The sequence below is a fragment of the Micromys minutus genome (genome assembly GCF_963924665.1).
Source record: "Micromys minutus genome assembly, chromosome: 7".
NCBI lineage: Eukaryota > Metazoa > Chordata > Mammalia > Rodentia > Muridae > Micromys > Micromys minutus.
This window is the reverse complement of record NC_137976.1, coordinates 43,844,846-43,989,024: the sequence shown is the minus strand read 5'-3', so window position 1 is coordinate 43,989,024 and position 144,179 is coordinate 43,844,846. Positions and strand designations below refer to the sequence as shown.

At 40.3% G+C, this 144,179-nt stretch overlaps 1 protein-coding gene across 1 annotated transcript; it reads right to left on the bottom strand.

Annotated features, from left to right (window-relative positions):
* Positions 1 to 55,583: 55,583 nt before the first annotated feature.
* BBX (BBX high mobility group box domain containing) lies at positions 55,584 to 132,460 on the bottom strand. The gene is made up of 15 exons (XM_080918928.1): positions 132,296 to 132,460; positions 127,188 to 127,430; positions 120,346 to 120,541; positions 116,846 to 116,913; positions 105,957 to 106,037; positions 102,955 to 103,029; positions 96,331 to 96,411; positions 82,110 to 83,115; positions 81,098 to 81,233; positions 78,193 to 78,341; positions 68,783 to 68,872; positions 67,424 to 67,483; positions 61,181 to 61,378; positions 59,237 to 59,420; positions 55,584 to 55,798 (listed from the first exon to the last, which is right to left on the bottom strand). Exons 1-15 carry the CDS (start codon positions 132,455 to 132,457, stop codon positions 55,711 to 55,713), a joined length of 2,817 nt encoding a protein of 938 aa, XP_080775054.1. The 5' UTR covers positions 132,458 to 132,460; the 3' UTR covers positions 55,584 to 55,710.
* Positions 132,461 to 144,179: the final 11,719 nt, after the last annotated feature.

The window sequence follows — 144,179 nt, the reverse complement described above, 5'->3', positions numbered from 1 at the left end:
AGCTCAGTCTCCTCCAGGAAGCATCTCTTTGTGATGGGCAACATTTAATACCAAGAATGGTCAAAGTGTAGGCATTGCAAGTCAATGAAGCCATATTTAGGATGTTTTACATCACACCTCCTCTTTCTAAGGCTCAAGGTGTTAGAGGGGATAAAACTTTTGGAAGAGCCAGAGGCTGGGAATGACTGCTGCAAAACAGTGTCTTCAGACAGGAAGAAACCATTGTACTTAGGAACTCACAGCAGTTATGGTTGCCTGAACAGTATCAAATATAAGTACAAGAATAATAGCTGTACAAGATCAAGCCAGTCAGCATTCCAGTATGGGTAGGGAGAAAACAAAACAAAATATAATGAAAACAACTTAAAGAAGTAAGGATTTCTTCTGAGTCATGTTTGAGAATACAGACCATGATTTCTGGGAAGGCATCATGGCTAGGAATGCGCAATGAAAGAGTGGCTCTAATTTTCTAACATAATCAAGAGATAGCTGCATATAGTCCATGAAAATCCAGGAAACATAGAGGGATGAGTATTGATGGGCATCTTACAATCACCATTTCCAAATGCTATGTGTTGATTTTTATATGCACAAGTGTTTTGCCTGCATGTATGTCTATGTGCTACATGCATACCTCGTGCCCACAGAGATCAGAAAAGGGCATTGGATTCCTTGGGACAGGAGTTGTAGATGGTTATGAGCCACCGCTATGTATGTGCCGAGAACTGAACCTGGACCCTCTGGAGGGACAGTAACTGCTCTCTACGACTGAGCCATCTCTCAAGCTCCACGGACTCCGTTTTATCCAGTCTACACACCAGCCCATGAATTAGTTCCATGGCATTAAGGGTAAGTCTTCAGTCAACCAGAGATCTCTAGAAACCACCTCATAGACATATCCAGAGGCGTGCCGCTTAGATGGTTGTCATTCTTGATGATTTTACAGTGTTGACTGACCATCAGCAAGGCTACATATATTTAGGAGAGCTTTACCCTTGAGACTTAAGAACACTACTTCTTATAATGGTCACACTGGGGACAACATTTAGCCAATAAGTTTCTAGAGAAACAAATGTGCATTACGCTGTGGCTTTACAGTGACTAAGAAGATAAGCACTGAAGTGAGACTCCCTAGGTTAATAGTTCTCTGGATTCACGTATGAATCTTGAGCCATCGTGTTGTGATTTATTCTTTGTCCATTTTATCCATTTATACCTTTAAATGAAGTACTATCCACAAGATAATCAAATGATATAAATAGATAACTGAATGCTAACATTGTACAGACAATAGTTAGCTCAGACATGTATCTGTTTATTTGTTACTGGTTTTTCTCTGCCTCTGGAACGTAATTTCCGGGTGACATGGTGTTCCTTGTCTACTGCCGTGTCTCAGCACTTAGAGAAATCCCTATACTTCTCTAAGAACACCATGCAGATTTGTTCACTATCTACTGGATGGAGGTACAGTGAATGACATGTGAATTAGTCATAGTGTGTTCAAGCCAGTACAGGGCCAGTAAACTTTCTACAGAAGTATAAGAACACCATTGCCTAGTATGGTTCTTACACATAGTAGATACGCAACAAATATGAATGCCTTGCCCTTCCCATTGTTAGCCACAAATCTCTTGCATGGGAATGAGGCCTTTTGGCAATTTCCGCTTTAGAGTTTGCTGACAGTTACAAATGTAAGTACAAGTATCAGCAATGATGATCTGTCTCTCAGACGTGCACAAATATAGACTTTCGTTGAACAATGGCAGTCACAACTATCTCAAAGCAACTCTCGCAAAACAACTTTCTGGTGATCACTCATATCTACTGATATTGGAATCCAACTCTTTGTAGGGTTTACATCCCCAGTCAGAAACTCATGTGTGTAGCCACTGACATCATCACATAACAAACAGCAACTTGACATTTTCAATATGAGAAATTTGTTGTGACTCTTTTTTTTTTCCTGTAGAAGAAAAGTTTAAACCATTTCTAGTAAGAAGAGTATTGTGTGTCAAGGGTAAAATTGGGCTCAAAGTCTGGTTTTCCTTTAGTAAATGGGACTTGAGGGATTCTAAAAGTATTTTATTTTTATGACTATGTGTGGGAAATCAGATAATAGTTTCAGGTCTCCCAGAACTTGAGTAACAGAAAGTTGTGACCTGCCTTGTGGGTGCTGGGACTCTAACCCAGGTCCTCTGGAAGAGTAGTATGTGCTCTTAACTGATGAGCCATCTCTATAGACCTCCTGGGGAATGACTAGATGCACCCAAGTCAGAACTTATCTTTTTTTTTTCACCTAACTGTCACAAAATTGTATAGGGTATTGGGTAGGAAACAGGGAGGCCAAATTTTAATTCCACTCAACCTGTCTCTATTGGCTCTGTGATCTCAAGCGATGAATACTGTTCTCATATATTGAAAAGAATTGCAGCAGGTGCTTCTTAGGTATTCCTGGTTCCATCTTTTGGGAGACAATGTCCAGCGTATGCCCTGACATCTCCAAACAGGTGACGGTCCCCTGATGTAAGTTCATACAAAGCATAATAAAGGATGAGTCATAGGTGGCCTTTGTCCTGGAAAAGCTTACTAATGCAGAAATATTTCAAAACCATGTGTGCAGGGGAGTCAGACTTCTGAAGCAAATCAGTCCTTTCTTCCATAATTTTGATTTAGAAATTGCAGTATTTAATGTATTTTAAAAGGACGTGGTAAGTAAGGTGCGGGGTTTGGGGTGGAGGAGTTCAGGAATGAAGAAAAGTGGTGCTTGGTAGAAGAGGATGAGAGGGGATAGATTGGAAAGGGCTGAGAAGTGCTGGTCCAGAGAGAATGGCTACGCCGGTTACATTATATTTAGCAAGTCCCTTGGGCGCAGCCGGTTCTGGCTGCCTAGTCGATGCTCTAGAATGATCCTTCTCCTGACCACCTTATGCAGTTGAGAAGACACTTTTTTTTTTGTTTAATTCTTGGAAATGTGTTGACATAGAAAAATCTTTAGCTGCACATTTAATCATTTTACTCTATATACAGTAAGTATGAATAAATGGTAGTGCAGATGGAATGAATCCTAGCCACATTCGGAAAAGCTGGCATATTAAAAACAAAAACAAAACTAGCATATTTCAAGCTTGAAATATCACTCTCGGTCACCCTTGCTCTTCCTACCTGCAGAGTTCTGAGGATTCAGAGACGCTGCGTGTGGGTGTCACCGATTCGGGGTGCCTGGTGGCCAGAGGCATCCAGCATTCAGCATGGATACCTGCTGGACATCAGCACATCCTTAGTTGGTTAGCCTGGACCCACAGCACTCCCTGTGACGTCTGTGCTTCTTTGGAGGACAGGAAGTTTTGGTGAAACCATCTAAAGTCCCATCTCCTCTGGTCACTCTGAACTTTTTCTCTGGTATCTTCCTGTCCACGGTACTCCTGGGGCACTATAGACTAGCTAGTTACTAACAGGAAGGAAACATTGCTTCTGTGCTCTCTGCTCACCTCATCTGGTCTGAAGAAATCCCTCACAATCTCTAGGAAAGCCTTTTTGTTGTTGTTGTTGTTGTTGTTGTTAAAACAATTCCCTATCAGTTATATATTGTCCCAAATTTTAATTTTCCTCTACGCCCTTGCCCTTCCCTCTGAGGTCCTAGGCTGACTTTCTTCACTGTCCCTTGCTTGACTCCACAGTCACACCCTTCCTGGTGACAGGAAGCACAGAATTGCCTGAACACCCAAAGGAACTGAGACCGCAGGGGGGAGATGCTGGAAGAGGCGGGAGGCTTTATTAATATTTTACAAAAGTTCACATTTTAAAATTCTGCTGCTTTCCCCAACCATCAGAGTGACTCTGTGGAAATCTGGATTAGTTGGGCTTGAAACAGCCCACCTGGGGAGGGGTGGGGGGGACCAACAACAAATAAAATGGGAGTTTCAAGAAATGGAAAAAGAAAAAGAATTAATAATACATGGCCTCTGTAATGCTAACACAGTCTGTTTGTGCCTAATTGTATGCATAGCAAGCAAAATTGCCACAGGACACTCCTCCAAGCCCTTCTCTGAGGCAGGTGAAGGGCGGGTAGAATGCAATTATTTCCTGCCCTCCAGTTGGGAGTAGACTTTGAGTCAGCATCCTGGGTGGCAGCATTAGAGAAGCCATACCTGCTGAGGTTCAGGCCTTTACCAGGCTCTTCTGCCCACTTTGCTCCTCCTAACCTGTCAGGCTGGATTTTCAATTACTGTCTTTGAAATATGTTCAGGTGGACCTAATAAATCAGTAAACGCAACGACCTGAACACAAGGCAATGGCAGTTGTGAGACCTCCTTTGTAATAATTGGTAAGACCACAGGGTGTGGAAAACTCAAGCCTGGGGGAGGGGGAGTCACTGCTCTCAATATAAGGAGGAAAAGGAGTGAAGTCTTTCCCATTAAAATGCACATAATTTCAATAATGTCCCTGTTCTACTTGGTACCATCATTTTTCATGCTCTGAAAAGTCTAAATATTTATTAACTCCAATTTCCAGAATTCACCATTGTCCCAATCAGTCAAGACAAAGGTGCATTTTTAAAATATGACATCTTAAAAATAGGATCATTTAATAATAATTAGTAAATAGGTATGTTGTTTTTAAAAATAAAAAAATTAAAGGTGGAAGCGATTATAATTAATAAAGTAACCCAGGAAAAGTGATTATTATAGAAAGACCCATTGCCTAATGATTTACACTGGCATTATCTCATGCAGAAAAACAGTTCTTGACACCCAAGATATTGCCATTTGAACTGATTTACCTGACCAGGGAAGTCAGACAGGGAGAAAGACTACTTAAGGTCCATTAGTCATGGTCCAGGTCTTCTGCCCTTGCACTGATGTAAGGTCAAAAAGGGAAGAAGGGCGGTGTAAGCCCAGACTCCAGTTTCTCTCCAGGTCACGTGGGTACTATTCTACAGAGTAGCTGGATTCAGTGTCGGGGACTGGTGGGATGGAAACAGGAAGTTTGGCTATAACTCTATCAGATACTCTGACTCACTTTTACATGACAGAGAATGACCTTGGGACAGAAGTGATAGCTCAGGAGTTAAGAGCACTTGCTGGACCAGGGTTCAGTACCCAGCACCACTTGATGGCTCACAACCTCCTTGAACTCCAATCCCAGGGGATCCAATGCCCTCTTCTGACCTCTGTGGGCTCTGCACACCTGTGGTGCACATATGTTTGTGCAGACTCACAGAAATAGACATCATTTTTCATCTCCAAAAATAGCACTTTCTTGGAATGACTTTCGCCTTTATTATCTGTAAAGAGCTGAGGAACAGAATAATTACCAGCCTATTCCGAGAGATTCCCGCACCCCGAGTCTGCAAGTGCCTTTCTTTGTGTGTATGACAGGGACCGTGGGTGGAGGTCTGTCTTCCTCCCCTTCCCCTTCACTGCCATGCTCTGTTACTCAATCAATACAGTCCTGACAAAATTTGGGAAACACAATTTTGGAGGAACATCCAACAAAGGAACGCAACTTCAAATCCATCCTCTTCAGAGATCCCTTTCTCCTGGGGAGTACCAACCTCTGCCAGTTGTGTACTCGATTGGTTTATTTCAAAGGTTTTTAGTGAATCACATTTTCTACATTCACGTACGTTGAAATGCTGTATGTCTGTCTCTGCTGCCTTTGTATTACTGTTCAGAGCACTGCCGTTCCCTTTAAAGATGATTCAGGGTGGGGGGAAATGGACAAGATCTTTAAAGCTATTCAACCACCCGTGAGGAGCACAAACTTTGAACTACGGATGCCGCATTTCCCTTTCCACACCCGAAGACAGGCTGGAGCCCCAGCCCTTATCACGGCTCTCCAGTCGTGATTAGGATGCGGTAAAGGGTAGTGACACTCACAACACTCACAACATGGAGTCAGCCTGGCTGCCGCGCTGCAGTCACAGCAGGTGACAGAAACAGATGGAAACAGCGAGCCTTCTGCACAGCTGCAGTTGGCCCTGACTTATATTGTCTCCCCGTTTCCCTTGCGCTGGGCTTCTCTGTTCCATTCGGGATGGGAAAAGGTTCATATCACTAAGACTAAATTATGTGCCTTATGGTGCTATTTGCATGGAACAAACTCTTGATTGTGTGACTACTTGGTAACCTGGCAAACATGCATAGCTATAATTGTTTTTAAACAAAAATAATCTACTAGTATAAAATGCTGCCTTACAGCCTGGCTGCTTTTGTTTTCTTGTTTTGTTTTAGCAAGGGCCTTTCCTGGCCATAAAAGACAGTAACAGGTGTTGACGAATGCCAAATGTTTCATTGTGTGCAGAGTCAAGTCCTTTAAAGAACTCATACTCTGGGATACTTTCACTTCGGCTACAGTTGGGGCCTGTACTCCCCAGCACCCTGGTTTCAACCATGGCTGCAATGGATGTATTATAAAAGGTCAGACTTCTGTTGTGATGCCACCCTACCCCAAGTAGCACAAAAGCTTTCCTGGCACCGAAGAGCTCCAAAGAAAAGGATCAGGAGAGTGTCATCTTCTCCCAGGAGCTAACTGTCCCTAGAAAGCAGAATTTGTCAGTTCTCCCGTCCTTACAGAAGGAAAGCCCAGGAGACCCTGGAAAAAGGCCCAGGAGGGTGGATGGAGGGATCCCCAGTAGCAGAATGTCGGCCTTATTGAATCTTTTCTTCTCCCCTACTCTCCTTCTGCCTCCTTGAGTCACCATGGAAATCAACTGTCTCCAACCAGGCAAAGCCGGCTCTTTCAGACTCAGAACTAATCCAGATTGTGAGACAGGAGAACACAGGAGATATCCCTAAAGGTACATTCTCTGGCATGTGCTCAACACCGCCCTCCAGAGAAGTCCCCAAAAAACTGCAGTGCAGGGTCAAGGGGCAAAGGTTTCTACAAACTAGTCCAAGCAAATGTCCTGCTTAGCAGAGCCTCTAACTGTAGGGAATCAGTTCAATTTGATTTGCCTTTGCCTGTTGAACTCCTGAGTTATTGTGAACTGCCCTCTCCATCCAGAAACAAACCTTGGATGCTAACACTCTCTGTGTTTTACACCACCCTTTCCCTCAGTCTGGACAGTCTTCACTGTTTGTTTGGAAATTACGATCAATCAAGAGTCATTGAAATGCACACACACCCCCCTTTCTCCCAAAGAGACATCTCTCTTTATTGCCTGGTAGCTATTAAGAAAGTAATGATTTTGCTGCTGAAAGGACGACTTATGGGGAAAGTAAGCAATAAGAAAAACATTCACTCATAATTTAAGACATAAGGAAATAAAACCAGCCTCAAAGATAAAACATCATCAGACTCACCAAGAGCTCAATCCTTACATCACCAGTAGCAGTGAGCTCTTAATTATAGAGGAGTCTCTGGATTTCTTTCCCCAACATTAGTGGTAATAAATGAGTTAGGAACTTCTCAGAGTAACACAAACAGGAGCACACACACACACACACATGAACATGCACATGTGAACATGCACACACTCACAATAAGACATAAGATCATCAGTGGGATCCTTCTCCAGTGGAAACAGGCTGAATTTGGATTAGTCGCAGCCTCTCCATGAGAACTGGTGCGCATATGTTTGTGTGTACGATTTATATAAACATGTATGAGATTATTTTTTTAATGAGTTAACTATTCATAAATTCCAGGCATTTAAAAAGGCAATGCACCTGTCTGACATCTCCTCACAGGAAGTCTATTTTTAAATATCACATAGAAACTTTCTCCTGGCAAACATTCGCAGATTCCAAACTCTTGGGTTGTTTCTATCACAGTAGTTATTTTAAAAGTGGCAAAGTGTTTCATTTAACCACACCGCACACTCCTTTGTATTCTCTGGCCCTGGTGGTCTCTCTGTCCCCAAGGCTAGCAGCATGCACTGGCCACCCTCTCCGGGCTGGCTTTCTGCCCCAAATTCTGCTCACATTCCCGGCATCCATTTGCCCCCTGTGGTTATTGTCACAATTCCCAGTAGCCCCACAAAATCAAAACTCTAGAAGCTTGTAATTTACCAATCAGATTTATATCAGTAAATTCTCACTCCAGAAAATATCCACACAATAAACTTAGAGCCAATTGATGTTGATATAAACTGCCCACCTAGATAAGACAAGTTGTCCTGTAACAATCCATTCCTTATAAGATAGTCATTGCTACCTGTGACTAATTAATGCCACACAGGCTCGGATCATCTTCATCCTCCATCTTCTCTTTTTCTCCTGCTATCTTCACCTTTCCAAACTGCAGTCCCCACCTGTCTTCTTCACTGTCCAATCACAGGCCTTGCTTTTTCTGTGCCTGCCCTCACCTGTATATAGACATCAACTACAGTTTCTCTTTCAAAAAAAGGGGGAGGGGAGAAAGAGAGAGACAGGGGTGGGGAGGGAGGGAGGAAGGCAGGAAGGAAGGAAGGAAGGAAGGAAGGAAGGAAGGAAGGAAGGAAGGAAAGAGAAACCTTTCTTGGCTGTTTGCCATCAACATCAACAACTGTAGCAAAGGCATCCCGGCTGCTATTTATTCTGTTATAATTACTATCTCCCAACTTGCATGATTATAGTGTTTGTAATTCTGTTGATTATAAATAGCAGGAATTCTGTAATGCATTAGCAAATACTGCACCATTATGGACACACATCCACACATGGACGCTTGTACCTTGGAAGATTATAATTTAAACATACTCAAGGAAGTGTTGTCTTCCCATGGTCTCTCTTCACTCGAAAAGGGCTTTCTTGAAACACTGCCACCATCCTCACTGCCCAGTGTCTCTGTGGCCATTTCCACTGTCCTTCAGTCTGGACTCTGCCCTTGATGGCCTATGAGCCTGGCAGCATACTAGTTTCTTGAATGTGTTCACAGCATATCCAGTAGACCTTTCCAATTTCTGTTTCAGCAACAATAGATTTTCCTTTTGTCCATTTGCCAAAAGTCTTATTGAGCAAATTCTTGTACCCTTCAATTCTTCATTTTTAAAATTGTTGTGTTTGTTTTTGATTGTACCAAAGGTAAGTTTCACCTCCTATTTAAAACGCACCCACATCATAAAGCAAATTTATATTTACTGACTAACTTCAGTTTCCAGAATGTATCATACAGTCAGCTGGCTAGAGGGAGCTCCCCTAGGGAGCAGCGTGCCTCAGCCTTCCCCAGAGCACACTCCCTCCCTCAGGAATATGCATTAGCTTAAATAAATAATAGAGAAGTCTAAAGCCGAACCCTTCCTGGTTTTCAGCTGTCTGCTAGGATTCTTGGAAGCACTTCTTTTGTTGCTCTTAGCAGAAACAATTATTAATCTGGAACCATAAAACCACCCAGTTCAGAAGTGCTGTACTGTAAGTAGTATATTCTTAACGGCTCCCTACTTCTTGACAGAAATGTATGAGCATACATGTGTATTCAAATACATTTGATTTATCTTAAAGTGACTACTTAAACTAAAGGAAACATAAATTAATATTACAACAGTTGAGACCAGAGATTCTTTTCTGATACTGTAATTTCTGCTCACATTCATGCATAGTCACCCCCTTCAGCCTGAATTGTACATAATAATCAAAATTCTTTCTTCTTAATCACTTCTCTTGGGCTTATAAATAAAGATGTCACCTTAAAACTGATAAGCAGATGATTTTAAACAAACATAAAAGGACAGGCTTGTAAAAGATTTTATACCAACCATTACTTCGAAATGTTTACTTGTTGTTAGAACAGTAGTCGGGACCTTTAGGCCAGATCCCATTTCCTGCAAGACACACCACCCTGGTGTGTCTTTTTCTGGGACCAAAGACTTAAGAAGTAGTCTGTACTGGACTTGAGACCTCTCGGTTTATGATACCTGGCTTCTCCATACTTTGTCACACACACTATGTTAAAACGAGAGGTCCAAAAATCTTGGAAATAAAAGTTTTCAATTCCCTGGAAAGCATACTGGGCTCCTCAGAGGGAGCCACTGACAATGATAGCCCTGACTTGGGAGGATAGTTGGACACCTGGCTGGAGGAGATAACAAGGCCAGAAACAAAGTTCTTCAAGGTCTCACCAAATATAGCAACCAATCAAAATTGAATGAATGTCACTGCTTTGCCCCTACCAATCATATTAGAGGTTACCTCACACTTCTTGAAAACTCCCCCAGCCACGCATAAAAAGAGGCCTGTGAGCAGCTCTGGTTGTCACTGTTTTGATGAACGGTTGACCTCTGAAAGCCGGTAATTTCTAAAGAGTAAACGTCTTTACCTTTGCGTACTATTTGACTCTGGGGTCCTCCTTCAGCAATTCTTGGACCCTAACAGAACTAAGTAATATGATGAGAATCTTTTCATGACCCTAAAATGTTATAAAAACCAGATTTTTCTTCACTCTGGGGATTATTCCAAGACTCCCCAGAGGGATTTCTGGGGAAATTATTCTGAAGGGAAGAGGCTCCTCTGCCTCACCTCTTCTCTTTCCCTATCTTTCTCTCTCCTTCTTTCTTTTAATGATGATTCTCTCCAAACTCTGAAGGGAAGCCACATCTGCCCTGCTTTAAGATTCCATGATGATCCATACACATCTGGTGGGCTCCCCAGCATGTCTGGCAGTCGTGACTGGGAGGCCCACCACTGTAGTGAACCTCACCGAAGGGCAGTGTGTCGTCTCCATTTCCAAAGCAACCACTGCTGCCCTACTCTTCTCTCATTTCTAACACCAAAAAGACTTTCTGAGCAAATCAATCCTTTGATTGCCCTCTGAATTTATTGGCAGTTAACTTTGTGTTCTGTCTGACCAGCTCACCATCCTGGGGCTATTTGTAGATCACTTGCATATTAATAATGAGGCATTCCATCACCCATCTGCCGGGTAGACTTGGTGTAAGAAACAAAAGATTTGGTGGATATCTAGCATGTGGTTTTATTTTTAAAGGATAAAGAAAATTCTGATCCATCGTGGAGCTTATTTGCAGCATGAGCTAATCTTAACAAATAAAATAAATCATTCCACTTTACTTAGCCCTTCAGGGAATGTAGAACCTTCTAGTTTACTACTGAGCATTTCTGAGCACAGCAAACTTCAGAATCCTTCACTAATTGTTACAAATCGTCAAGTAGAAGGATCTGATCCACCCCCCTCTTGTTTTCTAAACTACACAAAGGCTTTTTATGGAGTCTAGGAACTTGGATGAACAGTAAATTATATCTGGGATCTCAGTGGCAGTTTGGGACTCAAATGAAAGCCATCCTGCCACCAGGTCACAGTGGTGAAATGGACTTAATTCTGTTTATTCCAGCTGAAGATATTAAGACCTGAAGCAGGGATAAATGACATCTTCCATTCAGTTGTTAGTGTCTGTGTTATATATCTCTCATAGAAAACTGGTTACAGAACAGTGGAGTCCAAGTCTCCAAAATGAAATAGTATTTGCAGGAAACCCCCTCACATCTTCCTGTACACTGTAGATTATTTATAATACTAAGCACAAGGCAAATGTAGTTTCTGGTCATTACATTGAGTTGTACAGAGAATTACAAGACAATTACAAGATGAAAGGGTGTCAGATCTGGGAGACTGAGGCAAGAGTCCTTGTGCAAAAAAAAAAAACAACAACAACAAAAAATAAAAAACAAGCAAATGTGAGGGAAGAAGAAAGAGAGAAAAAAGAAACCTGTATATGTTCAGCCTATGAAACTATGTTTGTTGTTTTCAAATATATTTGCTACTTATTCACTTAAATAAAGAAATTTAGGACCCAGAGATAACAGAGGACCAGCTGAGCGTGCAAGTATGCTAGAGTAAGTAAAACCTTTCGGTGTGAGACACACACTGCTTCCTTTTTTATTCTTCTTTTACACTCTGGGACAAGATCTTCAAATCCAAACGGCCCCAAAGAGATTTGCTCATAAATTTAAATACCGAATAAGGTTCAGCCCACCCAGAAAGCAGACAGGTCAGGCTGGGTTTACTTTGCTGGTTGGATTTGGTGGCTCTAGAGGCTCAGACATGCCTTATGCTAGATGAACTTCAGGACAGGCTGCCAAGAGGACCGTGAAATCCTCAATACCCCAAATCCCCAAACCAAGGGAGACAACCACGTGACCGAGATGGCTTATGAAAGCAAAGGTTTAAGCTAGATTAGTGACTTCTAAATGAGAACCTCTACCCGATGACAGACTGCCACGCCTCTTCTATGCCTTCACAGTATGAGGAGAGCACAAGTGATAGACATAATTTTCCATAATTTAAATTTATACCATTTTAATTCTAAGTTATATCTGCAGTGCATCTTCCTTTATTTGTAACCCACATTCTTGCTAGTAGCTAGAAATTTATTTTCACTTGTCTTGAAAAAAAATTAGTGCCCCACTATCAATCTTAATTTCTTTTGTAAAGTTTTAATGGGCCTTGAAATCTAAAATTCTGGGAACCATTGGTCTAGATAATCTTCATTCAGCTGCCTGTCCTTAGGTCACATAAAGAAAAAATGCTTTCCCCACAGGCTAAGGAAGATAAAAGATCAACTAAAATTCATTATACACCACACCATGCTAATGTTTTAGATGTATGAGTCATTTGATTTAATTTTTTGCAACTATACAAAGTAAAGATGTTCAGTATCAATGGATAAAGTTACCAGTTTTTGGGATCCTGGACAAGTGTTTTTCTGTTCTTGGGCTCATATATATTTGCAAAAGAAACAAAGTAACCTTCTTAGAGCAAAGCAACAGTGCAAGTTGTAGAAGGTGCACTGTCAAGATTAACAGAGGGCTGTCACAGTAAGAACATTCAGGGCCTTGATTATTGTTTGAGGTTTCTTCTAATGGGGTTCTAGTGAAAGCAGAATTAACTGTCCAGGTGTGTAGTTTAGGTGGTTTTCTGTTTTGATTGATTCATTAGGTCATACATTTATTTTTTTTCTGCTGGCCATGTCCATTTTCATGATGCATCTGATTTTAATCATAAACACACACAATTATGCATAGGCATAAAATGATAAATAAGAAACACAGTTTTGGCTGCCTACTGACCATGTACTCAAAACCCTTTCAGAGTATGTTGATCCTTTTATATTTTATATTTAGGTACACTGGAGGGGGGTTCATTTGAAAAGATACAGCCTAAAATTGTTACCAGTAGCTGGTAGACTTCAATCAATATTCTGGGATGAAAATACATGTAGACATATGCAATTTGGGGCTTGGGGTAGTTCTGGGGTTGGTAGGTGAATATGTGGGAAGGAAAGAGTGTGCATACCATGTGCTAGTGACCGAATGTGTGCACAACAATAAGGGAAAGTATGCATAACTCAAAACCAAATGGTAGTTTCAGGGTACTAAACAGTCTCTGATGCTTTCCTGTTTCAAGAAGTTAAGGTTAGTAGCTACTCTCTGTGAAACTCTACAAGTAACTACTTGTTTGGTTGGTTTTCTTAACTTTGTACCTTAGTCACTTTTCTACTGCTGTGACAAAGGCAACTTATTAAAAAAAAAAAAAAAAGCATGTAATGTGGGAACTCATAATTCCAAAGAATTAGAGTAAATAACCATCATGACCAAGGGTGGGTAGCAGGCAGACATAACTCTGGAGCAGTAGCTAAGAGCTTATGTCTGATCTACAAGCAAGAGAAGAGAGAAAATATTGACCCTGATAGAGTCTTTGAAACCTCAAAGCCCAGCACCAGTGACACACTGCTTCCAACAAGGCCACACCTCCTAATCCTTCCCAAATAGTTCCACCAAACATTCAAATATATGATCATATAGGGGCCGTTCTCATTTTAACCACTACATTCTTCTAAGAAATCCAGAAATAAATGGTGTTCTCAAGGAGGTTGCATGCAGAAAAACACTTAACCTTTTAAATGCACATTTTCCCCCTAGGAAACCTAGGCGAGAGTATTGGATGTCTGGGGAATGGTGATACAAACAAACAGACATGTCAAGTGGATGTCAGCAGTAGCAGCAGGATTTTGAGATGCAGAGCACCTCAATCAGGCAGTATTCATAGTTAATCAGAGACCATTTGTCCAACTGGCCCAGTGTTCTCAGCTCAACAATCCAGCCCTGTCTCTTGCCTTTCACGTGATATCTGCGCTGCACTTGTGATTTGTAAAATCGGTTCTGCACATGAGCTAAATGATGTGGGAACAGAAATCAGCACTGAGGCAGTAGTGATGGATAATTACAGAATGGGGAAAACTGCTTCTGATTGAGAGACTTTAAACTTTTATTTTGGATTCAAAATCAAGGGCAAGACGATAGCTATACCCTAGGACTGTTTGAAACTACAGGCCTTGAATCTGTACTCTAGGTTGGGTAAGTGAAATTGTTATTTTTGAGGCTATTTTTTACAGATAGTACAGATACCTTGCTAAAGATTAAAATACTTTTTTACCTACGGGAATAATAGAGGGAGGAATAAGTCACTTTGACTTGGATACAATAAGGAGATTAAATAACGTTAAGTTACCAGAGGTAGTTTTGCTTTTATGGGAATAGAATAAGGTAGAGAGTCCCCGGAGATAATCAGTTAGCATGTATTAAAGTGTGTCTCCCTTAGAATGCATAGGTCCTAATCTTGCAGTGCTGTTTAAAGATGAGACCTTTGGGGGACTATTATGTTTAGAAGAGAACATGAAAATGAGGCCCTCAAGATGATTAGTGTGTTTAAAAGAAAAGAGATACAAGTGGTGGCCGGCTAACTCAGTTGGTTAGAACATGGTGTTCATAAGAAAAGAGAAACAACAGAACTCTCTGCCTCTCTGTCTATCTGTCTCTCTCTGTCTGTCTGTCTGTCTGTCTCTCTCTCTCTCTCACACACACATACACACACACACACACACACACACACACAGAGAGAGAGAGAGAGAGAGAGAGAGAGAGAGAGAGAGAGAGAGAGAGAGAGAGGAAGAGAGATCATCTTTAAGTCGGGAAGAGAGACCTCATCAGAAACTAACCGTGCTGCACCTTACCTTACTTGCAGCTTCTTGAAAATAAACCACCAGCTGATGGCAATTTTGTTAAAGCGGCTGGAGCTGAGGCATGTGGCTGTTCTTCCACCTATGAAAAGATTGCTCAATTTCAATGAAAAACAGTTGTAACCAGGACTTTTTGTCTGAATTTGAAAGGCAGTAAGCACAGGGCTCAGATATTTGAGTCTCTGGAGAACAAGGGGGAGACAAGCCATATTTGACTAGACATGAGCCAGGTCCTGGCCCAGTGCATATAAACTGGAACTCCAGCAAGTCAGGTCCATCTCTCACGACCTCAGGTACCATGAATGCCTTTGGTCCATTTTGGAAAAATGGACCCTGGACTAGTGATGACTTATCCTGGTGTGAGTGGGTCAGCCTGAAACCCAACAATCAAAAGTACCGGTAGTCAGCAACAGAACTAGTGACACTATGGTGATAGAGGACAGCCAGGTCATTTACAATTAGATGTGGTTGGCTCATCACATGTCCTCTGTTGCCTACAGCATGGGACAATTCAATGGCAGAAAAAATCGAAAGGGCGATAATAGATTTGTTGCTCATTTGGCATCAGAATTCCTAGGCTGCTCTGTGGTTTTCCCTGGGAGTAAGAGAGAAACTATGTTCCCAGATTTTGTACTCTGAGTTTATTCAGAGGTTGTGAAAGAAGTAGATTTCCTTTGACGTAATAACCTAATATTTCTCAGCTCTGAGATCTGGAAGTTCCATAGAAAAGCAGTACTTCATGATGTCTAAGAAGGTACCTCTGGTCCTGGTACCTCATCACCTAGATGCATACCCCAGCCTTACCAGCTTACCATCTGTGTGACATTCAGCAAGCGCCTCTCTATGGGCCTCATTTATCACATGAATGCAACTTCAATGTCTTTCTTCAGAAGTGACAGTGAAGGTTATTTACAAAGGACTTGGGACTGTGTCTGCATGAATAGTTTGTTATTGTCCCAAAGACTAACAAGTACATTTGTGAGCTCACAAAACAACTTGCCCTTATTACTGTTGAGAAGAAACCTATTAAGGGGTCAGAGGCATAGCTCAGTGATAAAGTACTTGACTGGCATACACAAGTCACTGGGGGTCCCCAGCACTTCAATAAAAAGATGGCCATTAAAGTCACCAACTGGCCCAGGATCCTAAGGACTAACCCAAGGTCTGTCCCACACGCAATCAATCTAGGTGGTACGGATTTCAGTGATGAAGATGAAGTGGTATCAATTGGACAAAGCCCTTACTGTAGAAGATGCTCACTCGGAAGGATGGGAAGCTGCTCCGAGCAGGAGACTCTCAATGCCGGTACTCCAGGTGTGAGCACCAGTTGGTCCTGTACATCTATATAATCTCTAGCACGGCTTTGGTTTGGTGGCTGGGATCTTCCAGGCATGCTCTGAATCCTCTGGGGAAACTGAAATAACACAGCTGCGGCCTTTGCGAACCTGCTCTCACGAGCTGAAAGTGTGTCCTGATATTTGCAGAATATAATTCTGAATAATCGTCTAAGATTGCATTTGCAGATCATTCATCTCCAAGGAGCCTGGTGTTCTTGGCAGTCATTATTTAATTAATCCCACACTGTCTCTGGGCAGAACAAGCAGGCAGGTGTGATCATCTCTGGTTTTGCCCATTGCATGACTTGGAGGGGTGCCTGCTTCTGAGGGGCCTTGGAAAGAGATGCTCCACTACCATAATGGGTTGTGTTTGCTTCCTATTCTTTCCAGTGGGTCTTACATTTGCTGTGACTCTAGGGAACTTACATGGGAAAAAAGCATCTTCTCCTTGCAAATATTCCATCTCTATCTGCTGCTCCGCGTCAACTCTGTGCACGGCAGACAACGCACTCAGTGACAGCATCCATTTGTCAGTAGGTCAGAGCTCCTGAAGCCAGAAGCACCATTCCTTGTGACCACCACACTAAACATGTATAGTGTGTCTTCTGTGACCTGCAGATTGACTGCAGCATTGCATCCATAAATAAGAAACGCCATAATGTTACTCACAGTATGGCCTTGAGCAGTTAAAAGGGAGAAGCAAAGTTGATTTCTCTGCTGGTAGAAGTAGACTGATCGAAAAGGTAAAGGGAATCGAACAATGACAAAATTGAAAGCACTCAGTGAATTTTTAGGACATACCCAGCTCCATTTTAAGTGTAGTGTGGTGTGTATGTGTGTGTGTATATGTGTGTGTGTGTGTGTGTGTGTGTGTGTGTGTGAGTGTGTGGGTGTGTGTGTGCACGAGTGTGTATGTGTATGTGTGTGTGAATGTGTGTGTATGTGTATGTGTGTGTGAGTGTGTGTGTGTGTGTGTATGTGTGTGTGAGAGAGTGTGTGTGTGTGTGTGTGTGTGTGTGTGTGAGAGAGAGAGAGAGAGAGAGAGAGAGAGAGAGAGAGAGAGAGAGAGAATGTTATTAAATCCTCACTAATAAGGAATTCAGTCTTCAAGGGAGGAGACAGAGATGTGGAATTGTAAATTAATCTGATGAATGCTACAGAACTAACAAGAGTCTGAGATGGTGTCCTGGACTTCAGGCTTAGCCTCGGTTCTGCAGGCGTGGCAAATGCAGGACATTCATTAGCCCAGCAATTTCACATCTGTATATATATCCAAGGGAGATGAATCAGTATCTGGGAAAGGCATCTGCATTCTCACATTGATTGTATCACTGCTTGTCATAGCCAAGATCTGAAAACAAACGAAGCATCCATCATGAACGAGTAAGGACATGTGCTATATACTTATTGGAATACTAGTTGGCTTCAATAACCAGGGAAATTCTGTCATTTGAGATGTCATTAATGAACCTTCATGGCATTATATTGAGTCAAATAAGTAATCTATATGTCATATTTCTAACCCTGTGACATAAGAATTATCTGCTTGCAGGAAAGGTTCATTTCCTCTCACAGTGTCAGAGGTCATAGTTCATAGGTACTGGGCCCAGTCACTTAACATGGTGTGAGCATCTGGCAGAGGTTAGGACAGCCGGGAGGGAAGAGGGAAGAGAGAAGAGAGTAGGAGGGACCAGTGTCCCAATACACCCTATGAGGGCATATTCCAAGTGAACTTCCTCCAACTAGGACCAACCTCCTAATGTTTCTACTATTTTGCAAGAGTGCCATCAGCCAGGGGTGGGGGAGAAAGCTGGGGAGATCTTTGGGCAGTATGAAACATGCAAGCCAGCACAACATAGCAAAATACTACATGATCTTGCTCATACGTGGCGTAAGAAAGTTAAACGTAGCCAGACACAGTTATACATGTTTACTTGTTGTAGTCTCAGCTACTTTGGAGGCTGAGTCAGGAGTTTTTCCTCTCAATAAGATGAAAACAAAAACACAAAGAAAACAAAGGTGAACTCATAGATGGGGAGTGGGGGTGTGGGGGAGTGGGGGTGTGGGGGAGTGAGGGGTGTGGGGGAGTGGGGGTATGGGGGTGTGGGGGTGTGAGGGGTGGGGGAATGGGAGGTGTGGGGGTGTGGGGGGTGGGGTGGAAATGTGGGGGTATGGGGGGATGTGGGGGAGTGGGGGGTGGGGGTGTGGGGGTGGGAAGGTGTGAGGGAGTGGGGTGGGGTTGTGGGGGGGTGGGGGGGTGTAGGGGAGTGGGGGTGGGGAGGTGGGGGGAGTGGGGGTGGGGAGGTGTGAGGGAGTAGGGGTGGGGAGGTAGGATGGGGGTGTGGGGGTGTGGGGGGAAGAAAACTAGTGTTCCCAGGGGCTTGGGGAGGGGCTCCGGGCAGGGATGAGAACTCAGGCAAGGAACAAAAGGCTCAGGTAGACAAGGCTCTCTGCCACATAGAGAGGATGGGAAGTGATGCTGTATGGTAATGTCATTTGTTGAGAGTAGGTTCTTGGTGTTCTTAACACACACAGGGGCAACAATGCAAGGTGATGGGCACATGGTAATGGGCATGTTAATTAGCTTGATTGTGATAATCATTTCAGTGTGTACATATATCAAAACATCACACTGTATTTTATATGTGTGTGTGTATATATATATATATATATATATATATACAGTATTAAACTGAAAAATAACATGTAAGAAAATAAATATTTTCTCCTTATTTAGTGGAACTTGGATCCTGCTCAGTAATGGGTCCATTATCTCGTGATGGCTTTTTCAACTCTAACCTAAAGCTTCCAAGTAAAAGCAATGGGCCCAGCAACAACTTTGGAGGGGTTTTCTTGATTTAACTTGCTTCTTTTCTCTCTCTCTCTCTCTCTCTCTCTCTCTCTCTCTCTCTCTTTCTTTCTTTCCTTTTTCCCTTCTTTCCTTCCTTTCTTTTTTCTTTCTTTCTTTTTTTTCTTGAAAATCATATTTTTCCACATATTATTCTGATAATGATTTTCCCTCCCCCAACCTCTCCCCACGTTCCTCCCAGGCAGATCCACACCCTTTTGTCTTTCCTTAGAAAACAAACAAGAACATAAGTGATAATCATAATAGCAACAATAGCAATAACAGCAACAAAGATAAAAAGAACTGGAATAAGACAAAACAAACAGAAAAAAAAGTACAAAAAAACCCTAAAATGAAGAGATACAAACAGGATTCCATAAAACATAACTGGGAGTTATAATAAATACACAGAAGGCTTGTAAAGTTAAAAAAGCAAAACAAACAACAACAACAAAACCTTTGACACAATATTATGAGGCTAAGAACCCCAAGGATGCTATTGAGTTTGTATTGTCTTATCTATCCACTGCTGGGGTTTGTGTTGTGTTAGCTATCCACTGCTGGGGGTTTGTGTTGTGTTAGCTATTCACTGCTGGGGGTTTGTGTTGTGTTAGCTATCCACTGCTGGGGGTTTGTGTTGTGTTAGCTATCCACTGCTGGGGGTTTGTGTTGTGTTAGCTATCCACTGCTGGGGGTTTGTGTTGTCTTATCTATCCACTGCTGGGGGTTTGTGTTGTGTTAGCTATCCACTGCTGGGGGTTTGTGTTGTGTTAGCTATCCACTGCTGGGGGTTTGGTGCTCCAGTGAGACTCCCTTGGGGAAAACAGAAGACTAATTGTTCATTTGCACGTGGTTCTCAATTGGAGATAGCAGTCTAAGTTAGGAATGGGGCATGTGTACACCTGTTCTCTAGGCTGGCACAGACCCCTGCGGGCCCTCTGCATGCTCCCTGGTCTCCGTGAGTTCATATGCACACCAGTTGTGCTGTGTTCAGATGACCCTGTTTACTTGGTGCCCTTCATCCCCTCTGGCTCTTACACTCTTTCTGCCTCCTCTTCTACAGAATTCTTAGAGCCACGAGGGGGCAAGGATTTAATGGAGGCATCCCATTTAGGACCGAGTGTTTCATGATCTCTCACTCTCTGCACATTGTGTGGTTGTGGGTCTCTGTATTTGCTCCCAGTTCCTACAGGAGGAGGCCTCTCTGTTGATGGCTAGGAAGGCACTGCTCTGTGAATCCCCAAATACACAGAATACCACAAGGAGTCATTTCATTGCTATATTCAGTCAGGAATCAGTTCCATCTCGTGGAGTTGGCCTTGAATTAAATCAGATGTTGGTTGGTTACTCCCACAAGGTTTGTGCCACTATTACACCAGCATATCTTGCAGACAGGTCACCACTGTAGAGCAAAGGCTGTGAAGTTGAGTTAGTGTTAACCTTTGTCCTTTGGTAGCAAGCAGAGTACCTTCTAGTATTGTGAGCACTCTCCCATAACGATTATGGCTCTAGGTAGCAGCAGTTGGACTTCTCTGTGTTCAAAGAGCTATTGTGTGGGATGTCATCTTCAGCAATATGGCCTTTCTGTTGTTAACTTGTTCCTTCAGGTGTCCCTCAGGCCAATGGAAGGTCAACATCACTTTTCTATTAACTTTAAAGATGCCACGATCTGCTCAAGTGGAAACAAGCACTGTCATCATGTACTGAGGTTAGACACAGAACCTGGGTGACGTCATTGTGCAAGCTGGAAAAGGTTATTTCATTTTGGAGCGTTTTGCAAATAGTTCCAAAGGGCCTGTCTGCTACTGGGGTCTGGGTCAAACCAGGGTCAGTACATCGCTTCCTACTGGCATTGAAGCCATGCTATCAGTTTCTGTGAACACAGTGCATTTATAGCTAGTAAGCATTACTTTGTGATAATCTTGATATGTTAGGGGGTGGCTTCCTCAGTGAGATCTTGAATCAAGCCCCGTGGGCAGTTTCAATCAGTGTATGCTTTTGTAAACCTCCTGAAACAGCTTCCTTGCCTTGGGTGAGAACAACTCAGCACATTTTCATTTCAGTTTTGCCTTTGGAACCGTAGCCAGCTTAGAATGGCATATCATGTGCCAATTTGGACATTCCCCTTAGGCAGTTTTAAAAGAATTGAGAATCATCAAACCCCAATCTTATTTAAGCTGCCTTTACCTGCCTCAGCTTCCCCAGAGGCTCTCCCACATGCAGGCTCTACCTGGCCTCCCAGTTCCCTGACAGATTGAGAAATGTACAAGATCAGCCAGAACACCAAACCTGCTTAAGACACAAGGCTGCTCCTTTATTTATAGGGGATTCTTTTGGGGTAGTTACTTGAGCTTCATGTAGAGACCTGAGTACCTGCCAAACTCTGCCTACATCCTTTGAGTCTATCAATTCCCACGAGATCCCAAAGACCTTGTCTCTTCTGAGGCCTAGAGATGCCCCCGCATTCATTCAGTTGCAGATATGCAAGTGCCAGGCGCTGCTGAAGTAACCACATTAACTAGGATTAACAAAGTCCTGCCTTACAGAGATGATCCACAGCTTCTCCTCATTTATGCTACCTTAGCAATACCACAGGCAGAAATTTATAAGGACCAGAAATCAATCTGGCTCATGGTTTTCAAGGTAGAAAAGTCCAAAACTAAGGGGTTGCATTTGTCCCTTGGCAGAAGGAATAATATAAGAGGGGCAGGGAGGAGACAGACAGACAGACATAGAGAGACAGGCAGAAACAGAGACAGTGTGTGTGTGTGTGTGTGTGTGTGTGTGTGTGTGTGTGTGTGTGTGTGCCCATACTGTTACAATACACCCTCTTCCTGATACTTACCCACCTCCCAACACTGTTGCATTAAGAATGCTGCCAACACTCAATTTGAAGGACACAGTCAAGCAACCACAAGTACTCTAATACTGGGACATGAAGGCTGTGTCAAGCAAATATCAAACAGGGTGGTATTTGGAGGTGCAGCACGAAGGCCATGGAATGTAAGGGGATTTTCCCCATATCTGTTTCCAGGTGCGGGCGACTCTATCTAACAAGAGCTATCGCCCCTCCTGCCTTGGAACACACCCCGGGATTCTGTACCCATATAAATGCAGGCACTATCTTCCTGTTCAATGACTGCAAAGCGTGTCAGGAAGGAGACAGCTGAGCATTAAGTGAGTTGAAGGTTCTGCTCAACTTTCACACCCAGGAGGCTGCCCTGTCACATGTGCATGCATTCGTAGGTCCTGCCTCAGGTCCTTTGGTTGACTCAATTCAGCCATCAGGATGTGAGTGTCCCTTGCTCCTGGGACCCTGGCAGAGGCCTGCTTAGCCTCTTCCACCCTTTGTCTGAGCCACTTTTGTTTATTCCACTCCAGTCTCCCAGGCCCTCCTTTGGCAGCAAAGCCCACACCTTAGTGCCTATCCTATTCAAACACAGGGCCTGAACTGCCCCCTACCCTCACTCCCCCCACCCCCACCCCCTGGTACTGAGGATGAGCCGGGAGTTTTGTTCTTGCTAGGGGAGTGCTCTCCCCTAAGCTGCACTGTCCACTCCCACAGGCACCCCTCACGCCCACGCTCCATTGCCCTTCTCAGTCTTGCTCTCAACAGCAGGGTCAGATCCATGGACAGGAGTGATGCTGATATTTGTACTTCTAGGGGCATATTCATGGAAGCACCAGTCGAGGAGGATTCTCAGACATTCAGAGAGGATGCAGCTGCAGGGGAATCGCCAGCCAGCCTGTGTGTTCAGAAAACACCAGTGACTCATTTGTCAGCAGGTAACTGTGGCCAGGATGGTGGCTATAGGAACATTTAGTGAGCCTTCAAAGCCACATGCAAAATCATTTCTGCACCCAGATCTAAATGCTATGTCTATCCCAGCTGCCCTCATGCTGCTGCATGAGATGAAGGGGGGGGTACAACCCAGGATGTGTTGAATCAGCTGCTGTGACAAGGGAGATAACAAATGTGACTCAGAAGGTGAAAGGAACGGGCTTGCAAATAAGTCTGCAAGATGGTTTCTTCTGTGGACAGAGCACCAGGCGGCATGCCGTGAGGATCCATCTTCCTAAGCTCCTTTCGTCCTTGGGAATGAGGACAGGTGATAAGGGCTCATACCAAGGACTCACTGGTGTGTGTTTAGGAAGAAGAAAACTAATACCTTTCTAGTTCGGTAATAAAGGGGATTGAAATGCGCTATCAGACGTCTTCTAAGGATGTAGGAATGGATGTAGATTAACCCGGAGCTATCTACAAGCCGCGTAAAAACTATGGTTAAAAATGTCTGAGTTTTATGAGCTGATGTGAGCTAAGCATATTAAGATCATCTGAGATGCTGGCCTATCATTTTAGCAGAGGAAAACATTAAAGTATACAGCAGACCCCTTTAAGGAAGCTTACTAGAGAATATGGTTTCACTTATTAAAAGAACATGGCCAGAAACAATGGGAAAGTTTAAGCTTTGCACTGTGGTGCTTATTGCTACAAACTGAGGAGGATGCTGAGTGTAACCTTGGGCTTCTCACAGAGCCCTTGCCCCAAGCCATGGGTTTTAGCACCCCGAATGTCCTCATTCTAAATTCTTTTGCTCTTTTGGTACATATGATATTCTGTCTGTCTCTTTGTCTCTGTTTATGTCTCGATCTCTCTTTTTGTCTGTCTCTCTGTCTCTGTCTCTCTGTCTCTCTCTATCTGTGTCTCTCTCTGTCTCCTCTGTCTCTGTCTCTCTCTCTCTCTCTGTCTCTCTGTAATGCCCACACCCATGCCCACACATGCTGTTTCTCCTTGTTTTTTTTTCCCTTAAGTCTCTGCACATCTGGTTTCACCTGTTGAGCTTTAGAATGCCTTTCAGACACTGATGTGTCCTGGGATTTTCTGCACTTGTTCTGCATTCAGTCACCTGTGGCCTCCGAATCCACCAGCTGTGGAGCTGAGCCTCCCAGGCAGCTCTGCCCAGGAACAAGACTTCTGCTTTGCTCTACCTGCAAATAGCTCCCTTGGTGCACATCCAGTTAGATCTGTTTCTTGTGCCTGGGGAACCCTAGTTTGGGTTTAGCTGCTGTCAAAGACAACTCCTCCATGGAAAATGTCAATGCATATAATCAAATGGCTCATTTTCTTGATACCCAGGGTAGTTTCTCTACCTGTTTTGTTATGTGTAAGTTCTCCAAGTAGTGCATGGGGCACCTGCTCTAACACGAGGCTGTGTCACAAGCCAGATGCTACATTCCAGCTGCAGGACACATCTGTGATGTCAAGGCTTCACTGGGGCAGCCCTCATACTGGGCTTTGGGCTTTCTAAATTATTGTTAAAATTCAAATGTCGCATAACATTTGAAAGCCCCTTCCCACACTTCTCCATATCTGTCTGAAAAAACTCCATTGGGAACACATAACTATTAGATAAAAAACAAGTGAGTCACCGCCCTGGCAGGCTAGTCTATGTGCTAGCCAGAACTTCTCAGCTCTCTGGTTAAAAGAGAATGAAAATAAAAAAACCAAAACACCTCCCTAGGGCTAGGGCTCTAGCTAAGTAGAACGCTTGTCTAGCATACATGAAGCCTTGGGCTCGCTCTCCTCAGTGCAGAAAAACAAAAACAAAAAAAACTTCCTGTACATCTTTGCTCTCCTCCAAGGAGCTCTGAAGGACAGTTTCGGGGGCACGGACACAGAACCAGGCCTGAGGATCTTTGACGATCCCTGCCTGGTGTTGGATTTCAGTGACTCGTTTGTCTAAAACACACTGTTTTAATTGTACAAATCCTCGTCTTTATCGTGGCATTATTGATGCCACGTGATGGATGATAATGGCATCCTGCTTCCTCCCGAATCCCGGTTTGATGGGCTCTCACCGGATGGCATCAATTCTCGCCGAGGCCGGTTTGCCTAAACTGTTTTCTATTGCTCCAGTGCGCTCATGAACAGCACATTTGTTTATTCAGCTTCTCTACGTTTGTTCAACCCGAGTAGCTTTTTATAAGTACCTTGTTGAGGACTGAGTAGAACAAATTAAAACTGTCTGTGAGTGCACCGTGGTAGACCTGTTTCTTACATTTTTCTGATACACAATTAGACTCATTTGAAAGCGATATTCATAAGCCCATAAGGACGATATCTACTAGCAACCATGGATGCCACTGCGGTCATAGTGAGGCCTAAGAGTCAATCTGAAATTAGGTCGCACGGGATTCAGCAGCTGGAATTATGCTGCCTTTGTATTTAGTATAAGATTCGTTTTTCTCATTGCACTCAACCTTCATGTAAAAATAAAAAAAGACACACTCTAAAAAATGGGCATCTAGCTGCCACTCTCAGCCCTACTTGCACATTAGAATCACCAGTGAGATTTCAAAGATTGAAAGCTATAGTTGCCTAAGCTCCGTCTAAGACCAGTGTTTCCCCTTCCTGCAAATCCTGTACTCATCGATTCAACCAACCTCCCATTGAACAACACGAAAGCATTGGCTCATTTGATTAAGAATCTGTGCTATAAGGAGGAGGACCAGAGTTCAGATCCCTAGTGCCCACGTAAAAAAGCCAGTCAGAGTAGCCTGTGTTCACATACCCAAGTTCTGGGAGGAAGTGGGTGGGCGGAGACAAGTAGATTCATGGGGTTTGATGGCCTGTCTTCCCAGCCAACCAGTGAACTCTGTACTCACGGACAGGCCCTGTCTCACAAACTTAGTAGCAGAGCAATAGGCAAAGACATATGGACTCTGCACATGTGTGCAAGCACACACATATGCACATATCATAAGAATGTACACATATGCACACAATTTAGAAAGTAAATGTGGTCGCAGCTACACTGAGCATGATTTATTTCCCTATCACTATTCCAAACAATAAAATAAAGTATCTGTTCACATAGCGCTTACACTGAATTGGGTGTTTATTTTATAATGTAGAAATGATTTAGAGTGAACAGGAAGATCCATAAAACTCCTAAGCAAATTCGATGCCATTTTATTTAAGGCAATTGAATAGTTATAGACTTCAGTGTCCTGGGGTGACAGGAGGGTTCTGCCACCCAATTCTTTTCTGACATTGTGAGAAACCAGACCCTTACTCTGTAAAAACAAATTAAAAACTATTGAAAGGGAAATAGTTTTCACTATACTGTCCTGCAGCGTGGACACCAGTGTAAAGAATAGGCAAAAACAACAGTAACCATGCTGATTTGGTATAAGACCTTGGTAAAAAGTCTTTTTGTGCGGCTTGTTTAGTTTTCTTTGTTTGTTTGTTTTGTTGGTGTTTAGAGTTTAGATTTTAACAAAGGAACCATATCTTCCACCTAAGATAATGGTTTCAGAGTCCCTCATCTCTAGGAATTCCTGTCTTCTTTTCTCCATGAGTTGGCTGATATGGCAGAGAATTATACTCTTTGCTCTAATATAGGCCCCTTCCCAAATTCTCTCATCATACTGTTCAAAATGAAAATCTTATTTATTTTATTAGCTAGTGTGGTGGCACACAGAGGCAGGGGCAGAGGGCAGAGGGGCAGAGGCAGAGGGGCAGAGGGGCAGAGGCAGAGGGGCAGAGGGGCAGAGGGGCAGAGGGGCAGAGGGGCAGAAGCAGAGTCAGGGGCAGAAGCAGAGTCAGGGACAGAGGCAGAGGCAGCTCTAAGGTTGAGGCCAGCATGGTCTACAGAGTTAGTTCTAGGAGAGCCAGGGCTACATAGGGAAAACTTGGAGGAAAAAATGTGTAGATTCATGTGTGTGTGTGTGTGTGTGTGTGTGTGTGTGTGTGTATGTGTGTGTGTGTGTGTGTGTGTGTTTGTGTGTGTGTGTGTGTGTATGTGTGTGTGTATGTGTGTGTGTGTTTGTGTGTGTGTGTATGTGTGTATGTGTGTGTGTGTGTGTGTGTATGTGTGTGTGTGTGTGTGTGTGTTTGTGTATGTGTGTCTGTGTCTGTGCATGCAAGTAAGGGCAATGCTTTTTGAGGCTCTCCTCAGGCTGGGATTTAGATGCTGCTTTGGTTTCTTTCTGCTGTGATAAAGTACCATAACCAAGACAACTTGTTGAAGGGAGAATTTTACTGGGGCTTCTGAGTCTAGAGAAATGAGAGACCATCATGGTGGGGAAGAGGCGCCTTGGTCACTGTAGGAAGCTGAGTGCTCACATCTTGATCTGCAAGCATAAAGAAGAGCAAACTAGCTAGGTGCAAGGCTCCTGAATCTCTGCCACTGGTGACATATTTTCTCCAGCAAGACTACACTACCCAGCAGTCCCCATTTCCTCCAGCAAGACTACACTACCCAGCAGTCCCCAGAGCCAGCACCAACAGAGGTCCAGCTCTCTGTTACACGTGCTTTCTGACTGGTGTTGAGAGCTATGGACCACTGCCCCAGAGATTAAAATATATGTCATTGCTCCGTAGTACTACCATATGACTTCTGGGGCATAAAAAAGGAAGAGGTTTCTAGAACAGAAAACCACATAAAGTATCCATCTTTGGGAGAGCTGTCCTTACAACCCAAATGCACCTCTGAGAAAGCCAGTCATAGTAGCTGACTAAGGTCACTTGCAGACTTGGGACAGATGTGGACATCTCTGATGGGCCCCTTGGATATGATATAAATTATTGGTCAGAGAATTCAGAGCTGAGCTGTAGACAGGTTATAGAAAAGCCAACCTTTATAGAGAGATTTTTATTCCAGAGATAAATTTGGCATTTCATGTACTTAGTATTTTATGAACCTTTTCTTAATTAGTTTCGTTGACATAAATAGTCCGCGTGATCATCTCTAAGAACACTCAGATAGATTCTCAGAATTACAACGCGGTAGCAGATGCTCTGCTTCATTGAGCATTGGGGTAGAACACAAGTCATTTTCAACCATTGTTTCAAAACTCATTGCCAGAAGAGCGAGTCTTCAAGATGCTGATAAGAGGGGCGTAAAAAAAAATAAAGATTTGAGTCAATTTTGCGGCTTAAATTGACCACAGTTAATTTCCTTTGCTATAGTCTTGGAAAGTCAGTGCATTAAGAAAATGAAATTAAAATTTATGGGCTGGAAAGACAGCTCAGCAGTTGCTCTTGCAGTGGACCTGAGTTCTGTTCTCAGCATCCACATAGAGGTTCACATTTACCTGTAACTCCAGTTCCAGGGGATCCGATGCCCTCTTCTGACCTCTGGGGTCACTACACACATATGGTGCATATACATACACTCAGTTCAAAATGAATAAATAAATAAAATTATTTTGTATGTCATTATAAATAAATATAAATAAAATTATTTTGTATAACAAATGATAGATAAAAATTAACAATCCTAAAAGTAAGTAAAAAGGAATGAGCAAATATGTCTATCATCTATATTTCTTGTAATCAGAATAAACTTATTTTAAAAGTATTCAGTATGTGGAAGATTTCTTGGGGATTTAAAGGTAAATAGCTTTCTACCTTCAAGAAGGAAAGAGGCCTAGTGTTTGTATTCAGAAAAAACATATCTCAAAAACTACTTTGAATACAATTATCCAAGAAGAAAGAAAGAAAAGGAAGGGAATTAGATTAACATGAGCTCCCTGGAGTAAAAACTCTCACAGATATAAACGCCATCAGTCTCCTTGCAGGTGAGTGGGATTTCATCTGATGCCATGCTAAATTCTTTGGCAAAGTTCTCATCTGACGCTCGGATCTCTCAGGGGCCCCTTTCCAGTTACCTCCTGCTCACAGAAGGTCACCCCTTGATACTAAGAACATCTTCTATTTTTGTTCTGAAGGTTAGAAAATTACTTTTCCGTGTTGACTCTTTATCCACCTCTCTATTGCTCCTATCTCGATCTCGATGATGTGGACCATGTCTAATCCTTCACAGGTATGTGAACTTTCACCTATTTGAAAATTGCTACTGAAATGAAATTTGATGGAGACATGGGTGAAGTTTTCTGCTGGGGCCTAAGAAACTGTGGTAGAACAAGAATGGAACAGCACAATCCAGCCCACAGGTTTCAGCTGCCTTGTATTTGGACAGAGAGGTTGAGGACGAAAAACCACAATCTGGGTCAGAGCTGACCTTGAAAGTCCTTGGCAGGGCAAGGCTTGACTGCTACACCAAATCTCCCTTGTTTCTTACCTATTCCACATGCCACACTCTGGTCTGTCAAGAACTTTCAGGGATCAAATGTTTTTTTTTTTTCTTTTCCATGACAGTCCCCCCTTTAAGATGAACGGTATACCTGCTTTATCTCTTGTCCTTACTAGGATGTTTGATTTAGTCTGAGTTTTCTACAGTTGCATTTATATTAGGATCTACAAAAGGGAAATTGTTTACTGATCATTTCTTTACTAAGGTGAAATAAAAAGCCAAATGTTCTTCTATTGATAACAGCAAAATTAATATGAAAAGAGTAATGTTTCAGCCCACAGTTGTAATTTCTGGGATGGGGGAATATCTCTGCAGTAGAGCAATTGGCAAGCTTGGGCAAGGTCCTGGGCGCCACCCCAACATCAAGGACAAAAAGGAAAAATGTACTCATTATTTCTCTTCAAAATATAGCTTTATTTAACATAGTTGCTGGTGCCAAAGATATTTTGCTAGGTTAAAACTCATTGCTTATACTTTCCCCCCAAAGACACGGATGTGTTAAGAACAGCTCTGAACAGTACCTAAATAGCTTGCATCTGTCTGTTTCTTTGATTCAGCACATTTCCTGATCAGGTTTATGTTTCCAGTCTTTTCTTTCCTCCAAATATTTACAAAGCCTTCATACGCTCATCTCGATATTCAACAAAAGGCATCTTGTGGGCTCCAGGCAGCAGTGTGTAACTGAAGCTCAGAATCTCATTGGCCTGTATCCCTCCGCCCGCTCTGTGGGTATGGTGACACACTGAGCCACATGCGCTCTCCAGACCACACTGAGCTCGGCCACTTCCTGCCTACCCTCTCTGGAAGCCTGTGAAACTCTGGACTTTTTGACAGACCCAGATTTAAAAGATGAGGCACAGCTCAAGGGGAACGATGACCCGAATGGCGTGTGCTGTGTGGAGTCATTGTTTACATTTGTTTCTTGAATACACATTTTCAGTAGATTAGCTTTGTTTGATTGATTTTCCTTCTCTTCCAAACTCCCTTAATCCTCCCCCAAGCTGATTATAAGGTGATAGACACATCTGTTTCCATTTCTTCTCATGGGTTCCAACCAACAAAAGCACTACTGACTTAGCCTGTTTATTCCTTGAGCAGAAACATAGGAGACAGTATCATTCGTTTGCTCCAGGTTGGACTTCATCAGTTAAAACTGGGGAAAGTCTCTTATTCAGACTCTTTATTTTTCTTTTTTTAAATAAAAATAAGTATAATTAGCATACAAAATAATAGGTTTCAGGGTTGGGAAGATATCTTCACCAATAAGGCACTTGCTTCATTCCAAGCATAAGACTTGGTTCTAACCTCGGGGTCCACAATTAAAAGCTGAGCAAGGAGGGACCTATAGGAGGGGTGGAGGGAGGAAAAGGAAGGCAGAAATGTGATTATATTATCTCAAAAATCAAAGAAATATTTTGTAATAAATCTGGGCATTGCGGCATGTTGCGGTAAATTAAAAAAAAAAAAAAAAAAGTGGGGTAAGGTTTTATCCTGCCCTAGTGCCGGCATCGAGGAGCCATATAGCCCTATGGAGTATCTTTATCTCAGGGGCTCCACGATGCTCCCAAGTATTCACAGACCCTGGCTCCCGCAGACCCAGGGTGTTTCCGACCCGGTGGTCAAACTGCGTGCTGTTTTCACTCACTTTCCCTCTCGGCAGGCTTTGGGCATGCAGCCACTACACTTTCTTTCATCCAACTAAGTCACCACATAAATGAACACACCAAAATACTCATAACAACCTGTATTTATGTGCAGAGAATATTTACATCAGCCACCATGTTGACTTCCAGCTCCCCCCCCCCCCCTTTTATCTCTTTCTCCGGCTCTCTTGATTCTCCTCGATTCCCCTCCTCCTCCCTCCTTCCTAGACTTTTATCGCCTCCCTTCCGTCTCATCCAATGATAGGCTGGACCTGCCTAGCTGCATAATGACATCATCCTACATTGGCACATGCTTCTAACCTCCTATATTTCACGAATGAGAAAACATAATATTTGTCTTTCAAAGTTAAACTTTTGGAGTTAAAATCCCAGTTAACCGGAATACTACCTCTCTCCATTTTCTTGTACAGAACATTGTTTTATTCTTCAGGACAGAGTAAAAGTCCACAATGAAGACCACATTGTCTTTATCTATACAGCTTCCCTGTACCTTTGTTTCATTCCTGAGCTATACGTTGGTAAGATACAAGGAAAGTACTATAAGCCTGTTTTCATGTCGGGCTTGCTGCAAAATGAACCCTGGGCTAAAACCTTCAAAAACACAAATATGGTCAACCTTTCTACAACTGTATGAAAGGTTCAGAAGTCTGAAGTCCCAGGAATCATCCCCAGTCTCGAGGGCTTTTGGATGTCCACCTTACTTTCTGCAGATTAGATTCTGCTCTGGGTTCTGTTTTTTTACCAGCTCTATCCCAAAGATGCCCAGTCCTGTTGACTCTGATGATGTCAGCTTGGGATGAGGCTCCCAATACCGCAAGCAGTTGTGGAAAGTGGAAATTTTGCTAATAACTATCATGAGACCCAGATTGCCACAGAACAGCAAACAGATTGGGTTTTGCCTTCACCGAGAAGGTGGCCCACACAGCAACTCCTCAGGGTAAAGAGAACTCTAGGAGAAAAGAGGCCACTGGGAGACCCATTCTCAGACCCCAGCCTCATTTCAAAGCTAGGGATCATAGCTCCAACCTTCAGAAAGGAGACTCAGAAGCAGCAAAACCGAGATTTCAGGGGACAGCCTCTAGCCAGAGACCCAGCCTGTGACGAATCCAGACCTTGGCAAGAGCCCAACAGGCAGGTGTAATCAGCAAATTTCTCGGGAGACATCAGAGCAGATCCCTCAGCAAGCACAGCTTCTAAATTTGTGCTCGAGAATGATTAATCTGTTTAACGCAAATTCCTTGAGCATAATTAAGATGCCCTAATCAAGGAAGATTATTATGCGGCAGCCTCAGGCACTGATTTGGTGGCAGGAGCCCGTGACCACAAGGCCTCAGTAACTTGGTGGGGTAGCCAAGGTGACAGACTGGCTTAGGATGAAGGAAGTGGGGGAGGCAGGCCACTGGGAAGCCGAGAATATTTAAGCAATTGGAGATGATGAAAGCTGGTTGGTGAGGGGGCCACTCAGTGTTGGCTGTAGGAGTAGCAATGCTTGCTGGGTAACCGCAGAGAGGTGATATCGACTCTCTGTATCCTTGGAGGCTTCTGTAGCTGGGGAGGAATGTCAGCATCTGTGGACGGTGTTGCAGAGAGGGACTGGTTGGGACATAGACACATATGTGTTTCCTTTGATCAAGCATCCTCTTTTCTGGTGGAATTGCATTACGATGTAAAGGGTACATCTCTGTCTTTTAGTGAGTGAGACAAGCATGACTTCTCCCCAGTCACCCAAGCACCACGCATCACAACGGCACCTGCGCTTGCTCTCTTGTTTTGGCCAGTCACCTATACCAGGAGGACTGACCTGACCTCTCCTCTGGTCCAGGTGTCAAATTGCAGTAGTGTATTCCACCTTGTAGAGCCATGATGGGGTCTGCTTTAGTGGGGGATAGGGAAAGCCCAGGAGAGTGGGGACACAGGGATGTGAGAGTGTTTCATGTGTCAAGTGCCTTCTGCCCAGACTCTCTCACTGCTTTGTCACCACGTGTCACTCTGGGCTTTTCCACAGCATAGATCTGACCTTGCTAGTCCCATTTCTTCAAATCAGATGCCTCAGGCCCGGCTCCAGTCTCTGATGGAAACTTACAGCTCTCTGTCGGCTCTCTAATTTCCTTCTTAACCCACATGAGGCCGATTAAATTAAGCACTCTTGAAACTGGGGCTCTTGAAACAGAAACGATTCACAGGGCTGCGTGGCGAGAATAGGAAAGAGGGCGCTGAACCCACTCCTATCCTTCCGTACGCCTAGAGACCGGAGCCAGTTACCTATGGACCTCTGTTGACATATAGGGAGTCAAATAAGGGTTCGTGAGATGGAGACAGAGATTGCAGAGGAACATGGGAACTGACAGGTAGAATCTCCTCAGGGATCTTTGATCTGCTCAGCAGCCCAGCTCCAGGTTCACACTCATCTCCTGTGCTCTAACAGTTACACCATTTTGTACAGGAGAGGGGCCGGTTGAGACGAGAGAAGTGTTTGAGGCAGTACCTGTACGTTAATGATACATTTTCCCTCCCTCTTTTCCTTCCTCCCTCTCTCCCTTCCTGCCTCCCACTCTCCCTTCCTGCCTTCCTCCCTTCTTTCCCGCCTCCCTTCTTCCCTTCTTTCTTTCCTGCTTCCCTCCCTTCCTTTCTTCCTCCCTCCCCCCTCTCTCCCTCCCATCCTGCCCGCCTCCCTTCCTTTTTCCTTCCTTCTTAGTATTGAAGATTAACACCCCTGTGCCATGTGCATATTCACAAGGACTCTACCCTGACCAACATCCTTAGTCCATCCTCACAGGTCCACAAGTGTCCGTGGAGGGGAGCACATCACTCACAGAACAGCTCGGTCATCCTTTGGAGGCTGCACCTATGCAGGTTCCCAGAGCAAATGCCAGTTCTCTCCCGTGAGGCGAGCTGCACGGAGAGCAGCCATAGTCCCTCTAAGAGCCCTAGCTCTTCAGCCTTCCTGAGCCAACCTCCTCTGTCTAGTCCTAGAATCCCCGGAGCAGCTTCACTGTCTTGATTTCCATTAAAATGTTTCATGTGGCTTGATGACTAATATCGAAGACAGATTCCAACTCCCTAAAGAGTGTTGCCGTGGAACAATGTCAACAGCATTATGCTCTGCAAACACCAGATACGTTTAACTCAAATATTGAAATACAGATGCTCTATTTTGGTGTTGGGTGCAAACGAAGCTGCTTTGCTGCCTGCCAGGGGTGAGCTAGTAAACATTGTCAACAGTGTTAAATAAAACACAAACATTTTCCCCTAGATTCCACCAGAGTCCTCCTGCATAGTGACCTCGATTATTTTTGAAGTTGACCGCGTGTTGACCCTTTTTTGCCTCCTCCAATGGACTCTCTTTCCCTCCCCCAACTCGGCCACATAGCTCATCTCCTGAAGTAGGAATCTCCCTCTGGTCTGTGAAGCTGGGCAGACTTGATGGGTGCTGAACACCGCACTTCTGTGTGGCCAAGTGTTTCCCAGTGTTGTCGGGGTGATAGAGCGTGTGGTACTTCTCCTGGCGTTCTGGAGATTCTGGGATAGAACTCAATGACACACCAGTTTATAATAGCCTTACCCCAAGCCAGATACATCCTTGGGCAAATGAGGACTCTTGGAGGTGTGAATAAATCATGGCTTCACTTCCACTTTGTATTTCAAAACCACGTGCTGAGATGCAAAGCCACTCCAGGCTTGTCTGATGCCATCCAGGAATACCTCTTCTTCTCCAGGCTTCTGGCCCAAGCCTCTCTCCATTTTGCTGTGTTGGGGTTTCTGCACTGATGGGCTGTTTCAGAACTGGGACAACGGGAGTTGTGGGGAGGGGAGATGTAAAGTGGGTGTCATGGGTGTTGGGGGGAAAGGAAGCTGATATGATTCTGTAATTGCCCCCCCCCCACTTATCTTTCCAGGCTCTGGTCACCCTTGCAGGACCTCACTTTTCAAACCTGGGCTTGATCTGGTCCTAGGCACCATGCTTGCTTTTCTGCTTTCCTAATTTACCTTGGTGAAGAACTCCTTTACCGAACATATCGTATCAACCAGCGACTTGACAATGCAATATTGAGAAGGTTCAGGACACAATATTCCAAAATAAAATGCCTTTGTGTAGTAAATGTTTTAGGCTAAAGAAAGTTAAGGTAGGGCTGAAGAGATGACTCGGTAGTTAAGAGCACTGACTCTTCTTCCAGAAGTCCTGAGTTCAATTCCCAGCAACCACATAGAGGCTCACATCTCTATTGGCATCTAATGCTCTCTTCTGGCTTGCAGGTGTACATGCAGATAGAGCACTCATATATCAATAAATAAACCTTTAAACAAATGAAAGTTAAGGAAAGCAGGGATGTTCCCCATTCCCCTTCCCTCTCCTTTTCTCTTGAAGCAGTTAAAAGGTCCATGGGCAATATCCTGACCTTGTCTTGAAGCAGTTCATAAGGCTTCCTATGCTAGAGGGAAAGTATAGCGTTACCTCTAAAGAAGAGGTTCCCAGAGAATATTAGCAAGTTGGCCTCACTGAGAACCCTTCCTCTGGGCGTATTGTCAGCAAATCAAGTCCTTTCTGACCTGTCAACCTGTTGCTGGATTTTGGGGTCTAGAACTAGTATATGAAATTCTTGGCCCCTTATTTGAAGAACTGAAAATATGGGCTCACTGAGACTTGCAAGAGAAGTGTCTGGCTCCCGCTCTCACAGCCATTGCAGTCCACTGAGCTCCGCAGGACAGCGCCGGGCAAGAGAGAGCCGGACGGGCACTGGGCGACTCTGCGCCTCACGGAGGAAAATCAACTAAACATGGACAAAGGGGATCCGAAGAAGCAGAGAGGCAAAGTGTCCTCATATGCATTCCTTGTGCAAACCTGCCAGGAGGAGCACAGGAAGAAGCACCCGGATGTTTCTGTCAACTTCTCGGAGTTCTCCAAGAAGTGCTCAGAGAGGTGGGAGACCATGTCTGCTAAAGAAAAGGGGGATTTGAAGATATGGCAAAGGCTGACAAGGCTCGTTATGAAAGAGAAATGAAAACCTGCATCCCCGAAAGGGGAGACCAAAAAGAAGTTCAAGGACCCCAATACACCCAAGAGGCCTCCTTCAGCCTTCTTTTTGTTCTGAGTATTGCCCCCAAATCAAAGATGAGCATCCCGGCTTATCCATTGGTGATGTCGCAAAGAAACCAGGGGGAGATGTGGAACAACACTGCCATGGATGACAAGCAGCCCTATGAGAAGAAGGCTGCCAAGCTGAAGGAGAAGTACGAGAACAATATTGCTGCCTACAGAGCTAAAGGGAAGTCCCCATACAGTGGAAAGGGGTGTGGTCAAGGATGAAAAGAGCAAGAAAAAGAAATAAGAGGAAGATGATGAGGAGAATGAAGAAAATGAGGAAGAGGAGGAAGAAGAGGAAGATGAAGATGAAGAAGATGGTGATGAATAAGTTGGCTCTAGCATTTTCCCCCTTGTCTATAAAACATTTAACCCCCTTGTACACAACTCACTTCTTTTAAAGGAAAAATTGAAATGTAAGGCTGTGTAAGATTTGTTTTTATACTGTACAGTGTCTTTTTTGTATAGTTAACACACTACCGATGTGTCTTTAGATGGCCCTGTCCTGGTGGTATTTTCAGTAGCCACTAACCTTGCCTGGTACAGTCTAGGGGTTGTAAATTGGCATGAAAATTTAAAGCAGGTTCTTGTTGGTGCACAGTATAAATTAGTTATATATGGGGCAGTAGCTTGGTTGTTTTTGTTTTGTTTTGCTTCTTTTTTTCTGTTTGTCTCTGACGCAGCTTATACTAAGATAATTGTTGTTCTGTTAACTGAATACCACTCTGTAATTGTCAAAAAAAAAATGTGGTTGTTTTGTTGACATTCTGAATGCTTCTAAGTAAATACAAATTTTTATTTAAAAAAGATAACTGTATTGGAGCAAAGTGATATTGTAGATCAAAGAGGAAAAGAAGGACTGTGTCAGGATTAACAGAGGGCCACGTGAGTGAGAGAACTCAAGGCCCAAATGATAGCTCAGGGCTCTTCTCAGGGGAGTCAAGGAAGCAGTTCATGGGTAAGGGGCATAGTTTGAGAATTTCTCTATTTTAATTGATAGATTGAGTTATATAAACATGTCTCAACTGGGCATAGCATGTCCCATAATGCATCTGATTTCAATCATACGTATATTTAATTGTGCTTAGGTGTAAGAAGTAAAGAGACAACTGTCCTTTAAAAGTTAATAAAGGATACAGTTTTGTTTACTGTTCATGCTCCCCAAAACAATCCAGGCCAGATCAACCTTTCTATTCTTCCTTTTAAGATAGTTGGGGATATTCTTGAATATTGTCTAATTTTTATTGTCATCTGTAACAAGAAAACAAGATCAATTGTTCTGAGATAAATGCATGTATGCCCTGATATAAGTGCAGGGGTGATAAGAAGGTTTGGGGGTGGCTAGGGGCAGTGTTTTGATGGGTATATGTGCATAGAGCATTCACTTGAAGCAACTAGGTAGTTAAGAGCATTATTAATAGAATTAAGAGAGGGGTTTGTGCATAAATCAAAGTCAAGTGGCGTTCCCAGAGTACTAATCTATCTCTTAGGCTTTCCTGCCTCAAAATGACTTAATGACGGTCCCTCTTCATCACACCCAGATAAAAACCACACAGGTTGAACTTTCATTTTCAATTTCTTCATAAAGGTTCTCCTGTTACATAAGACATACTATTCAGTGAATGTGTGTGTTTTCTTCAATATTTTGTCATTTCTTAGGAGAGGCCTCAGTGATTGAACATAGAGTGTACAGTGAAAAAAGTAGCTCTCCTCCTCTGTGATATAAAATATTGACTTGTATCTAATTGATTCTTTTGATACCTCTGCTTTGTGGCTGCTTTAACAGTAGACTGAGTTTTTGCTCAGTAATCCAGTCTCTCAGTAAGGGCCAGTTGTAATGTAAGGAACAGGCTGTGAATTTTGTAGGCGTGAGCCTACATGGGGCAGAAGTTGCTGATAACCCAAGATGGGAGGCCAGGACAAGAGTATTAGAAGGCAAAACAGTCATCACTTGTCATAATAAATTCCAAAGAGTAGTTACCATTTCTCCTGAAGTGTTACAAAAGACCATACACTTCTTTATTACAAAAATCTAATCAAATAAAAATGATTTGTATTTCAGTATTGTAGCTAGAACCAACGAAACGAAACCCTAAGCAGCTGGGATTTTCTTGATTGAACCATTTGAAGTGGGAAGACATACTGGAAAGGCTGGACCACAGCTTCCACACCGACCATCAATGAAAACGATGCACCACAGGCTTCCCACAGGGCAACCTGGTGAGGACATTTTCTCCGTTGGGTTTTCCCTTTCTAAAGTGACTCCAGCTTGTGTTAACTTATCACAAAACTAGTCAGCACAGAGTCAAAGGATACCAGCTCTCAAAATAGACTCAGGGAAAAAAAACCAAAACCAAAACCAAACCAACCAAACAACAACAACAACAAAACCCAGGTATGGCGACGCATGCCTGTAATCCCAGGAAGTCAAAGCAGGCCTAGAATTCAAGATCAACCTAACTACTTAGAAGGGTTTGAAGATAGCTTGGATTATATGACCCACACATGTCTAGGACTCTGTAACTGTCATACTATAGCCAAATGAACAGGCTTGTAGCTCATCACTGAATGGGGCAGGAAAGACTCACCACCTGCTGTGGACAAGGAGAGGCATTTCCAAGGCAAAGCACTCAAGGAAGCCTCTACCTACTCACACAGGTTAAACATACTTAACCAGCATGCTCAGGTTAAGGTCATAATATACAAACAAAAGCTAGTAGACACACTGCCCCTCCCCCGAGTGAGTGTGTGTATGTAGCTAGAAGTCTCAGAATGCGTATTGGTATTATTAAACGGATGGACAAAAATGCCTCTGCGCATGCTCAGCATGCACCAGAAAGTTTTAGCTGGAAATGAAGGGAAAGCTTTGAAGGAGCATTATCACCAGGGGGGCCTCCCCCTGGAAGTGCTATGTAGCCTACTCAATAATCATATTAGCACACTTGGCATGAGGTGGGTGTTTGTTATCCAATCCCCGTCCTAAAATACTGCCCTGGGTGCAGGTCAACATGGGGTATGAGCCAGCAAGACAAGGCTCAGGCTCCTGGGGAGTCCTACTTTGTGTCAGAAATGAAGCTACGGTACCTGCACAGACCCGGCTGCGCCTTCAGAGGATGACATTACTCGTTTAGTGATTTGTTCACTAATGATTCTTATATCTGGGCCAATTCAGGAAAATCTTATCAATAGCTTATTTTTCCCCTTCAGGGTAGAGGTTAAAAAAAAAAACAGTATGGTTGAGTTGCTCCATGAGGAAAATTGTATTATTATTAGTTTTTTTTTTTTTTTTAGAAAACTTGGCTTACCTAATTTATTAATGTCAGTGAGGGAACAAACATGGCCTTTCGGTCACTTGTTTGTTCCTTTTCGGTGATGTTTATGAAATAGATGCTTAGAGGGGGTGGAGCCCGACAGGAAAAACAACGTGGGTACGGAGACAATCGTAGGCTGCAGAACCTCAGTAGAGAGGAGCGCAAAGTTCTCACCACAAAGCTGCAAGGCTGAAGCTGATGACGTACGACGCTGTCTACACAGGTGCTCCTCGACGCTCATCAACGACTCCCCCACACACACGCGCAACGTGTAAACGGGCAATAAGATTAAACTAAAAATGCATGAGGAAAAAAAAAAGCAGACATGCCTGGTGCCTTGCAACTGAAATCTGAACAAATTTGGGATCTTAGCACAAGGGAGACTGAGGCAGAAAGACTCCAAGAATGCTGGACTCCGTAGTGAGGTCTAGGACAGCTGGGGTTAGAGCGCAAGGCCTTCGCAAAAAAGACCTTGTTGGGGGAAAACCTACAAAACACTACAAAAGCAAACAAAGACCCCACCACCAACAGCTCCACAATTTTTCCCTAAGGCAATTTTGCCCTGGACATCCCTCAAGCTCTTTTCGCCAAATTCAAAAGCTAAACTGAACACAAGGGGTTGAGGTGGGGTGGGGTGGGCTGGGATGGGGCAGAGGGGGGGCGGCGGGGGGGGGGAGGCAGGTAGAGAAAGAGAGAGAAAGGCACAGAGAGAGTTCTACAGTTTTGCGTTCAGGCTCTGTGGTGAGCATTTCCTGGAGTCTCCAAGTTCCCTGGAGGAGGGTAGGCGCATCCCTAGAGCCACACAGGGCCCCTGGAAAGCTGCGGGAACTCCTCAGCTACCTACTCAGAGGTGCAGGACTTGCTGAGAGTCTCACCGCACCGTTGAGCCTGAACCTCAGCCTCGGCATCAGGCGTACGAAGATTGGAATGGAGAGGTAAACAGCAAACAGTGCGGGTGACATCGACAGCATTTGGCAGCATTTGCTGAAGATAATTTGAGACAAGTTGACAGTCTTTCTTCACAGCAAAATTGCCTGGTTCTGGTGCTATGTAGTTTCTGGCTCCCCTGCCTAAATGGGTATCACAGTAATTCCAATGGGGCTGTTTACATGAGCAGAGCAAGCTGACTCCTTGGTAACAAGCTGGGGTTGCAAAGCCCTCCGACTGACGCTAAAGGATCATCCAGTAGAGACATTTCCTCCCCACTCCACACTGGAGAGGAAGTTCTCTGGGAGCAGTGCCCTTCTTCAGACGTGTATTTACATTCACGGAGCTAATGGGTTTTGTCCAATAATACATTTAAATTGCTCTCCATTCTAGAGATCTGCTCACGATCACGTTTTTCTGAACATGACTTTTTCTCTGTGCAGCCAGCAATTTCCTCAAGTGTGGGACGAGAGCATTGTCCTTTTGAAGACATCTGAAACAGACCTGATCTCAGCACTCTCCAGAGAATATTCTCTGGATGGTAATTGCAGCCAAATTCAATGTTCAAATGAACAGAAGCCACCCTGGGCTTGCCTCCTCTCTCTGGTTCCCCAGAGGCCTTACTGCAGATCAACACTGCTCATATTGATCTGGGGGAAAGCCAGACATTCACCCTCTGAGGGCATAAGAGTCTCAAGTCAGCTGTAGGAAGGGGAAGGAGGTTGAGAAGACTGTGTCTTCAGTGGCTTATAAACAGCCACACTTACTTTGTATGGGTATCACAGAGAAGGCTTTTCAGGAGTGAACGGCTTTAGTCAACCTTGCAGCAGTGATTGCTCAGTAGAAAGGCAGCTCATGGCCAGTGGAAGGAGAGAAGATTGTTTTCAATTTGGAAAAGGTGGATGAGGCTGGCAAGGGAAACCGAAGCACATGTAATTCTGTTTCAACACCCTGGGTCAATTAGTGTGACTCGGGTGCTTAAAAATAGTACTTTTATGAGACCAACAGAGCAGGGCTTGGGATGTAGCTCCATGGTAGAATGCCTTCCTAGCACGTGTAAGGCTCTGTGTTTGGTCCCTAGCAAAACAGAACAAAGGATATGACCCAGAATACTGAACCCTATGTATTATAATTTTCCCTGTGTACACATATCGTGATTGTTAGCCATAGTAAGAAATTAATAATAAAATAGACTGTAAACTGAAAGTTTTTTTTAAATAACAGGTGCAGCATTTACATAGATCCTGCAGACTGATTGAAGTTCCGTGATTGTGAGAGTAGGAATGTTTTATATCAAGATCCAAAAATTACACTGGGTGATTTTTTAGCCTTAATAACCACATCCCTTCTCCCTTTGACTATCATGTAAAATCATGGACTGTGTTAAGTGGCTAAGTTATTAACAGACTGTTTCCACAAGTTCATAATCTAAGAGTGCCATCCAGTAGAATCTGAGACCTATAGTGTAGACTCCTCCCTGTTTGTTGCACCAGTGTATTTGATTAATGCATTATAATATTCTTTTGTTCTGTGACAGTGAAAACTCAAGTAAATGCTTCCATGCTGAACCTGCTATTCTGAACAACCAAAATGTGGGTTCCTAGGTCATTCTGTTTTGGTGCAGGAACGGTCTCCCATTCCCTTTGGAGTGAGAGAGCTATGCTATACAATAGCATACAAATGTATTGGGGTAAATATATTTCTGGAATTTCTTCACTTAATATCTTCAGACCGTGGAAAGCCTCCAGTAACTGCAAGTGCAGAAAGTAATCCAGGACATGAGAGGGCTGTGCTTCTGAGGATAGGGGAGGCCATTGTCTATATGAAAAAGTTCCCTTCTGCCTAATTCTCAAACTCAGAGTCATACATGGTGAGTTTTGATGACAAAATGTCTTAAGAAAAGCTAAAGAAAGCTAGCTTTCAAGTGAGAAACTTTAAAGTCAATGATAAATTTTACAGAGGAAGCAGTTACAAGAGAATAGGACCCGGGGATTGTCTAGCCTAAACCTGGGTCCTGTCTCAGGGCTTTTCCAAGTCTGCAGGTCGATCTCCATGCTGGGTGTGGCCTGCCTTGTCTCTGAATGCCAGCCAAGCCCAGCCATTTCTCTGGGAACATTAGTCACTATAATGTCACTACCAATCTGTGCTGCTACTGTTCTCTGCAGTAAGCTCAAAAGCTAGGATAGATCCTAACGAAAATAGAACTTTGGCTGAAGAGCAGGTGGTGGTGGTGGCAGGCTAGAATGTCACACAAAGGCAACTCAGAAAGGGAAAAGTGCACACCCAGACCAGAAAACCATTTGCTTTTTAAAATGAGGCATATGGAGTATTGAATGTGTGGGTAGGAGTGAAAGAGAAACCCTAAAAAAGTAATTCACACGGATAAATGCCCATATACAGAACAAAAATTCTTGATCTGATTCTAGTTTCAAAGTATCCTACATGGAAAGACAGGATGTCCAAGAGTCAGTTGCTCTGCCTTCAGGTCAAGATGGTCAAGAGGTCAAGATGGGTAGGCTTGCGGACTTGTTTGATTACAGCTATCTTCTCTGCTACATCAGCCTTGGTCTTCCACAGACACAGAATCTGAGACAAGCTACCACTTCAGCTATAATCATTCCTAACTCTCTCTCTCTCTCTCTCTCTCTCTCTCTCTCTCTCTCTCTCTCTCTCTATCTCTCTCTCTCTCTCTCTCTCCTCCCCCGCCCTCATTATCTGGAGGCTTTGGTATGAGTACCATGGTCAACAAATAGTAACAGGTACTGAAAGGATGCCTAGTTGATAGAATATGGGAATCCTGTTACTTGTTGGTGGAATAACACAGTGAGTTTACAGTTTAATCAGATAATGGAGGATACTGGGGCTTTTGCTAATATTCATGAAATCAGACAAGACAGCACAGCACTGTTGAATACAGCCTCTCAATCTTCCTTATCCACACTGACTGCACTTGGCCAACTGATATTAAACGGGGTGTTGACAGCTGTCGAATTTCCAGGTTCTTATGATACGGTTCTTTACTTAGCCCAACCTCAAGCTCATGCGAGAAGCTTGTATCGTTACCTTCTGTGGAGCCATTAGAGGAGCACTGGACAACATTAATGCTGTTAACATTGTAGGTATGAGAGATCTCAAACAAACAATGTCTCCAGGGAGCATAGCCAGGTACCCATTCAATCTTATGTACTTACTGTACATTTCCCCCTTAGGTGCAGGAGGCATTGTATACTATGGAGGGTTCAAATCCTATTATTTAGTTATTTTCTTTTACATGAACACCATTCCATAACAAGGCTGCCACTCTACAGGTCTCAAGAGCAATGCATCAAGGGGTTATAAAGGAGAGACACGAATGGCTAATTGCCCCTTAGAGTTGAACAGGTGGATTCTGTGGATCAGAACACTCAAACATAAGCAGTTAGAACCATGACTGTCTTTCCCCAAAATCCCTTGCTCTAAATAAGGTTTGTTGTAAAGTTTAGGTCACCTAAATGTCACAGTGGCCAAGATCCAAAGTGTGATCTCGCTGGAGGTGGGGTGGCTACATACTCATCAGTATCAGTATCCAAGGCATCAGCTGGTCAGAGCACCAAATCAATCAAAATTTTCTCTCTGTCTCTGCAGGTCCCAAAGGTGGCTGCTGGAGCTGCATCTGTGGTCCTGACCACTATCGGGGGCTATCTCTCAGAGATAAGGGATCCGTCTTCCATGTCCAAAGAGAAAAGGGTACACAGCTGGACTCCCTTATCCTCTTACAAGGAAATGGCCTCTAATATAGGGGATCATGTACATGACTTCATAAACAGAAAGTAAAATGGGAAGAGATTTGAATGGCTCAGTGACATATCTATCCCTTAATTTTTTCTGTTTTCTCCAAGTAGCCAACTTTACTGGAAACCAAAGAGTCTCCGGAAACATAGACTAAGAATTGGTTTCCCCTTTTCACCTTACTTCCTCCTTTCCTCAAATCTCCATCAGAAACCGTCCACCTTTACTCATATTTATACCTGATTCACAGAAACACGCTTCCCATTTCCTTTTTGTGATCTTCTCATGGGAGCGTTCCCTTGACTGAGGCAAGTTCCCCATGGGTCAAATGCTGCTTACCCTGACCTGAACAGCTTTGGACTTTGGGGTGCCAGGGAATGCAGAAAGGACAGATACAGCAAGGTAGAGCTAGGATCAGGTGGGCCATGTGTTTGGGTGCAGCAGCAGCAGAGAAAGTGACCCTTTATCATGTACAGCAGGGTTAAGGAGGGGGAAACCTAATCTCAGGGGTTGCTGTAGGGAAGCAGGCTGATTGCAGTCATCCAGGCAGAGGGGGCTGTCATTTTACTCTCTGCATTTACCTGATTTTAAAGGTCAGCTACTCACATCTGTACTCTATCCAGGGGAAGGTGCTGCCATTCATTCCCCTGAGCACAGCACAGGTGGTTTTGCCAGTCTGAGGTGATGGTGTCTTTGACATGGCTGTACTCAATCCACACTCATTCAGATTTCATCGGCTCCCTACACCAGACCTTTGGGAAGCAGGGACAGGAAGCCTAACCGAGTCTTCTGGGAGGAGGAAGGAGACAAGGACAGGTGCTTGATGAACTTCAAATTAAACTCTCTAAATTTCTGCAATTTTTTTATGAAGTCATACATAAATTACAGTGTGGTTTGCATATGTAAGAGATATGATCTTGATTTTTAAGGCAGATGGTTTTGAAATTAAAGAAAACTCCTGTATCAGTCCTCAGTGTGTGTGTGTGTGTGTGGGGGGGGTTCTCCTTGGCTAAACTAAAGCAAGCATTTACTCTCCAAAGCAGGTACAAAATCTTCAGTATCCATCCACTAAGTGAAACAATCCCAGGGTCCAGAAGAATAGGCATTTTCTGTGGCAGAGTCTTTAAGGCTAAGCATTAGGAAGGAAAGGCTCTCATTCTGACTAGAACCAAAATGTAGCAGGGATAACACACACCAACAGGTAGAATCTCTCACACAAAGTCTTTTGCTTTAGGAATCTTTTTTTTTTTTTTTTTTTTTTTTTGCTCACATTAAAACAACAACAGAGCACTCATGGTGTATACTCACTTATAAGTAGATACTAGCCCAAAAAGCTAGGAATACCCAAGAAACCATCCACAGAACTTAAGAAGCTCAAAGAGAAGGAAGACCAGACTGTGGATGCCTCAGTCCTTCTTAGAAGGGAGGACAAAACACTCAGGAAAGGAAATACAAGGTCAAATAGAGGAGCAGGGATTTTAGAAAAGATCTACAGAGACTGCCTCACCTGGAGAAGCACCCCATATGCAGCCACAAATCCCAAGCACTAATGCTGATGCCAAGCAGTGTTTATTGGCAGGAACCAGACATGGATGCCTCCTCAGAGGCTCTGCCAGAGTAATATAGATACAGAAGAGGATGCTTACAGCTAACCATCAGACTGAACACAGGGACCCCAGTGAAAGAGCTAGAGAAAGGACTGAAGAAGCTGAAAGGTTTGCAACCTCATGGGAAGAACAACATCAACCAGCCAAGGCACTGAGGTGGAGAGGGTGATTGGGAGAGGGAGCACCTCAATGGAAGCAAGTGGAGAGAAGGAGGGAGTAGAATGGGTGGGGGAGGGTAATGTAAAATACAGAGAATATCCAATAAAAATTTAAAAAAGAATAGAAAACAACAACAAACTTGTGTGTTCTTTAAGTGAGGGGAAAAAGTCATCAGAAAAGGAAGGTTTTACAGTAACTTATTTCAAGAGAAATTTAATAACTAAAGTGCTTCGATTCAGTATGCATGACTCAGGACCAAGATGGAAAGGACTGCATAAGAGCTGAGATACTAAGGACATCAGTCCATAACACCCTCAGTCTGGACTATCAGGAGACACATCCCATGACCTGGGATGGTCATTACAGGCCTCATCCCAAGTCTTTTATCATCCATTCACCAGTTAGAGCTGGGTATCCTTGTGACAGTAATTTTCCTTACACTAAAATCTATTGTGAAAGATTTCAAAGTACAGATTACCAGATCCATCTCTTATTATCTCTGGCCCAGCTTCTTTAAAGTCTCACAGTTCTAGTTTCCATCCCTATCCTTATTGGTCCCGCATTCCAGCACTCCGTATCTGCACACAGATGGTATTCAGGTGAGCAAGCAGGCTTATGTATGGAGACCTAGACTTTGCTTGTCTTTCTGTCTCTCCCATCCCTTTATTTACACACCCAACCAGTCTTTCACTTGAATCCAGAGCTCATCCCAGGGTTCTTGTCTCCTCTCCCTGATCATTGGGAAAGCTGTTATGTGGATCCTGGAACTCCAAACTGAGGTCCTCAGGTTTGCTCATGGAAACCCACTGAGATATCTCCTAGAAATCGAGTTTTGGCATTTATGTGCATGTGTGCACTAGCACGCTCCTGTACACACACACACACACACACACACACACACACAACAGAGCTCAATGCAGTGCTAAGAAAGGACAGCCATTAAAGAAGCATTATGCACTCCTCCACTTGCCCCTCAACACCTGCAGCAGATAAGAGGGCTGGCCACAAGGTCATGAGAGTCTTAGAGCTGTCTCTGTCCCTCACTGGCTGTAGCAATTGGGAGGGCAGGCTCTGGACATTGCCTGGGCAGCACAGTAAAGCTGACTCTGATGCAAGGTTTCAGGTGAACAGGCTCCTAGGACGTGCCACATGTCTGCGTGGATGGGGAAAGAGATGAACCCCCCCCCATTATGGTAGGTGGGAGAGCTGGTCTGAAAGTCATAAGAGGAGCACTGCCTCTGCTCCCTACCGGTTGCAGCACTGTATGAGTTAGCTGGGTCAGTGCTGGAGAGCTCATCCTGGTGGTGTGGGTACATGCTGACCTGCTCAGCTACCACCTAGGCCCAGATCCGGGGCTTTGAGTTGGCCCACCCCGACATCTTCCCCATCTATGAGCTGGTGAAGGGGCAAGTCCTATAGATCCAAAGCTGCAGGATCTCCATGACATAGGGCAAAAACAAGATAGGGAGTCTCAGTGAGGATCCAATACTGGTGTTTAGCAGAAGACATAGGCTCTGAACCAGACCAATGACTCATTACAATGAACACTTTCAAGTAAAGTGGTGTGGACAAAAGGGCATACTGTGGTATACTACAGCTTCCATGATGAGATTGTGTTTTCCTTTGAGGAAGAGGTTGCTAGAGCAGAGGAGGTTATGAATAGAAAAGGAGATTAGTAGGATTAAGGTATGATATGAAACACACACACACACACACACACACACACACACACCGTAGCAATCTGGAAGGTATAAGCTGTGGGCAGCTAAGAACTCTCTGGAGCCAAGGTATGCACCATGAGCTTTAAGAATAGTGGAACAGAGCAGATCTTATCTAAGCACAGCTTTGACTTTAACACCAGATTTCGGTGGAGTTAGCATTAATATGCAAAATACTTGAGCTTCTACTTTAAAAGGCTTTGGATATTTAGGGACTAATATGAAGGCCACTTATTTTTAAATGCATGATTGTTTTAAAATAGACAGAATATAGGAAACTTTATTCTATGAAGCAGTGACTAAAAATTTCCAGTATGTCAAGAATTATATATATTTGGGGAAATTTTATCAATACTGCCTTTTCTATTAAGTGCTTTCCAGTAAGACCTATAAATTCTGTAGCCAATCATTACCTAATTTTCTATCTGTTATGTGTCTACTGCTTGTATAGATCAGTGCTTTTCTGCTTATTTCTGGAAAAGCCCATGCTTGTTTAATTGGTCATTCATAAATGCCACTGATACCATCAGAAAAAATACTCAACTGAGAATATTTCTTGGGCACATTTCAGGCTACCTTTAAAACTAAATTTTTTTAAATGTAGAGCACCCAAGACCTACTTACATGAATTTTCTTTTTCCTTCATCTTCCATCATTTTTTAGACTTTCAACCCTCACGTTTTTCATCTTTCTTTTATGTACAACCCCACAATAATCTCTTAATGTAAAGGATTTCCAAGGTGAGTCACAAATTTACTTTTAAGAACAGGATTTCATTCTGTGCTTTAATTTACAACATACTGGACCAGGATTTCAGTCTTTAAATCTCTCAAAATTTGTCTTCCAGAGCACATCTGAGCTATCTCTACACTCCTGGAAGCCCGGAGGGCAGATTGGAAGACAGCAGTGGAGGGGCTCAGACATACAGCTAACACACACATTACAAAGTTTTACAAGTCACTTAATCTGGAGAAAAGCACATAAGGACCGCCCCTCCCCCTTACATCATCTGCCTACATACTCTTCTTCGAAAGGTCTCTCTTCGATCAGGTAAAGGAGAGGTAGATAGCTTTTATTTTTTTTTTAATTCCAAATAAACTCTATTCCAACATATCTATGCTTTGGCCTCATGGGCTTCTTTTACCTTGGACATTGTGGAGAAATGATAAGACAGAATGAATGCGCACTCAATTCAAAGGCTGTGTCTGAAGTGTCCGGATGTGTCTAGCACATGTGTGCTGGAGTGTGGAGAAGACAAGCAGCACAAAGAGAAAAAAGGGACTGAGAACATCTCTTGGCTAAAGGGTGCTGGGTTCATAGACTCAGAGCAGACACTGCCTTCACATGCACCAAAAGTTGGTAATTCCAACAAGAGTTTGAGATAAATACGGTAACTTCCATTTCTAGCATCTTAAGTCAGTCTTTACCCCACTTAACTGCTAATCACTTTTTCCTTGCAACAGTATTGATACATGTAGCACTGTATAATTACACATATGCATACACCATCACTCTTTTCTAACAAAATTTGTATCTTTAGCAAGGATCCCCCTCTCCCAACAGCCTGACTCTCCTGATTTTATTCTCACTAATGGGAAGGGAGTATAAATTAACTTTTGCAATTCATTAGGTAGATTAATTTTACAAAGAAACAAACCTATTCATATACCTAGGTATAAGTATTTAAAATAGAAATTTAACCTATTTAGAGTTTTCATACCATTAAATCTTCTAGAATAACCTAACTTTAGAATATCCCACTTTAAAGTTAACCCAAAGTTCTCAATTTTTGTGTGGGACTCATGTTTGCAACCATGTGTGACCCTTCTGCATCCTTTGAATATACTCCAGAAGCAAGCCATCCTGGACACGGAATAGCTAGCACTTCATGCACATTTATAGTAAGGGCACCATTTTCTACCGCCAAGGCAATGGTAGGGAGTAACACAACTTCCAGAAGGTGGTTCTGGGAGGTTCAGAACACAAGTGCAGGGTAGTCCAGAACTTGGGACCAAATCTGTTATTATACAACTATAGTGATATCCACATGGTTTTCAGACTGTTTTGATTTTACACTGAGACAGGGTCTTGTTACATGGCCAAGGCTAGTCTGGAACTGCCTGCCTTTTCCTCCCTGAGTTTTTTGGGAGACACTCTAAGTGCTTTTACTGGTGGGCCATGGCCTACATGATGAAACTTAGTTTTGATACAATCTAAGGAAGAAGATGTTAGGCTCTCTTTCTTAAAAGCTCTCATCTCATGTGGAAGCCTGAAGCCAGTCTTCTTTCTTCTGTTGGACGCCCTTCCACCCTCCACATTAGGGGAAAGCAATCAGTTCTCCTCAGACAATCGTCAGTCTCCGGTGAACAGTGTAAGGTGAAACCATTAACCGATGTTCTGCAATGGTTGAAGAATCTTTTATTATTTTCTCTACTTTATTTTAGTGGACATGATAACACTGAAGGCACATATTCTACGGTTGGTAGTGAGAACATAAAGAAATGTATTTGAATAATATCTTTAAAATATTTCAAATTTTTATTAAATATTTTATTCAGTTTTAAGATCACAGTTAAAGTACTTTAGCATGTTATACACATGATTTACATGTGCAATTTTTAGAAATATCAAATTAGGTATAAGATTTTGAAGAAATTATATAAATGTATATATTGACTTTTACTACACATACATCTAAGAAAGCAATAATTCTGTTGTACCATTAACTGGAAATCATTTATTACATGGCATGTTTACACCAACTCTAAAGAGAACCAAGCCAATTTCCAAAGCAAAATAAAATTAAAAAAACAAATAAAAGGAGCAAATCAGTCATGCTGAAACTGTCAACAGACTTAAGACCTGGGGTCAAATGAAGCTATGGTGAATTTATGACATGTATGTAAGCAGTTCAAACCTACCAGAACCAGTTTATAACCTGGTGTGTGGAACCTCAGGAGGTTTCATCAACCTTTTGACAGATTCCTGAGAGCCAGAGGCTTGTTAGTGCTAATGACATGAAAATGTGGCTGAACACTTGCTAAGCTCAAGGTCCCCAGTCTTCCAGACCCTAGGTTCTGCTGCTCCGAGAGCCCAGGCACTAATGTGAGGTGTCAGGAGACAAGAGCGAGCGAACACCTTCTGGTGAGCAACAGAGAAGTCAGTGACATTGCATGGAACATGAGTTTCTCTATGGTTTAAGTAAGAGCTTGTGAGGTAAGACTCGTGCTGTGGGTGGGTTTGGAGGCATCCAATCAGACCCTTGTTACTCAGTCACCAGTTCTGGCCCAAGGTATCAGAAAAATCTTTGGAAGTAATAATGTTCACAAAAACTAGTTCTGTGCATGAAAACAAATTTGAAGGTGTGATCAGTCTGACCACTGCCTGCCAAGAAATTAAAAAAAAAAAAAAAAAAAAAAAAACAGCAAAAGAACAAACAAAAAAGCCAAAAAAAGAACAAAGCAAAACAAAATAATAGCCACAGAACTTCTGACTACAAAGTTCCTCCTGTGAATTTATCAGTAAAAACCACACCACCACATATAAAATTTGGTCAAAAGAGGAACGTTTTCCTCCTCCTAAATGTGTGTTTGTATATTTGAAGGAGAGGGTGGCACAGATAGGTGCAGATATACAAAGAAGTCAAACGTATGTCACTTACTTCTGTCGCTTCTTTGTTCTGAAATGTAAGAAGATCACGGTGTCCCCATAGAAAAGGACAGTTACTCGGCATGGAGTATGGTTAACCAACTTCGCTATCACTTCCAAACACAAGCAAAAGTAGTCCCTCAAACCCTGACACTTCGTCAGATCCATGGTTCCATGAACTACCCAGCTGCTTCTGTTCTCAATTCACACATGTTGTTAGTTAATCTAAGTAAGACTTTAACAATCCCCAAACTCAAAACCAAGTTCAGTCTAACTCTTTGGGAATGCCTGTATAAACAGAAACAACATCTAATTAGCAACTAGTACACTTTGCATAAAGTGCAAAACAAGGGTGTGTGGGGAGAAGCTAAATCCAATTCCCATCTAGCTGCCACTCCAGACACTTTACAGGTAAATGGGATAAGCACTTGCTTCTACCGCCCATCGTAGCAAGGCGTTGTCCTCTCTGGAGAAGTCGGTGTTGTGAAGTCGAAACACTGCAGTGGAAAATCGTGGCACTGAAGGTAGAGGCGAAAGACAGACAGACTTACTGAAATTAACTTTGAAAGCCGAGGTAGCCCATGAGGATTGGCCTTATCTGAGGGCTCTGTGGAACAGTGCACTCAAAGGTGACTCTCAACAGCATCATGTTCACCCTACCACTTCCCTTACAGTGACTCTGGTCCTCCTCTGATTTTCTTCCTCTCCCCCGATAAGCCAGTGGTGCTTCTCCTCTGTTGAAAGGCTGCTGTCCTCCAGCCTCCAGCCGCTGATCTTCAGAACACTTATGATGCATACAGTAGTTTAGCAGGCAGCATGGTCCCACTGCTTCACATTAACATCAAATGCCAAGCTTAGAACAGAGTTATGCAGTATTCCCCACCCCACCCTAGGAACAAAACACGTGATTCAGTTTTCAGCTAATGTCTGTTCCGTAGCAATTTATAATTTGCTTGGGAGTTTACATTGGTGCAAACACTTCCGTGCACCGAGCCAGAGACTGCAGAGTGCAAACACGATTTTTATGACTTAGGAAAGCATCTGACTTAGTAGGAAAACAAGGGGTTCAGATGCTCCTTTTTCCTTTCCATTCAGTGTTGCCGTCATCCTTCTCTAGTAACTGTAAGGACCGGAAGTAACACAGCAGTGATAATGTGGGAGTTACTTCAGTATGGCTTCCAGGCAACAGCTGATAAAATTATTTCTGATACTTGTGGGGAAGAGGCTGCCAGGATGACAAGATCACTCAAGAAGGGCTTAAATGAATTTAGAGTTTTGATCCACCATCTGAGACTAACCTAATTTGGGGGCAAGATCCTGAAGCTTCCAATGTGGCTGTGGGACATTTTTCCTCCTTCTGATCTCGTTTACAGTACCCAAACAGAACCTCAAGGACATCTTACAGTATTTTTTCTTTCACTCAGCTTCAGAGCTGCAGTTTTAGTTACTATAATATACTCTTGGTACTTCAAAATTACATCGGAAATACCAGAATACCTAAAATAAATAAAGGGCTAAAGAAACCTGGAAGAGTACTGCGTCTGCACCTGAGACAGAAACTTCCACTTCCAGCCCTGCAGAGAAGGGCAAGGATGACTTTCAAAGGTTTTATATATATACAGGTTTGAATCCAGAAATAAAGGTCAAAAGCATAAATATTGACAATTTCAACTAAATGCAAGATGGTTTCAGAAAGATATGCTACAATGATTACAACAGAACAAAGCAGAACATTGCATTTTGGTTTGCTTGAGACATACATAAGGTGCAACGGCTTGTTTTCTTGAGGCTCTTCGCTATGAGGCGAGTATTAGTGTAGACGGTGCTTGCTGGCAGATCACAGGGACGCATCAGGGCAATACAGCAATACCAGTTTCCAGAAGGAGACGTGACACAAAGATGACGACAAGATAGGGTGAAGAACAACGCAACGGACCGAGAGATTTGTGCTAACAAATGTTACCTGAAAATACCAACACCCCTCCAGCAGCTCTGGGGCATAGGAAGCACAGCTGCCGAAATCAGGACCTCACTCGGAGAACTAGAAAGCTTTGCAGGATTTCTGCTACTCTCAGTGCCTAACCGCTTAAAAATTAAGCATTTCTACAAAAAGGTTTGTTTTTAAAGAATCTGAAAACAGTCATATCCAGGAAGTCCCTCCGATTCCCACCCTGACTAAAGTAAAAGCCACTGGGGTTTAGGAAAAGCAGACCAGGTAAGATATTAACCACGTAGAAAAAAAGTTATCTCTTGTTTGCTTCTTTTTTTGTTTTTGTTTTTTTAAAAAAAAGGTCTCAGGAATATACAGCAATCTCTTAAAGGACTCTAGTGAAATGTGTCGGAGGACTGAGGGAGGTGCTCTGGCAAAAATAGATCTATTCTAATGTGTTCTAGAGAATAACAAGTTAGTACCATTGTCAAGATGCATGTTCTGCACCAATGCAATTGTTGGTTTTCTATTTTTGTGATTTATTTTTTTTGGAGGGAGTTAGCTAATTATCATGTTTAAATCAACTGCTAGCAAGTGGTCCAAAACTTCAACAGCCACCAACATCAGGACCCAGCAATTCCCAATCATTCAGTTTTTTTGTTTTGAAATTTAGAAAATATTATTAAGACAGTTATCATAGTAAAAACAGTATGCTAAAATCTTGGGCTCTTCACTTGTTTTATTTCTATGTGAAAGGGGTTAAGCTATACCTACTGATTAACTTTTACAAGTTCCTGCTTCCTTCATCCCCACAATAAACAAAGTTTGAGGACATAATTCTAATACTTTGCTGCCCTCCCTACCTGCTTTGGAAAAACAACAAATCAAACAAATCTCTATCTTTTTCAATCCTGTTACTACTGTTGTACATATTTTCCAGCACCGGAACTGAAGTAATATCTACAACCATGAGAAGCTAGACCTAGACAGTATTAATAGAGTCATTTTATATGGCTATTAGGTCAAATTACAATTAGAAAAAAAAACATTACAATTCAGTCAAGTATAAATAAGAAAGCTAGATAAAACCATGTAAACTGTCACCATTTAGAGATCTAATTCAAAAGCTTCAAACTCCAGCTAGCACTATCAAAATTCCACCAGTTTGAAAACTATTAAAAATTATTGCTGGGATCCAAAAATTAAAATGTGGTAGTTTGTGCTGTGATGCAAGAGGGGAAATACTTTGTGCTATGGGACAAATACCCTGTAAAATCTGTAGCCTCAGATTAATTCTGATGTATCACTTTGCATCTGTTGCTAGGAAACAAGACACTGTGAACATCAGGTGGTTAAGTCAATATGTTGAATGTTGTAAGCCAGTTAATCCACTTGGCACTGGCATATGGTTGGTTTTATGCTTAAAAGCAACAAAACATAAAAAGGAAACAGAGACTTGTAGGTGGATCTGACTGAGAGGCGCACTTGGGACACACCTCCCCCTCGTTTACTCAACAACTTCCTCAACAACACACACTCCGAATGGCTCCTAAACCTGCAGTGCCTATTAGGCCGTGCACAGCAATCACAACCGTCCGGTCTGTCTGTGATGGATGGAAAAGGTCTGAAGCTCCAAGTCCATATGAAGTGAGCATCTTCAATGTGTTTAGAATAATGAAGTAATACTAAGGTCACTTCTGAATATATTTTTGTCTTTTTTTTTTGTTTGTTTATATGAACGATCCATTGGTCACTTAGACCCCTGTGTAAAAATAAAAGAATCCTCAAGGCATGAAAACATCAGTAATCTGTAATCTGCAGGATGATTCCCCTGTCTGGGAAAATATTTGCCACAATTTGCCCCAAGCAAATTCTTCTTGGTCACTCAAGGCTAAGAAAAAAATTCAGATTGTAAGAATTGTAATATTCTCTCTCTCCTCTCTCTCCTCTCTCTTCTCTCTCTCTCTTCTCTCTCTCTCTCTCTCTCTCTCTCTCTCTCTCTCTCTCTCTCTCTCTCTCCGGCAAACTCCCACTACCACTCTGGTGGCAAATATAAAAGTGCAGAATATATGGACCACGAGGCCGAGCATACACCGCTAACAATGGTACGTCTGCCTGCCCATGCTGCTTGGGAGTCTCTGGTACAGGCTTTTTAATATTTATTCTACAATATAAATGTAGGTATAACCTATTATATAAACCATCTTAGAACTTAAATCTTCATGTACAAAAGACTAAGAATATCTAATAATAACTAGTGCAGTGCGTCAGGGTTTTCTTGTTTGTTTTGAAAGAATAACTAGATAATATAGGAAACTAGTTTCACACTCTCTGGTTGGTAAAAGAGATGCTGGATGAGCTACAGCAAAGGCAGCCTTTTACCAAGTCACCACCCGTCACCGTCAAAAGCCTTCCTTCCACGCAAAGCAAAGCTCCAGGTCACTTTGCTTTGGCTCAGTATCACACAGTAACACTGCCCTCAGAAACTGTGGCTTCTGAAACAAGTGGGCCCAGAATGCTAAGTTCTGCTTCAAGTGATCCTGGGCTGTGTGGGGCGCTTGTCTGCAGTCTGTGCTTCCCACCACATGTACTCGCTAGCATCCCTGGTAAAGACAAGGCTAGGGCAGAAGGTAAAGCTCAATGTTTTACAGTTACAGGGCGCATCACTGGTCAGCGCAAGAAATAAGTACAGGAGCCTGCGGCATTTCTTTTGGCTGTCCATCATGGGTGAGTGGAGTTGATCTCTGACCTCTGTAAAACAAGAGGAAAAAATGTCACTTACTAAGGGCATATAATCTCAGATAGGCAAGGACCAATGAGTGATAGGAACTTTCCATTTTCCCACTCAATGGCAATTAATTGGTACTTTAAGCCATTTAATTAAAGCTCAATTTGTCCTTAGAACTTTATTTTGTGTGTTCCTTTTCTTTCTTTACTGAAAAGTTACGTGTTCTCTCCTTCCAACCTCTTAATAATGCATTTTCCTGGTACCATACAAAGCTAAGGCCTTCCACTTGGTAGAGACTAAATAACAAAACAAAACGAAAAACGAACAAAAACTAAAAAAACAAACAAAATACAAAAGCTGAAATACCCACAGTCCGACAATATTCTTAAGAAACTGCTTAAGACGTGAAAAACTTTCAGCCAAGAGTGATGATCTATGGTAGCACCTATCTCTTCATGCATGGATGTTTTCACAATCACCTGTGTTCAATGTGCTTAAAGAGGAAACTCTCTTACTCTGGTTGGCGAAACCCAGGCTCATTTGTTAAGATGGGTAGCACACCTAATTTAAAACTTCAGTTCTCCTGAAGAGAAAGAGAGACTGAAACTCAAGCAGTGTAACAATAAAAAAAAAAAAAAAAAAAACAAAAATAAACAGGAGGCAACGCAGACCTTCCATATGATGTCTCACGGGTACACAGAGCAAGACCATCAGTGAAGAGATCAAGTACTTACACTGAGTTTTTAATGGCAAGAACATCCAGCCCAATACTTGGGCCAAAATTAGTGTAATACACAGAGGGAAAATTCCTGACAGAACTGGAGAATCCAGAGAGGCTTCTGTCTTTTGGATTGAATCTGTGCAAAAACACAGCTGACTATATGTCTAGTAATATATATGTGTATGTGTGTGTGTGTGTGTGTGTGTGTGTGTGTATGTGTGTATGTATGTGTGTGTGTATGTATGTATGTATGTATGTATGTATGTATCATATATTACGTACTTCATAGTTGTGAAAGTCCTATTCAAAATTTTCGGCAATTTCCGCCAAGTTTTTCGCCCTAAGAAGGCAGGGGTGAGGCACTAAGCTGCTGAGCCTGGACAAGCACACGGGGGCTGCCCCTGCTCTGGCCTACGGTACACAACAGTGCTGAGAACAGCATTTCCATGGGCTTCACCTTCCAATAAAGTTCTTCAGCATACGCAGGACAAAGTGGTGATTTTGAAATGCAGCAAATACCTGCTTTATAATTATAGCCACATTTGTATTAGTGTGCAAGGAAAAAAAGTAACGCTGGTATATATAATTCTAGAAGGACACAAGATAGTAAGGATTTTAGAAACAGAAAACATACTAGCATCAATTTCTATTAATTTGCTCATTCATGCATGGTTGCTGTTAAGCACTAACAGCCCAATATGTTTAGCATTTTCTTCAAGAAAAATGGATTTAAAATGCTGGATTATAACCTTTATTATTATGTGTACTTAAAAGAATTTTAGGAAATACTGGGAAAGAGAAGAAAAAAACCAAGGAAAAGAGAAAGAACACTAACATTTGTTAGGAAAGTGGCAAAACTCTAGTAATTGATGCTGTTCTTTTTGATGGAAAGCAACAGAAAAGTCTTACATGTCGTCTTTTTCTATCCCTACACAGTTAGGGAGCCACACATTGAGAACTACCTCATCCATTTACCTACTGCTAGGACTGGGGCCACCTAAGCTGGGACACAAAACATAAAATCAATGTTTTGTTTTCAACCTGTATCAAGAAGAGATGAAATATCAGCAGATTTCATTACAACCCAATGTGCAGCTGGTCTCAGAAAGGTGCGCATACACTTGGATGAGGCGTGCAAGCTGTGGCAGCAGGAGGTGTCTGAGAGAAGCGAACTAAACACAAGGGCGAGAGAGGAACAGCAATTCACCTGTGAGGATGTCCAAAGCCAACTAGACAAGGACGGCCTAGCTTGGACAGGGTCAGAGTTCATGAGCACAGGCAGGGCTGCAGAGGGCAGGGAGCAGGCCTGCTGAGAGTACGAAGGCTTGCTTGCCTGTTTTGCTGTTGCTAAAGCTAGCTGACAGGACAGTGATGCAATCACAGCAGAAGACAAGGCTGCGTCAGTGAGGACACGGTGGCCTTTTCTGAGGCCTTTACAGTGATTCTCACTGGGTAAAGAAGCTTTTCTCACAGGCCTAGTAGGTCCCAGCAACGTCTGCCAGCACTTACTCCCCAGTGGAAGTGGCCCATGTTGTGAAAAGGAGTGAGACTTCCTGGAGCTCTCTGGAGGCTGCAGTGAGGGGTACTATAACATTAACTATATTAACAGTAAAGGGAGGAGACAGCTAACAGGAGACAAGCTGCGACCTGGGCTTTCAGGTTTACCTGGAGGTAAGAGTGGCATGCTGGGCTTTCAATGGTTTTGACTCAACTGAAAGTCTAATCAAGTTAATCTTCAGTGGGAAATCCACTTCGAGTAAAAAAGTAAAAAACCTGTGTTCATCAAAAGTTCTTTCTTTCCCAAAGGATCCCCTGCACAGCAGAAAACAGAACTTAATATGCTTTCTATGGGAACTTCAGTCATGAGAACCCTTTGGACTCAATGATCTGGTCAGATCCTTGTAGTTTGTGATTCTTTGGGGGATATCCTCAGGTTCAACTTAAATTGAGAAAACCGAGTTGCAGATCAGAGAGTTGAAGAAAAACAATGGGCTTCTGTGTGACATGAATCAGATGTCAAGATGGACCTTACCATGAACCCACAGGGGTTTGATAGGATACTGTCATGGTTACCAACAAAATCCTTATCACTGAGATATCACAGAACATCTCCATGAGGTAAGTGCAGCTATGGTCATTTAAATGAAAAACGTTCTCCCTCACTTGGGTATTTGAGCACTTGGTGCAGAATGTGGTGTTGTTTGTGGAGGTCATGAACTCAATCTCTGAGATGGACCCTTGCTGAAGAAGAATGTGACTGGGGAGGGTACTTTGCTTAATCTCTCCCCACTTCCTGTTTCCTCTCTGCTTTGTGCTCAGGGTTGACATACAGCTCTAAGCTACCTGCTCTGGCCACTGCGTCTGCTGCTTGTTGCCATGGCTCCCCACCATGTAGGACTCATAGCCTCTAGAACTATAAGCTCCAAGCCTTAGTTATGCAGTTATGGAGTAACAGAAAATTAACAACTACAGCCACTCCCAACTTATACAAACCAGTGCCAGGAGTGAGAGAGGGCAGCCATCATGCTTTATTCCATGGGAATAAAGTTTAGCCACAGGACACCAGATATTCAGACAAAATACTTAGACGCCATGCTCACCAATGCTTCCCAGTCAATTCACGTATATACTCATATAAATAACTATGCCCTTGGATTCGGTAGGAAACCCAGAGCATTGCATGACATGCCAATCAGTTGTGGAATGGTCAGCTGGTCTCCACTCATGTCTGATCTCTTACCTGTGCACATTCTCCATGGCTGCAACCTCAGCCAGTGCAGCAAGACTAAAGAATGCAGACACAGCAGGCATTTCTGGAGTGCTGCTCCGTGGCTCCTCAGCCATACCGTGCGAGCAGTTATCACTGCAGTAGGCCTCGGGTACTTTGGGGAGACTCCTCTGCAGTTGCTCCTTTGGTTTGTCATCTGAAACAATAAAGAAATCCATCACAGGAGGATCATTCAGAGAAGGATACTGGGGAAGCACTGTGCCAGACAGTGTGGAGAGCTCCTTTCCCTGTCCATGTCTGTCTGCTACTTTCAAGAAGCAAGGATCATACACAGTCTCTTTCTCCAAGGTAACAAAGCACTTTTATTAAGCTCAGTGGCAACTGTGGACCACCCTAAACCTAACTGAAGAAAAAGTGTGTTTTATTCAGTCAAAGTACCAGTTCAGTGTTGGGGTGAGTTGTAACCAAAATAAAACCCAAGAGACTTGTGTGATGGTAATACTGTCACAGTAATATGGGCTTTGAGTCTTATGTAATTCTAATGGGCAGAATGGACTAATATAATAGTCAGTCAGTCATGCTGGGCCCCCACTGTCCCTTTGTTCTAAAGACCTCAAGGAACAAAACCAAAGAACTTCCTATGAAGAGATAAAGGGAGAATACTTTCCTATTATGCAAACATTGTAGGAGAGACAGAATTTAAAATAGTATTTAAATATAGAAAGCCAACAAAGATATGCTGTTATAATTAAGACATAAAAATGGCATGGTGCTTTCCTATGTAAAAGGGGAGCTATTTCTCTTTTATTCTACAAATGAAAATGAATGAGGACACAAATGAACAAGGACATAACAATCTATAAAATGAAAGTCACACACAAAAAGTAGAAAGACTATTTGGGAAAAGGGGACCAATCAGGGGAGAAGACAGAGTAATGGGAGCTAAACATGATCAAATCACATTACGCCCATGAGTAAGAATGTTGTTATGGCACCTACTATTTTAATGCATAAGTAAATATTTGTGAAATAAGAAGAAACAATGAAAGTCACAGATCAGAATATAGACTAGAAAGTGAGAGTGGACCAGTCAGACATTAGTCTTCACACGGACCTCCAACTCACAGAACCCCTCCCCTTCAAACATGACATTAGAACGAGGAATCTCCATCTGCCTTGTTGTTCTAACAATCATTTAAAACCACAAGACGCAAGAAAGGGGCAACATTAATAAATTGCCCTCTCCAACTCAGCAAGCAGTTCATCTCTGTAGAAACCCAGATCAGATCAAATGGATGCTATGCCTGCTACGGGCAGCAACACGGAGTACTATGCCTAGCTAATACCCCAAGATTTTCAGGGGAAGTTTAGCCATTGTCCTACCCTTTAACCTTGAGCCTTTCAGAAAATTCTACTGTTAAAGAAAACACCAGAAACAAGAAATAGCTCCCAGCTGAGAAAGGAAGTCGGTAATTTTCCGTCTGTTTAGATCAGAAAAATAAGGCATGCAGACATTCTCAGGCTTCCCTAGTGGCTTGAATCAGCACTATAGAAAGTGCTGAATATAGTTTCAGGTCTCTAATTCACTGCTTTGAATATCTAATAATCTGGCTTGTAGTGACACGAATAGAACACCATAAACTCACCCAGATCCATCTAGTAGCTTTGAAAGTCTAGGCTCTTCTGGAATTTACTTAAGACTGTTTTGGGGCATTCTGATGAAAAGCAGCCAACAGCTCTAAAGATTACCTTTCCTTTCTAGGGATTCAGACACACACTTGGACAAACAACTATGGCTTTAGAGCATGAAATATGGCATGTGTGGAGGAGAAAGTTTCAAAACACACCAGGTCTTCACCGAGAAGACACTTTCCTTACAGTCACTTGGAGGCCAATGCAGCCATGGTGAACACCTGCTAGCTCTCACAACCTTGACCTACAGAGCTTGCTTCTTACCCAAAGTACCTCCTGCTGGTGATACTCGGCCATCTGCAGTCCTGACAAGGTGTGTGATCTTGGTTTTCCTTGCTTTTCGCTTTTGGCTGCCCACCAAAGGTTCTTGCATTGTTGTTGGCTCTGGAGTGTTGGGAATGGATAGGGCATTTTTAATCTTAAATGCAGGCTCTGCGGTGTTTTTATCTTCTGGAAATATGGCTGAAATAGGATAAACGCACAGTTATACACAAAACCACAAGACATTAGTACCATTCTGGAAGAGACATGCTTCTGCATGCCTGACACATCTGAATGGGAAATTTACACTCCAGAGTTTTCAAAACATTGATAGAAAAGAAAAGAAAGAAATGAAACATTCCCAACAATTGTTTACTACTTATTTATATTTTTCTTAAATTTGTAGAGGTTTCAAACAATCCTCTCGTGCCTCTTTCATGGATGCACAGTAAGTATTTCATCAGTAACGTCCACCTCCAGCTCCCTCCCTCCCTCACTCTTAGTTATCTTTGGATCTGGTAGAGAGTTTGATCTGGTAGGTGGAGGCATGAATGTATGCAAACCTCCCACCTGTATCCTAAGAGATCACATGTTCTGGGTGTGGTCAGGGCACCTTCCTGAGCCAGTTCAGTTGGGTAGGGTGCTAATGGTACTTTCCTATTTGAAAACCCAGCTATTAAATATGCACTTCTTGAATTCACATTTACAGCTGGGACATTTACCTTTAATATGTAATAGGCTGGACTGAGCAGAAGAGAAAATTGTAAGGGTTAAGCTTTTCTTATGCATACTGACTTATCAAGTAAGGATAAGATAAACACCCGTAGGGTCAGCATGCAAATGAAACTCTGAATTCTAGGACAGAGTGAACACACTTAATGAGATAATTGAATGAAGCACAGTTCATGGACAGACTGGGTTTTGGCACTGAAATTGCAAATCCAATAAATCATTTAATAACACAGGAGTGAATTCTCAGTGACTCAAATCAAGAGTTAGGAAGGTACAGGCCATTAAAGTTTTCTTCCTTGGTTTTGATTAAATGGGAATACTCATCTTACACACTAACTTCCTTATGTATTCCTCCTCCCCACCTCCTTATTTTGAAATTAAAAAAGGAACATGTAATTACAGTATAGCAAACATTAAAAAGTAAATATACTATGGGACTAGAGAGACGGCTCAGCGCTAAGCTCAGTAAATGCTCTTCCTGAGGACCTTGGTTTGGGAATGGTTTCCCCAGCACCCATGTGGCAAATAGTAACCCTTAGTAACTCCAACCCCAGGGAATTAGATACTATCTTTGGGCCTTGGTGAACATTAGGCACACATGTGATACACAGACATACATGCAGGTAAAATACTTACACAAGGAGGTAAAACACCCATATATATATAATAAATAGAGTCATAAAGTAAAAGCAACCAAGTCACATGATGGGGACTTTTTAAAAGTGCCATTGACTAGTCTATGGTTTTGGCCAGGAAAAATGTTAAGCACTTTCCTATCAACTGAGACCATTCAATCTCCTTATGGTAGGCAGAGAAATCTTTGACAAAGAAAAGGGAAGACTGGGTCAGGAAATCAAGATCTGACGTGACAAAGTCCAAGAAAATCAAACAAAGAGTATAAATTAAATGACAGGTCTGAAGGTGGGTCTTTTGTATAAAATCTGGGCAATGGTGGTACACTGGGAGGCAGAGGCAGGCAGATTTTTGAGGTTGAGGTCAGCCTGCTCTACAGAGTGAGTTTTTAGAACAGCTAGAAAAACTCCATTTTGAAAAACCAACCAACCAACCAACTAACTAAAACCAAAAACACATGTACAGTATAAAAAGAGCAAAAGAAAAATCCAACAAGGATAGCTCTAGGTGTGTGGAACTCATTTACCGATATGAACCCTCCTGTAAGTCCAATGAAAAACTTTAATCTAGCTCTACGTCAATTTTAGACATATCCTTGGAAAAGGAGGACTACACCCTGGAAATCATAGATAACTGAAATGAAACAGATTCACACTCCAAACACATAGGAAAATTCCTACAATTCCACCAAAATAGAGTGTGGATTCCCTGTGGCCTGTATCACTATCTCAGAACTGCAGTGCTGAGTGCTCAGTACTGAACACGAGAGGCTGTGTGGGGACAGGCTTAAGGCAGCCATCACTGATTTAACAGCACTGCCTCAAAACAGCTGCTGAGCACCCTTCTAAGCACTACTTCACGTACAGGAACCACAACCAAAAGAAGCCCTTCTTACAGCTCTCATCATAGGTACTCAGGCTCAGACTCGGTCTTCTACTTCTTGGCTTAGCATGGGCCAATGGAGGTATCTATGTAAATTCTTTAAATATAAAATCTCTAAGAAAATTTGCTACAATTTAGTTAGAAATAATTCAAAGACGTTTAATGACTATATAGCCTTAAAACTGAAAACCTCAGACAAGTTGAAAGAAGCCAAACCCGGATTTACAATGAACATCAAATAATGCACTTTTATAAGATTTAGCTTTGCTTACCCCTCACCTGTCACTCAAAGGGGAGTTCTGCTCACTTCTCCAATATTACTGCTGCTTTAGAGGTGGAGAACTCCCAAAAATGTACTAATTTACCTTTCTACTTCTATTTGTCAAAAAAAAAAAAAAAAAAAAATCTAAAACCTGTGGTAGGAAGGGCAAAGCACAGGTCCAAAGGTGAAGAGAGAATTGTACTGGGAAAAGAGGCAAGGAAAAAAAAGGGCAGTTTGTGAAACTAACATCTGACATCCAAAGACAACACAATTTCTGGGACACCGGCCACAGACACAAGAATTCTCCCCTTGAACTGCAGTTTACTAGCTGTGGGACTGTGGGTCTCTATGTAAGGATCTGAACTGGCCTGACTAACTCTAAAGGAGACACCCAGACCTAAAAGGGTGGTTTTGCCATCTAGCCTACAATAATGGTTTTGTAAAAAATAATGGTGCTGAGAAAAATAAGCATCCAGGGTCCCGACTGTGAGGGACACTAGTGGATTAGCACTGCTTTAATTGATTTTCACTGCTGAGCCCTGAGGTAATTGCATTCTACTCAGTATGTAAAGTCTCTCTAGACCAGCCAACAGACACATTAAAGACCAAAGGCATGGCAAAGGATGGGGTATGGGAGAATTCAGGTCCACATGCAGACAGGAGGAGAAAGCCAAAAAAAAAAAAAAAAAAAAAAAAATAGGGGAGAAGAGACAGCCCTGTGCAGTGTCCTATGTAAAGTGTCACCCTTCAGGGACAATCTCCTAAAATAGAAGAACTGAGGAATGTAAGGGCGAGTCAAATCCATAGTCATCTATGACAGAAGAGTATTAAGCCACACCAACCAAAACAAAATGAGTGGCAGATTTCCTCGGAGAGGAAATCAAGCCCCTCTTTCCCTTCTCAAACACGCGGATATGTGAGAAAAGGAAGTCTTTGCCATCCAAAAGCGCATTAGTCATTTCTCTTTAGGCTTTTAATTGAACACACAAAATTCCTCAAGCACACAGAAGCAAGTCCACAGGGCTAATTTTCACACACACAATAAGCATAGCACACGTGGAGAGCATCATCCGAGGGTGATAACGCCAGCTCACTCCCGGAGCCACATAAGGACTGTGGCAGTAAGAGACTGCTTTGTTTTCCAAACTACTCTCCAAATGTGGAGAGTATCCTTTGGACTTCGACCCAGGAGGCTACTAGATTCAGGAATTTACATTCCAGCTGGGAAATTCAGTTGCAATGAAGTCATTATGGCTGTATTTGAAACCTCATTGCCTTTGGCTGGTCTCCCATGAACTTAAACAAGTCAGACCGAATGAAAAGAGAATGGAATGAAGGAGCCAGCTCTATGATCCTGGGATACTCTGCAGGAGTTACGGAGCAAAAGTTCCAACCTTCCGAAAACTGATCCAGTTAGCGGGCTCACATCTAAAGATCTCCCAGTACAAACAGGCTGCCCGCCATTATTAACACCTGGAACTAATTACACACTGCAAAGAACTACTCTGATGGAGATTTTGCAACACAGTCCCAAAAGTTCAAGGCAACCCCCTCCCACCTTAGTCTCTAGAATGTTGGGATTACAGCAAACCCAACAAGGGCTAAAAGTTGACAGATCAGCTTGGGAAAATGAAACCTCAATGGCCAAAGTGCTTAAGTAGAGAGAATTCTGGTTTCTTCTGTCTTTATGGTTTAGTTGACCTTCATTTAAAAAAAAAAAAAAAAATCAGGTGTTTGGGCGGATAACCCTCCTTAATTCAATGGGATTACAATCAAAATTGAAAATACCCACAAAATAAAAAAACGCTCATTAAATACTAAAGAAAAATGTTATTAAGTACTATCATCATGCCATCATTGTGGAATTAGAAACCTATAGTTACCACATTCCATCAAAAGACAAACAGTGGCTACCGTAGGTCTTCTCAGGTGACAAGAAAAGTCTTGCCAATCCTAAACCACGGACAATTTCCCCCTTCTTTTTAACACACGCTAAAAGTACCTTGTACTATGGTTTCATTCTATGTCTTTCTATATTTACGCCCTGCAAAGCAAAGAGATGATGTGGCCATAGGTATAAGAAAGGATAAGACAAGGGCTTGGATAGTTCCGTGTTACCATCCAAGCCATCACTTTTCATTACTAGTGACTTTCTGATGCTCAAATTGAGTTCCATTTTCCTGGCTATGTAAAATTAATTTATACTCTATTGCAAGGAAAGGATTCACACTTTTCAGAGCTGCTTCTCCAAAGTTTTGCTCAATATGCATCAATAATATATAACTAAGTAATTAGGTATCATTAATAACAACTCCACTTCTGCTAACCTCTGGGGACTGCATGACAGATTCAAAACTGGGTGTCTTACTGCCAAGGCAGAGAATTAGAGCTGCTTCTAGCATCACAGCCCCCATTAGACACCAGAGAAAAATCCTCATGTGTTGAGACATGGAACTTAACATTTATGTGTTACCATGTAGGTCATTCCCAAGCTCTGTACATGAATTACATATGTGCTTTGTACAAATATAGAGTTAATTATAATGAGGTCAAATTATTTGTCCTACCAAACAAATTAGTGGCAGGTCTGAGAACACAAATCACACCACTCTCTCTACATGCACCCTGCATTTCTGCAGGGTCAAATGTACTTTAAAAATCATTTCAAGTAGGTGGTAGAGGGGATGGATTCAATCTAGTGCCCAATCTAGTCTTAAGCATATTCCTGGCTGGCCTAGAACACATTGTGTAGCCCCAGGTTATCCATAAACTTGTAGTAAGTGTTTGAATTAGAGGTGAACCACTACACTCAGCCCAATTTATTCCTTTGTAATGGGTGGTTCACTATAGTTCCATCTTGTTGATACAAAGGGAATAAAACTTGCATGCAGAATTATAAACTGGAATATTTCAAAGATACCATTGGCTTTTCAAATGAAGTAACTTTATTTTTGTTCTACAAGGTCTCATGCAGCCCAACTGGGCCTCAAACTCACTGTGCAGCTGAGGGTAACATTTAATCCCTCCTAATCTCCACCTCAAGTGCGGAGATATACAACCACAACCAGATCTAATAAAGTAACATAACTACTAAAATAGAAAGTCTTTTCAAAGATCTATGATGAACATATTTTGTTTGTTTGTGTGTGGCGAGGGGCTGTTTGAGGAAGAGAGGACATCTTAATTTGCAGAAATTAACACCGACCTATTGAAGTAGAAGTTTCAATATATGACAATAATTATTAGTAGGGTGTGGGGACTTAAAACAGACATGAGTCCTAGACGTTACTACAAGTGTGGCTATACATATGCCTCAGGGGAACTGTTTCAATATCATTAATGGTCCTAGGAAATGGGTGGGCAACAATACTCAGGTCAAAAACCACTTCTCTTAGCTTGCCATGCCTACTGCTCAGTCCTGAATCCTATGCTTCTACATCACAGACACACTGCTAAAAATCCACAAGTCTAGAGTCAATGTGATTCCAAGGCTGCAAATCTTTTATCAAACTGAATGCTACATGGCACACTATCTGATGATTAGCAGCAAAGCCCAGTTGATTTAAAACAAAACAACAACAAAAAAAAAAAAACAACAACAACAAAAAAAAAAAAAAAACAAACTATCTCTATGTGAACATGCATGCCTAATATTGGCTGACCCTACATACATTTTGAACTTTTAAAGACTATAAAATTATTCCACTTTTAGCTGAGATAATATATGTTTCTTTTACCTTCTGTAGGGTGAATGGCATCCAAGAAAAATTGCTTGTGTGACCATTTATCCCCACTTCCTAAAAACAAGGACAGAAAAGGACAGTGAAACTCTAATCCCAGGACAGATACACACAGCACCAAACAAAGTGTGCAAATATCAAATAACATGTACATCAAGCAGAATTTAATTTCAATTATTTCATTCAGAAAACTGTTTACCAAGTAAACAAATGAGACTACTTAAGCTATGGATAAAAATAAGTAAATTCTGTCCTTTTCGACATATGTTGGATGGTATCTTGACTATAATCAAGACAATTTGAAGGTCAGCAAAAGGAAATAAAAGCTGACATTTTGCCTACATTATAATGTTGACTCACTGGAAGCAGAAGAAAGCAGATCATCACTATGTGATGTCAGCAGTTGGTGTGGATATGAAACTGAAGTGAAGTAGAAGCCTCAGTACACACACAGACGGGGCACACACCCACCCACCCACACACACACACACACACACTGTGGCAAGCCTCAGTCCCAAAGCCTGACATGCTGCGCCCATGGCCATGCGAGTAGGGTGCAAATAAGCCTCAAAGGAGCAGGTTTATGGTGGCCGTGACACTGACATGCAGGACACCGAGGAATTGCAGTTTCCAAGTTCACATGGCTGTATTTCGAGAGGCGTGAGACTTATCCTTTGTGTGCAAGGGAAAGTCTTGAGCTATGAGAATGGGAATCTTAAGATGAACCTGAGGAGGTTCAAGGGTCCATCAAGACCATATTAGCAATGGGTGTTCAGAGAAAGGCTAAGTGGCAGAGTGCTCAAGTTCTCAGTGCCCTGTGGAAATAATAGTTCTGTGGCTAAAGGAGACTGAAAAGTCCAGCCATTGACGAAGCACTGATGGGAAGAGATGTTACAGTTGGGAGTAGAGAAAAGGTTTTCGAGAATGCTTAGTTAACCAAGTAGAGACATGGCAAATGGCTGGATTTTCATAAGACTGTAGGATTTGGGAAAGTTGGGAATATGTGGCCACTGTATGAAAGGTTGCCAATAGGAGAAAACTGAGAATAGCCAAACAAAATAAATGGATAAGAGGCCTGGAAGACTAAACGATAAAATATACCAAATATAAATGAGAAACAACAATGTTCGGATTCATATGGAGCTGTGATCAAAGAGACAAGGAATGGATTTGAGCAGAGATCTAAATAAAGGAGATTTGCATAGCTACAGAAAGGATGAGGTCCCATGTCCAGAGCTGATGGCACTGAGCAAGCAAGGGGAGAAAAGAAAGGCAGTGTGCAGAAGCTTCGCTCAAGGATGAGTCTGGAATGGAGGTGACCAAGAAACCTTAATGGAGGACAGAAGGCACCAGTACCTTTTTCTGGAGCATTAGGCTTCTCCTTTTTGTGCTTATATTTGCTGACAATTTTGTGGAATAAGTTCTTTTTCTGAGACTGGAAAGAACCTACAGACAATATTATAAATATATTTTAAGTTCACAAGGTTGCACAAAACAATAGTGTGGGTTTTGTTTTGTTGATTTTAATTCTCACGCCCTCCCCTCCCTTCTATGGCATCAGTACACTGAGTTGCAAGAAGTGCTCTCTTGAAGATTCACTCAGCCAGTGCTCAGCCCATTTTGATAGGCTTATTTAAAACTCAGAGAGATTTTCCAAGGAAATGTGTTAGGCAAAAGCCTCCATTAGGGCTGGGACTCCCTGGGAGGAAGCTGTGGATTTAGTGGGTAGAAACAGACTATAATCAGCTAACAGCAGAGAGGTGATAGTTTGAAATAGAGAAGGTTTTTACTTTAGATTCCTAAATGCCATGATGAAATGGATAGAATGCATGTCTCACTTCTAAGAAACTGATCTTATAAGAACAGCACTTTCAGGGTCACCGCTGACCTGAGAGCATTAGATAATGTTCTGGCCTTTCTGGGGCTAGGAAGGGATACGGTAGGTGGTGGATTTAAAAACAGAAGGGTATTTGCTAAAGAAACAGCTCCTGGGCTGGAGAGATGGCTCAGCTGTTAAAGGCTAGGCTCACAACCAAAAATGTAAGAAACAGCTCAGAGTCTTAGTCTTTAAGATGAAACAGAACTGTTGTTTTCCAGTTAGGGATCAGAACTAACAGTATTCTTCCAGAAGCAGGTTGTTTACTATTCACGGCAGATCTTCATGTCTGAATAATTTACATGGCTTCTGTAACCTCATATATAAATGGGGATCATCACAGTGCCCAACTCATAGGGTTGACACAGGCTCCCCTGGAGCACCTCTCACTTGTTAGTGTCTGCAGCAAGCTCTGCCTTGGGGCGGGTTGCAAACCACCCAATATTCCCTTGTGCTTAGCACTTCCACTAAGTCACCCTTCCTCTTGAGCATCAGTTTAAAAAATTATTCCACCCAATTAAAAACAAGAGGTGTTGGCATTTGCTCAGACTTCTCACATCAGTTACTGTCCCCTGCCCCAAATCCTCTGAATCAAAGTTGTCCTTAGAAGGGCTGCCTAGAATCTTATTTTTCTGTAATATGTGAAACCCACTCCAACTACACATCTTCTTTAACACTCAGGACAACCTGGTTTCTCAGGTCACCTACAATCCAAAACTACGAAAGCCAAATGATGATCCTTACTGTACTTAATGGGCTGTTCAGCAGCTACCACAATGACTGCCCACTTGGGTTATATCCTTGACCTTGAACACTTCCTCCACCAGGTCCTAGAATCAAGCCTTTTGCTCTGTCTCTTCCTACAGGGACTGTTGCCTCTTTGTTTCCTCTGCTTCTCTTGCTAGGCATCCCAAGGTGGGGACAACACAGATCTGCTCATTTCCTGTACTCTCACCCCTTTGGTGATCATTGTAGTATGCAGCTTTAAATACCAGCTACTGGCTGATGACTCACAGATATGCCTGCTTAAAATGCTGACGACCTCCCACTGTCAAACACAGACCTACGAGAATCAGAGAGCTGTCATGTCTGCAACCACATAACCTTGTTCACAGTTTCCTGGCTGTACGTGTAGTCTCAATCCTACTGTACAGAACTTTGTGTGAGCTCTTATCGATGTTCAAAAATGCTTTGAGGATATCCAAACACCACCAAGGCTAAACTGCTTATTCTTCCAGACTATCCCATGCAAAGCTGCCAGACAACCTCATGCCATCACGTGTGATCTTGTTCTCCTAACAACCCTTTATATAAGATGATTAGAAACCAGGATACAAAAAACCAACTCCATTGAAATATGACTTACAGGCCAAAATCATCAGTCAATTAAAATATAGCTAATATTTTCCTTTCTAGAGATATGTGCACCATCAATTAACAACATAATATTTTATCACATAAAAAATAAATAAATGTCATGGAGAGCTAGAGAGATGTCTCAGTGGTTAAGAGTACTGACTGCTCTTCCAGAGGTCCTCAGTTCAATTCCTAGCAATCACATGATGGCTCTCAAATATCTGTAATGGGGTCCAATGCCCTCATCTGTTGTCTCTGAAGACAGTGACACTGTATTCCACATACATTAAAATAATAAAATAATTGAATGTCGCACCTATCCTTCTTGTCCTGCATTTCCCCACCTCTAAACCACCCCTGAACTACATTAGAAAAACAAAAAAACCTATATAACACAGACAATATAAGAAGTAGTTTAGCTTGTTCTTGAATTTAGTATAACATTTCTAGGGCTCACCTGTGCTCCAGGAAGATCAAGATGATACCGATATTTACATTTGATCAGTTTAGGGACTGATAGATTTATGGACTGTTTTCCACCTTTTGGCTCTCATGAATACAGTTGGTATAAGCACCGATGTATGGTTTTGCTTTTGTTTGTTCATATTCATTTGATTATGTGTTCTTGTGGCATATACTCTTAGGCATATACACAGAGGGTAGAATTGCTAAGTCCTATGATCAGGGCAGCTACTGCACTGCTTACTGAAACAGCTGTGGAGGTCTATGCATCGTGTTCTGTCTAGGTAGTGCATAAGGGTTAAGTTCTCCACTGTCTCCAGTGCGTTATCTTCAGTCTTCACACTTACGGTCATTCCAAGGATCTGAAGTGGTATCATCTTATTGTAATATTGATGTGCATTTTCCTAAGAGGTATTAAGAAACTTTTTTCTATTAGTGGTGGTTTGTATATTTTTCTGATCACTTGCCTATTTTTGTTGTTTTTAATGTGGTTTTAAGATTTTTAAAAATTAGATTTTTGTCAAGTGTGTTACAAAGATTTATCCCCTTCTATGAGTTCTCTTTTCATTTTCCTGACAATTTGTCCTTTAAAATACAAAAAAGGTTTAATTTGATACAGCCTAATTTAGCTATTTATCTATACTGTCTTTTACTTTTACTGAGTTTTTTTGGTGTCTTATTTATTAATCCACTGCTAATCTGAGGCCATAACAATTAAACTACAGTGTTGAATGGAGCTATGTGTTTTGTTCAACACTGTCAAAATCACATTTTAAAACTGATTTTAGATTTTAGCATATACATATGTATGTGTGGGTGTATGCGTGTGCTCTACATGAATGCAGGCAATTCCTCCGAGAAGTCTGACAGAATCGATGGTAGTACGATTGGGCCTAGGATCCCACATCCCTAGCACACTGATTCCTGATTTAACATCTTGACACAGATCACTCGTAAGTTGGCTTCAGCAGTTTGTGCCTTCCTATCAGATGTTCATCTTATGAAGGTTACTTAATTTCTGTTCATAGTATTTACTTACAATGATTTTCACTTCTGTACCGTGGATAGAGGAGTAATTCCTCCCTAAGCACAGCGCCACATTCCTCCCATTCCGACTCGACTCTCATCTGCATTTATCTCATCCCTCAATGCTATGTCTGATTTTAATTTGTTCTACTAAGGCCAGAGAAAATACTTGGTTAGTTTAACTTTCAATTGATCGCTTTGCTTTGCAGCCAGCACTATCTAATTATGGATATTGTTCCACATACTTGAGGAATAATTCTGTCTGTTAGTTCTAGTTGTTCGAATGTTGTTCAAGTGGTCATTGTCCTTGCTGACCACTGTCTACTTGCTCTAGCATCTGTTCTCTTAATTTCCACAGCACTTGTAACCTTCAAATACATAATGTTCTTTGGTTACTTGGGTCTTGGTTATTTATCATCCAGTATAATGAAACCTTTCTAGCAGCAGGTTTTTTTTTTTCCCACAGTGATAGTCAGAGTGCCTAGAATACAGTTTAGTATAAGACAGACTCTGAAAAAAAAGCTCACTTCATAAATAACAAAGCTCCTACCTCACTGCTTGGCAAAAGTGTGTGAGAAACACATTTTTTTAAGTTAGCAGTGATACCATAAATCTTCACAAATGTTATGACCATAAGTCATTCTTCTAAATAACCCATACCAAATACTTCTGATTAGTTGGAATGGTTTGAAATGAAGATAGAAAAAAAAAAATTTTTTTTTGTTAACAAGCACAGAGTTAACGTGTCATGTACATACACTTAGTACTTGATATTAGCAATGTTCTCTATAATGTGTTTGGCACTAGTGGTCCCTGTACTTTATACTATCCAGGCACTCTGACCAGAATGACATCTAGGCAATTGTGGAAAATAAGTAGGAGAGAGCCGAAGAAAGTTTCCGAGACTTCTGAGTCTCACGGAGACCCTACTGATTTACCTGTGGGAATTCTAAGATACTGCCTCACACGGAAAGTGATCTAAGCACAGACTGATTTAGAATGGCTTAGAGAAGAAAAAAGTATAAAAAGTGGGAGTTAAGGACAACGCTGAAGACAAATCTGTCCATATTTGCACTCACACATACAAAGCAAACATGCAAACTGGCTTTGTATATAAAACAGCTTATATAAGCTTACATCTAAAAAAAAATTCCTTGCTTTGAACCATCCCCCAAAAGATGACTATAAATACGGTAAACAAATGATGGCTCCCTCAAAGGTAGTGACAAGAACATGAAAGGAAAGTAATGAGTAAGATCTAATCACAGTCACAGAAAAGCAGTGATTTAGGAGTCAATAAATGAATAATTTCATTTCTGCTCAATGGAATGGCACATGAGTTTGACAAGCTGTCTGAAGAAAATAAAGTTTAAAACATGATAAAAAATAATAGAAAATACAAGGGAATTAAGAACTCTTTTTCCCCTTTGTTATGTTAACATATAAGGGTCCAAAAATTGGATGAAAAGAAAACGAAAAGCAGAAAAATAATGTTCTAGAAAGAATCACTCAGAAATCAAAGAAAAGATAAGAGTTCTTCACTCACACTCTACTTCAGACTTCTAATTCCATCTCTTTCCCTAGCAAACTGTTGCAGAGAATGCCAGCATCACCCGCGGCCTCCTTACACCTACATCACCAGCATCACAGCGCGGGCCGGAAAGCTGCTGGGGTCAGCACTGGAAGGTGGGGAAGGATGCCCAGACAATGAGGTCTCCTTTGCATTGCACTCAAGCTTACATCTGGGTAAAAACAGCAGAGCCTCGCCATAAGACAAGGGGCAGAGGAGACCGAAACTGTAACAACAACCTTCCTAATGCATTAACTCTCAGAGTTTCCTGAGGAATAGGCCTTCTGGGGAAAGTTTGCAGTGACACAGAAACAGAGGTCAGCACAGGAATTTTTCAAGGCCAGAGAATGTGTAATCTGCTCTTAGGCAAACCTGTTCTTCTGAACTGTTGTATCATGAATGCTCAGTCTGACTCTGCTGTCCTGAAGTTTCCTCTGGCTCTATAATTTCATGCATTTTAAGCAATAGAAAAGTAGAAGGATTATTTTCTAAGACTAGTCTGATATTTTTGTATTGTTGCATAACTAATGAATCAATAAATCCCTTTGCAATAATTTGTAGCAAATTGCTCCCAGATGCTGGCTGTTTATCTGAGTAAGTTAGAAAGTATATCGGCCACTATTAAGTTAGGAGTCATGACTGGGATGGACTGTTTTCTTGGGCTGAACACCCATAATTAAGAAAATCAATGCGGTGTCATGTAGGAGGAGTATAGCTGAGGAAGAGATTCAACAAAGTATGTATGAGAACACAATTATAAGAACCAATTCTTTGAATGAGAATTAAAACTACAAATAGAGTAAAAGTAAAAATAGGTGTATTCTTGGAAGATTATAGCTGATCAAAAAACATAGTAAGATTTAGAAAAAGAACCATGATAGTGTGTGTATTATAGCTGCAAATGTACTGTCACTATTTTCCTGAGAAAGTTTCAGAATCAACAAAAAAGCCTCAAATAGTTTGAGGGAAAATTACAAAGCTCTACCTAAACTTGGAACTACAACTTCCTAACAGGGGAGGTTAACTTTGCTCTCCTCAGCGTCGGTGACTGAAATCGTCCTCAACTTTAAACAGCAGATTCTAGCTTCTATGTTATAAAACCATTTAATACAACCGTGATTTAAAATAAGCCTTAATTCTTAGCCATTTTATGGGGAGGGGATAGTAGCTGGATTAAGCTTTATATTAGGGCTTTATATATGCTAAGCTGGTGTTGTATCTAACTAGCTCCTGCTTAGCCATTTAATATCTTTTCTGTCTTTAAATTTTATGTATGTGTTTCGTTTGCATTATGTCTGTGTTCTCCATGCAAACAATCCTTGTGGAGGCCAGAGGAGTGTGTCAGATCCTCTGGGACTGGGATCACAAATGGTTGTGAGCTGCCATGTGGGTACTGTCCTCCATGGACCTCTCCAAGAGCAGCTGGTACACTTAACATTGAGTCACTGCTCGGCTCCCCTCTTAACCATTTTTAACTATAATAACAAAATGCAATGTGGGTTGTGAAAAGCAGAGAACACTTGACATGGACCCCCAAAATATATAAAGATACAAAGAATAAGGAGAAGTCAAGAGTCAAGATGGAGCTTAAAATTCCGACTTGAACTCAATTTACATTTTCTATGAGACCCTACTTCTGTTTGAGAATTGCTATTTTCCTAGAATTCTGACTTCTGAGGCTCTCTGTAAACAATACTTCATATATTATCCATACACAAATGATGTCTCAAAAGGAAGCCTCTCTCAGAAGCAACAGTTTAACTTAGATTTATGATTTAAAACTTTCATTCAAAATCACAGAGAAAGAATGGAGATAACCTGGCAAACAACGTAAGACTGGGCTGCAGCTGATCTGCACTGTGAGCTAGATGGATCACAATGTGTTGAATAGTTGGTTTTTAGAAGCAAAGGGAAATTCTGCTCCTAAATCATCTGTCATGCTGTGTTCTCCTAGGACAAAATAGACCAAACCCACTTGCAGTAGGTGGTACTTAATCACTGCAGTCTCTCACTTGAGGTTTTTGAACCGAGGTATGGGACAGACATAATGGAAAGACTATGGGGAAGAAATGAGAGCGCATAAGAAAAAGTTAAAGCCAATGAGATCAAATGGAAAAATAGAGCAGTAAACCCAAGCACGTACTGTGATTCTAAGATCTGCATTTGTATGAGATCATAAATAGTAATTTCTTCTTGAAATTACATTTCAGGAAAATTCTATGCATTTCATATATCCACAAATACCCAAAAGGGTACCAACTATATGTAAGGAAAAAATGTTGAATGACAATGAATGCAGGAAAAATAATATAGACAAATGGGAAATTGTTGGGCTGAAGATAAGTTTCCTATGGACACACACTCTTCTACAAAACAGCTAATGATCTCGCACACAGTGTTTGTTTTGAATGACTCATTATGCAAAGGTGCAAAGGGTCTGGAGTGTAAGAAAACAATCTCTCTATCCCCTAAAGATCAGGCAATTACTGCACAGCTGGTATGATAATTTCATTAATAACCCACAGTCTAGTCCACTGCTTTAATGCCAAATTGCAAATTGGTTATGAATACTATTTCTCTAGTTTGCTAAACAGAATATGTTATTTAAGTTTTGCTTTATTTTAATTCCATTTCATCTTATGAAACACAACACAGGACAAAATCTGAAGTGTTAGATGTCTTCCTCCCACACATGTAATTACTGACACAGCTCTGCAGAACCAGGGGCTTTATGGCTTGAGAAGTACACAGAACAAGTTAAGACAATGTTGTGTGAAGCACAGCGCAGAACTACAGAAAGGGACTTCAATGAAAGAAATAGCTGGAGAAGAAAGCATGTAGCAGACACCCAAAAGGAGGGTCACACGAAAATAGAGCCTAACTTCAGGTTTCAGCTTTAGAAAAACAACCTATCAGTATTTTCCTTGATAGATAATTCGGCCAATTTTAACACTGTAAAATGAATGCCTTGACCTGTATCAAGTAGGATAAGGAAGGTGTCTTGAACATCAATCAATGAAGTGACATTTTACTAGGTTGTCAAGTACTGTATTTATCAGCATCTTTAAGACCATGAAACATGGAGCTCAAGGCAGCATCATCTTTGGACTCACTGACTACACTCTTATTCCTAAACATCTCCAGGAAAAAGACTGACATGACACGTAGTAACCCACTCTGGTGTCCACTGCTTAGCAATGTGTCTGCCTCAGCTCTGTCAGTCTTGAAAGGTCTCCACAGAACACTGTTTGATTTTTTCTCAAGTGAGAAAAGCTGGTGATGTAGCATTTCCTGTTTTGTTCTTTATTCTTTTGGCTTCTTAGTAACCACAGAAGGAGATGATTAGTTCTGCAATTATTTTTATGCTCCTCCCAGCCTTTAGTCACAGAGTAGGGATTTTCACAAGCCTTTCAATAATATCCTGAGATGTCATCTCGAAGTGACCTCCTCTTTGGTTTTGGCAGTTAGTGTGCAAAGGGTTTATAGATCTTGAGGGAGAATGATTTAAGTTTTATTAGAAAAAATATAAATGTATTTTTTTCTTAATTCATATATCTTACATATTCCCTCAAAATTCATAAAAATCAGGGAATAAGTTTGACTTGATATAAGAAAGGAACAGGTAGCCACTTTTGCAAGATAGTTACAAAGAACTTGCCTACCAAAGCCTACTGAGAATATGATCCTGAAGAAGCTGTAGCCCACTCACACCTGTCCTTCATCTCTCCTGTTCTTGTCCTTGGCAGGCTAGATCACTAAATGATGTCTTTCACGTCTGTGTGAAAAACTAGAGGGAAACTTTCCTAGCCATTCGTTAGGTCTTAAGAGAAACCAGAAGACAGCCTAATTCTTCATGGTGCCTGAACAAGCCTAAGTGGAACCCATGTCTGGTGCCCAGACCATGCCCCAGGGCCTGCCACAAAGGTTGGACATATCGGCAGCTGTGTCAGGTGTTGAGACTACTGAAAATGTCAATACCCTTTAAATTTTTCCTTTAAACAGTAATGTCCCTGGTGAGTGTTAAGATCCACCTAGGTCACACAGATAGTTTGAAGACATTCCTGACAAAGAAAGTGAAAACTTGATGCTCTTGAAAACAAATACATAAACAAAACACTTTTTCAAACTTAACAAAACAAAGTATATTGCTGGAGTATGCTAGGTAGGTTTATTATTTTGTTTTGGACCATACTACAGTAAAAACCAGTGTCTGCTTCTCAGGCAAACAGAAGGTTTGCACAGTCCTAGAGCCTCTCAAAGCTCCAAAAAGGTTCTGGAAAGCAGCACCATGACCATATGTTTGTTGACATGAAGCAAAGAATGAGGCTAAGAAGAATTAAGAAGTACAGAAAGGAGGAGGGAGGCAGGGGCAGAGACAGCTCTGGACATCTAATCACTGTAGTTTTCTACAGGAGCTGGTTATCTGAGTGGACGACTGAGGCTCAGATACACTGAAGAAGTGAATACACTGCTAACCTTTGCTGGTTTTAGTCGATTCTGAGGACATGTTTCCAGTCTTCTTCTTTTTCCTTGGAATAGATACACATTTCCGGTCAAATGTAATAGGACTATATTGAGGGAGGCTGTTGAATTTCTTTTCAAATTCTTCATCCAGTTTTGCAGAACTATTAAAAGGAGAGGGAATCAGTCAATTAACAAAAAGACCAAGTATTTAAACAGAAAATGATAAATAATATATTTTTTAAGTATTTCAACTTGAAAAGGGGGTCCCTAGGAATTAGGATATTAAAAAAAAATTCCATACAAGGGGGAAAATCCCCCCTACCTTTTCAGAAATTTTTAAGAACAAGTATCAATATAAATCAACATAAAGGCTGTATAATCACATGCATGGCTTTCAGTTCAACCATTCAGGCCCGAGTGGTTGAACCTGAATAACTGAAGTGGAAAGTTTGATTTCTCTCCACTGACATGGTTAGTCTCATAACAATGAGTACAAATATATATTCTACTCAGACAGGTCTCATCCTAAAGATTCAAATGCATGTTCATGCATTAACAAGCTTATAGGTAATGTGATATATTGAGTGTTATAAGTTGCATTTTTTATAAAGTAGTTACTAACTAGTATTTGATTAAAACACATACAAATTTTGAATGTTAGGAAAGAAGTTCCAGAGTGGTGACTCAGTGAGGAAAACAATTAAGTAGACAGGAAAGCCAGTTTCCAATGAATACTGGCAAGAGAGGTGATACCACTGTAAATGAAAACGACAAAGGACTGGCAAAGTTAGGGAATCCTTGGGCTGGTTTCATCTCTAAGGGCTCAGCGTAGTAATGGCAGCATGCCTGCTGGATTCTAGGCTGCCTGTTGGCTTTTGTTCAATGAGAATTCCTAACGAAGATACAGTGCAGACAGCTGGGGGAAGCTGTGGAACTGCTGAGCTTGGTAGACAGAAAATGGAAGGACTGGGGAAGAGGAGGGAGCTGTAGATGTGTTGGGCTTCTCACCTACACACCCCCACACCTCACTATGCTCTTGAGATACTTTCAAACACTATTCTATTTCTTCTGTATCTCAGCAAATGGTGAAATCTCTCTCTTAAAACCTGTTTCACTAACAATGGAGAGAGGTCTGGAGAGAAGATCTGGCTGTGCAGCTGAGACTGACTTGGGACTCCCTATGTAGCCCTTGCTATGATCTTCATGCTTCAGGTTCTAAAGAGAATGTGCATGTGCCTAAATGCCCAGCTCACCTAGTTGCTCGGTGGAATCAGTTTTATTGAAGGGATTAATGCTTACTACTGTTTATCATTCCCACGTCAGTGAGTGTGCCCACATTTGTATTCATGTATGAAGGCCAGAGGACAACCTCAGCTACTGTTTCTCAAGAGCTGTCCATCTTGTTCTTTTGAGACAGGGACTCTTCTTACCTGGCCCTTCCTGATTAGATGGAGCTAGCCAGTGTTCCCCAGGATCTGACTTCCTAGAGTTGGGTTTGCTATCATGCCTAGCTTTTTTTTTTTTTTTTTTTTTTTGGATGTGAGCTCTGGGGCTAGACTCAAGACTTCATGTTACAGTGTAAACTCCTCACAGCTGAGCTATCTCCCCCTCTGTTCTGCTTGCTACTTTATTTCCTTACTGTCAGGAGGTGCCTCCTGACCGGCCTGGTGTTCAGACTACCAAGTATCAGCACTTCTACAAAGTATCAGCACACTTTATTGCCTAGGATCACTTTTTTTTAAAGTACCCTACATTTGGAAATATCATTTAACAATGACAAATGGAGGTTTTCATATCATTCCTTAAGCATAACAGAAGTAAAACGAATTTGAAGTACTTTGCACTTTCAAAATTTATTAGATTAATGTCAATATAATATTAAAATATATGTATTTTAAGATAATATTGAAGTATCTGTACCAGAAGGCTCTACCTTTATGATGCCCTGAAGTCTTGGAATTAACAAGACGTTAAAACACTTTATTTCCAGAGAAAAAATTCTATTTTCCATGAATAGAAATGCAAATATTATGAATAAAGCAAATATAATATACCTAATGCATAAAATTTGCATACTTTAAAAATACTTAGGAAAAATATGGAGAATTATTTCTATTCATCATCTTCTTTTCAAATTAGGCTAATGTGCAATCTCAGAGGACTTTCAAAACAGTACAAGTAAATCTGTAGCTACGTCTCTCATCAATATGAAGCACTGTCTCTACCCACTACCTAAGATACGTCTCTCACCAATCTCAGGCCGTCTCTAGCCACTGCCTAACACAATACTTAAACTGATTGCTAGTGAGAGTGTTGGCATAACAAGAATCATGAAATAACAATCCTAAGTGACTTTACAGTGATCTGTGCCATTACGTCCTGGTACTACATTCAGCGTGTAATGTATATTGGAATTATTTTTTCTTAGAGTAACAGGAGGTTGTTTAAATTTATCAAAGTTAGAGCTGAGCAAAAATTTAACTCATGTTGTCCAGCTATTATTATTTTATAAAGATATGTGTCTATATTTTAAAATACCAAACACATATAATACTAAAACATAAATAATGGTAAAAATGTACAAAATAAAAATACACAAATAAATGCATTCAAAGTTCCAGATAGGTCCTCGTGATTAATGATAAAGTATCTACAATTATTACACTACTGCACTGTGGTGGTGGACCTCAATTCAAATTCAGTACCAAACTTAAAATGTGTATACTTTCTACCACAACAAAACTGTAAATGATATTACCATTCACATGATTGGTTAAGAGAAGAAATCACATTATTACTCATGATCTGTTTTCAGTAGGGGGCTCATATCAAGACAAGGGCTAAGAGAAAAAGAATAAACTGACTTAGACTAAACACTCCTGCCACAGGAGGGCCAATTGTCCTCGCAGGCACCTACCCAAGGAAGGAGTCTTCCCTCAGCTTCTTCTTAAACTTCTTGCTTCCACTGGCTCCACTCTGATTAAATGGCCAGCTCTCTTCACTCCAACACCCTTCATGATCAGAGGAGTTTCCTTTTCCTGAGCTTCGTTTCCCTAGGAAAACCAAGAGAAGGGGTTTTCTCAAAATACCAGGGCTGAAGGAGATCACCTCAGGTCCTTCCCAAGTAACTTCTTGGCCCCTTTGCCTATATTCCACAATGCCCTTTGCAGCTATCAGTGCCCAGAGCAATTTGGGTTGGACTACTGTTAGTAAAGGAATTGCAGAAAAGGATCTCACCTCTGAGCTAAGCAGAAATGTCCTGTTCATCAGGCACTAGCTTCAAGATGCTGCTGCCATCTTTTCCATTTGAGAGCTAGCCTAAAGCATGAGAGTCTTTTGCCGATAGACACCATTAATCCTAACTTTCTCTAGACTCACTGAAATATATCCCTGGAGAACTATGTACTGCCAAGCTCTCTCCACTCCATGCATTTCTTATTGGAATAGAGCCCACCAAGAACAAATTCCCTCACCAGATACTTCAAAATGAAACGAATACATATAGAATACTCTACAGATGCTACCAAGTTTGAAGTAACACTTCAGTTGTGGTTTTGATTACCTAACAAAAGCACTAGACAGAATCTTTGATTTTGGATCCTACAAGTAAGGATTCTGCCACATTTGTGTCACTCAGTAAATTCCATCAATTTAAATACGCAGGCTAAAAGCAACATTCAATATTGACCCTTCAAAATGAAGGCAGCCCACAACAGAGAAAAAACGTAGTTACCTGGAACTTTTCTATAATGACTACCTACACACCCTCCCTTAAGTGCTAGGGAGTGGGAGGGCAAAGTGAAATGGGTATGGCACATGAGTGACTTACACAAAGAACTAGTCTGACATTCAACTGTTCATGATGCTTTCTTTTAAGGGGAGACTCTGCAAAGCCTTGCAGTCCTTTCAGGTTTGTAGAAGTCACTTACCTCTGTCAACATTAGCTCGCAGGGAGGTGAGCATGCCCTCGGACACCAGGGTTTTATAAAGAGCACCTTTGCAAGACCTCTCAGATTTCCTGGAGCCACATGTCTCCGTTTTTCTGTGACAGTCACTCTCCTCAGGCTTAGCCTGTCCTGGTAGGCTATGTGGCAGTGCATCCTCTGTAGGGGTCAAGGGTTCTGCTTTTATGCTCTCTGGCACCTCCCCAGGAACACTCTTGCTGGCAGAAATGTTGAGGAAATCTGGAGGTCGAGACTCTTTGGTGATATCTGAGCACTTCTCCTTGGAAACCTTCTTCTCCTTGGATTTCATTTTTTTCTTTGGTGGCTTGGCATCCAAAATGCCTCCCTTGCCACTTGAGGAGGTACGGACTTTCTTTCTTGGGGTTTCTCCGAGTTTGTCAACACCCCAGTCTCCTTTTGCCACAGCTTCGATGGTGTACATGACACTCTCAATGTCAGATTCTGAAGACTGCCTCTTCTTGCAGGTCTTCTTTGGGGTGGACTTGTCATTTCCATGGCGATCCAATTTGTTTTTCTTCTTTTTCTTTTTTATCTTTTCTGGTTTGTTTAGTGTGGTGGGATCTTCAATGATCATAATTCCATGAGGGTGGCACATGTGATCCTTTCTACTGGGGACATCACTAATTATTATCTTGCTACTGGCAGAGTAGGAAAAATCAGGGAAGTGACTGTATTTCTTATCGTCCTCTGATTCCTTTCTAATCTCTTTGGGGTCTTCTACTTTGAGAGACATTACATTACCCATCTGTAGCTGTTCAACGTCTCTTAGGTCCTTAGACTCTCTTATGTTGCCCTTAGCTGACTTCCCAAGTTCTGCTTCCTTCTGGAATGCAGTTTCAATGGGCTTCTCCACTTTTATGTCTCTCCCTTCCTTCCCCTTTTCTATCTCCTCATTTCTTCCTCCATCTGATTCCTTTGATTTTATTAGTTTTGTATCTTCCATTTTCACCCCCTCTGATGCCAGACACATCTAAATAGTTGAAACAAAAGTGAGAGAGAAATGCCAAACAGACTCATTATTATATAATTAAAATGAGTTTTAACTTTTTAAAATCTATCTTTTAAAACTTAAGAAAGATTCCAAACTTTACAATTAGCTCACTTCTGTTGAACTAGTTTCATTGAAGCACAGATAAACATTTCTGAATCATTTCCTAGCACCATCAAAAACTTTTCTTATGAAAACTAGATTTGATAGAGGATAGATTCTAAATCTCACAAACAAGTTTGGCTCTTAGTTTTTACTTTACCTATCTAGCACAGAATTCCACTCCTAATTGTCCCCCAGACCTTTATAAAACAGACAGATCCTATCCTGGAGGATCTTTGTGAGGCTAAGTGAGAGGATATATTTATGCCAGTGTGTAATAATCTCCATACTCTGTTCTAATCTTTGTCCCCACACCCCAGAAAGGAAAAGTAGCAGCGACTTCCACTGACCCACTTGAAATCAGAAATGTTGTGACTCATTAAACAAAGAAAGGATTCAACTGGTGAACACGCAGTATAGGTTTCCAGCGCTAACAGAGAGCTCTTAAAACACAGATGATCTGAAAATATTTGGGTTTGATCATGTCTGGTTATAAACCTAATCTTATCTAAGCCTGGCTGTAGATTCTGCATGAAAGCAATTGGAACTATTTATGCCTTAAACAGTTGATCATATTTACTTGTGACTATATTTTTCCTACCAGAATATTCATGCATTTGATTATGTGCTGGACACATTACATAGAACCAAGGTATATTTAGTATATACATTTATTTTTTTTCTAGAATTTGAAAACTTCTGAATGCCAAAATACATCTGCTATAGATTTGGTCAATTGTAAAACGTCTTCATCACTAAATATCAGATATAAGACAATTAAAAGGAAAGCTGTTTACCTTTATCTCCAGCTCTTTATTACCTTCAAGCTCTTAGGTTATGTTCCAGGAAGTTATAACTTATTGTAAACAATTTTCTATACCTCAATGTCCACTAATAAACACTTAACTGAAAACTCTCAAATGCCAGGGCCCAAGAGGACAACTAAAGATACAGAAACAACAGGGCCAGGTTTCTCTTTGCAGAATTTACCAAGAGGCCATTGCTGTTCTTTGGTCCAAGGCAGCATAGGTCAAAGCAGTGTAATTTACTGCACATTAGTAGCACAGAAGTGAAAGTGTGCTGCAGTGTGCTGAATCAGCACAAAATCAGCATAGGCGCAGAACCGTCATGTTCCCAAACGGCAAGTTGTTAGGACTGTTCACTTAATCTTGGATGGGTAATACACTGGACTAAGTATCTGATGCCCCTTCTCTCATATTTTCCACCCTAGCACTTTTAATGAATCACAAACCTTTCTCAAAGAATTTTGTTGTTTAGGCTAGGAAGAAATTGGAGATGCTGGGGGAGACAGATACTGCCACAAGAAGAAGAAGGAAGAGGAAGAGGATGAAGAGAAGGAGGAAGAGAAGAAGGAACAACAACAGCAACATCATGACAAGAGTGTCCAGGGCTTCAGATAATTCACAGGGAAGGATGTAACTGCCTTTCTCTGGAACTCATACGAGTTAGCCTTTAAAACTCAAGAAACCATAACACTGGGCTCTATCCTGTATTGTACAGAACCAGAAACACATCTGAAGCACATGCTATGCGAATGCTACAATGCTAAAATAATTATCCTTCCCTGTACATTTCACACTGAATTTTGAAATAATATTCCCTTTCAACCATTCTAGCCCTAGTTATTTAGAAACTATTCCACGTGGGCTCAAATACTAGTTCTAGAAGTAGGTCAGGATGACATTCTCAAGATAAATGTTATGTTTCTTAGCCATTGTCACGTTGGTTGCCTTTCATAGGTCACGTCAGGGACTTTTCTCATCTAGCAATGAGCTTTTGCCTGCTAAGCCCACAGTTTGCATGCAGCACAGATTCAACTTAGCAAACCTAATAGTACTTTGAAAACTCTATTCTCTGTTCAATATATTTCAAAATAATTCTCCTTATCACCCCTTGATAGGGTTCTAAGCTAGAAGTAAAATGGAACACATACAGATATTCACTCTGGAGACTAGCATAGCATTTCTCGTTAGTAATTACACCAGGCACTATGTTTGCTTTCCTTTCTGTTTCAGGCTCTTAGAAGCTGCCCCCACTCTCCCAAAAGAGACCTGCAATTCTCAAACTAAAAGAAAAACAATTATATTGCTAGAGGTGAAATTATAAAGGTAAAAAAATTTTTTTTCTATTAAAAACCACAAATTACAAATTTGCTCACTAACCAAAACTCAGAGCTGACCTAGAGTTGGGTGTCACCGTGTTGCCTAATAGAACCTTCTTTCCAACATAAAGGTTCATGTTACACAGTCTTCTTGAGAGTTCATTAGCTTTTGCAAAAAGACAGCATATTACTGTGTGAGTGGGCAGGTTGTTTGAGAACTTCAGTACTGAGCAATAAATGATTACCCTGCTTGCCATAGAACCTACGTAAGAATAGACTTTATTGAATAAAAATTGAGTTCACAGCCAAACATCAGAACTTAAGTAAAGTTCCACAGCGAGTAGATTGAACTCATAGGAGCTTAAACGGCCAGAGAAGTAGGTGACAGTACCACCTTTACTAGGGTACTATGATGCAAAAACAAATGTGTACAAGTATTATATGAGCTCCATAATGACTGAGAGAACAGGTATTTCAGTGTAGCAATATTCTTAAATGATACTGTTAGCTTTTCTGTAGTATAGCATGTAAGACCCACAACTCTCATTAGGGATACTAGGTAGTTTTTAATGGTACCCAGAGATGAAATCTCTCAGTTTTCTTAAATGTATCATACTGTGTTTCCTATGGTCAATTAAAGTGCAAGATTTCTCTATCCACATAAAATGCTAGGAAGCTTGGTCTCTTTAATTCTACATTTTTATAATTTATGTCATGTACTTGGTGCCTAGATGAGTGATTTCCCATTTCTCTTGATAAACCTTACCTTATCAAAGTTTGAATTATCTTTCAGCTTTGTGTCAGCCACACACTGGATAAGTGTTTTCCATGACTTTGCCTAAACCTTTGGGACAGTGACAAGTACAGAGCCTTCTGGCGAACTTCTAGACTCTATCTAAGACTGTGTACTAACCCCTTCTGCTAGTCTGTTTTGAAGGCTGTCAAAAGTCTGGGTGAACCCTGGACACTGCATGCTGTATCCCAACAGTGCCAGCATTCTCTCTGCTTTAAGCTATAGCAAATAGAAAGTGAAGCTGGCTTGTGCACTGGCCAGTCTAACTGGCGAGGCAGAAACAATCTGTGGCATACATAGCGGAGTGACTTCCATTCAGGAGTTTGTTGGAACAGCTCATGGAAATCACAACAACTAAACAGGAAACAGAAACTCAGAGGTGAGCAGCAACAGAAAGCTAACTTAGAAGCAAAAGGGTAAAGAACATTCCTGAGACCCAATGTCCAGGTCACTAGTGTAAGACAGAAGCATGAAGGGCCTCACTGGAGGCAGCTGATTGCTGGAGGAAAGCATTGGGCTTTACTGACAGACAGCTCCTCCCTAGCTCCCTGTGCTGAGTTTTACTTCTCTTTCCTCCCTCCCTGTCTCTCAGTAGCACAGCACAGGGGGAAGCTGAGTTCTGCATAGTGGCATGTCATAGAACTGAGAACCACTCTGGGATAGCACCTGTGACCACAGGCTTTGTCAGGGAAATCATTAATTTACGGTTTTCAGCCTTTTTTCTACAAGTTCTGATATTAGAACATTTTTAAATGTTCCTATGAAATAATAGTCTACATTTAGAAACAATGCTTAGTCTTAGAATGATTTTTTTCCCATTTGTTATGAGCTGTTTTCCACAATTTGTCAAAGGTTACCAAAAAACTGAGACAAATCTCATTTGCAAGGTCCTGCCATAGCCTACAGTGGGATTTTTCTCTACAGGAAAGCTAAATGAATTTCCTACCACCACACTGCTCCCGTTTTCACTGAGTTACACACACTAGCCTTTCTTCACATGCATATTCTGGCTTAAAAATAATTTTCCTTCCTCCCTGTCCACGATACTGCAAAAACAATAATTAAGTAGTTTCAATTTTTTACTGGATGCTTTTGATAGCTTCCTCTAATTTATACTATCCAGTTTCATTTTTCTCATTAGTTACAAAAATATTAAAGACAGCACAGGTTTCTTTCATTTAAAACACACCGATTTTTCATATTATATTTTAGAGTATTTTTTACTATTGATATAATTCTTTTTTATTTCTCCTTCATTACTTGTTACATGAAGTTCATATTCTGTTACAAATATATTCAGAAGTTATCAGTCTTAAAAAATGGAAAGGTTTTGTCGGCCTTTTACTTTTAACTCACATGTGCATGTCCCGTGTATGTTTGTGCAGAGGCATACAATCTGCAGAGGCAGAAACAAACACACACAACACAACACAACACAACACAACGGGTACAGAGGGAGAAGAGTGCGGCCGACTGTTGCCAGTATTTTATATCTCTCTTCATTTTAGGCTTATTTGCTAGTTTAGCTTCTGAATGTGTTGAAATTCAGTTTTCCTTTAGTCTAAAAAATATATACGACTCTAATATAACCTCCACCTACAATATTTCTCTTTTAAGTACTTAAGTTTCCCGGTCATTATATAAAACTCAACTGTATTGTTTGCTGTTTTTAAAATATTTATTATCTAACCATCACAGGTATTTCCATTTGGCAAACAGAACCTGGGGACAGGTATAGATGTAATGACTCTATTAAGATATATGTACTCTTGGAACGAAAGAAACGTCTATATTGAGGGGTACTTTCAAGGTCCTGATTCTCGGGACAGACTGCAGGACTGCTGATGGCCTTTGCGTCTGACTGATCGTGCTGATGAAGGAGAGAACTCCCTAAACTACCCATGTTCCCAATCTGTAACAGGTGGGTGTTAATATTTCTTGCCCAAGAAGTGCACAAAACTCAAAATACTACCTGGAAGAATGGAAATACTGTGCTGTGGTAACACACCCCTGGAATCTATGTCACACAGAACATGAACACACTAGAACAGCAGCACTTCTGTTATTGACAGTCTCAACAGTGTCACAAAAGGATGCCATAGCCTTGGATCTGCTAATTGCTTTGTCCTCATTTTTAAATTGGGGTTCAGTAATACTTTAGGGGCAGTAAAGTGAAAAGTAACCCCTTACTCATATTCCTCTATGTAACCCCAAGAAAACTCATTAGTTCACTGAGTTAGACTTTGGTGGTATTCATACTTTAGTCTGTTGTGAGCTTGACCTCTGGGGTGAGTAAACATGTGTGTTGTACCTCCTCAGTAAAAGCCCTGCCATATAACATTAACTTAAAAAATATTTATCTTCACTTTAGGTGCATGCCTGCAAGTATGTCTGTGTACCATATGGGTACCCAGTGTTCACAAAGACCAGAAAAAGGTGATGGATCCCCTGGAAATGAAATTACAGAAGGCTGTGAGTCACCAACCACATGGGTGCTGAGACCTGAACCCAGGTCCTCACAAGCGTGGCTTGGGTCTTAGCTGCTGACTGTTCTCTCCAGTGCGCAGTTTCACTTTTGCATATTAGTATATCTACTTACACCTACTTTGAGGGTATGCATCCACAATCCCATGGAGCTGAGAAATGTTCATGCAAACTACATTATACATACATGCATGGACATGCATGTAGTTAGTCACACAACAGGCATCAAAGAACACAAAGCAATGTGAGCTCAAGGAAACAGAACTGCATTGTGGGAAATACAGAATTAATGACTATTATTAGTCAAGATGCCCTTTAATAGAGAACTGGTTATGTATGAATCAGGTCTTAAAATAGTGCCTGACACTGTAAATGACAATTTATCCTTCTATTATTAACTTAAATTGAACACTTTCTTTCAAAGGAAGAATTAAAAAAAATCACTAGGATACCTTCCAGTGATGGAATTCCCAGGGCAGCATTTAAAGAAGTTAAAATGTTAATGTTTTAAGTCAAAGATGGACTTAAATATTTGATACTTATTGTCAGTTGCCTTAGGTCCTACTCTATTTTTCAACAGCTATAACTCAATGGGCACAGAGCACATGCTGTTCACCTTTGTATTCTTCGGAGAAGACATCCATGTCTTTGAAAAGATTTAAAGAAGCTTTTCAATAGATAATTGTGTTAAATGGAATGTTCATTAGTCCTTAGGTAATTCATGAGTCTTCAGTGCATTTTCATTCAAACTAGGGAGATGTTATTTTATGAGTCTTTAAAAACAATGCTAATTATGACCACACTACTGCCAGGCCTGGGTTGACAATCATGGAGTGGTCCCTGACTTCGGTACAGACAGAAAGGCCTGATGGCGGTACACTGAAGATAAGGGAACCCCTTTCTCAAAGGAAAGGATGAGCAGAGATACTAGTCTGATCCTCACAGACAACGTATGGATCAATGCACATCTTCCTCAAAATGTTAAGAAAGACTAAATATCAATACTCAAGAGGCTAAAATACTCAGTGAAGAGACTGTACTTCACATTCCTGGGTGCAAGGAAACCTCTTTCTAGGCTTGGGGTCTGTGGTGGAGGACTAGTTTTAAGAGAATAGTAAATACACGCGGCATCAGAGTTTTTTGTCTCTGATTCAGAGACACAATAAGCACACTTTTAACAAACGTGAAGACAGTGAACTGGTTCTTGTCCTGCCTTAAAAGACAATGAAATGGAGGAGTGAAACTAATAAATCCTTACAGTCCCGTGAGCCTCTGTGAGCAGCATCAAGACAGACCACATCACTCCTACACTTCGCCTTCTACTGTCGACTATCAGGGAATCAGCTGCACTTAAAAAAGGTGACAAGCCAGCGAATCCGCAGACATTAATCAGTTTCAGTTTTAAAACCTTTGCCTTTTAAAACAAAACAAATGTTTTGCAGGGCCAGGTATATTTACAATCACTTTGTACTGGCTTGTCATCTACAAACCAGTGTAGCTATAACCCTAAGACATTTCTACAATGTGCATTTTTCCTCTAATTAATTAAAACCAGAATGTTTTATACACTAAAAATACACACAGTTGATATCTTGAGAACAATAACTCTTAAGAAAATCAGACTTTCCTCTACGGAGGATAAACAGTCACAGAGCAGTGGTCTATATATCTGATCACTGAGATCTGAGCATGTTGAACAATTTTATCTTTGGTTGGCTGAAAACATTGGGCTAACTTAAACATTTTCTTCTGACTATTTCCTTGGACATTTGTGGATTCTGGCTGAGCGGGAGTTCTCTGGGTACCATATGGCCATCTGATGTCGTCCCTGAAGTTGTTAATGACAGTTATTAACAACATTTCTGTATTTCAGCTCCCTCCGAAATACACTGGTATGTATAATTTAAAGTGAGAAGAAAAGTTTTAGGAGGTGTTTAAATAACCAGAAATTGAATCACAACAAATACACCCATGCAAAATAAAATGATTCCCTTGTAGTTGTAAAACTTTAAGGGTTAGAATTAGAAGCTGAGCTCTGCAGCTCTATGTTGTGGGCTAGAGGTGGCAGGGAGGGTCTGACAGTACACACGGAACACTTACACAGTCACACTTCAGTCAAGCTCCTACAGCAGCAATGGGAAATGTTAAGATTGAAGTGAGATCAACTGAGAAAGATTATGTATCCATAGAGTCCCTATGATTCTCAATATTGTTTATAAATCCTGTCATCTTAATGTACAATTTTATAAATGGTTTTTACACATGCTATAGTAAATTTATCTTTGCCTATCTTTAATTCAATTTACCCATCATTATAGTAATTGGGAATATAAGAAAAATTAAGATGCTGAAGCTTCTGAGAAAACCTATGTCCTTATTTAATAAATATGGTTAGTAACAACTTTTCTGATTCTCCTGAAATCTCCAGACCCATAGTTTTTCTATGTTATATCAGTGTGTGTGGAAACACAGCATACTGTTTTTTCTGCTTCTGACAGAAATGTAACAAGGTTGATAAACTGAGATGAAGAATGTAATGGACAGTGTGCTGCTCTAAATTCCTTTCTTTTTTAAAATGTCACTTTCATGCAACTAAAGAGCACTCCCCTTTAGACTTGTACACTAATAATTTACAACACCATCACATGTCTACAGAGACATACCATAGTATGTAACTTGCCAGCTTTTCAAAGGTGCAAGATTTTCTAAGAAGGAAATCTAAGCTCCATTTTTTGACAGCATCCCTGACCATGTTATTTCATACACACACACACACACACACACACACACACACACACATATATGTAAACTGTCTTCCTTAAGACTTAAAATGTGCACATACCTATGACAAGCATCCGAGACAGTGTTCCATAGTTGTCTTAAACAAGACTGAAAAGCCTATTTAAGAGCACAGTCCAGAGAGGACAGACTACCTGGATTTCTACCTAGACCCTGATACTTCCTGTCCAAATGAACTTAAGTAAGCTACCAAGCAAAATTACTTAAATTACATTACATTCTTTGGTTTCCTAATATGAAAACTAGAAATGATAATAGTTCCTTCCTTAGACCATAGTGAAAATTAAATTAATGCATAGGAAGTTCTCAAAACCGTGCTTAACACACAGTAGATAATAAATGGCACTCCCATTACCTGGAGTTAAACTAAATTCACTAGAAGAAATGATTCTACCACTTTAACAAACACTATACTATTTCATTTAAAAAAAAAATCACCAGAAGAACCAACAGCAGTGATTATAGACATAGACTCAGACCCTTTCTAAGAAACCAGCACTTTATATGAAAGTGAAGTTTGCCTTTACTTCTGACCTTAGGTGATTTGTAGGTTTTAGTTCTCATTCTTCTAAAGATGTGTAGACAGGTCTGTAGGTAACTTTAGCAGCCCCACTATTACTGGCATGGTAGAGACTCTCAAACACCCTTGTCTGTTAGAATTAGAACTACACTGTTCAGCTTGTTAACCAGACAAGTCTTGGTGCTACAGATATTTAATCCTAGAATTTTAAGAAGATGCAGATAAAACTATCTCTGATTCTCTTCACAGCATCCTCAGAACTGCAGCAACTCTCATACCCAACTGTCATCCCAGGGAGGATGCCGAGCTGTTCTGTAGATGATTAGCCTAATTAATCTCAAAATGACTGGAAACAATGCATTTCAGCACTTGCCAGCATAAGGAACTGATTAACCGAACAGTATGAACCTCGTGGAAGCTTGAACAAAGAGCACTATGTTGCTCTCAATTTTCTGATCTCAGCAGAAAGCGCCCTTCCTGGCTGGCTAGAACCCTTTAAAACACATAGAACAAGGCTGAGGATTCCCAGGTCACTTTCAGACATTAGAAGCTCACATTGTGAGACTGGACAGATGGTCAAGGACCTCAGCTTGATTGCCAGCACCTGTGTAAAAAGCACACAGAGTGGCATCCATAATCCCAGAGCTGGGAGGCTGGGAACACATGAAACCTTAAGCAGCTAGCTACTGGCCCTAGTGAGAGACCCTGTCTCAGAAAACAAGGAGGAAAAACAGAAACTCAGGTTGTTCTTTAGCTTCCATAGGCATGTGTTCACATGTATATGTGAACATACATAAACATGTGCTCAACCTCACATACTATTTGGCTGTCACAGTAGGTGCAGATCATGGCAATAAACACAGATATGAAATGTTTTTGATCCTTCTATTTTGTAGTCTGCATTACCTTCCTCCTCCTCCTCCTCCTCCTCTTCCTCCTTGTCATGGAGTCTCTGCATGTAAAACTTGTGGGAGTAGGGACTCTTTCTTTACTGTGTGTGTTTAGGGGATGGATTTCAGGTTACTGAGCTTGGTGGAGGGCTCCTTGTCTTTCTTAGGGTTTGTATGGCTGTGACGAGACACCGTGGCCAAGGCAACTCTTATGAAGGAAAACAATTGGGCTGGCTTACAATTCAGAGGTTTAGCTTATTATCATCCTGGAGGGAAGGGTGGCATGCAGGCAGACATGGTACTGAAGACCAGTGAGCCACTAGACCTGGTTTGAGTTTTTGAGACCACCCCCTAGTGACATACTTCCTCTAGCAAGACCACACCTCCTAATAGTGCCATTTCTTTTAGATCAAGCATTCAAATGCCTGAGTCTATGGAGTCGATTCCTACTCAAGCCACCACAAGCCTCTGCCCAAGTCCAAGACTGTATTTCTTTTAAGCAATAACCCTAACTTTGGGAGATCTGTTCATCCATTTCTTTTTCCATCCATTTCTCTAGCCCAAGGAATGCAAATGTAGAAAGTGATTAGCTTTGAGCCTTGTTTCTCATGGCAGAGAAAAGAACCTGCTGCGGTTTGCACATGGAACTGTTCAGGAAGTTTCAAAATGCTTAGGGGGTGAGGTCTCACTGGAGGTAGTGGGTTGTTGGATGGGTTGTGAGGGTTATTATAACCTAGCCTCACTTCTCATTCAGTAACAAGACAGATGAATTATCTCCCGTGCCTAGCCACCATACCTTCTCTGCTACATCAAGACAAAAGAAGCCTCTGTTTCCTGAAGTTGCTTCTCAAGTATTATCATGCAGTGCCAAATAAGTAAGTAATATACGCTGATGAACTTATCCTTTCTTTATTCACTAGTTGATGATATATCCCAAGGATTTTCTAAAGGAATGCTCAGGCAGGGTGATACTTAAAATACTAAAGAGTTAGGCTGTCAGGGATCAAACGGGATATTGCTTCTGGGCTGTAACAGGGTCCTAAGGGATCAGGAAGGGAAGGTGACTAGTTTTGCTTTGTTTTCTTTAAAGCAACAGTAATAGATATTTTGATCAAGACGGCTGCGTAGGTACAATGCAGGTGACTGCCACTCCCGTCTTTCTCAGTACCTGAGAGTTTCTTGAGCAAAGGCAGCTCCATTGTATATTGACTGCCCCAAGTCCGCCATCTGCCAATCCCTTACCACTAGTGGGTAGTGGCCTCCTGTTTGATCAAACTAATCTATTTTCTATTTATTCGCTTTACCCTTGGGAAATACATGGTGTTTCAATATCAGAACTAACAGTAGAGAAAGCTACTCCAAGCCTCCCAGCTGCCGGGTCCCTCGTTTTGTTTGTGCTTGGTCAGAAATAAAGGACATCATAATGCATTTACACCTAGAGCGTTTCTTGTTTCTCACTAAACCATAAGAATATACTGCTTGTATATCTGTCCTTAAACCTGTTAACAGTAGAGCTGACTTCACTTTTCCTGACAGGGGGGGGGGGGCAAACATGGGAGAATAGTTCTATCTTCAGGAGGGAGAAAAGACAAGGTGCTCCACACATCACCTGCTAGGATGACTGGGAGTCCAGGTGGTGATGAAGGGCCTGTCAAGGTATAGAAGGTAGCCAAAGAAGAGTCCAGACTAAACTGGAACTAATTTCTTGATGTTTTCCCTTTGCAATGTGTGTATTTTCTTTTTAGAGGTACCAGAAATGATTATAGATTATTTAATGAAGAAAAAAAAACAACACTGAGAATTACAAAAGGGATAAATTAAAGAAAGTATTAGTCTACTGGTGATCACAGCAATGTTGGTTCCTGCACTGTGCATTTGACGCTTACTTAGGTACTGGAGTGTTAATGACATCAAATTCATGTGACACAAATAATAATAAAGACCTTGGCAAATGAGTTTTCGGCAACCCAGTTTCACCAGAAGCACATATTTTTACTCAAATGTTGCCGAATTGATTTTCTGTAACTGAAATAGCCTTATTTCAGTAATTTTACCCCTTAAATTATGATACTAGCATCCAGCATCTGTTAAACCATAGCATCTGTTTCATATTTGGGAAGCATCCCTACAAATTACAAGACTACTTTTTTTTTAATGAGCTCTGATTTAATAAGAAATCCCTTTTATGACTAAAAGAAAATGACAAAGAAGAGTCCCCTACTTTAGCATTCTGCCAGCAAAGCATCTCAAAGGTTCATGTTACTATCAAAAACAGCATAATAAAGATAAATGGTATATGCAAAGTTGGTTTGTTTTATATTTTGGTGGCGTTTAATACTTCATAATTTTAGACATATGTATGCACACAGACAAGTAATATAACCAGAAAAAACAGATGGCCCCTATACTCAGACAATTCAAGAAAAATGGTCATTTCAAGTTATTTTGACTATCTAGAGTCTGGAAAATCCATAACATCACAGTGTCTCTGCTAACTGAGATCTGTTTACAAGGTTAACTACAGAGGCGCTCTCTGTTGGCCATGTCTGAAGGAGACCTTAGCTAATTCATGAGGTCTCTTTTTCTGATCTTCGTTGGGTCTGAATTTGTTTTGCCTAAGATCCATGTTAAGCCTGGCATCCAATACAATGGATTAGTTCTAGTTTTTGTATCTGTTACTGTTTCAGGGTCTTGTTTTCCTAACTAGTACCTGGCTTAGCTTTAAAAGCTCAATATAAAGGTGCCAACTTAAAGATTTCAAACTCTCAGATTTTATAAAATGATGAATGGTCTCATTAAGCTCAACTTATTAAAGAACCATGGCACCCACGAAAGAATTCAGAGGGAACACCATGGAGGGAAAAAGAAGTTTCTCATCATCTGCTTCATATACCGGTTGAAATGGTGCTGGTTTTGGTGAAACCCTCCCACATATTCTCTTCAGGTAGATTAGCAACATGATAGAAATCTACAAGGTCTGCCAATTGCCGCATATTTTCTCATTTGCCAGAGGAGTAATAGTAGCATGTCACATCAAATGTGTGAGTGATACTCTAAAATCACTACTCTAATGATGGTCTCTCAATGGCAGCCGAGTACTGTAAAATGTGAAATCTGTTACGTGCATGCTCACATATCATGCCAACTAAAGGTGGTGCATTTTTGAGATTTAGAAATGGGAAAAGAAAATTGGAAAAATTAAGTTTTGGTGCTCAGGCTGGACTTATTTAATCTTACTAATCTGAGACAAACAAAACTTGCCTTGTTAAAAATAATACATGTGAAACAACTTTCGTGACACCCCTGAGTAGTCTTTACCAGTGCCTAATGTAGCAACATTCCCTATTGTAAAGTGAAAGGTAGCCCTCTCAATGTTGAAAAGCAGATAAGGCGTATTTGTGGTCACAGACTAGACAGCACAGTTTAAGAAACACTATCATCATTATTTTGTGATTTGCACATCTGCAGATCTTAACTTATGACTTGCCTCTGCCAGCTGAAAAAGTGCAGAATTTCCACAGCGTTTCACAGGCTCAGTGCCACCCAACTGCGAAGTGCTTGAGGAGATCTATACAGAGAATAATCGACACAGACAGCATTAATTCTGAGGCCAGAGTCTTTGGTTTCCTACATACACAATTACACATTTTCTTAAGTTTATAGGACTAACATTGCTTCCAGCTACCAAACTGCTTTAGCTAGATCAAATATGGAACAATCATTTTTGAGAACCATTCGAGCTACTCAAATATAGGTACAGCTTTGATAGCTATATAATGACAAAAATATTATCTTTCATATTCCTGACGCTAAATTTAACTTTAGCATAATTTGCATGTTGATTTCTACCTAAGAACTCACCCGTTAGCCAAATAAAAAGATATATAGAATTATTTTGCATTTACCAATCAATTAATTTTTAAGAAAATATTTGGGATTTCTGTGGAAAGAACTCACTATGTGGTAGGAAATATAACAGGAGCTGGAGGAGAGTAAAAGTTTTATATAAAATCCTGACTGCCCTAAAGAGATTATTCATAAATTATACTGCAAAACTGCAAAACTTACAGACCTGAAACGCATAGGGTACAGTTAAGAACCTGCCTGCACTATGCTGGGTTCATCAGCACACATGACATTATCCTGACTGCATACTTTTTTTTCCCAGTATCTGGGCATTACTATGAATAAACAGACCACTCTTATTTTTACATAAAAACTTCCTTTTCCATTTTTAGCCTCAGTAACAGTTGAAAAGGTGAAGGACGTGAAGAGAGAATTCTTCCCCTGGAGAAGTCATCATCAGAGCACGTAGCTGTGGTCTAGGCATCCTCTATTTCTATGATTCTGAGTTCTTTCTCGTGTGTATACAATGCTTCTCTGGTTTGATTTAGGAGGAATTCTGGCCCACTAGCTTGCACTAGGTAGCCTAGAGTGTCAGTTCTGGGACAGCTCACATGCATGGTAGCTTGTTGGTAAAGGAAACTCTCTCTAGAATATCTACAGATGAAGAGACATTTCCCAGATGCTAGTTTTAGTAGGTTTTATGGTCATTCTAATCACATCTTGAAGATAGCTTAAGGAACTCAATCTTTCTGAAGATTGAGTTTGGAATATTTTCCACTAGGCAAGTTTTCACTGAAGCATAGCACTTCAGCTGAGTTTAATTGTTCACCTATCACTAGTCTAAGAGAAAGCTAAGTTATCACTGACTTAGTAAATTAAGGAATGAAGGACCTAATGTAAATGTCAGTCAGCTGAACCAAGATTCTACAAGCCAATACCTTGGCTTCTGTGCCAGGCAGACATGCCTTCATTATTTTCTGCTATGTAGAACTTAAGCAAACAATCAGGACTCCGAGCCCCATTTGCTTCTCCTTTAAAGTACAAGAAAGCCTACCTGGTATTGCACTGTGGGGATTAGGTTTCATGTTAGGGGGTAGCAAGGTTCCGAGGCTGTACTCTTCTTAGATAGTAAAGCAATCAGCACTTAAAATGTATCATGATCACTAACTATATTTATAAACATTTTTAGTAAAATTCCAAAGCTGGCTACACAATGAAATTAAATAGTTTAGAGATGAAATGTCTGAGGATACAATCTATTAAATTTCATAATTTGTAGACTATCATCTCTGTAGCATAAGCAAGCATTACTGAGAGAAGGCATGACGGGAAGCAATGCACTACACAGGCCCATCTCTGTACTTCTCCCTTCAGCTCCCTCTGCTGTTCCTTTTGGTCCGCAATTTCTGTTACTACTCAACTGCACTTCATATCTCCTGTATCTAACACAGGTTCACACTAAGGTCTCTGTGCCCTCTGTAAATGTACTGCTGAGGTATTCTTAAACAGTAGAACAGCTAGCCCTTTTTTTTAATCTCTAGAAATGTTTACCTATTCACAGCTATAACACAATATTCAAAAAATTGCTTAAAAGCCTGATTTCTAAAAGTATGGTATGTGTATGAGAGGTTTATGTTTCCAAATCCTCCTGACCCAATTTTCAAAAAAAAAAAAAAAAAAACTATTTCCTTAAACATGTTTTTTAAATACTTTTTTTGATAAGTGGATATATTTTCAGGTTGGTATTAGACTGGACACATGCTTTAGATGCCTCAGTCTTTTTCTAGATTTCTCTACAGCACCTGATATTGCTGATGCCATTATTGTTGGGAAACCCCTCCCTGGACCGCCAATTCCTGGAGACTGACCTTTGAGGCCATCCCTTGCTAATCTTTTCTGCTGGCTTCTTTCTACAGTGATCCTACAAATATTAGTTTTCCTCAGAGTTATTGACAAGGCCCACTCTCTTTTAATGTTACACATTATTATAGTAATCTGCAATGGAAGCTTTGACTTAAAGAATAAGCCATGTAAATGTTAATCTGTCATTTTGTAACTGTTCACTCCTGCAAAAAATTTCCAAAGTAAGGGACATATGTTTTTTCCTTTAAGGAAGAACATTGCCATTGTCTGTTTACCAATGACTGGCCTAAATGGTGCTTCCTACCCATTAGTGTATGATTGCTACACTGGCAGATAAAGAATATTGTGTACTATACTCATGGCTGTGAATATATTTTCCTCAGATGTATGGAGCTTGTCAAGCTGTTAACTCTACTGTTTTAATTACTATGTAATATTCAGATAAACAGTATCTGTCCATAACAGTAAGAGAGTAGATGAAACAGTATCTGAGATATAGGGGAAAATGACAAGAAAAATTATTCTAGACATTAAAAAATCCTTATTTTATGTCTCCTTGAGGTGCATGAGCATAAAAGGGAAATAGGTGGTAAAGATCAGAGTCAAACTAGGTGATGGTGAAATCTTTTGCAATTGTAAGTCATTATAGACACTAGTCTGAAAGAAAATGACTGGTAACTACTGCTTAAATAAGTAAATAAATAAATGGGGCATTTGAGGATAGCTGGCATTGCTTACTTTAAAAGAAATGTTAATGCTTCCAATGAAACATATACTATGTTCTAGGATTAGTTGCAGTCACGTTTACAGTGTTTTTATGGAACTCACTATTCTGTAACACATTAAGTATTCTATCATGGAAATGAATGCTCTAAATTTGTACCAATTGGGACAAGACCCTAAATTTGGTATGATTATGGTTCTACATATACTGGCAAGGTAAATATCTTCTAAAGCAAGGTTTAGTGTCCAAAGCTACTTAGTGTCTAAATCATATAGATTAGCAGGTCTTTCTACTAAGTATGTGATTGTTTTCAGTGCAAAGATATACACTAGGTTTAAGAGTCAGCCACACATCAGACAATGAATGTGCACTTTGGTCAAGTCTTTTAGACCTATTAAATAATGGCAAACAGTAGCACTTTCTGGCATTATGTTCAGCCACTGGTCTTCAGGAACTAGACCTAAAGTAACTGACATGCCTCTCTGTGCGCAACAACAGTGCAGACAGAAAACTCATTTTGATGACTGAATACATCAGAGCTCAGGACCACAGTGATAGCACACTGGACGGGCTAAGATGAATCTAGATGAAATATGAGAATCAAAACGAAAGAGGAGGCTGACTGACACAGGGGCAGGCAATCTCTGCTCTCCGTTTCTTTCCAGATCTAAGGCAGGAATATTATTTTATCTTCTTTTATTAAATCATTTTTATTTATTTTATCTTCTGTAATATAAACATCCATAAGGAACCTAAAAAAAACTAAATGACTTTACTAAGCCATGGTTCTGTGTAGGTTAATTTTCACAGGCTTTAAGGTAACCAAACTTTGTTAAAAAGAGAAAAGAAAAGAAAGGAGAGTTAAGTCCTCCTTAGCTTTCAAAGAAAGAACCTAGAACTTGCTATGAAAGAAAAACAAAACAGATTTATAGCATTAAAAAAAAAAGTCAGAGCTCATAACAAGTGTGTTTTCTTTGATAATTATACTTTACAATAAATAACCCATTTCTAGAGAACACATGGCTAAATGCCTCCAGAAAAGCTTACAAATGAAATTAGCAGGCATGCTTTCAGGGAATACTTCACGTGCCTATCTTATAAATATTTCAAAACTAAACGCCTTTGCAGAGTTAAGTGTTTCCTAAATACATAAATGTTGACTCCCTTCTTAAGTAGGTAATAACAGGACCAGGAAGCCCTCATCAGAAAACAGATGGGGATATAAAATGGTAATTTTCTATCAAACACTTAGTCTCCTTCCTGTTTCCACCCTCTCCTCATGAGAACAATGGCAAGGAGAAAGCACATTGTGAGAGAGCAGCAACTGTGGCTCCCTTAAACAAATCCTAGTGCAGATGTAAATTCTCAGGCTTAACCTCTGCCAGGGTGAATCGCAAGTCCTGGCAATGAGAATCTCTGTGTTCGAGCAGGCCTTATGGGAGACACCGATGTATTTTAAAGTGTAAAACCCTTTGCTGTGGACTTAAGAGGAAAAGAATTTCTCAAGGTAATATTGTTTTATAAAATAATTATGAAGACGGGGGTGCATATTATCACGTGACTAGGAGGCTGTGTGTTCATAGGAGAATATGTATGTCCACTGTAGATCTCAGCAGACAGCTCTACTTTACCTTTATGCACCCTGGCCTGCAACTGGATGACAACACGGTGAGACAGTAAAACATTAGACTGAAGCTTGGTGTTCTTATCCAACACAAGGAAGAGGACCAGACAAGTTATGAATCTCAAGACAAGCACAGACTTCTCTATGTAAAGCAGGAATGGCACATACTGTTAAATAATGCCAAGGGCCATGCTTTGTTTAATTTGCTCAGAAATGAAAAGGCTTGGGAAGAGGAGTGCATCAGATGTGTGGGTATAGCAGTTGTCTGGGTTATCCTCCATGCATGACTTATGCTACAATTCCTTGAAACAGCTCCGATTAGATTTTCAAATTAACAATCTTTAGCTTCCTGAAATCCCACAGATGCTTTGGGTCAACCAAAAAATTTTGGGGAGGAATGCTGCTAAGCAATAGTGCAACATCTTGGGGATGTTTCCCTGAAGACTGTCTAGTGAGGTTTTGCCGCTATGTGGGGAAAACAACTTTTACTACTGATAGGGGAGTGTGCTGAACACAAATTACTTCCTTTAAGAAATTTACTGATCACACTCTGCAGAGCCACAGAACAGACATTCTTAAACCATCCATTAGGTCCAGGAACCCTTATCTGGGTCTTCAGGGGCTGCTAATGATCTGCTGATAGTATTTTTTAAGTGCCACTTAATCATTTTGTTAGCTCAGATATTAAACACTGACATTTCATATTAAGTTGGATACTTTTGGTAATTAATATGTAAATATCAGGTATATCAGCGCTAAGATACCACATCTTTCTAATTCATGCTACAGGGCGAAGACAGTAATCAGACCAAATATACAGCAACTAAATTCTATTGTGTATGAAATACTTCAGAAAAATTGGATGGGAATGGCTTAGATGTAAATATTAAAAATAAATCTCGTCAACACACAGGCATTAACTCTTGAAAAAAATGTATATCAATAACTGGAAAAGAAGATGATATTAAATAAAACTATTTCCACTAGACAATGAAATGAGCAGTCTGCCTATCAGAACAGAAAATTATAAAATATTAATGTGCCCAGACTCGTCAAGCAAATTGTTCTTCATGAAATAACATTTTGCATTTTGTTACTAGTTTTATACAATTGGCCTCAGAAGCTAAAGCAACTACCATAGCAGAGTTGTCTGACATAAGACAGCCCAGCTGGTACAGGGCTCTCACAAGGGTCCTGAGATAAAGAAGCCTAATTTTTTTTTAATATAAAAGTCGAAAGTAATTTTTCTCATATTCAAAGTGAAATGCTAGGTTTTCCCTTGCCAAAAGATATCATTTTACATTTCTTTTATATGGCACTCCTTACTCAAATGAATCAAAGTGATTCGATGCATCAATATTAAACAGAACTGTCCTGCCTGTCATTTTCTTTCAATTCTATAAAGCATTCCTTACATTCTGATATTCAGTTTTCTTGGAATTAATGACAGGAAAAAGAATAAGACACTAGAGCAGGCAGGATCTTATTTTCATGGTCTGGGTCCGTCTTACTATTTAGTTCTATATAGAACTATAGGGAAGAGCATACTGAGGCAAACCAAGCACACCAACCTGGAGACCCTGCAAAGCCTGACCTGAACAGAGCCAAGGATTACACTCTAAGTAGAAAGCTACACACTGATAATTTAACAAGTCATATCCACCACTGTATTGGCTTCAAGAAAGTTAGTTATCAGTTACGGCATCTAATTTTACTACTGCAAACAACTAACTGGAATCTTATGGTATTTCATGTTGACAATAGGTTTTTTAAAGTAAATTAAGAAGGTAAATGGAAATAAACGAATCACTGGTAAGTGCCTGCTGTAAATGTAGTCTAATGAATGCTTATAAAATAACCATTTTATAAACCTGGAGCTGAGTTGACTATGACTACACCAATGGCAACAAAAGGCCACAAATATTCTGTATTTCATGCTAATAATGGAAAGAACATGCCTAAGGTTCATACATATTAGTAGGATTCCTTTTCGGCATTTCCAAAGATAGACATGATATCCGCACCTAACGAGCATGAAGAAACGACGGCTTTACCTCTGCAAACTGAAACAAGGCTGATGCTTGACACTGTTTCGAAGGAGCATCGGGGTGAGATGTCCTTGAGGATATCTGGGAGGAAACAAGACATGTTAGCGTGTGAGGAACTGCTTAGTACACCGCCCTGCTAGAGTCTGCCGCATGTTTCATTCAGAAATGAGTTGCCATTCTCAATTCAACCCCTCCAGGAAAAATCAGCGCAAAGAGATAAAGGAAGACAATGGTTGTAAAGAACAAAGAACAGAAGTCCGGTTCATTTGCCACATTTCTTATAAGAAAATCTGGTGTGTATCAAATGGTATCACATCGAATTGCTGGGATGAATGTCTTTCAATGAATTTTTCAAAAACATAATACCAACACTGGGGAATAGTGAAAATCTATTATTCTAGTACTAGGGAGGTAGAGGCAGGAGGATCTCTAAGTTTTAAGTCAGCCTGGTTTATAGAACAAGTTCCAGGACAGCCAGGTCTACAAAGAGAAACCTTATCTTGACAACCTGGCCCCCAACCTGCTAAAAGTAATAAAACATAGTATTAAAATCTTGCTGACACTCTGCAAAGCTTCTTTCTACAGAGGCAGCTGTCAAACAGTAGGGTGGATGATGATGGAAGTGGGCTCTGGGTATCTGGGACTTAATCCTGTCTCTACATAGCAGCAATATGACCTTACTTAGCCTTTCCAAGACTTATTCTCCCCACTGTCCATTAATGATGCTATTAGTGCCTGATTTTATAGAATTATGAGAAACAAACAAGCCTAAAAATTTATTGTCTGGCATAAACCAGACCACAACTGTTCACATACAAATGCATTGCCTTCTCTGAATGTGGACATGTGTGTAGGGGACAAGGGTTAATGTTGGTTGTCTTCCTCAATCACTCTCCTCCACATTATTTTTAAACCATCTACCATGGAACCCCAAACTCACTGTTTGATGGAGGCTGGCGAGCAAACCCCATACATTTTCCTGTCTGTGCATCCCACAGTTGGCAAGTACTCATGTTCGTGAGGCTGGCTTTTTACCACTCACCCCACCCCATCTCCTTCCACTGTAACACAGGTAGCCTCCCGTCAATACATGTATACACTTTCGTGTCTGAAAGCACATACAAGATTCTGCAGTTCCACACAATATTTGTTTTCTTTGGGTAACCTCAAACTGCTCTGAGGGCAGAAGAAAACACTTGCAGGAATTTTGAACAAAGTCAGTTATTAATTTTTGTTTCAGAGTGGATAACGCTCAGTTATGGATCAGGAAGAAAGTTAGAAGTGAGTAGAGTGTGATTAATCACCCCAGAGTACTTACTAAGCAATGAATGCACCTTGATCCCAAGTAAACCATAAATTTAAAAAACATGATGGTCATATGACAACTTAGCATCAAAGGTAATGTACAGGAGACAAGGTTGAAACCATCAGGAAGAATTTCAAATCTACCTTATCTTTTGAATTAGATCAGCTATTTAAAAATAAGTATCAATAGATTTTAAAAAATCCAAAAAAAGATATAACTTAACTAAGTAATTTGAAGACATTACAGGCTGAAATTGAGTAACTTCTTGGTCTATCCACCACTCTAAGTCCTAGGTAACACTATGGGCAAGCTACACATACAAGGTTTCAAGTGTTTTCCTTGAGTCTTAAGAATAATAAAATTAGCAGGATTTATTTCCAAAAATACTTTTCATTTACACTAGCTGTTCATTAAGTTTAAGAAAAAAAAAAAACAATTCATATAAAAGAAAAACCAAATCTAAATATATTTCTTCAGGAATTAAATCAGATAGTGAATCAAACAGAACCACTATTAAAATCCATCTTGGTTTTTTTAAAGCTTTTAATGAGTTCTAAATAAAAGGTTTCAATTAGTGACAAAATAGGGTCTCTAGACCTTTTACATATCAAGGCAATGTTGTCACATGTGGTACAGAGGCCTCAAGACACATATACCCTGATACATACAAAAATTCACATAAAACTTTATAGAGTTCACTCTATCATTAGGACTTTGGGAATCACTGAGGAAGATTCTCTGCTTCAAACTGGACACAACCTCAATCCACAAGTCTCTAAGTCCTGAAAAGAACCACAGTATGGCTACTCCGTTATATTAAGTCCTTGAGGAAGTTGATATTGAAAACAACTCAAACTCATGCCAGTCTTCAGTCAAGGACAGAGAAGGATATGTATCATGAACAAATACATATGGCTATATAAACAAAGCTGCTAGGAATAGTGTAAATATTCTTAAAGGACTGGCAGGAGATGCCAGTGCAGACAGACAAATGTGAGAAAGATGGATGTCCTGCACCAAACTGTGGCAGGATAGAAAAACAAAACAAAACAAAACAAAAATTTCAATGATCAAGGAAGAACAGGAGGCTCAGTGACTGAGGGTACGGATGGGAGTTCATGCTGAGTTCAAGGACTAACGGACATGTTTTCAGAAGCAGTTCTAATCACTGCTTTGATAATGACACCAAGTTCTGTTCTGTGATGGAAGACTCTTGCAAAATTTATGCTACTTGATAAGTTAGAAGTCAGGGGGGAAAATTAGAAAGCAGGCAACTGAGAATACATAACAGCTGAGTTCATTCTATTTTTGAATCTATCCATCAAAGTCTGTGTTTTGATAATAATTCTAGCTTAATTATAGTGGTTGACATGACTTCAGAAACTTTTATAAGCATATAGTTATTTTTCAACTAAAATCTCTAGACCACCACAGGGCAGTGCGTGTCTATAATCCCTGCTGCTGGCAAACTGGAGCAGGGTCATGAATTTGACACCAGCCCAGCCATACAGGGAGGCTGTCTCAAAACTAATCAAACAAAAAGCCACTGGAGACCCATATCTCTTACAATCCTTCACTATATGTTCTCATTTATAATTAATTAAGCCAGAGTTCTTCGCTGTTTTCCTTTGCTGTCATTAGCCCAAATCTAAGCTCGCTTTATAAATGACTCCTCGATTAATTAGTAAGATGAAAACATTACCTCGGCAAACTGAAACAATGGCGACTTCTGACGCAACTCAGGTGACTCTGAAATATCAGGCCTGCAAGTTCCAGAGGATGCCTGGAAGAAAGACAGACAGCCTGGCATCATGACAGCAACAGACAAATGCCACCTAACACATACCTACCCTCACATTATAACAGCAAACTGCCATCACTGAGTGTGGCCTAAGTGAGAAATGTCCATGATAGGCTCACGTGTTTGAAACTAGGTCTCCAGTTGGCAGTGCAGTTTGGGCAGCTTATCAAAACTTCTGGAGATATGGCCTTCCTTGAGGAAGTCTGTCACCAGTGAATTTCCTACTTCTTTCCTGTTTCCTGTGTGTAGACTGGCTAGCTTCCTGCTCCTGCTGGTATGGCATGCCTTCCTTGCCACTATGGAATCCAGCCCTCTGGAACTGCCAGCCAAATACCTTTTTACTGTGAGTTGCTTTTGATCACATTTCATCACAGCAACAAAGAGTAATTCATACACTGTACAAAGTTCTATGCAAGTGCTAAACAGTGACAGCAGGACAGACAGCTCAGTACTCTCTGAATGTGTACAAAGATTAGCATTTTACTGCAGGCTACTGTCACAAATCCAGAGAGCACCTACTTCCCTGCACTGTGCTGCCTCAACATTTCCTGCTACACCAATGAGCCCTGACAGGGTAATTCTGGGAAAACAAAACTAAAGACAAATTCTTTTCCAGACTTTTCACATATTTACAGCATAAGCCCTAATCTTAAGGAGGTTAGTTTCTCCCTAAAGAAACACTTCTCTTGTGAGATGTTATGCTGGTAAATAGTTAACACTCCGCTATTGTCATCTGTTATTTTCATAATTAGCAATATTTACTAATAAACCAAGATGCATCTCACCAGGATACTCCCCTCCTATTTTTTCTCTTATTTTTGTGCTAGAAAGAACACTTTCTCTATTGGGTGGCATGCCCATCTCTGGAGTGGATGCTAGTCAAGATCAGGGCCCATTATTCTTCAGACTGCCTAGGCGCAGTGTGGACACTAAGAAGTGCTTGTTAGATTACAGTGCTCATGGTGGCTCATGACAGTGCACTCGGGAAGGAGAGAGGGGGGATGAGACCCCCACCCCATTTCAAAAAGAGAATACAGAGTAAACTAACGAAAATTGAGACATATTCTTGTAAGTCCCAAATCAGTGTGTTTCTCCTACATTCCTAAATAGTGAACTTAGGTTTCCGAGGGAGAATTGGTTGGTTTATTGTTCGTTTGTTTTGCTTTGTTTACTTTAAAGGAAAAGGAAGCACAAGTTACAAATGTATATTTTGATGCTGTTCCCACTAAATGTCACCTGATGGAAGAAGTATGTTTTTCAGGCTGTAGAAAAGGAACCAATATTTGAAAACCTTATGGTCAGTTTGGATGTTTTGAAGAGCTATAACCACTCTTTCCACTTGTAAGTACCACGGAAAATCTACAGAGTCCTTAATCTCCTATCTAGGTAAGTTTGCCTCTTCTCACTATGTGACTACTAAGCACATTGTGCCAAATGTACCAATAAGACACCAAGCACACAAAAACAGAAAGCCAATAACCTTCAAATTAGTAGCTACAAAGGTTTGAAAATCGCCTTCTTAGATGAAATGAATGAATCAATTTTAAGAATAAAAATCCCATGCATTTGCCTGCAGGATATTTGGGGAAATAAAGATTGACCTTAAAATTAATCTAGAAACTAAATAAATATTACAAAGTTTTTTTTATAAATTTTTAATAAAAATAGGTATACAACATTTTTTAATAAAAATTGATAGTTGCAATAAAATACATTATTACCTAGGCATGTCTACTGACACAGACCTGGAATACCATTAGCTACTTTGGAGGCTGAGGCAATGGGATATTAAGTTCAAGATCTCTGTGGGCTATAAAAAGAATTCAAGACAGCCTGGGAAATTAATGAGGTCCTGCTTCATGGGGACAAAAGGGAAAGGAACAAGATAAAACAATAACCTAAGGCCTTAGGATCTAGCTCAGTTTAACAACAGCAACTGTATCTGGGAACTCTGTGATGTCACAGAGTAAAACTTGCTATGACATCACTAGGTAATATGATTTTATGGAATGCAACAAAAATCAGCCCATTGCTGACTGCCTCAGCAATGTCATTACAAACACATCCCTCTGACTTCAGATTCCGTGAGGGACTGATTCCATTTGCTTTCGTGTGACTTGGCAGTAAAGTACAACAAAAGCTGCCCCGCGGCTAATAGAACCACTGACCCTGCATTTTACTCTAGTGGGCCATGTCCTTCCTCACAGGCTAGGTGCTTGCGAAGCACCGAAGTCAATGAAGAATGATGGAAACGGCATAACATTAAGAGCCTTAGGGGAGGGCAAGCTACTTGACGACAGAGTTCCCTGAACCTAGTGCAAAGCAGAGACGCATCCTGACAGGAGCGAAGGTAGAGACGGACAGGAGGAGAAAGAGCTGTAACAGTGAGCAGTGCCTGCAGCTTGAGCTTTCCTCAAGTCTTCCTTTGATTTAGCTGCAACCTTCAAAAAGCAAGGAAGGGAAATAATACACTTTTAATAAAAACTAAATAGTTGATGTAAATGTTTATCTAGAACAAATTAAGGTAAATTGCCCATTAAAATTTCATCAGAATGTATATATTCAAAGAAGTAATTTACATGTGTAACTATAATTTCATGTCAGCAAGGCAAGTATGAATACCTTACTAACAAAGTAAAATTGGGTGTGATACATGTTAGGTATTTTTATCTGAAGATTACAGAATACAAAAAATGTCTCTATGATATGGCAAAGGTACATATGTATGAACAGAAAAATTTATACTTAGGAAAAAGGAGGTGGTTTTCCTGCAAAAGACTTCTATTAGGGTCCCACACTTTATGAATATTATATAATATAAAATGTTTATTATTTATGTAAATTATTTAGTTAGCTGGTGAATGATTTTTATGGATCAACATTTATTCCTCAGCATCTATTCTTAAGAATTAATGAAAAGAAATAAACAGAGGTTAAACAAGAAAAGAAAAAGAAAAAAGCAACTCTGTTTCTAGAAAGTCTCTGAAATAATACACAAAGCCACTAGGTGTTGCTATAGGCCCAGAAAAGAAAATCGCTGCAGGGATTTCAGCTTAACCACACATTCCAATTGTCTCATGCTCAATCGCCAGCCACTACGATTTAGCAACAATTCTCAATGACAGGAAGGGAAGTGATGAGAACAATAAAATTATAACAATGCAAGTGACATTTTTTTTTCCCACCACAGGAGCAAATCAGTGAGAAATCATAGGTCCAACCTCTGGATACAAAACATGATTGAGCCAGTTATGACCACAAGTGGCTTAGGAAGCTAAGGGCTAAGCTATCAAGGGCTGTTCCCACTTTGCAAATCCCAAAGAACCGAGATGAATATACAGTCAACAGAGGAGCAAGTAAACACTGCAGATCAACCATACATGCCTAGTTAGAGTATTTGTTTCCCATTCACTTGTTCTGTGCCAGCGTGGAGACTGCTATCAGAAGTTTAGATAATACTTGCATCCAGTGTAAAGCAGGAACAAAATGACGGCTTTGGGGATCTGCCAGACTGTTGGTCCCTTTGCAATTCAAGTGAAGGGAAGGGTTACACTGCAGAAAGGCACAATGGAGGCATACTGGAAGGTTCCCTGGGAGCACAGGGAAGTCCTTTATTGTATGAATACTTGAGATACAGTTGGAAAGCAAGGTGGACTTCCCCTCAGCAGAGCGGTGAGAGTGATAAGTCCCACAGATGAAAATGTAGCAAGGCCTATTTTTGCTGTGTTTCTGAGAAACGGTGACTTTCCTGCTGTGGGTAAACGATAAGTGCAATGGGAGATGACTCCGGCTGACAAAAACTAGGATTCAGTTACGCCTGGAAATGAGGCTGGAGGACACAGAGGGCTAGCCAGGGGTTTTAGTTAGAGGAACAGCACTATAAGAGATATGCAGTAGATAATTATCTCAGAGGCAAACAGGACAACCTTGGCTGGCACTGACTGGAAGCAGGAGACCAATTAGCAGGTAGGGGAAATAAAACTGTAGAGATATGGGGCCCCAATTAAGACAGAGATAGCACCTGCCGGTCCTCAGAAATTGTCTGCAAGGATATCAGGACATCGGGAGAAGGGTCAGACTACACCTTCATGCTAAATAAACCTGAGAGAGAAGACGTAAGAGGAGGAAAGAGGCTTGATAGGGGTATGACATCTTTCATGGGAAGAAACAGTTTAGCATAGAGGAGTGTGTCTGACTGTCTAGCTGACATTAGTATGCACTATACTAATACTGGGCATTGTCAGTGGCAGCATCAGCAATGGGTGAGAATTGGGGGAGATCTGAGTCTTATTTAGGGCATCTAGGCCACCAGAACCCTATCTCTGCTCCATGGACAAAGTTTTATTATTACAGTCTGTGTAGCAGAGCTCATACCAGAGTACAGGAAACCCATGCTCTTTCTACAGGTAGACAGTTGTAGTTAAAGGTTGAGACAAAGGATGGTATCTTTCTTTTTCAATATTTGATGAAGTGGGAAGGCACTGCTGCCAACTCTAAGCATCTATGATCGCCAGCACAGATCAGAGAAAGGGACCTGACTGCCTTGTTTCTGAGTCCCACTACTCTCAGAAGCTGTGCTTCTTAGCATGACAGGCAGGACTGGCTACAAAGTGGTATAAAGCGGGAGAATTGTTGAAAGAAAGAAGGAAAAAACAAAACAAAACAAAACAAAACAAAACAAAATCAATCTCTGGGCACCTGCTTCCCTTTCACTATAGAATTTAAACATAGCATATGTCTTAACAAAGTATATTTAGAAGCAAGAAACCCATGAAAAGAGGATTAAAAACTACAACAGGTAAGGACCAGGAAAAGCATCAGAGATGGAATTTGATGTGTTTAAGTCTCCTGGAATAGCTGTGCTTACAAATCTAAAACAGGCACATATCAAATTAACCCAGTTGTATTGATATCAGAAATAAAAGGGGAAACTTTCAAGATTTGAAAAAGTTAAAATTTAATGTTTAAAAATGCAGATATGATCATGCAAAATGTATCAGTGAACTCAACTGTTCTGAGGCTCAGCCTTTACATCTCTACCTTTGATAGAAATCAGGAGGGTTAAGTCCCAGCATTATAAGTTCCTCACTCCATGGCCTTGGCGAATGCAATAAGGAACTGACACCACAGGATTCTGGGGGGCAGCATGAGCTGACCGGTGTGAAGGCTAATTTAGTCCTGTGCCTAGCTTGGAAGCAATCTCAAGATGATCTCTTCTGTGGCTGCTGCAGAGCTGATGCTAGGTAGGTGGAATTGAGTCAGAGTCTCCAGGGTGCCACGCAAGAACTGGCTGGTCCTGCCCCAGTGGAACCTCAGCCTTGCCCCTGTGCAGCTAGAAGACAGTGGGTGCACTTAACCTTTCTGCCCCTGGCCTTCCACCTGATGTTTAAATATTTATTCAGAAGGCAGACAAAACTTAACTCCCCAGACTGCTAAGGGTGTATTATCTGTACCTAGAGCCCAGGTGAGCAGCATCTTGAAAGGACGCAGCATTGAATAAAGTTAGCTGGAATGGTTACCTACACCATAGTATCAGTTAGAATCGTATTAGTCCTGGTCCTATGTTTCTTAAAGTCCACTTAACACCTTAGGAAATGGAAAAAAAAAAGTTTTATGGTAAGATTTCAAAACAACATGAAGCTAAATACAATTAAGTGTTATGGTAGCAGCAAGTGTTTAGTGATTAGGAAGAGAAATATCGTTTAGCTCACAAAATCATCAACATTCTGAAGAAGGTGAGAGATTATTGTTTCAACAAATTAAGTACAGCGTTTTCAAAGTTCAATCAGGTATTCATTCTTATTTTATAAACATGCAGGTTATTGGTTGAAAAATAAAAAATTAAAAAGATTTTTCTTGAGGCCAAAAGATCATGTAGAGAATTACCTTTCTTTAAAAACTTGAGCCTTAAGAGGTATTAGCTACATAAAAAGTGGGTATCTGTATGGTCTATCCTCTTACAGGGTTAGGGTTAGTGACTGAAATCACTCCACAAATACTCTTCATCTGACTGAACGTACAAGAAAAGATGGCACACAGTTCACCACTGCCCATTTTTCCCTCAGTGGACAGGTCTGTGATGGGGGTGCACTCCATCTGCTAGCTCTTGTTCTACTAACCGACCTTACATAAGTTAAATTAAATTACAATTGTAAATTCTTCCAAGGTTTCAGTGGACCAGGAACTCTGTGTGTGTGTGTGTGTGTGTACACACACAGATGGATGTAGGTATCATGCATGTGGGTACTGGCAAAACACTCCTCAGCCTGCAAAAGTAACAAATATTATTTAGAATTTTGAATTGAATATTAAATGCCTAGAATAACTTATAGTGAGGAACCTGCATACTTACAAGAATTCTCATGAAATAGAAAATGCCTTACGGGTTTTATATAATTAATCTTTGCAGTAGTTACAGAAATCAGGCATTATTATTAGCTCCCCTTTGTAGAATGAGAGGCAAGACAAAGTGGCTAGATCAAAACTGTACCCTGGGCCTTCTCACACATAAGGCACTTGGGTCCTGCTTTCCAGTGCCTGCAGTGAAGATGTCCCACCCGTCCCCAGCAGCCAAGCCTTCCAATTCCCAGAACCTGCATGTCTTCTTTAATGTGGACATTGGCGGGGAGGGAGTTGGATGAACTGTTTTAGAATTGTTTGCAGATATTCCCAAAACTGCGAAACTTTTTGTGCATTGTGTACAGGAGAAAAAGACACTGGATTCACACAAACCATTCAAAAACCAGAGACCCAATGTCTATGTGATTCCCATATAAACTACTAACTCTGGCTTAGGTTGTTCAGCTGAACAGACGTGCTTTTCCTCGTCAGTGAGCAGTAGTTTCCTAACTTCTATTTTCCATTGTCCTTCCTTCTGCTCTAGCCAAGAAGACTCTGCTGTTGCAACAGCAAATGTTGTCCTTGCCAAGATTAATCCGACTGCTTTATGCATTTTGTACTGAATCATTGTCCTTTCCACATAGCCTCTGAATTGTAACTCACTGCTGTTACTTGTAAATTCTAATTTATCTCTACATTTTCTACACTAGCATAGATCATGAAACATTTTGTCTTGAAGATTACTTTTAGTAATTCTAGAATACATATTTCACTTTCCTTGTATTTTTATCTTCTAATAACTTACAGGTACTATAAGAGTTTAACTCTCCACTGCTCCCTCCGCTCCGAATCTGAGGAAAACACTATTACTCCTGTTTCTTTTTACTTCCTGATTCTTTAGAGCTGAATAACAGCAATGAGCACACCTACATCTCTGAGTGCTTCCTTAGGCTGCTTCGCTTGCTAGCAGCTCATCAGGGTTCCTAGTGTTAGTGCTCAAGCAACTTCATTTGATTTATACCGTAAATAATTTGCTACAATGTCATATCAGATCCTTCCATTTCTTCCACTATGATGGGGCCCCTAGTAAGTCATGAGCACTCAGCAGAGATATTCTTGCTGTGTTTGGAGGAAGGAGACTCTATTCTGTCTTTGTCTTACTCAGTATATCAATTTTTTCTTCCCAAATCAGTAAGTTCTATGAAACAAATGCTGTTCTTAAAAAGTTGTCTCAAATACTGACATATAATTCTTTAATGTAATGACAAAACATCAAATTTATAAAACAAAATTCAACCCTGACTCCAGCTTACTGTAGCCAAAAGCAAAAGGTCTTTCTTGGCTCAGAAACAACACCATATAAAAACGAAAGGCTAATAGTGCCACAGATCTATGGTGGTAAGCTGAGATCTAGAAGACAGGAGGAAGAAGTACAAATATCAGTACAATTTGCTCACTGACATCTCAGGAGCCTACAGGGTCTGTAACTGTGAGGGCACACCACATAAGGCAGAATGCTAAGAGGCTTGAAAGCTCGACAGCACAGGCCTATCACTTCAGATATACAACAAAAATACCTGGATTATTTTTTAAAAATTATTTCCTATATTAAATTCCACACCTGAGAAAAGCATTCTTCTTAGGACTTCATAAATGTAATGAAATCTCAAGTCAGTGAATAAAGAAAGCACCCTTCCTTTTAAGACCATTTTAAAATAAAGACTCCATATCACATCACTTTAAATGTCTTTGTGATTGTGTTTCGATGCCAATATTACTTTGATTAGCCAAACAAAATATTGTAAATGGACTTTACAGTAATTATTCCAATATAAAAAACATGAAATTTCAAAATTGTTCTCATTTTATGTGAACACATATTCATTGTATTTATTTACTAATACTTATGGTGTTTATATTATGCTGACAATAAGCTCATTATGGTAATCTGCCTAGACAGAAGTTCTATTTAGCAAATCTGCCTAGCAGGAAATAAATGTAGATGTGGATGGAAAGGTAGAAATCTATGGGCTACATGACATATAATGTCCTCTAAAGTAAGTTCTCCAGTGCTATTTGGAGATAATATTATTTTACTTAAGTTTTGCTGTTTCACTGTTCGAATGAATCAAGGTTGTTTTCAGTAATGACCCAAATATCTCAGATGATGGGCGGGAACAAGAACACAAAGCTGAATTCCTAAAGACATAGCTACTGCTATGGGAACCTGCTTCTTTACTATTTGCTTCTTAATCTGGAGAGTCTCAAAATGCTTCCATTTTACTAGGGTAAAAAGGTCCACCACTGCAGTGCTTACATTGTGTGTCTCAAATTCTGTGTTCTTTATAGGAAGCAAGAGAACTTACTAAAAGGAACTCAGTAGTAAAGCTTTAAGCAAAGTAGGAAATCTGTTTCCTTTTTCTACTAGCATGGAAAAGATCTACAATGATTATCTGATGAGATGTGTTCTGGAGTAAGCTGGGAACAAAACATCATCATCCGTGAGGAGAGGTGATGCTGATTCCCCAACTGTCATGAGTCAGATTGCTGAAAAGTGAACACTGTGTCCATAGCTGTCTTTGGAACGCTTAGACTTCTCTAGGCTCAAAAGTGTGTTTTGCCTTTAAGAGGTCATACTACGTGCTAGGACCAGAAATGATGCCCAACAGTGCTGTTTTCAAGAGCTAGAAACATGCTTAAAGATGAGCTGCACATGAATGTTTGTAAACAAATTAACACTTTGGATACATTAAAGTGAAAAGAAACAGGTTAATTAAATTTAATATATAACCAGCAACTCTGTGTCCCACATATAAACTATAAATAACAATAGCACCATGGTATAAATAGCCTGTACGGTTGAATAGATTTTAATTTGATATTTAATTTAATATGATGTACTCAAAGTTTTCAACAACAGTAAACAGTGCAGGCTTGCAATAATACTAAACTAAAAGATGAAAAACAAAAATATAAAAAAAAAAGAAACATGAAAAAAAAATCTTTGTCCTATGCTTCTATAGCCGTAATACCTAACCCTAGGGGCAGGCTTGGTACTGGACACATGCATTTTCCATGGCAATACTGGTTGATACTGGACACATGCATTCTCCATGGTAATAATGGTTGGTACTGGACATATGCATTCTCCATGGTAATAATGGTTGATACTGGACACATGCATTCTCCATGGTAATAATGGTTGGTACTGGACATATGCATTCTCCATGGTAATAATGGTTGATACTGGACACATGCATTCTCCATGGTAATAATGGTTGGTACTGGACATATGCATTCTCCATGGTAATAATGGTTGATACTGGACACATGCATTCTCCATGGTAATAATGGTTGGTACTGGACACATGCATTCTCCATGGTAATAATGGTTGATACTGGACACATGCATTCTCCATGGTAATAATGGTTGGTACTGGACACATGCATTCTCCATGGTAATAATGATTGGTACTGGACACATGCATTCTTCATGGTAATAATGATTGGTACTGGACACATGCATTCTCCACGGTAATAATGATTGGTACTGGACACATGCATTCTCCATGGTAATAATGATTGGTACTGGATACATGCATTCTCCATTGTAATACTGGTTGATACTGGACACATGCATTCTCCATGGTAATAATGGTTGGTACTGGACATATGCATTCTTCATGGCAATATTGGTAGCTCTTGCAATTCTGTCCTAAATACCTATGTTGGTTTGAATAGAAACTTTCCACCTTAATTAAGACCCAGAATGTAGCAAAATAACATGATCCATAGGTTAATTCTACTAATTTCTACTAAGTGGGTCTAGAAAATAGAAGATGCCACAAATGCAAATTATGTGGGGATAAATGCCCCAGCTAAGCAGAATCAGATGCAAAAATGTTTAGCAACACCAGACTAAGAACTAGATCACAGGAACAACAGGTCATGAGGGCTCTGGGTACTTTTTCTTTACCATTTTAAAGACTGGAACAGTTTTTACAATGCTGTCATTCCAGATGTTCAAACAGGAGCTTGGAATTATTCAGATACTAGAGAGACAGACAGTCTCATACCTTTACTATCAGATTCCCACCAGCAAGTCTAAATGAGAACATGATACAAACAGGGAATGTGTTGAAGAGGGTGAATTTATTTCGGGGTGCAATCCAGATACACATGACACAACTCATGACAAGTGATTGTGATCAGTCTCTTACTCCTGGGTTTAAACAACTGCAGATTCTGCAGCTGAGTTGGGCGTCAGTCCTTCTGGCTCACGTGTACCACGTTTGCTAACCTCAACACATTAAAACTTTACACAGGTAGTTTCTCAGTGAGCTGTAAGTGAGGGAGCTGAAGCAGCAAGGTGAAGAGAACACAGCTGTGTGTGTGCTGAAGCCCCAGAGGGAGCAGGGAAAGGGCAATGAGAGACCAAGGGCCTGGCTTACCTCTGGCGTTCCAAGAGCATGCTCTCCAGCTAGTAGCAACATGCTCAGGCCTCCCATCTGAGTAGGATCTAAAGACCAAAAGCACATAACCAAGTTAGAAGCATAAAGCACATATTACCATAAAGAGTGAAAATGATTACATATAAAGGCAGAAATCCAAACTACCCACATATAAATTTTATGGGAAAAAATTCAAAATTCATTCTTTATATAACCGGATACACGTGCGCTTAATGCACATGCTTAAGGGGCCTTTTTCCATTTCTACATTTTGCTTTGTCTGAAACAGTGTCTCACTACGAAGCACAGGCAGTCCTGGTATTCATGATCTCCTTGCCTTGGCCTTATGTGCAGGAATAATAGGCATAAACCATCACACAGGCCTTTTAAATCTACTGCTACTGGTACTACTACTGTTCCAGTACCTTACAACACAGCACGTTTTCCCTGCTAGAGTTGGTGAATGAATCATCTCCCAAACCCAAGGCTTCTTTCCAAAACTGGGGTGTTTAGATAAGATTTAAAAAAAAATGAAGTATACTCATGCCTGTCTGCTGAGAAATTTGAGACTGTCAATCAAAAGTTGTTATTTATGCCCTGTGAAATCAGGTCTGGTCAAAAGAACTAGGATCTCAGGGAGTACAGTACGATTTCAAACTGGCCTCCAAATTCAAATAAGCTTTTTGAAATAATCTCTTTAAAACTTCCAAAGAACATTTAAAATAAGTTATTTTTTAGATATTACAAATCTTCAGAGTACTCCGGCGCCTATTCAAACAACCCCAAGATTGAAATGTGTTCTAATGTGTTTTGATTAGTCAGTTCTGTTGTTCTAATTCCTTCAGCAGTCACCTGGTGCAGAGAGACAACATAACACAGTAAGGAGGTAGATCTCTGAGCCAGGCTATATTTTCATCAGATGTTTCAAATGTTAACGTTTAAAGCTTCGATGAAAGAATGTGGAAGTACCTGTGCGTCTCTGGTGCACACAGGTCTCATGACATGCATTTTATCTTTAGAATGAGGATATCATAAAAGACTGCCAGATGACATTTCTGTTTCTTCCCCTATTTAAATGTATGCCCTGAAGTGGAGCGTTGTTCATATAGTCTTCCTTAAGAACTCATGGAACAACTTTAATCAGACTTTGTATATAATTTCTTTTTAATTAAGAAAACGTTCTGAAGTAGACAAATAGTTTAAGAGCTATTATGCCTGATAAAATATGTACTTAAGTTTATTTAAAAGTAAAAGTCAAGGGAGAAATGAATCCAGCAGAAAGTACATGTGTAGGGTGCTTGAGAATGAAGCATTCTTGCAGCTTCTTCCTGGGAACTAGGGCTGGGTGATAGCATTCAAAAGATACAAATGTGCAGTTCAAATTACAAAGTAAAACAGGAATACAGTTATATGATGACTCAAGTTATAAACCAAATGTAAGTGTGTAAGAGTAAGCCAAGAAATCATTTTCCTATCACTTACACAGTGCTATTTAGAACTATCAAAATACGTTCACATAAATAGTAGTGCCTTTATTGAAAGAACTGTTAGTATAGCAAATTCTATGTATTTTTCCTTCTTGGAAATCACGTATTTGACAAAGCCAGGTTATTGTAAATTATAAAATGTGGAGTGCCAATGACTATGGAGCAAATAAACAAGAATAAAACAAAATAGATTCTGTGTTAAACTGGCCTTCACAATTTCTTTGTGTTTGCTAGGTTAAGAGAGGTAAATACCAGTTTTTAATCAAAGCTAATTTAATTGTCCCTAAACTTGTTGAAAGGGGATATAACTTGAAATAAATAAGCAGTGATACTGTACACAAGCTAAGAGCAAGCTCTAGTCACGACGTTCCAACACATTATTACTGAGGCAAATGACACCAGGGTGATTTTTTTCTTTTTCCTATATGTTGTGTCATAGAATACTGTTTTAAAAAAGCTGACCTATATATTTCCTAAGTCTAGATTCTAGCTCTACTTTGTAGGTAAAAAGCAGATTACTTACATACTTCCTATAATTTACATAGAATTATTGTTTGGTTTGTGACAAACAAGTGCATTAAAAAACAAACACACCTCTGTCCACACTAACCTAGATTTTAAGAGAATAGCAGCAGATGCTAAATAAGAAGGAAACTGAGTTGAGATGTCAGTAGTCTGTACGTTTTCTCTTAGTCTTACATGGTGCTCCTTATATCACAAGAAGTCAAGTCCAGAGAGTTCACGAAGACTAGAAACAAATAGTCTGAAGCTAAGACTATACAAGTGACAGCTAAGGTGGGAGCAGATCTGTTCTGGTTTTTCTGGAACAGACACTGGGAGCTGTTCTGGAATCATGCTACAGACACTGCTCTCAACCTGAAGACATTGTTCCCAAGGATTCTGCCATGCGTCAGGTTTCATGTTTCTGGCATTCACACAGTATCACATATACTTTTCACATGAGCTCAAGCAACTATGAAGGCTTACTGACCTACTGACCACTTAAAAGAATTCACACTATGGCTTAACTGCATCCCTACCAACCTTTCTACACTGTAAACAGTTGAAGGCTCTATGGCCCAGTATAGGGGAATGCTAGGGAGGCGAGGTAGGAGTGGGTGGACACCCTCACAGAAGCAGGGGGAGGCAAGAGGGGATAGAAGGTTTGTAGAGGGGAAACCGGGAAAGGGGATAACATTTGAAATGTAAATAAAATATCCAATAAAAAAAGAGGAAAAAAATGTATTTGCTTGTAACATGGTGTAGGAACTCTGGCTCAGCAAGAACTCCAGAGATATTACTTTATTCAACCCCCCAATATCTTCCTGGTAAAAAAGTCTCGGATTACAGTGAAGAAGAGAGAAGATCCAGCCACTTGTGCAGCAGGGGTGGGGTGGGGGCATGGGGGGATATCAATGTCTTATTTCACAGGCATAAATGCAGTAACTTTCCTTATCACCCAAAGAATAATGTAGCAAAGGGCACCACCTGGAAATTTAAGTTCGCTCAGAGCCAACATTAATGGAGATGGAAGGCGGGGTAGGGTGGGGGTTCTCTTTAAAACACACTCATTGATCAATTCTCAGAGTTGGATAGATTTGTCCACATGCTTACCCTTGGTGTATCAGATACTTGGGTAATCTACATAACTGTGGCTTTTTAAATACCCATAACTCTGTCCTTACTCTGGTTAATACCTGGCCAAGGGCTGGGCGAGAAGAGAAGCTCTATTTTGTTCACACAAATTTCCCTAAGGTCCTGACAAGCTCCAAATTACTATTGACATTCCCATAGTCTTTGGTAGGAACTCCCAGCATTTGCTACTTGGCCCCATCTCCTGTTTTTAGCTACTAGTACATTCCTTGTAAACTACACCCTAACACCTCATCATATTCTCTATACTTGCAAGTGCTACAGACAGGTAAAAAAAGGAATTGTTCTCCTCCAATTTATATAATTTGTTTATAAACGCTCAATGTCCTTTAAAAACAGGTGCAAATTGTGTAAACTCACCTGCCATTCCAAAGTTAAGCTGAGGAATTTCTTCTGTCTTTGCCTTCTTGGGGATTGGCAAGTCTCTTGAAGAGTCAGATGGGAAGGCCCAAAGTTTCTTCCGTGGATTGACAGTGGGTGTTGGCGATTTCACAGGCTTGTTTGTGGTAGGGCACCATCTGTAGCCAGGGTTTGCTTTCATAAATGCATCTTTATACTATAAACAAATGAGAAGCAGGTTTAACTAACACCCAGACTAAGAAGTTTCAACAGCATTCACCCTTTCTGTCATTCGGGAAATTGTTGAGGAAAAACCACATTCTGTGACTTCAGTTGCTTTCCTTATAGAAGATGACAGCACCGAGACCCAGAAACAAGGCAGTTATAGAACTTGTGGGATGACAACCAGACACGTTGGATGCTCTACTCTTTTTGTTGTTCTTAACAAGTTGCCTGACTTTGAGGGCTTTTGAATTAGAAAACAAAAGGGCTCTGAGGATGGAAAGGGCAAGGCTAGAACTCTGACCCTTCCACATCAGGCAGCAGGCACTAAGCATAGAGCAGAGCAGTGCTGTCTGAGGGCTTAACAGACACAACAGTACCAGCTCGGCTTGGAATGACTCTCAATGGTGTGCAAAGCAGCTGGTTCTTCTCAAAGTACTAAACGTTTATGTGTACAGGGAGTGTTGTGACGGGTGTGTGTGTGTGTGTGTGTGTGTGTGTGTGTGTGTGTGTATGTGCATTAAACTTAATTTTTGCATATGGGTATTTGTCTACATGTATGTTTGTATATTGCATACATCTCTGGTACCTATGGAGGTCAGAAGACGGCACTGAATACCCTGGAACTGAAGCTATAGATGCTATGAGCTTCCATACGGATGCTAGAAATTGAACCCCTGTTCTGTGAAAGAAAGCCAGGACTCTTAACTACCCACTAGGCCATCTTTCCAACCCACAGCACCTATTTCAAAGGGTGGTCCAATATACATTTTGGATCATGGGTTAATGCTAGGAGCAGCAACCATGTGAGATCGAGGGGGTTGGTGGTACAAAGGCCACTAAAATCTAGAAATACTTTTTAGTTAAAAACTATTTATTTTATTTGAATTACGTGCATGTGTCTATGTCTGGGTATGTGCATACTGCCCTTGAAGGCCACAGGCAGGAAAAACCTACAGTTACAGACAGTTGTAAGCAGGCCAATATAGTAAGTATTGGGAACTGAACTCTATAGCAGAATAAATTTGGAAGCAACAAAGTTGACCTAAAAGAGACACTACCACAGTGCGTTCGTGTAAATGTACATATTACACTGAGGTTGAAGAATGACCTGTCTGCTGTCTGAAGACATAAAATGATAAGTGGCAGGAAAAACAAGTAGCAGACGTACGCACTGTTGTCATGCTTCAAAAATGGCGATCGTGGTAGGTGTGTGACATGAACAGTCATCTGAAGTAACCAAAGACTTTCAAATCAATTTATTAGCACATCTATGAAAAATAAAATGATCTTTTTTGGTAGGTAAAATTTTCTAAGAAAGCCCCCAGCTGTGAAGGAGGCTGGATATCGTTTGTACTTGAATGTCGTGCTTCTTGAGAGGGCCCTTCTCCTCATATTCAATTTTCGGATACGTTCTTCACTAGTAACATATTGCTACTAGTCACTTAGTGATCTGTTTCGGTGAAAATCAAGTGTAATGGGAACACTGACATCTTGATCAATGAATCATCCACTGATGTTAATGACGGCCAGCTTACACTAATTTAGAACAGTGCGGCCACTACCATAAGGCTCCAACAATTACCCATATGGTTTTTTACTATCTTGTATATTATGAACCTTTACTGCAGACCTGGTGAGCACTGACTAGAAGACAGACTCTAGACACTGGAGACAGAAAAAGAGTGAATCAAGGTAGAATCCCTCCTTCTCTCATGAAAGCTGGTTTTGCAAATGGGTCTATAATACAGGAAGTTTGCTCTGAGTAGATAACAAGTGTGCAATAGAGAAAGGCCTGGCCTATGAGGACTGTTTTAGAAAATGGTAACTGACACTTTATAATGAGGGACAATACTCTGTAATGATATAATAACAAGAATCATGTAGATTCTTAAATTCAATGTAAATGCTCAATACATACATAAAACATTTTTATTTTTTAGCTTTGGTTTGGTGCTAGATATTAAAACCAGAGCCTCAGACATGCTAGGTAAGCAACATACCACTGAAGAACAACATTAAAACACTACTCAAGTATATACTAATGAGAGGAGCTTAAAATGTGAATGACTGAGAACAATAACACATAAATTCATATAAAAACAGTAAGGCAACACAAGCTAAGGGAGCAAGAAAGGTCAGAGGCAAGAGCACTGTCAGCCTGTAAAGACGCTTATATGTCCTTGGAACTTGGTAGCTCGTCAATCATTTGATCTGATTCAGCTATAAGACACAACAGAAAGGATTAATCATTTGTTATGACAAGGTTACCAGGAAAGTAATTACAGTGGAGGCAGGGAAAAGAAGTAATGTTGGAAGACTTAGTTTACAGTCTGGAGCAAATAGCTAAATGTAGTAACTACCATGTAGGTCAACTGTGTGGACAAAATCCATTATCACAGGAGTGAGGGCTCAAGGGACCGGCCCCATCTATCCAGACATCCTGGGCCATGCTGCTCACACAAGAACATCAATCACAGACTACTGATCTTAAGATTTTGGTGAAAAAACTCTCAAAGATAGCAAGACTTGCTAAACAGCTGATTTTTAAAGTTTTATAAAAAATCAAAATTTACTTCATGACCCTCAACTTTCTTTCCTGCAAATTTGCAGCTGATTAAATTGTCTAACTTCAATGTGCTTTACAAATGGTTCCTTACTCTTGGAGGCATTCAGCAATGCTGACTCTCTTGTTTTAGCCCTATCCACTATTGTATTTTGCTAGCAAAAAATAAAAAAGCTGCAATCTAATTGCTGCTTCTTTTGTTATTCAGTACTGTCACCAAATGCATACCCTCTGTCACAGTATTTTACTTCCTTTATATCTGACAATGACATTATTATATAACAAAAGACAATAATCTATTCTGTTAATGCTTTAAAATGAGGTCTCAAATAAGTGCTTTTCAGATCATTACATAAGTGGAGATTTGATCTAAATACACTTTAATATTAATGATAGGTTTTCTCCACTTATTAAATTTTAACTGAGTGTGGGGTGCTATCTCAGTGTCCATGAGTGTTTCTAGTTATTAATACAGCCTAGATCTACATAGAGTGAAAAAAAAAAAGTCAACCCCAGTATGATTCTAGAAAAAGACTTTCTATCAGACCATTGAAGAAATTACAGAGAAAATTATTTAAAATAAAGTAAAGGGCTCTAACACAATTTGTCTTATAATCACATCCACCATGGGGAGCTTAAGGAACCTTTACCATAGTTCTGTTAGAGCTTTCTTTTTCTTCATCACAGGCAAAAATTTCAACATATACCCATGTCAGAGTGCAGGGGAGAATTGAGAAGTGGTACTAATCTCTACCTCCTTAGTTTGAAAACTTTCCCTTCACAGAAGCTAAACTCACCAGTAGGACAGTGGGATGCAGTGTAAACTTATCAGTAGGACAGTGGGATGCAGTGTAACCTCACCAGTAGGACAGTGTACTACTTTGGTGCGAGTTATCCTTGCAAAATTTTCAAAACAGTAACAAACATGACAAAACAGTGAATTTGGTTCATGGTTTTGATAAACATTTTGGTAGAAAAGTATTTCAAGTTATATATTAACTGAAAAACTTTTATAACAAAGATAAGAATTACATACGTGAAGAATCATTGTGCTGTTGCTTTGTAGAAAAGACACATACCAAACCCAAAACAAAACAAAAAAAAAAAAAAAAAAAAGAAGAAAAGAAAGAAAACAAAGAAGAAAGAAGAAAGCAGTGGAGCTGGCGATGAATATGACTACCTAAAGCCTGGAAGAGGAAAGTTATGTGGCAATAAGAGAGCCTTACGAATATAAATATGTTTAAGATACAGCTTTCCTCAATTTAGGTAATTAAGAGAACAGTCATTTCTCTAGTTTGCACTAATCTTAAAAATTAAAAAATACAATTTTATTAACATTTTTAGCTTTGTGCTGACATGTTAGCTCAGTGGTTGATGATGCTACTTAGCCAGAAAGTCTGACTTTTATCACTAGAACCCACACAGGAAATGCTGTCTGTTTTCTGATCTCCATCCACATGCACACACACACACATACATAAATGTATTTTAAAAACTAACCTTGTTATTTGATGGAGGTTAACCCCCTTGATGGGGGTTTGGGTAAGGAGAAAAAAAAAGTCTTAGTGAAGATTCATCTTCTAATACACTAAGAAATCTGATGTATAACTCACATGTCCACTATCTTTTTATAAAATGCTTAAATTTTCTCAAAAATGTTCGCTTGGTTTAATAATTTTCTTTAAACTCTTTAACCTTTTTCATTACAAAAGAAGCAAACAGAAAAATTTTTAACTAGCTTTCAATATCAATTTATACTATACAGTAATTTATGAAAAAAGGGCAACACATCTTAGAAAAGGTAGTTCATTACCAAATGTGAGAAAAGAAAAGTCAAAGAAATTTCATGAATAACACAAAAGGAAGAAAAAGGGGAAGGAGGAAGAGAGGGAAGGGGAGAGATGTGGGTTCATTGCTAGTTTTTAAAAGAGATGTTTCTTTTACAATCAGAAAAAGCACAAATTACAATAATGTTTTAGTTAACTATATTCCACAATGGTGGTCTCCTAAAATTACATTGCCTTGCTCTGTAAAAACGGTCTCAGCTAGGTAAATAAAGTATGATGTTTGCACAGTGACTAAAACAGCTGAGGACACATTCTGAGGCTGTATTCTTGTGGGTAAACCAGAGTATTCTCACTCTAACAAAGGCCAGGATACAGATGACAAATGACACAAAGCACTGAAAGAATGTCTTGAGTTTAGCAAAACATTCACAATTGAGGATTCAAAGTTGAAAAGTTACATGTGAAGTAGTTTTCAAAATGACTTGGTCTTGAACACCCAGGCCTTCTTTGTGTCTACCTTGTATCACTAGCAAACACCATAAAATCTGGAATACTGAAACTTCTTAATAAGTAACAGCTGAATGAACTGACGTTCCAATTAAGGCTACAATGTTAACAAAAAAAGGCTCTAGCAAAATTACATGTACTTTAATGTAACTGTGAAACATTTAGTACATAAGCTGAAAGAAAGAACCACATGAGACCAATTGTGTGATAATTTGGGAAGTAGCAGAATCGATCAGACTTTGGAGTATAAATGAGAAAATATTTTATATGAATAACTATAAACAAGGCAAGATGCAATGTGGGACTTTCTGGTTTCCACTTGTAGGCTGCAGGGAGCTACCTAAACAGATTTCATTATAGCACCACAATGGCAAATATTGTGAAGGTAATTAAGTAATTAATAAGGGATTTCCTGTGCAAAAATAATAGTTCCTCCTCTAAAAAGTGGCCACCTATTGGGTTTGTAAATTAGCTGTATTTAAGAAAAGGCAAACACTATACTGGCAATATGCTGCATGTTATCCAAAATCAAACTCAAGTGTTTAATTATAGGAAGCGTATGCTGCTCTCCGTGAGGTCTCAGATAATTGTTTACTTTATCATATAAAGTATGAGTATGAAAGGATGTAAACCTACTTAATGAGGAAGGTTTATTGTTAATTACTTTATGCTTGTGGAAATCTACTGAAATGTTTAAAACTCATGTAGGTTGCTGTAATTGATTTTAAATTTTATAGACACCCAGTATAGTTAAAATTCTATCTTTAACAATTAGTAAATTCCTAAAGCCTTGTGTGATCATTAATTACACAGCAACACTAGTCATTTACTCTGGATTTAAATTTCCCTGAATGTTTTAAAAGAAAATTTTATGTTGCAGGTTTCCTTATTAAACAACTCAATAAAACCACAACTGAAGGTATTATTTTTCTTCATACTGAGATGGCTAATAAAAGTGTCTTGAAATTACATCATTTTATCCCTCACTGGCTCATTTTTCCCCACAGAAGTTAATGAGGTAGCAGGGATTTTCATGAATGAAGTTTTCTTGCAAGTTGAAACTCCAAGTAAATAATGTCAGAATTATTCCTTTCAGACTTACCCACCCTGACAATACTTATTCCTTACTTAGAACCAAGTCCACTCATACTTAATGGACAGTGATCTCATTCCAGACTGCTGTAGAAACAAATCTAATACAGTACTTTCTGAAGATATTTAGTCTTTGCTATCATTTGGGGATTTATATGCAACCTTCCCATGTGGGAGTGTTCCTCACCAACTACAACTGCTGAAGCATCACAGCCCAGCCTGTGTTACTGCCATTCGTGCAAGCATGGGTTTCATGTCTTCATGCTACACTACACCAACTGTGCTTACTAAAAACTCAAAGTATGACGAAATAAGAGCTGGTAGACACACAAACCGAGGTCCAACTTTCTTATTGTACTAATTTTTTTTTTGTTTGGGTTTTTTTTTTTGTTTGTTTTTTGTTTTTTAGTAACTTTTTTTAAAGCTGAGGTCAGAGATGAACACATGCACACACACATACACACACATAAACACACGTTATTTAGCCTTAGAACTTTATCATTCTGTGATCAACTTAATATATTCCTGGGATATTAGGAGAAAAATCTCTTATGTTGTCAATTTTTTCCTTGGCATTTGATAACAACAGAAGAAGACACCATTAACAAGGGCCACTGCATATGTGTTGCATACATTTTATAGAATTGGTTTCCATGATTACTACTATCATACTTGTCCTTGTAACCTACCTCCTTGGCCATGTCTGTATATTTCTGCTTTTCCTTTGGATCAAGAACAGCCCACCAATCAGCTAGTATCTTGGTAGCACCTCGGTTATCAAGCCTTGGGTGTTCCTGTCGGACAAGAGAGCGATGGCGCTTGCAAAATAAAAGAAATGCATTCATTGGTCTCCGGGCTCGCTGCTCTGGTGACTCCTCATCTTCAGTCTCACCAACATCTTGCTCTAGGTCATCCACCTCAAGAAGTTGAACCTACCACCAACCAAAGCAAAAGCCATGCGCTTAACACAGCTCCAACTATTTTGATTTAACAACCAGTTTTGACTTGCAAATTGTATTTTTTTTCCTTAGCTCTAACAAACTGAAAATTTAATTTAAAAAAATCATTAACTACCCTTGGTAGTTGGTAACTAACTTACGAAGTGTCCTGTTTAGTTTCCATGGGAACCTCTGCCTATCTGTATTAAAACATATATTACATTATTTTATAATTACTTACCTTTTTCCTCTCTCACTAAACAGTGAGCCTTTGAGGACAAAAATCTCTTATTTACCTTTATAACTGCAGAGGCCAACTCATTATCTGATATTAACATTTAACCAAATGCTCAGAGTGAACAAAAAATGATTTCATGGTTTATGGGTCTCAAGATTAATGATATCCACATAAAAATACAAGTATATTCCCTCTTTCTGATCATTAAAAAGTAATACCTTATAGTTAATAACATGGAAAGGAATGTTTACCATATATAATAAAAAGCAAATATAGAACATTCAAGCTTTGCAGATGCCAGTAGAGCTTCTTATATAAAGTATCAATAGAACCTTTACATAACTGTTTTAAAGAACTTCACAGGACAACTTTAATCACATAATCATCAGTCTTATCTTCCAAGATGTTATGACAATAAGGATAGATTCCCCTAGGTTTAAACAGCCAGCCTTAATCTTGAGTCCTTTCCTTCCTAAGCATTTTGTTGATTACTAGTCAAGGACTTTGAGGACTTCCATAAAGCACCAGTCTAATCACTGCTCATCTGAATCTGTGCAGTTCTCAGGCTTGGTACCACTCTGACCTACGATCTAGTCTCTCCTCTTCTGAATCATCCTTGTAACACTTCCAGCATATCACGGCCAGATTAAATTGCATGAAGCACATCTGTGATCACAGATCTCAGGAAATAATTCGAATGCAGTATCTCTAAGACTAACATATAATTCTGCAATGTTTCTCAGAAACACAATTGTGCAGAAATTCAGATTAGCTAAGTTTGTATTCTTTATTTCTTATTCTACAATGAAAACCAAGAAGGCCCAGGGTAGTCATCCGTCCGCATGACTCAGTAAGGCAGCAGTCCTGATGCTCAGAAGTGGACTGGGTTCCCTGGAGGCCTTGTTAATAAAGGATTGCCAGGCTCTAGTTTCTGGTTCTGTCGCTCGTAAGCTCCTGACCAATGCCCAGAGAGTTCTAGAACCACAAGTAGAAGGTAACTATCACCTTCACACAATATTTATCAGGCAGCAGGAAACAAATACTGTAGAATAAATCATTTGCCTATCCCAACTTATCACACTTTAAATATTAGTATTTTTGCATGGATGTCTATGTATGATGGGGTAGGAGGGGAAGTTACCCTTGACACAACATGACAACTCTGTTAAGTTGGTTCTCTCTTCAATTTTTGACTTCCAAGAATTTAACTAAGGTTACCAGGTCTGCATGGTAAGTGCATTTACCTTCTGAGTCAACTTATCAACCTCAAGTTAGCTACTTTTATAGACTTTTAAGTAAATGTTGCAAACACAACAAATCAACCATCAATTAACTTCAAACACAAAATAAAGAAAACTCTTGAAACTATGGCTGACTCAGAAATATATTAAGATTACTATGAATAAAAAGTACAGATTTATTTCCTTCCTTATGTATGTGACCACTACAATAGTTATTGCTATTAATTTCCAAATGGTATTTACTTGGTATTCTGAAGCTATGAAGCTAAGGAAAATTAGGAATAAATGTATTATGTAAATTATAGAAATAATCCTATTTTCTTCAGAAATAAGTAACTTTTATTATTTGTGTTCTAAAACTCAAACTATAACTATTTTTAAAAATAACTTTTCAAAAGAGAAAAATACATATAAACAAATGAATTAAAAAGGAATGTGCTGACAAGCACTTGTAAATACAGAAGGACAAGGGGGCCCTTCCTGGATAAAATTTTGAAAGCTGGATTAGAACATGTTGACTTATCAGTAGGGATGTGTAAAGAAGCAGAAACTGGGGCTTAGAACTTCATTCAACCATGAGCATACAGCTTTCTAGCACAACACAGGAAAAAGAAGTTTTGGGATGAAGATGGTAGAAAATATGAACCATGTAATGAAGAACATAGTCTGCCATGGTGGAAGGTGGGAATCTGAATCCATACACCAGTTATTGGTTTGAAACAAACTGTCAGCATTTTTTTGTTCTAAATATGGGAATCAAAGGTTCTTAACTACTTTCTAATTTTATAGTTATTTCATTAAATCAGTCAGCTGGAAAGTGAGCAATTACACAAACAACAAGAAAATAAAGATTAAAACCAGATGATTTTATTTTTATTTACCAAGCATCTCTTAAAACATTATAAGAAATAAATGCTGGTAACTAGGGTGGATGCAATGGTATTATAGTTAATCTTGATGGGATTTAGAATCATCATAGAAACAAAATCTCTGGGCATCTCTGTTATGGAGTTTTCTAGATTAGGTTAAGTGAGATGGAAAGACTGAGCACAGACCATAGCACCCTTTGCTCTCTGCATACTATGAACACCACGTGACAGCTGCCTCCTGCCACTGCTGCCATGCTCTCCCTGCTATGATGGACTACAGCCCAGGAACTGTAATAATATACATTTCCTTATGTCGCTTTTATCAGGTGTTGTGTTGCAGTAACAAGACAAACTAATACAAATGTAGAGCCATGCGTAAACAGACAGTGTTAGATTTGTATTTTAAAAAGCTGCAGCTGATACTGCAGATCTCGGATTCTGTGGGTAAATCATAGCAACCAAACCTTGAGAAGCCAATTAAAAGTTTATTTCCAATGTCCAGGGGGAAAGAAGGAGGGAATCCAGAAAAAAAGGAAGATGAGGACAGAGATAACATTCAAGACAGAATCAATCTGAAATTGAAAAATAATCCCATAAAGGGCAGAAAAAACAGCGATGGGTAATTTGCATTTGAAGTGGCTATTGGTAGCTAGATGGACACCTGCAGTGGAATAATGACCTGGATATTAATGACCTAAAAATCTGAGACTAAAGCTGGGGATAGGAACATTTCTAAGACAGAGTAAACTGATCTTTAATCTTTCAGTCAACAACTGTTTACTGGGGACTTGCCATGGGTCAGGCCACTTTAACTGAGCAGTGAGTACACAATCCCTGCCCTTGTTAAGCAGGGAGATGACGTGACTGGCTTTCCATTCTAAAAGGATTCCTGTGACTGCTCTGGGCAGAACAGACAATACAAGAGGAAGCATGGAGGAAGGAAGATGGGTGGGATTAAAATAATTCCTGTGAGAAATAGTGGAGACTTACCCCAAGGTAGTTCAGAAGGAATTTTAAAAAGGAGTCACATAAAGTCCATAATTTAAAAGGTATAGCTGAGAGAATTTGTGGGTGGATAGAAAGCTTGAGCAAAATCCAACAAGGTAAACATTAATTGGAAATGTTGTAGTTGCCTTTACTCATATAGGAAAGACAGGCAAGATTTGGAGGAGAAAAGGAAAAGCTTAGCTTTGAGTGCATTCAAACCAACATTCCTAGCACGGATGGATGGATGGATGGATGGATGGATGGATGGATGGATGGATGGATGATGGATAGAAAGATAGACTAAAGACAGAGATAGGGAGAGATAGACTAGAGAGAGAGAGAAAAAAACAAGACAGTACACAGTCTGAAATATGAGTATAAAGATCAGGATAAAATTCTGATGGAGAAAGATTAAAGGTCCAGTCTCAAAGGTTTAGGTTGTTAAGACAAAATTTACTACATAGCCAAAGCTAGACTCAAACTCTCACACCTCTTGACTAAGTCTACCAAAGTCTGTAGACATATAATTGTTTATAGATTTAAGCATTAATAGGAGAGTAAAGTTATATACCAGGATGAACTGAGAGCAGCCAGGAAAGAATGGGAGTGGGGAAGCTATATAAACAGAAGAGAGTGCTGTCTTTCATGGAAAGAGGAGACAACCACAGGGACCAAGAAATCAACAAGGCAGAAAAGTCAAACGAAGCATAAAGTCAGCAATTTCTAAAACAAGAGTGCCATGATTTTAAGTTTCCCTGAAACATGCCTCACAGACAATTTACTGCCGACATCATGGGAGAGGGCATATGTGGAAATGGGCTCACTCCTCAGAACAAGGTGAGTTCTGTTAGAAGTGTGTTATTCAGAAAAAGCTGACTGGATGTCAATGGCCTGGAAAATACTGAAAACCATACACCTGTAAACTCTATCATGATAAATACATGACTTTTCGTCCTCTATTCATTATATTCTTGTTCTATGTCTGCTATTGGCTCTGAAGACTGACCAGAAGGGGCAAACCCTCTACTGTCACAACTTCTCAGGTCCTGAAAGCTAAGCACAGGGTAAATAGCTGTGAGTGCTATGAAGTTACTTATAATACAACAGTTGGGCCTTGCTGAAACAATGGAAAGACCCTAAGTCCTGGGGCCACTGTTCCTGGGTGGAGGAGGTAGGGGTCCAAGAAGAAGGAAACTTTGGAGACTATGGCCACAGTACGCAGGGAGAGGAGAATGCAGCCAGACCACAAATGGCACAGCAGTAAAGGCTAAGCGCAGCAGGAGGCAAGGCTGGGCTGGAAGCAGAGGAGAGGCTGCCAGGTGAACATTATTTATGAAGAGCCCCAACTGTGAGTTGACGGAATTACTAGAAAAGAACTCTTTTGCTCTAAACTATTAGAAGAACAGTGAAAGTTAAATTTAGAAGTTAAGAAGGAAATAAATTATAGAAATGTTTACTGTGTTTTCTAGAAAATGATTAATGCCTAAATATCCTTGATGTTTCTATGGTGAATAGAAGGCTTACTTTATCAATATCTTCCTCTTCCTCGTCTTCTTCCTCCTCTTCTGAAAAGTCCAGAAGTTTCTTGGCTAGCAATGGATGCCACTGAAGACACTTCCGTTTCGGTCGTTTTCCAGCCCCTTCTCCTTCTGCTGAATGATCTTTATTTCTATTACTGCCTTTCATTACTGTGACCTGGGGGCGGGTAGAAGATGGAGAAAATATGAATATGAATCAAAGTGAGTTTAATTAAAATGACTTTGTTTTGCCCAGTTAGTTCTCACTGGGTTATAATTTTAATTTCTAAACCATCTATCAGCTCAGACATTTACTGGATTCACCGAGAATCCTAAGTACATAATCATGCATTCATTTTAATGGGCTAAATTGAGCTTTAAAAAATTAACTTAATAAATCTACTTCTTTCCACTCAGTAAATTCAAAACTTAAATGAGATATTAAAGGATTACCAGTTCCGTTCACCTGTTCATGTTTCTTCAGAACAGTGTCACCTGATTCCTATCACAAGCCTGATAAAGGATGCCTTCTCAGGGATCAAACTCACTCCCACAGGAGCCCTCCAGATGTTCTGCCATAGCTGCTGCTTTACTATTACATTTCTACACTAAGGTAAATGCACTTGTAACGTTAAGTAAATGCTTTGTAAGAGTCACTTGATTCTTCTTGGCTTACATTTGAAATAAAACTATTTCATACAGTAAAATACGCATTTGAAAACTGCAATTTCCAAACACTTGGAGTATGAGCACATTATGGGTCATGAAACTGATTGAGTCGTCATTTATCTACGACAAAACACATTTTTTTGCATCTATCTAGTACGTATATAAACTTATTTTTTTAGTGAAAGAGGGAGCATCAAGCCTTTACAAAAATTTAAATGTATAATTGGGTAAAATAGCTAAGAAATAATCAGGTTATAAGTGTCTCAATATCCTTTAGATCCTATTAATCCCCCATTATCTTTTAATGACTTGAAAAAGGTTATCCTTGATGATAAAAGCATTGTTGTGTCCACATCAGGGAGGTTGTAACAACATTGTATCATCTCCAAATCAAGCAATCCTGGAGTCTAGACAAAATAAGTACTCCTTTATATGCTATCACATTTTTTATCTGATACATGCTTTCTCATTCATTAGATGTAAGATGCAGATACATATTATACAGATATATATTCATATATATACTCATGTAAAACTCAAATATTATAGGAAAGTGCTATCAAAAATTAAATGAGTCAGGAAAAGATACTGACGGTTGGTTATGCATGGACACATATCCCTCTCTCACTCCATGAATATCTGCTCCAATACAATACTAGCATAATAATGTCATTAAACTTATAATGTCATCTTCAAACAGTCTTGGGTCCATGCACATAAAACATCAGGATTCATCCTGTTTTTGGGCCTTGTAAACAACATAACACAGGTAACTTATCCATCTTCCTTATTTCTCGATTGTGTTTAGGTTGTCCTCACTTCAAAGCCAATAGCTATTCACTAGGGTTTTCTTTTAAAACTTGTATGACATCATCTTATACATTGAAACACACTGCTGTTAGGAACTGTAATGTAAATATTTGTGTTCTCCATTGGTCTTAAGAGAAAGGGAAGTGTTTATGCGACCACAACTGAATCTCCTATGACCATTTTCAATAAGCTCAGGAACTATGTCATTTTGTACCCTTTAAACCTCTATCTTATACATATATGTGTGGGGGTGGAGTGGGGTGGAGTGTGGTCAGGGACAACTTGCAGGAATTGATCCTTTCCTTCTAACATACAAGTGTCAGAGATCGAACTCTGATCATCAGGCTGATTTGAAAGTGCCTTTACCCACTGAGTCACCCATGGCTCTGATGTTGTATATACATACCATGCTCTTTCTAATTAATACACCCTGTTCATTTCAATAAGTATACTATATCAAAATCTGAGTGTACTGCTAGTTATTCAACCAGTTCAGTGCAGATGAGAATGAGATTAATTCTCTTATTTCAGATAGCAATAAAATATTTTCATAAAATAAAAAATTTCACTTTGATAAAACCCTTCACTAAGTATGCATTTGTCTATGATTAAACCAAAGACAAAACAGACAGAAGAAAGTGGGAGGTAGGAGGGGGAAGGGAGAGAATAGAGGAGGGAGGGAGAAAGGGGAAGGGAAGGAGAGGAGGAGAAAGAAAGCAGTGTTCCTAAGGCTTTTGTAGCAACAATTTCTGCTGACTGAAGTGATTATGTGACTCATGTGGCTGCTTTAAGAGGACGAGAAGTTATTGAAACTCCAATGGAACTAGTTATCTGGCATGCTCTTAATAAAAGAACAAAGTTTCTTGTGAATTGATAGGCTATTTAACAACTCCCATTCTATCTACATATAAAGCTTGGCTCGGGCAGCCCAATTTCCAAAAATACCATGGCCATACAGAGAGCAAAGGAAATGGCTGCTTCTGTGGTTTATTAATCATTCAGGATAAGCTGTCTTGAGTGGTAATTAAATCCATATTGGGGACCCAATATTTTATGTGATAACAAGCATTTTTAATAGTAAAAAAAAAAATCAATGGGAAACCATACACTTAGGCATTTTATCAATTGCAGAGGAGAAAGTATTTCCAGTGCCTTTAGAAAAATGTATTTTAGCCCCAAGACTTGTGAATTACATTATACTATTAGTTTTACATACAAAAAGCATTTATTCCAAACACAAACATATGTGTGTTCAGTACCATGTACAGATACTAAAATCCTAGGCTGCCCACATCTCTTATAAACGGTATTGTATTTAGATTTGGAGATTAATGACAAGAAGAACCCTGCACAAGAGCAGATAAACACTAAGGTTTTTCCTTGGCTATTTATGAGGCTGGTTGAATCAAACAGAGAGTCCACCAAAATAGAATCTCAGGCATCCCACTAATGGCTAGTGTGTGTGGTTTGAAGTTTACCTTCATCCCCGTCCTGCATAGCCTATTTTCAGTCTTTCTAGACAGTCCACATCTTACTCTGGTTACTGCTTCCTTTCTGGTACTTCGAAAATTAGATAGATAGATAGATAGATAGATAGATAGATAGATAGATAGATAGATAGATAGATAGAGATAGATGATAGATAGATAGATGGTCGATAGATAGATAGATAGAGAGATAGATAGTAGATAGATGGTAGATAGATAGATGGATAGATAGATGGATAGATAGATAGATAGATAGATAGATAGATAGATAGAGATACATGATAGATAGATAAATAGATGGTAGATAGATAGATAGATAGATAGATAGATAGATAGATAGATAGATAGATATAGATATAGATATATCAATAGATAATGACTTTGTATCAGCAGTTTAGAAAAATCCTTTCTCTACTGTTGAGCTGTTTTTTAATGATGGCGAGACCTTATTTGTTGTCTGTCTCCTAACACACCAAAGTGCTGCGATCAGTTAGATGTGAGTCTTTTCAATGAGCTATGCAAACCCCAGTACTTAACTGTAGCCAACAACCTACCATTTGCATGCTATAATGGCTTAGGAGGAACCACCATCTCTTTCGTTTCTCTGATTCAGATAGTCTTTTCCTGATGTGAGAGGGGAATGGAACTGTTCAACTCTGATATGCAGGCCAAGGTGGTTTACAGTGTGTGAAAACCAAGAGCCACCCGGATATGGGGGAAAAGTAGAGTCAGAAACCCCTGCACAGGGTCAGACATAAAACAAGACATTTAATTTTAGCATTCTTGAGAGATGAATAAAGCAGTTAGTGAACTGTAGGTAGTATGTGTCAGAATGGAATGGTCAGGAAAGTGTAATCTAAAGGTGTAAAGCAACTCCAACTGAGAACCGGACACTTGAATAATTTACAGTTGTCTAGCAAGCTGGATTTAATTTCCTATCAGTCTATTTTCAAACTGTAAAAAAGAAGGTAAAACAGTGGGTGTTAATGATGTTCTTGATTATAATTCTCAAAAGCAGTAAGAAATTGAGTTTAAAGGAAGAGTTTAAAAAAATAGTAGGAAAGACAAAAATGATATAAGCCTGAAAAATTACCTCCAATAATCAATGAGAGGGTGGAAAGGTTATTAATCACAAAATTTTAGTTTACTCTAGCTGCCATGCCTCAAAGAACAACAAATTTAGCCAACAGTCTATATGTATCAAGTGAAGCAATTGATAGATTTCATTCAAAGGGGGTTACTCCATCATCTGTGATTGTAAGACAAGCTCAGAGTCCTTGATCAATGAGCCAAGTTCTTGATAAACCAAACGTTATCTCAGGCTGCCAAGTAATGAAAACCACGGAACATGTATTTACTGTATAAACAGCAATGCCCCAGTGTGTATCCCTTGCTGTGGGCACAAGTGTCCCAAAATACATACTCACTGTACTTCAATAATTGGATATCATCTATTTTTATAGTCTTTAAAAATACTGCTACTTTCACTTAAATATGTGTGTCTCTGGGGTGGGTACATGGGTGTTCACATGAGTACAGTCCCCACAGAATCTAGAAGAGGATGTTCAGCTTCTCTGAACTGAAGCTGTGGGTGGTAACGGTGCTGGGAATCAAACATAGGCTCTTGGTATGGGCTCTTAATGCCAGTCCCTCATTATCAATGGTAGAGAGAACTTATTTAACTGTGCTTTTCAAGCTTAGGAAGCCTATTCTCTTAAGACACGTCTCATGATAAAAACTCAACAACAACAACAATAACAAATTATTAAACTAATTTAATTTAAAGATAAAGTATTAATTCAATATTTAATAATATTATTTAGAAGAGAAAGTGGCAGAAGAAGGACAATAACAACAATTAAGATAATCACAGAAAATGGTGGGAGGAAAATAGATTTACTACTAGCAGGCCTCAAATACATGTCTCCCTCTGCCACTAATTACACTGGTCCTTCCTCATATGAGCACTCAGCAGGTAGCTGTGATGGTAAACTTCAGAACACCCAGCACACTGACTCAGAGGCTCTCTTTGAGTGTGAGCAAAGCACACCCTTCTCTTACGTGCCCCATAGAGGCAGTGCAGCTTTAAGAGGCAGCATCTACCTACTCACAATAGCCTACAATCCTGCTTAGGAAAAGCCAAGATTTCTCCCATTCACCATTTATGTCTGCAATCAGGCTTTCCAGTCTAAAGACTGAAAAAGGAGGAGGTATCATTCGTCTGACTAGCGTGAAGTCATATAGTCAAAGACAGTATGTTTGAAAAAAAGTCCTCCCAGCCTTTCTATCACCTGTCTTACAGTGTAGACCACTGGTAAACCTGCATCTTTAAACCATCAGCTCTGTGGCATAACATTCCTGCATGTCTAACAAAACCTATCCTTTCCTAGGGATGACGCCGCAGACAAAGTGGATGGCAGGGGAGCCTCAGCAGCACACATAATCTGAAAAAAAGATGGTGCTGCTTCACAGTTTTCTCTACTCTGTGGCCAGAGAGCAACTGTAAAGATGTAACAGGTCTCTTCTGGAGCACAAACTAAACCAATCCTCTCTGTCTTTCACAAGAGGCCTGCTTCTGTAGGAGCTAAGAAATAACCCAACCTTCTGGCCCTGCTTCTTCTTTTCCTAAAACCCCATTTTCTGTTTATGTTGCTTTCTGTCCTTAAAGGGCAGCTGTCAAATATCCCTTCCTTTTTCGTGCTTTATTGTCACAGAGAAGTCTCCTTCTACCACACTTACGCTTTTATAGCTTTTGCTACTTGTGGCCAAGTGTAATCTAAAAAGATTACAGAGAAAATTCCAGAAGTATTAATTTTTAAGTTAGACACCAGTCTAAGTAGCACGAGGAGACAGTGTGCTGTTCATCCATCTTACCTGGGATACAAGCCATACCTTAGTTCAGTGATACTACCTGTGCATCAGGCACTCAACAGTGCACAGCTCTTTCCAGTCAACTCTAATTTCAATAATATGGCTCCAGGAAGCAAACAAATAGTGATGCTAGGAATAAGGACATGCAAACCCATGCCAAAGAGAAACTGTAAAGTTAAACATTCCCAACTTATCAGGAAAGAAAATCCTACGCAGAAATAGATTAAAAAGTCCATAGTTAGTGAGCTTTCTAATAAAAATTTGAAGGAAAAATTTATGCTAGCTTTGTTATCATAATTCAAACTTTGAGTTATGACAAAAATACAGAGTAAAGACTTGGTTAAAATGGAAAAGACATATCTATGCTAGTGACAGACATGAGGAAAACTATGTTCTAACAATGGCAGCACACTGCTGCAGAAGGAACTCAGGCTTGGAAGACAACAGAGTCACCCCAGGCACTGACTGTACATTACGGTGCTGGCACTGCTAAGCACTAACAATACAAATACTGCTGGAGAGAGTGCGCCTGCCAGTGACATTACCGGCCATTTACACTGCACCAAATATAGAGTATGGATCCGAAGAGCGCTTCAATATATCTTAATTATTCAATTTTATGATCACTTTATCATTATTAATCTCTTACATACCTAATATGAAAATGAGACTTTATCACAGGTGAAAATGTATAGCAAATACTTAGTATGGAGAATATTAGACTTATTCATGGTTTCCGTTATCTAAAAAGGCCTAGAAACATTTTTTTGGGGGGAAAAAGAGCCTAGTCCAAAGCACACAGCAGTTTCTGAAACAGTATAAATGACTATATTTGCCTTTCCTAATCTTTAACCATGCGTCACTCAGGATGCCATACTCAAAAAATTCTTAAAACAATACTAATACACAAATAAACATTTGTCATTTCAATTGGACTTCAATTCCAGATGTAACTTATAATATATAATCAATATACATATATATATAGATTGTATATATTATAATGATATTATATTGGATATTATATCCAATATTATATTATTTCAATCTTCATAGAAACATTCCAAAGTTAACACTGTGAATCTCAATTGAAGCAACTGAGAGTTAAGTGCCTTGTACAGGCCTACAGTTAGCAAGTAGGAGAGATTACCCAGGACACCCAAGGTGACCATACTGTTTACCAGGGGAAGGGGAATCTAACGAAGCCTTTTAATCTGTCACCTCTGAGCATTTACTGCAGTAGTAGTCGTTTGAAGGACTTGGAAAATCTAAGAGGTACACTGAGGGTGAGGGAAGAGATTTAGAGATTTATAGCAGAAAGTATACTATATCTCTCAGGACTCGAAATGGCAAATGTAGTAGATAAAAAACTCTACAAATGACAGTGAGAATCCTAACCTATAAACAGATTAACTGAAAATATTTCCTTCAATTAACATTCTCATCTTAAGAAGCAATGCAGTTAAAATTCAGGTAAAGTATCTCTAAATGCTCCCTACTAAAACACAGTAAGCTCTTCACTTGAAACTTCAGCTCTGCGATGATGCTGTCTGTGCTCTTCATGAACAACACCACACTACCAGTCTTGGCCACTTGGTCTCTTCACATAATTCATAATACAATAAATTACAGATTTTAAGACCTTTTAATATTTCAGCATTCTATGACACTGTTCTCAGGGCAGCCTAACAAGATAAAATGCTGCTTTAAACTACAGATATCAAGACAATAGCCACCTTGAGGAGGCAAGGCACCAAGAGACAACTTGGTGAGAAGCTATTTACACAAAAAAAAAAAGTAACAGTGATACAGCCATCACTTTTGCTAGTATTTTGTAGCAGTATTTGTGTTAATTACCAAATTGCTACACTTCAATGGGCTTAAAAATTGCCTTTTAGTTTACATATTAATATAGGTTTTATTTACATGAATGTATTAGCATTTAGGTCACAATCATCACACTGACAGGAAGATGAAGTACAAAAATTATGTTCACAGATGTTCCCTCATCTCTTTATCAATGCACTGAGGACCTGTCGGCAGGCTTGGTGTCCAGCCTCCCTCACCACTGCTCCCATTCACCTCATCGCCTGCCCTGTCCACTCCTCATAGTTTCTGTACTATGATTTCTGTGCTCCGAACTCCTCACATACTGCACTGGCTCCTCACACCACTTGCCTCCCAGCAACCACACAGACACTGTACTCAAGTTTTTTGACCATTGACAACAATTTCCTGTACAGTGCATGTACTATTATGCCCTCAGGTGAATTTCTCTCAGGAACTCTTCCGAATGCCAGCCATTTTTTTTTACTCCATCACTCTAACCTGTGTTGGATAAGCAGTAGTGCTTAGCGAATAGATGGAAAGTGAACATAGAAACAAGTCTTTGCTTTGTTGTGCTTTTATGTTGTTCTGTTAACAGAAGAAAACAACGCTTAAAAGAAAACACACACAAAAAAAAAATAAGCAGAAAAATCGCAAGAAGAGAGCGACAAGACACAGTTAATAAGGAAATGTGATAAGATGTAATGGGTCAAGGTAAAGTCCACACAGTTGGTAATATCAGTCTAAAAGCATGTTGAGAAGCTATGCTCCTTTCTGTGGCCATTTGTTAACTGCTTTTCATTATTCTCTGAAAATATAGCACTGCAGAAATGGGGTTTCTTGGTGCTCTTTTTCTATCACAAATGCTCCTGTCCTTTCTTGAGCCAAGCTCTAAAGTCCTCAACTACTTTTCTTCTCTAAGGCAGTTGTCGGATTTCTGGCTACTCTTGTGGCCTCACATTTCCACAGATCTCTGCAGTCTGAGGCTGGTCTTCAGTGCTTACCTATGGAGGAACACTTCCTTGTCTTATCAGCCCCAATGTGCTCTGTAGAAAATGTACTTCTCCTCAGTTCGTATTAATGTTATGAACATGGATAATAGGTAATGACAGCTAGCCATGCATGCTTCCTATGCACTAAGAGCTTATACTTACTAACACTTTTAACGTATAAGTCTAAATGATAGGTATTATCCCTTTCTTAGATATAAGAAAGCCGAGGCCCAGATAATTTAGGGACATGTTTTAGCCCTCTTATAAATTAACAAAAGTTTTCATTAAATACATGTCACTTGGGTAGGATACAATTATGCTGGCCAAGAAGGCAAATTTATTGATCAGTTGGAAAGCCACAAGTAGTACATATAAATCATATCAGGAGCACAGAATTGGCAGAACCAATATTTGAGCTCAGGATGTCTGGTTGCAGAATCTGGCTCTTGAGCATTAATCAAAGCTGCTTCATAACACCAGCAGGCTTTATTGAATGAACATTTCTACACACCAAACACTTCACATGAATTAATGTCTGACTCTTAAAATAAGTTTGGGGAAAAGATGCTGTAATCATCTCCTTTTAAAAAACAAAGCCACTGTGAATGGCAAAGCTATTATTGTAACACACCCGCAGCCACTGGGCCAGTATGAATGAATCCAAGGGCTAGAATTCAAACAAGATCTGCAAATCCCAGAGCCTCAGTTTTCACTCATCTTCCATACTGTTTTTCTTCCCAATATGTGACACATTTTAAGAATGCCCTGCCTTCCTGAAACTTTCCCGATTTCCACCTGGGCAAAGTCAAGGTCAACTCCTTCCTGTATCAACTGTACTTCAGCCTTCCTTTGTGCTACCCTGAGCTGTCATACTTTTGGTATCTTTGATAAACTGTCCACAGTTTGCTTCACTAATCTCGGTTTTTGGAAGTTCTCTCTGAAACCCCAGTCTTCTTTTCCAAGTCTTGGTACAAGCCAGACAAGCCATAAAGCAAGCAGCTGTGCAGAACTGATTTGCCTGGTACCTATTTGTTCCTAGGGCCTACCTTGTGGTGAACTGACAAGCTCCTAATTTTGGTGCTAACGTTCAACAGTAACTGCTGATAGAAGAACACATGCAGACTTTTCTAACCATGTTATACCCTGAAGAGTATGACAGAGCATGGTGAACAGAAACCAGGCACGTGATGGTTTGTATATACTTGGCCCAGGGAGTAGCACTATTAGGAAGTGTAGCCTTGTTGGAGTAGGTATGTCATTGTGGGCCTGGGCTTAAGACCCTTATCCTAGATGTCTGGAAGTCAGTCTTCAACTAGCAGCCTTCAGATGAAGGTATAGAACTCTCAGCCCTGCCTGAACCATGCCTTAGTCATGGTGTCTGTTTACAACAGTAGAACCTTAACCAACACAAGATATTTCTTACCTTCATATAAGTATGTATAACTATTTTACAGGCTATATTAGCTTGTTTGTCATATACACATATATGCACGTGCATAAATATATTAAAATGCATGGTTTGGATTTTTTTTTTGCCTTTTTCCTACAAATTATTGCATGTGGCTATTTACTCCAACTTTTAATCTCTTACCAAGATCTGCCCCTTCTATTTCACACATGCTCCACTGTTTTTCATCAGTGTGATCTTCTCAGATAAAACTACTGATATGAGTTTTCTACATGCCAATAAACAGGTCCCTGGAACTTCTTTAACAAGCTCTTAAAATACTTTAAAAAAGTCCAAACTCTAATATTCACATAACATATGAAACCAACCCTCTTGACCCTTTTTACTTTTACAGCTAGAGGTTTGTTATGAAAAATCTGGTAGCAATAAAAGGTTTTTCAACAGAGAATCACCAAATTAATTCAAAATTAACCATGTACAGAATGATTCCAAGCTGTTTCTGGCAATGTTCGCCATGTTATATTGTGACTCCACCACAGCCCTGTTTCTGAACACATGGTATATACATACTCTGTACTAAATGTGTCATGATGTAATGTAAACAAACATGCTGCTTTAAGCACCAATGCTAGAAATGCAATGTTAATACTGTACATAAAATGCATTGTGCTCATATATAAACATAATTGCTCAATTACAGAAAGCAAAAGCTTTTCATATTTTCTTAACATCATTCTTCAGCATTTAAGTATCAAATTAGTATGTCATTGATTTAGATTATTAAAATCTTCGATTTTTTAAAAAAACATTGTTTATATTGCTAATTTGAGTTTTTTTTTTTTTTTAATTAATTTTGGCTTGAGATCAAGGACAGAATTTAACAGTCCCTAAAATGTCCACTATTGATCAGGGTTGACTGGAGTCACAGAGCCTCTATATATTAAGGAAATTTGTGATGACTTAAAATCTGTAGTCCAACAACCCCAACAATAGTCAGCTGTGAATGGAAATCCAAGGATCTAATAGTTGCTCAGTTCCAACTAGGTGCTTTAGCTGGTCTTCTGTAGATTCCAACAGATGTTCTGGAAAGTAAATGCAAATCTTCCTTCTTCTAATGTCCTTATGTAGGTCTCTGGCAGAAGGTGTGGCCCAGATTAAAGGAGAGTAGCACTACGCCTGGATTTGGATCCTGTTCTGTCCCAGGTTGACCTTGAACTCAGAGATCTTCTTGCCTTGGTCTCTTGGGATTAAAGGTGTGCACTACCTTGCCTGGCCCTAAGCTTTTCACAGCCACTATGCCTCAAGATCTCCACGCCAAGGTCCAGGTCAGAAACTTGTGTCTTCCAGCCTCCAATTCTGGATTGTAGTTCATTCCAGATACAGTCAAGGTGACAACCAGAAATAGCCATCCCATTTCCTATACATTTATGCAAGCTGGCATTTGTAACACTAACAAGTATAAAATAAAAATATCTAAATGCTAAGGTATTCTATATTCTGCAGTATTAGTTGGCCACGATTTAATTACGTGAAGATAAAAATACACACATCATCACTATTTTCTTGTCACTAATCAATGGGTTTAAGATGAACTCACTTATGATTTCTCATTATATATATTTGATTCACCTGTTTTATACATTTAGCTACCAAGGATCACTTTTCTGGAGGAAAAAGTGTTGCAAATGGCAAACTTTAAAAAAGGTTTAAGCAGCTCTGCTGTGATGAACCATACTGTTACCTTTTCCACATCATAGGGCTCATGACATAGAACTTCACATATTCCCCAGGGCAGCCCTAAGACCTGACACAGGCCAGGCACACTCT

Excerpts from the sequence above, each read along its gene's own strand:
- BBX (XM_080918928.1), bottom strand. The coding sequence starts at position 132,457 with ATGAAAGGCAGTAATAGAAATAAAGATCATTCAGCAGAAGGAGAAGGG. Across the intron at positions 103,030-105,956 it reads CATTGTTTCAGTTTGCCGAG|ATATCCTCAAGGACATCTCA; the intron begins GTAATGTTTTCA and ends GTTTCCTCCCAG. Across the intron at positions 61,379-67,423 it reads TGCCATTCACCCTACAGAAG|CCATATTTCCAGAAGATAAA; the intron begins GTAAAAGAAACA and ends ATCCTATTTCAG.